Source organism: Anguilla anguilla, chromosome 5 (genome assembly GCF_013347855.1).
Source record: "Anguilla anguilla isolate fAngAng1 chromosome 5, fAngAng1.pri, whole genome shotgun sequence".
Taxonomy (NCBI): Eukaryota; Metazoa; Chordata; class Actinopteri; order Anguilliformes; family Anguillidae; genus Anguilla; species Anguilla anguilla.
The window spans coordinates 34571361-34715539 of NC_049205.1; the positions used below are offsets into that span (position 1 = coordinate 34571361).

The window sequence follows — 144179 nt, forward strand, 5'->3', positions numbered from 1 at the left end:
GGTCACAGTTCAGTCAGATTGAGATAAGGTCAGGGGGCAGTGTCTGGTTTGGGATCTGCGTTTCTACAGCTGCCAGGACTTACTGCTGGGCCTGCTAATTCTGTGTGAAAGCTCCCGCTATGTATATTTGTGAGATACACACTCAAGTTGTTTTGTTAATGTTCCGCTATTGTTGTGGCTGTTTTTGTAATCTTGGCTTATCCAACTGAATTGCTTCATAGTTCCATTAGTTGAAAGCATTCTTGATAATCTTGAAATAGCAAGCTCACATTTTAGTCTCTACCTAGGACTACTGTTGGTCAATAAGCTAAGATAGCTAGTTGGCTGGCAACATGTACACACATCATCTTACCTTGTACACCTTGAAAATAACCCTCGGTTCAATTCCTGTAGCCTTACAGTTGGTCTGTTTTAGGCACTCTCATGTCTTCATCTGCCCACATGTAGATTATAGTCAATGTTATGTCCAATAGCTATTTTAAACTAGTGGTCTGTGACATTGTTTTCACTAGCAACTTCTGTGGTTTTTCCCCAGAAAAAAAAGGGACAAAGCATATAAAATATGTAGCAGTAACCAGAAGAACCCTGATTGACATTTCCTACTTGTTCCTAGTCATTGTCATGGTTGGCTAAACTTAGTCTTGGCTCAAACCTGTGATGGCTAAGGCTAAGGGCTCAATCCATGCTTGTGGTAATCTTTATTGACAAGCCACTTAGGAGGCCCAACAACTTCTATTTCTATTTTGAATGTATGCCAATATAAACCAACAATAAGCTTTATTCAGGAGAATTCACATTCATTTTCTTTTCTTTTTTTGGTTTGAATATTACCCTCTCCATCCACCTGGCCTGCTGCCTGTTCTTGTCATCGACATGAAAGCGTCCTCTGTCCGGCTGAAAGTGGGCACATGCCACAGGAAATGGCTACAGGTGGATGAGCAGAGAGTGGAAAATCAGGGGGAAACAATTATATGTCGGCCAGAAATGGAAAACAACACCCCTTCCAAAAAAGTGTTAGTGGTAGTGGCTAAGATGGGCGGGCTCAAGAGGAATCTATTTTGTGGAGTGATATATGAGTCACTGTGGGGTCATTCAATGAGAGGGTCATACTTATGCCTAACCCTAACCCCTTCTGCTTTTCACCACAGAGGGAAACACATACAGGAGTAAGATTACTTACACTTTACATAATTGCTTGCTGACACGCTTGCTTGCATACATGCCTGCTTGCTTACTTCCTATTTACCCTGCCATCGTAGCTTTATGTAAATAAGAAACTTGCTTGCTTAATACATGCTCACTTGAATACTTATTATTTTGCTTGCCTGCTTGCTTTCTTATATAAGTATGTAGTTTTACACCCAGTTTGGCAGTGTTTCTGAGGAAATTCAAGTTTATTTTAGTACCGAGCTCTAGGTCTGTGGCCCTTAACATGTCCACCAAAAGGCAGGAATTAATGTAAAGTGCCAGGCATTGTGATGCATCATAGAATGAGAGGTGAAACCCCCAAGCATCTGCAAAACTATCATAAATAATTGTGACACTATCCTCTGCAGTGAGTGTCTAGATGTTTCATTAGAAAACTAAGCTTGAACTGTGCTCAGGATTGACAGTGAAACCTAGGGCAAATATGGAGTATGGTGCAGGTTGTTATTTGTGAGTGAAACACATGTACCTAACAGGCAGGAAAACAGGTACATCTCTGAGTACAATGCCAAATGCCCCAATTGTATTTTCTGAAGAGCAAAGAATGGTATTTCCTCTTTAATTTGGGATACCCAATCATGGTGACCCTGCAAGGTGTATGTCTACTGCTAACGGTACAGGGCAGCACGGAAACATATGTGCTCTACTCCAAAGCATGTGATGTGAACTGTTGCCTATTATCAGACCACAGTTGGCAAGACTGTGTCTTGCAGGCATGAGTGGGAAGAAGCACTTGATGCGCAGCTTAATGGGTGAACTTGGGGGTACTTGATCGACCTGCAGGGGTCACCGGTCTGCGAAGAGACGCCGTCATCCAGCTGGGTGATTCCAGAGTCAATTCCACGCTGTGCTGTAGGACTGCTGGCTACAGTTGGCACTGGCATGATCCAGATTGGATACCAGACCTCAAGGTCCACCCATGCTCTCAAACAGAGCCTTAGTTGGATGAGCCATTCAGCTACCCAGAATTAACATTTCAATACAGTTGTCATAATGTAGGTCAAGTGCGTTCATGCTCAGTTCTTAAGTGTTTAAATGTCCATGAATCTTATGTGAAAATGAAGCCTTTTTAATGGTTGTAATGTGGTCTAACATGGTCAGGGTCAGAGCAGCTTCTTCGGTCAGCAGAAAATGGTTTGACAGAGTTGAACACAAAGGAACCTCACATCATGAGTGGAGAGAGGTGCAGGCTTAGAAACGCCAAGCGGCTGGCGGTCTGCATTTCCGAAGCTGAGATAAAACAGGTTTATTAATAGCCTTCACATTTACATGCCCGTATAAATGTTTATTCTGGGATGTTTGTTCTTTACCGCTCATGTGTGAACACTGCTGTCTGTAAACATCACCATTCAAGCCAATTTACCTTGCATCAGCAATATTGTTTCAACTTTCGGGGCGAGGCAACCAAAGTCAAAATCGTTTGGGGGCGGCGGGGTATCTTTCCACTGCGACCGGGTCCCTGGGTCGTAATGGAGAACCTGAGGAGCACTCTGCTCTGTTTACATTACATGGTGACTTTTACATGAATGGCAGAGGACAGCCCAGGCTCAACAAAAATGGCACTCACTCTGTCTGCCCATTTCTAGTGCTTATCTGCTAAGCTAAACCTTCCCGGCCCCCCAACATGCAGCAATCTAGGTGACGCACTGATGATGTCACACCTTTGTCAGAAGAAGCTTCTGGGTGGGAGGCAAGCATAGCGCATACATGGCTGTGACGACGCCAGTCAATGGAGCGTGCCACATTGTGGAAGGAAAAGGCTGTTGTCTCCAAAGCCCCTGTTGGACAGACAGTGCTCAACACAGAAAGGGTAGACATGGGAGGGGCAGCATACATGAAACCCCTGCTGTGTTTTATTAGACAGGTATAAAATTAACAACAGTTGGGAGCCATAGCGGTGAGCCAGGTTGGTTCCGACACAGATTTCCAATTTGAGGTCAGCTGCAAGCTCAAATAAAAGTTAACAGCCCCTGTTTGAAGAAGAGCTGTTACTTTACAAGAGCCAAACTTTCCCAATTAATCATCAAATTAATATCCCTGGGTCTTTTAACACAGCTTCAGCCTGCTGCATTTTTGTCTGTTAAATGGAATAGCCAAAGCCAGCCTAATAGCTATTGACGCAAATCAATAAAATCCAGCTGTGAAATTTTCCTTGCTGTGCTGCCTAATAAGGGGATTGTAAAAGATCCAACTTTCACAAATAAGAACAGTGACCTAACCTCAGCATTAAACATTATACTACTCGGTTGCACATGTTAAATATGTAACATATCAAATGTGCAAATGGGGCTCAGTAGATGAGAGGCTAGTTCCTGTTGGCCATGGCCACCTGCGGCCCCAGCGACAAGCATTAGAGCGCTATCATACACTGGACATAAGGCCTGGGGTGTTAGCTGGCTGATAGATACACAGCTGTCAGGGCTGGAGGGAAGACAAACCCACCATCCTCATTAAAATTAGTATTCCATTGCTAGAGCATTCTGTTTGGATCAATTTTGAAGTTTTAACATATATATTGTGGAAAAATGTCCAGCCTGTGAACACTTTTGTTTCCTAAGCCTTTGAGCTTTGAGCTATACTTGAGTCTTCAGAAAGACAAGGACAACACAGGGCAGATAAATGGTTTTTGTGTCTCAGCAAGTAAGAATCCAGGCCTATTGCTATATATAGGTTCAGTAGCAATGTCTTGTGCATAACCCCGCCAAAGCCGGTCCTTACAATATTAACCTACTGCCGCTCTTGGGCAGTAGGCCAATCAGATGATGAGCTGGTCACTGGAAAGGTCAGAGGAGGAGCAACACCTGGGAGAACTGTGACAGATACCTTGAAAGATTGGTGTGCCTTCAAAGTGTCATGGACAGCGCCACATCCTGCTGTGGGGGCAAAACAACAGGAAACGGCCTACCTTACCACTTGGAGCCATTGGCTTGGCTGGTGAATGGCGGGGTCTTTCTAGGTCTGGTGCTTACGTACACCTGACTTGTACACATTGGCTACCAACGGCTAACATTGGTGGCCTCAGAGTATGGTGTCCCAGTTTTGCATGCATGGACACAATTTCTAAGGGCGGGAGGGGGGTTCATGACTTGTCCAAAAAAAAATGCACCAGCAACCAGAGAGGAAATGACTATGAGCACCAAATTTGCACGGCAAAAGTGCACTAACCATAACTCCATAAAAAGAAGAGATGATTTCAAAAGTAACACGAGATCAGATAGAAGGGGGTTGTTAATAACAGAATTATAATGGAATGTGATAAGACCAGGTGAAAAATAGCCTTGTCTATTATTTTTGCTCCTTGTCTGCATCTGGTCTCACAGGCTCAAAGTTTTTTTCAAGGCTGGAATTAGATCAAAAGCGACGAGTCACCATAAAAGAGAATTCTTTCCAGACAAAATGGAAACCTATAAAATAAATGAATTATAACATGCCCATAAGAATCCAGCTCTTGTATTATGGCTTTTCTGTACTTTTCTCCTTAAGATGGCTTAGATGCGTTTTTAAACTGACTGGTACTGTACATAAAAATGTACCAATTGTGTAATCAACAACCATGTATTATTGCATTATAAAGTACATGTGAGGGTGGGGATCATCTGAAAAAAAGGATATACTTCTTTTTTCTTTAAGCTCACTTGCTGTTTGTTCAGAGGTTCAGGCATGGGCTTGCCCAATTAGCCTAATGCCCCCTATTTCTGTATAGCACCTTTGTGACAGTGTCTGGAGTTAATGGCCCTATTCAAATAAAACTTAAGTCAAAAAATTGTATTGCAGTTGTGAAATAGACAAATGAGATTAAATAGGCGGCCATCTGGCCAGTGAAACAGATTCCATTTCAAACATGTGCTTTCTCCCATGTGTCATGAGAGAGGGTTCTGTAGTACCCATTTCCCTTCAGACGACTGGCCACACCCTGCATACAGTACTTCCTGTAAACAGCACAGGTCTCTCATTGACCCCACCCCTAAAAACACTGTTGCTTATTTATGAAGTCCTTTCATTCTGATGTATTTCTTCAGAAGTATGTCTTCATTTTCTTGAAGAAAAAAAAGCTTTTTCTTGGAGGTCAGCTGTTGCTCCACTTGGAGAGAGTGACAGCTGAGCAGGCCCAGTTGCAAAAACAACTCTGCCCGACCTTCCTTGGCTGCTCCTGAGGAGTGTTTCAGTCAGTTGTGTGCAAAATTCTGGGTAGCCATTGGGGGTCTTTCACAACAAAGCTTTGTGCTTCACATGCAAATGAACTAGTGGGAAGAGGAAAAGCATTACCAGGGGAAAAGAGTGAAAAGGGTAGTGGACGAGGAGGGGTAAAAGCTTGTGGCTCCTGCACAACTCCTGCTGCAGTGCAGGGAAATAACTTTCAAAATATCACTGAGCTGATGGCATTGAGCATCGATTGGACCAGAGCGAGGCTTTTAAAGAACGCCATTTGGGCAAGCATACGAGTGCCATCCAGTGGCATCTTTCTCGCCTAGGTTCTGGCGGCTAGCCATGTCTTGTAGCAAATTGGGTTATTTTTGCAGTCATCAATAGGCTTGACGGAAGAGGCTCACAGTTGCAGTGTGGAAACAGCTTTGTCACTTAAAAGTTTAGAACATATAGTATAAAGTACAATCCTGGTATGACTTAATGCCCACCACTTAATGCCCCAGTCGATGGCGTTGAGTGTTGACTGGACAAGAGCGAGGCTTTTTTAAGACCATTTGGGCAAGCATCAATGTGGTGTCCAGGTTTTTCCTTGGCCTCTCTCACCTGGGTTCTGGCAGCTCACCCTGTCTTGTAATTAGGTGATTTGTACGGTCATCCACAAGCTTGACTGAGTGACTTGCAGTTACAATGTGGAAACAGACAAAGGCAAAGTAGAAGAAAAGGGTAAAAAAAAGAGTATTCACATGCAAGGTTGGCAAGGCATTTATTTCCATGACAATGGCAATATCAGATAATGGCAACATTCACTATGGGACTTAGCTTTCATATATTTTCCTTTAACTTTCAATCATTCATATATTTTGATTCTTACACAAGAATTCACAAACACAAGTGACTCCAGTGGTTGTCCTAAGGGTGGGAAAACAGCTAAAATACCTAAAGTTGTTACCTAAAGTTCAGAACATACAAAGTGATTGAATGCCCCCCACCTTCCAAAACTCCCACGATTCCCTCTCTCTCTCAGTAACACAGTTCATTATCACCAGAAGTATGTGCCTGTGGTCAATGGGCAAAGACAATTTGGGAGAACTGGGGACAAGGGTGATTAGGTATAGTGAAGACATTATCCTTGGCTATTATCAACACCTTTCCTCATCATCCTACCTGAAGTACTTCTTGGAATAGGCTCCTCATGATATACTTGATATAAATGCTATTTACACAATTTTTTGGTGCCTTCAGGTAAAATGTATCCACCAGGTGAACACCCTAATGAATTTAAAATTGTGATATTTTACATTACTAATAGGAAAATGTTTAACCATGCTACATGTGCCTGTTTCGAACAGAAGTTGTTAGCTATCAGCTACATTGATGTAGCTACATTAATATTGTCTAAAGGCAACTCCTCTGATTGTCAGAAACAACTACATGGAATTGCGAGCACAGATGACAACTAATGAATCATTCTCTAAAATGGGGTGGATATGCATATTCTGTAATATCAGCAAAAAGACATTTATAATTATTGCTCTTAAATGGTCAGAGGAATCGACACATTATGATGTATCAACGAGCTTCCGGACAACCCTCAGACCCAAGAACATATGTGAAACACTTGGTCCTTTCAGAACCAAAGGAGTTCATTAGCTCTTGCTCCCTACCTGTCTGGGGAAATGTGCATGTATGCTGCCTAACAGTCCCAGACATCATTGGGTTCATTTAGGATAATCAATGCCCCTGCATCCAGCCCACCCCCCAACCGCCCCCCCCCCCCCCCCCCCTCCTCAGGCGCCTTTTCAAGTGGCGAGCAGGATATAGCGCCGTCAGAGGAAGCGGCGCATTCCATTCCCCCAGCTTGGGTCAAACTCTCAGAACTTTACACGACCGATGCCAGAACCACTCACTTTTCCATGCCCTCCCGTTGCTAGGATAAAGGATGTCTCCCGCTGCCTCGGCAACCGGCCGATCCTCTCCAGCCCTGACTGGGTTCCGACAAAACAAGTCGCTGTCACCCTAAATCGAGCAAATGAGCCAGCATCCAACAGGAATGAGATGGGAAGCGGTTATTGGATATCATCCAGGGAGAGGGTGCATGGAATCAGTTTCAATTTTCTCCCTGACCTTTGCCGGTCCTGACGGCCCCTAGTACCCCCCCCCCCCGCCCCAGCCCCCCCCCCCGACCCCCTGCCCCACGTCCTCCTCTCATATCCCAACACCGGTGCCCGCGCTTTCCGCCTCTCCCCTGTTCGGTTTGTGGTCACACAGGAAGGACAGAACGGCTCTCCTGTTTCAGGCAAACAGATCAAGTTCCGTTCGTTCGCTCTCTCCTTCCTCTCAATTGTTTACCCAACACGTGCTCGCGCCCACACACGTATGCAAATATGCACACGTGCATTCAAGCGGGCCTCTGCATGCATACACATCACATATAAACGTGCATGCGGATGCATACACATACAATCACTGACAAACTTATGTCCATCACATTTTAGTGTCTGAATTGTAACAGTACTCAGCACAGACAGGACCACACTGAATGTAAAATAACATAAAATGCCAACAGACATAGCTATTTTGCCTTGGTGGAACATAAGTAATTACTTTAATTTCTCAAGTGTATTGTTGGTGCAGCCCAGTGCCAAACAAAATGATGGGGCCTTAAGTTCCAAGCCAAAATTGTGTACTCCCTATTGAAAAGAGTTATAACACTGTAAAGCAATGTCTCAGGTAGTAGCTGGACAGCTGAACTTGGCAAGAATACTCTGCCTAACAATATGCATAAAATTAGGGAGGGTAACACTTTAGACTGTTGTGCAGTTCCAAATGTTCTATAAAAATTATAGCTGAGTTATATATAATTTTAAATACCTTGTAGATGTTCAGTCAACTTTAATAAATGTCAGTAAATGAATTATTAAGGTATTAAAAGGGAGGTCAGGGTGGGCAGCTCTAGAAAACTCCACAGAAAGGACTTCTTAGATGAGAGTGTATATAACAAAGGCACAGCCTTAAGTGGTATTACTTTGGCAACCTTGACTTTCTTGTCAAAAGTATAATGCAATGCTGTGCTTTTCACAAGATGTCTAATTTGTGATGAATTTTAACTACACCTTTCTGTGGGTGCTTTTGAAATTTAGAGGAGAAAAAAAAAATCTCTCGTAGATATTATTGCTGCATGTTTCACTAAAACAACATTGTATTTTAGAATTTAAAATGTTGGTTACACCTGATGACCATGTTTGGTTAAACTGAATTACACAGAATGTTATTGATATGCCCTGGACTTTTTTAGTGTGCATATTTATGTTTTTGATTCAATGAGCTATTTCATTTCACTACTGTAATTTGTAGCAGTCACAAATACGACAAGATCCTGTTAAATACACACTATTCATTATCTGTTGGTGAAACTAAATGTAATTTGATTAATAGTATCTTTACTTTAACTCCCATGGGACATTATTGAGTGCTACACCTACAGTACCACCAGGGAAGAGGGACTCTTGTATCAGTCACTGGAGAAGACGGAGGACACAGTAGACAAAAAAGGTTCCCACGTTCTAAACACACTCTCTTTAATAACTATTTTACTCAAAGACTGTCTTGCTACAAGCAGCCATGCACCGATTCATTTTTAAAAAAATCAGACTTCAACCCTGACATCACCGTCCAGGCATTCCAGCTGCCCTCCACTCTAAGACAAAAACAATAATCTGTGGTATTATAACTGCTGCTAAAACATTCATAAATTAATCCACTGTACAGCGATTGTCACGTTTATTCATAGCGTCCACAATAAGAGGAACTCACGTTAGTGGCATTCCATAGGAACAGACCATGCTGGCAACGGCATGCACCTTCCCCGTCAATGTGGATTACAGGGCAGCCGCTGACATTTATAAATACTGGCTAATCTGCCGATGTGTATTTGGAGAGTTATTAAAATGTCATTATTTTGGGAGCAACAGGGCTCAGCTAATGATTAATTGAGTGTTATTAACTGGAGGTGGAACATTTCGATTTATAAGTGCTCCTTTTAAAGACTGTATTAATCACAGATGCACCGTAATGAATTGCCATTTGACAACGCTAACCTTTGCGTTGCTGAGATCTCTGAAAAAAATAAGCACTAGAGTTCTGAGTGCTTATTTATTTATTTATTTATTTATTTATTATATTAATTTTGGTGACAGCGTTAATGTGGTAGGAATCCCTGCTATGTGTTTGAGTGCGCATGTTTCTATATATGTCCATATGTTTATGTTTCAATGAAAGTGCTTTACACAAATTGCCTTGCTTGATGTCTGAAAATGGAGGGATACCAATGCCTCAAGGGGAATTTACGTGAACCTTTTTCATAAATTAGATGTAGAGGTAAAGTACACTGACTGCACTGTAAACTCAGCTTTTTATTTAAGGGTACTGTGACTAGATTACAGTATTACTTGTGAGCAATGCATCCTTTCCTAGCCAGTGTTAGTAGCCAACAAAATTAAAAGTGTGATGTGGTCATTCAAATAACCAGTTAATACAATAATTTAGGGCTCTCAACAGAATCTTAGCCCAAGGAAGGTACCAGGAAATTGTGAGAATGCTGCACAAGGCTACCTCCATCCTGAGCATCTCTCTACTTTGTGCTTTAATCCAATGCTTTTTTGAAACACTTCTCTGAGGGGAACTTAAAATGATTTAAAAAGCCCTTTCATCTGTAAAAACACCATTTCTGTTTATGAAGCCTGTTGGCACAGACTAGCATGCAGCAATAATGGCAGGTCTTATCTCAACTTGTTAATGAGGGAACGCCATTTTACATTTGTACTCCTCCCCTCCAGGTCTCCTGTCTCTCGCTGCCCAACTTTCAAGGTTGGCAATTAGCATTTCTCCCAATGTTATGCTTTTCCAACTTGTGGGCTGAGCTGGGATCAGAGCACTTTCTACTACATCATGATAAATGTAAATTAAAATTTCTTGGGAATTTATCACAATGGTTCATATATGGTAGCATAGTTTTTTTTTCTCCTTATGCTTCAAACAAACTCATTATTACAGCTTCTGGGAGTGGGAGGGGCAGCGCTGTCAGTCAAAGTGTCCCAGGGGGATGGTCATTCAGTGGTCATAAATACCCGCCCCCTTCCATAGTTCCTCAGCAGGGATGCATTTGAGGAGGAGCCCCCAGCACAGTCACAGCGTTTGAAATGGAAACATGCTTTGTCTGGAGCACGGACAAAAATATCCCAGCAGAGAAAGAGATGGAAAAAAGGAAGAAGGTGTATTTATTGGTCTTTTCCTTTCAATAACATGAATGCTAATGCACCCAGCTGCTAAAACTGGAAACTTTCTGCTGTGTATTTCAGGTTTGGAAATATTGACAGTGTCATATGGAGATAAAAGGGGGAAATAATTCCTAAACTGTATTAATATATGACAGGGGTGATTGCTACAGTGCTACAACACTCCATATTGAAATTATAATGCAATACATTTTTAAGTTAAAACCAAAAGAACAAAAAGAAGTTAAGAATTTTACTTACCTACTTATTATTGCTTGCAGACTCGTTTAACTTACTGAAGGCACCAGTAAACCTCTGGCTGTAGATGTCTGCACAAAGCTCAGGTGGAATGAAAACTAGCAAAAACAGGGGTCCATAGTAGGAACTGTGGGGAGAGGCGAACCTGAGGGGCCACAGATGTTTCTCACTTATTAAGACGCTGGGCATGGATACTCTGAAAGGTGAAATGCTGACTGCCTCTAACACATTGTAAACTGTGTTCAGAGATGGCGTGAAAACCATAAATATCTTTGGCACTCCATGACCAGGGTTGTCTGCCCTTGCAAAAGAGCCATGTGCTAATGTTGAAAGGAGGCCCCTGTCTCTGCACCCACAGGTCTACCTAACAGTACCGGAACCGATAGGAGATGGAGAAAACCCAAATGATTCACTCACAGAGCGTGAAAATATGCATTTGTGCTCTATCTTACAGCAAGATACTGCCAAAAAGATATCAGCCTCCTATCTTGTGTATCAGTTGTGCCATGAGTTTTTAGTTGTTTGTTCACAGAGGAGACCAAAAAAACAAAAAGTGATTGCAAGGAACAAAAAAGACCAACTCAAGCCACTGAGAGTAACTCATCGACAGACACAGGATTTTCAAATTCACTTTGTAACCAGGACCAATTCAAATCAGCAAGTTGTCTATAAACAAACCAGGCCCAGAGAAATCCCTTGTAGGGGTTATATAAGAAGGGAAGAGAGACTTCAGAAAAGACAGACTCCTGGAAGGTCACCTGTGTCCTCCCATCCAATCCTGCCCTCTTACTCTGTCTGCTTTCAAAGGGCAATAAACCTCTCGACGCTTCAGGATCAGATAAGGCGCGCAGTTAGCGTCCCTCCCTGGTAACTTGCATCGATTCTTTATCGTCAATTATCAGATGTTGTTTTCCATCAATCAGAACCCGGGGACGCTTGCCAGCCACATCTCTGAAATGCTCTGTCGTCATCGCCAAAGCGGTCACGTCGCGCGATGCATTTTACCGTTTTCATATTGACCGGGAATGGCAGCTGACCTAATAACTGCATCGGGTCACCCGCTAACTAAATTGGGATTGATCAGTTCTCAACATAATTGAGTGAAAACTATAACCTTTAGAGAGGCCCTGGATTTAAACACAGTGGTGCTCAGTTCTACCCTCCTTAACAGTCATTTATTTCTTATTCCACAATACTCAGCCTACTGGCAGTGGGTGTTATCAGTGTAATAAGACTTCACAACTATGGTGTGCCATTGATTTTCATTGTTGCTGTGACTTTCTTTCTATTAATGCAATTGCTCAGAGAAAAGGACTTTGTTTATCTAGTAATTTTATTTCGCCCAAAGTTATGTCACAGTTATTCATACCTCTAATTATGACCCGAACAGTGTTTTTCAAACTGAACGAGGCAGTACACAAGCACAGGTAGAAGGATCTAAAGCATCTTTGAACAATTCTGTTCTGGAGGAATTGGCAAGAGTTGATAATTTGACAAAAGTGCTAATTTGGTTAATTTGAATCTTTATTATAGTAGAATATTTCCCACCTTTGAGAATTCAAATGCAGACCTGTGTCTGGGTTTGGTGAACTGGCTGCTGTGTGAGGTGTCTGGGTTAGTGTATTGGCTGCTGTGTGAGGTGTCTGGGTTAGTGTACTGGCTGCTGTGTGAGGTGTCTGGGTTAGTGTACTAGCTGCTCTGTGAGGTACCTGGGTTTGGTGAACTGGCTGCAATGTGCGGTGTCTGGGTTTGGTGAACTGGCTGCACACTTTGATGTGAAGCTGTGGCTGAGGGTATGAGAGAGGGGGAGAGTCTGGCTGCAGCTGGGTCAGGAGATAACAGATTACAGTAAGGAGTGCAGTTTTTATTAATTTAGTAGCTTTGTGATGAATGGAGGCAGACACTGGCATGCACTGGTACAAGGAGAGCTTTGGACCTGTCATGTGCTCTGCACAGTCAGACTTATCTACATATCAGCAACACTAGCCAAGGAACAACGCCTTCACTGAAATGAGGAACCAAAAAAAAAAAATGTTTGGGGCTGCCAGCCTTAATGTTTGAGGCTGTCGCATATCAAGACTCACTCTCTCTGTTGAAGTAAGGTTCACAAATGGAAACAATAAAAATACAGTAATTTAACACATTGTAAACTTTTAAAACATCTCCAACCAATAGCACTGCAAAACAAATGTCTTGTGATGAACATACTTAAAGGCATGCTATGCAGGATTTTTTACTTTGAAAATATTTCAAAATAACTATGCTTATTATGATGCAATATGGCATATATATGATGCACTAGAAGTTTCAGTCTTTACATACTTTTGTCAGATTTGTGTACCTTTTACCTGTATTTGTCATTCCAAAATGTGTTTGGGACGTTTCTGGGCATGGTGCTCTTTTCTGTGTGGGGAGGGGCAGGCATAGTTAAGCAGCCTGTGGTTTGAGATCAGATTCCAGCAAAGTGTTTGTTGCTAGTTAGCTGCTGAAATGGCAGACACTAAGAAGCCTAGATACTACGAAGCAAAAAGACAAGCCAACAGGGCTCATTCAAAAACAACCTTGAGTCAACCTTGGAATTGCTTTTGCTCGGTGATGTTACCAAGAGGATGAAAAGCAACATGGAGATGGCTTGTTTTCTGTTGGACCTGTAACACTACTTTTAGCTCAGTATGTTAGGCAGCTAGGTGCCCGTGGTTGAGTAGCTTTTGTATCAGATTATGTTCTCCCATCAAAATGTCCTCTCCCCCTATTCGAACTGCTGTTACTTTTTATAGTTGCAACTTTGCTAACTCGGCAATTCACCTGCATTTATTTCAATCAGGGGAACTGAATTCAATGCTGTATGAATGCTATCTAGCCATGTGTAGCCAACTTCACTAACAAAGCTAACAAAGTTTATAATCAATATCTTAGTAAACATATTTATAAGTTGTAGTACTTCCATTTAATTATAAAAAACAAAATCATTCTAAATTAATAGTTGCTAAACTTTCAACATATTATTTATAACTCTATACCTTATAAATATAACAATGTAACATTAAATGACATTACATTTTAGTTGGTAGATGCTTTTATCCAAAGTAAGTACAATAACTGCAGTCAGATAACACAGGTCAAATAAGGTAACTACAATTTGTTTAAAGTACCAGTTATCCATAGCCATGAACATATACACATTATGTTGCATTTGAGACAATAAAGAAGATAATATTTTGAAAGACTATGGTTAACTTCATGAAAAAGTCATTCACTTCACAATTGTATTAGCTAGCTATGATAGACCTATGGCCAGCTAATGTTACTTATTTAACAGGATTCCATGTTTACATCCCAATTCTAATGCCCAGAATAGCTAAATACCAAAAGAGGAAAAACACAAAATAGCTGCAACAGCACTATGAAGTAGCTACCATACGATTTTCCCACACACTAAAGGGTACACTCAGTGTAAATATTGTTATGACACTTCCTAATTAATGTTATCCTCTATATGGAATCATTCATGTTGCTAAAAATGTTATTTTCAATATTTCTCTTCATTTGACATTTTGCTTGTAGCGCTCGATGATGTGTCCTCAACAGAGGTGTGGGTGGGGTTGAGGAAAGTTATTTGATTACAAACACAGAGTCTAGAAGAATCTTACGAAGTATACCTTTAAGAAGTGTCCATGTTCTCAATGTACCAGTATTAGTACTATATGTACTTGCAGCAGGTCTTGGTCCGGGAACAGGAATCAGGGCAATCTGGAGCCATGTTTACTGGTTTAGTAGGTACACATACCTGAGTTGTTTTAGCCAATCATCCCAGGGATTAAAAGTGTGCTTCTTTAAACATTAGGTGGAAGCGAGACCAAGTGAGATGGAGATTGAGAAAATGAGTTGAAAAGCTTTCTCTTTATTTGGCTCATTCTGTCTTTGTTATTTTAGTTTTTTTTTTTTCTCCAAAGCCCTTGAGGACAAGGTTTTAATTAATTTATTTTTTTTTAATTTGTTTGAACAACTCACTCCCTTTCAAATAAAACTCTGATAAAAATCAAAATTTTTGTATCTGTCTGTGTCCAGCTTTTATGACCCTCCCAGAGTAGTCGCACTGCGTGTAAAGGTACTGTATAAACTGTAAGTGTTATGTAGTGTACATGTAGTGCATAGACATCAGAAAACAGAAAAGAGTTTTGGTTAAGACATTTCCACATCTTGTTTTGCCTTACAAATTTAAAAATATGAAGGGAAAATGCTGGTTGGTGACTATGCTTTCTGTCTGGACAGTGATCAATCTTGTGGGAAATTCTCGATATCTAAAAGCTACTGTACAGTCACATGCGTGTTGTTAGAACAGCAGCATATTCCACCTCAACATCTGCAGCACTTTTTATTAAAATTGAACAGAAAGTGTTGGCAGGATTTGAGATAAGAACCATAAAAACATCTTCTTAAGCTAGATGTACAGTGGGGCCCATTCACAAATTATAACAAAATCTCCTCATATAAAAATACGAAGGTGTAAATCATACAATATGCGTTGGGGATGAATATACTGATGGGGTTGGAGGATTGCACAAAAATATTTTAGTCATTTTATATTTCAGCACTTTTAATTCTCTAAAAAACATGGGGCCATCAAACAAAATACTCTGCTGCTGTAAATCTCCTTGCTAGAACACTGCTTCTCAGGAGGGTCACCAAGAAGTCACCAATTTGAGAACCAATAAAACTGTTCTTTTATGGCTACACCAATTGTTATACATTAGAATTATGTGCATTGTATTACTTATAATGAATGGTATAAATTCTCAGTTTACAACTAAACATTTATGAGGGAGGGAAATTGTAAAACATATGCTTTTTGCCTTACCGATGTTAGCCATTTTGTGTTGCACTCGGACTGCACATATTGATTTCATTAAAGAGCGACTGCTGGACTTGGACCTCATTTAAAAATAATTAGTAAGGGAGCGTGAGAGTTATGTCTTGTCAAATGATCGTGGATGATATTTAACAGACAGTTTTCCATTTAGATCCATTGTACAATCAAAGATGCAAACTAAGTTCAAACTAAACAAAGCCCCCCTTGTCACAGATGATGACATTTTTCTCTTTATAAAACATTTCCTCAAGTACAGCATATAAGAATTTAAAGCAAATACACAAAACTAAATCATATCAACATAAACAAAATCAGCATTTTTGCAGTGCCATTTTGACTGCCACATCATAATTACAGTCAAGTCTGTTATGAAGTAACTTTCTAATAGATAACTTGAACAGTTGATACACCATTGCATTCACATACACAAATCTTTAGACAGGAACAGAAGCAGGTAAACTCAGGAAGTTGCTAATACTCTAGTAAAAAATGGTTGCAGATTTTCAGCTTTCTAGTTTTCTGTCACATTCTTAGAACATGGAGGCTAGGGGAAGAGTGCTGGATAAGTGGTACATTCTGCCTCTGCCCCACTGATTTTAAACGGGCTGGCTGCACACAGACAGGGTAGCACACCAGAAGTTAATCAGGTGCTCGTCGAGGCAGTATAAAAGTGTCACCTGTGCTAAAGTGGGCCGATGTGGAACAAATGAGGTGGGTGAATGGTGGCTGCCTAAAGCAACAGGAAACATTTCCATTGGCTCTTGGCTTTTTACGTGGATGACTACCTGTCTATGTGAAAGAATAATGTGCGGAAGTATACCTGTATGCTATTTTATACTTCAGAACACTTGAAGTGTAATTAAAGTTTTTTCAGGTACACTGCTTATACTATTTTCTCACATGGGTGGTTGTGAACACTGACTGGCTTACAGACTGTGCATAGCATTAAGTATGGCAGAATTATTTGTTTGTGAACCAAACTTGTTGGCGAGGGACTAAACCATCAGTTAAATTAGCCTCCATGCTGGAAGTTGGTTGGTGTTTTGCATCTCCTACTTGTATTGAACACTACCTTGTAGTCTAGTGCCTTCCCCGGGACCTCTCATTGTAGCCGTGGGCTAACAATTTAAATATGTGTTCCAGCATGTTCATAGGCAAAACAGTTTCACGCATACAATACACGTACGCATTTTTTTATGCTAGAACCCATACATGCAAATCCCTATGCTCAAAAACTGGTATACCTTCAAAATTTACAAGGACCCATTTGGACTACAATTCCAGTAGTGTTTCATTGTTCAAGTAGCTAGCACTATAAGTCTCCATAATTATGTCACCTCTTTATGTCTGTGACTGAATGCATGTGAGGGCACTAAACGGTAATGCATGTCGCTGAGGTCAGTTTAGTGCTCGTCTATCTACAGAACTTCCACACGTGAAACGGAAGCCTGTTCCTACTGCCCCCCTTTGGTCTCTGCTTCGGTGCTACCCCTTGGCTCAGCTTTTTACTGCGGTGCTTAAGCTGGAGTATCCCTGCTTGTAAAGGTCACACGGGTTCGAGGCTGTAAAGACGGCCCGGTTCCTGCCCCGTTTTCCCTGCACCATCTCGGTCTCACGCTTTTGCTTGGACCCTTGGTGCACACCTGTGCCTTGCAGCGGCACGCTGTGGGGTTAGAGGTACAGTAGGTCATGCTGTAGGGCTTTTGGAACTGGTGGGTGGTGATAGTATTATATATTGGGGCGGAATTTATACTACGGGATGTGGCTATGGTTCAGTGCCTCAGTTTTGGCAGGAGTTTTTATGCAGTCCTGTACCTGCTGTCTCTTGGTTTTTGTGCCCCATTCAGTTTGTAGGGGTAAGGGAACCTGGACGATATCACACACATGGCACACTGTGGTGGGCTGGAGCCATGTGGGCAGACACACACCTGGGTTCCATTGGCAAATCAGCCAGTCACACACACCTTTGTTTATCATTGAGGGCACTGTATTGCAGGGCAACAGACATTTTGATATTGATATGAAGCCGCTCACTCATTACATTACATTATAGGCATTTAGCAGACGCTCTTATCCAGAGCGACGTACAACAAGTGCATAGGTTTCATGATGTAGAGGCGCAAAAGAAACACTAGAGTGAAGTAAGGATCGTAGTGCCAGAAGTGACCACATCGATCAGGACTCCAACCCTGTAGAGTAAGCTTGTTCAGCAAGCAAGAATCCTACCAAGTACAAACTAGCACTGGAATCACACCTAATCATACAAAAACAATCCTGCCAGATACACTAACATAATCAAATTATCCTAGCTAGATACAGTGAGCTGAACTATAGGCTAGAGAGGGGTGGGGAGAGGTGCAGCCTGAAGAGATGAGTCTTCAGTCTGCGTTTGAAAGTGGTGAGATTCTCTGCTGTTCTGACCGCCAACACTGCACTCCACCACCAACGACCCTATAATACACTAAAGGAGCCCGTTAATCTATCCTCTTTTCAAATGCTAATGATTTTCTCCTCACTGACTGGAAAATTTGTCCTACAGCCCCTAACACAAAGATTCTGCTACAAGATGTCAGCAGTGATTGATCAGAGGAGTGATGTGAATGAGGGAAGTTGTGCATATCATATCAATGATGCACTACATCCGCACCTGAAAAGATACTTTTATTTGTGTGTGTGTGTGTGTGTGTGTGTGTGCGCGCACGCGTGTGTGAACATTTAAGAATGTTTCCATATGCATGAAAAAGTAATTTTAGTAAAATAATTTTCATCTTTGGAATGTTTTATTAGCCATTTCTAATTTTTTCATTTGTATTTTTATGAATGATCTTAAAATAATTATTTTAACAGAATTCATATTTTAATATTATATATTATATTAATAAAGTTTTATTTCTCTTTTTTTCCCCATGTAAAGCGACTTTGAGTACTTAGAAAAGTGCTATATAAATCTGAGGTATTATTATTATTATTATATAGGTCTTGCTGTGTTCAAATAACTGTAAAAATAAGTAAAATTAAACCATCTACTAAAACCTCTGTCTGTAAAATTAGTATGTCATGGTTTGGATTGAACAAACCAGACCACGCCTTTGAAAATAACCACAGATACAGCAGAACAGTGGGCTTTCAGAGGATCCTGGTAACATGACAGATACAAAATGAGGGTCCCATTAGCAACACATTTATCATCCCCTGCAGATTACTTAAAACAATGACCGGGTCAGGCCTCTTTAAATATCTCAGGGAAATCAACACTTGTGATTGTAGGACAAACCTTCTTTTGCAATCACCATATTAAATCACACCAAGCACACTGGCTAATTGTTTCAAGCTAGGATTTAATTTCTTCCAAAAAAAAAACTTGGGAGGAGACTAATTCTGTGCCCTTTCATAATTAATTGCATTAATAAGCTATTGTCTCTTCCTGTTAATTCCAGTAATTTACTTTGGCCTGTTCTGCTTCAACAAAGACAGTATCAAAAAGTATGTGATGTAGATAATTATAACCAAGACATATATATTAACATATATATTTCATTCCAATTCATATTTTCAAGTAAGTTGTTATTGCGGCTGAAAAGAATGAGAGTAAAGTTATACTTCTGCCCTATGATTAACATATGAAAGCTGTATCGGGGTGTAAAAAACAAGAGCCAAAAAAGATGGTCTACTGGGGCTGCAATAACTTCTGTAGAACCTGTCATTATGCCTTTCCACAGTCTAGTGGCAAAGAAAACGTACTGCATTACACTGGGGGAATGATCATTGACTGAGTGAATGAGAGAGAGGGTAAAGGACACTACTTAACTTAAAAGCTGCAAGTTAAAAGCAATGATGAAGGACATCAATAAATCAATGTGTAAGTCTCTGACAAATGTTGTTCAGAACAGCTGCATTGGTTTTCTTTCTAGGGCAGCCACAGACCAAATTATATTTGTTTACAAACTTTCAAAAACTTTACATTGATCATCATATTTAGACAAAGACTTAATGAAATGTCTTTGCAGCAGTGAGCTGGTGAATCCTTCCAAGTCACACAAGTTACTGGCTCACTTAGATTGGGCCACTTCAGATATTCGGGTAGTTCAACTGCCGCTTTCTGGTGTCTATTTTCCCTCAAAAAAGGAGCTAGGGCTAGAAGCGAGGAAGTCAACAGAGGAACTTCTTTAAAGTCTTGAAAAGAGTGCAAAAGTCAGTGTGGGCCCGGCTTTATGGAGTTCTCAAGCATGTCTGGAGGAGGAAGAAGAAGAATCCTCCTGATAGACAGTGTTAAAGGAGCACAAAGCTACTCGACGAAAGTTCAGACGGAATAGCCTGCCGCATGTAAATAGCCGTTCAATAATGAATGCGTTGGCTTGCCTTATATTTACTCAAGCAGTCATGCACACGTTGGCACTCTACGAGACTCAAATGAGAGAGAATTTCAGAAGAAATATTCAAAAAAGGAGCCCACAGCCAGAATATCAGTTATTATTTTTGATGTTGCAATTTCTGACACTTTAATGCAATCAGTGAATAGCCCCACATCTAGCCCTCTCCTGGGAGCGGGCTGTCAGGACTGAAAAGTCGGCGGGTAGATAATTATCAGAGATCAAACTCTGCTAGTTAGTAGGCAGGAACAGGAGGCAAATGCCAAAAACCAGCCAATGTTTCGCAAACGCTTGTTCAAGGATATCCTAATTGCTATAAGTGGTTCCTTTAGGACTGGCACTTCAAAAACAGTCTGAACGCATGATGTAATCCCTTCAGCTCCCCAATAGTCTTACAATAGGTAAATTAGGGAAGAGGGCAAGCACAACATGCTAGAGGACCGCTTCCTGCCTCTGCTGAACCGTGCCTGAACCAAACCAAACCAAATATGTGTACGCGCGCACACACACACACACACACACACAAACATTCAATATGACATTGACTTCCTATGCTTGTTACAAGTTCAGCAGCTTCGTTAATGAATATTGAGGTCAATGAAAGAGTGGGGTAAAAACTGCGAAAACCGAAACAACAAGAATTGCATCACTGTCCAAATACAGACTGCACTGTATTTATTTATGTCTGATGAAAACACAGTGTTTTCAGTGTACAGAAATGTGGAGTTGGTCACACATACACCGCACTGTCTAAGTCATTAATTCAAACTGGCAAAATCTAGGCCTGCCATTAAAAGTATTGATATAAAAATTAGGGAAAGTTACGAGAAACAATATTGGCTATCTTAACTCACACAAATTAAACAAGCTTTATTCCAAAGCAATGCTGCCTAATGTTTCCTAAATCGTTTCAAGCTAATGTCAAACTCAGTGAAAATGCCAAAAGCAAAATTGTTTAAATGTGGGTGTATTTTATTTGGATTTCAGAAATATAAATGAGTTTCCCGCAAATAGTTTACAGACGCAAAAGCAATAGTTTAAATGTTTTATTTTTAGTTAGCCAGCAAGCGAATGTAATGAGTTAGAGGTTTGCTTCAAGGGGTGATTTGAACCCGAGTCTGTCACCCGTACAAAATGTTCTAGAGGCAAACACGCTACCCAGGGAGCTACAAAGGAAGCAGACATGGAATCTGTCTGTATCTGATGTTTTTATTGGCTGGATGTACCTAAATGTCCAATGCGGAGACGTATTCTTTGTGGGCCTGGAGCATTTGTGATGATGTAATCAGGCAGGAAGAAGAAGAAGCAATTTTGTTAAAAAAAACTCAAAATCCTCTAAGTTTGGGGCTTTATTGTGTGGACGTATGAAGTTGTTTGTGAATTCTGTGAGTTGAAATGGGATCAGAAGCTACACAAATTAATGTGTTTAAGGTCTGAGCATCTGTGGTCATTGTGGTTATTTCTGTAGGGAACACTGAAAAGTGCCAAACTCTTGGTGCTGTAGGTATGGGGCATGCCACTCCACCAAACCATAACTTGGCAGGATAGCATACCTGCCATCCCAATTTATTTATTTATTTATTTATTTATTTATTTATTTATTTATTTATTTATTTATTTATTTATTTATAAAATATGTGCAGTCTGTTAGTATATGGACAATGACACAATTTTTTTGTCATTTTGTCTCTAGCACATTCAAAATAAAACTAAATTTGGCCAGTTGTGTGTGGTTGCATCATTAGTTCTTGCACAAGAAAGCTAACAAAAGGCCTAGAGTTGATTCTAGGTGTGGAATTTGTATATATGAATATATGTAAAACAAATAAATAAATAATAATAATAATAATAATAATAATAAAACCTAACTGAACTAAATTTAAGTATGTGAAGGGGATATACATATATGTAAGGGAGTATTGTTGCTACAAGTATCAAAGCTACAAACTTAATTTACATTTGCCAGTAGTGTGGTGGTAATGTTGGTATTTCCAAAGTAAAATACACTGTATGGCCAAATGTATGTACACACCCAAACATCACACCCATATGTGCTTGTTGAACATCTTATTCCGAACCCATTGACATTAATATGAAGTTGGTCCCCCTTTTGCTGCTATAACAGCCTCCACTCTTCTGGAAAGGCTTTCCACTAGATTTTCATGGCTGCAGGTATTTGCTTCCATTCAGCCACAAGAGCATTAGTGAGGCCGAGCACTGATGTTGGGCGATAAGGCCTGGCTCGTAGTCGGCGTTCCAATTCATCCTGAAGGTGTTCGATAGGGTTGAGGTAAGGGCTCTGTGCAGCCCACTCAAGTTCTTCCATACCAAACTCAGCAAACCACTTCTCTATGGACCTTGCTTTGTACACAGGGGCATTGTCATGCTGAAACAGAAAAGGGCCTTTCCCAAACTGTTGCCACAAAGTTCAAAGCACACAATTCTCTAGAATGGCATTGTAGGCTGTAGCATTAGCATTTCCTTTCAATGGAACTAAGAGGCCTAGCCCAAACCATGAAAAAACAGCCACAGACCATTATTCCTCCTTCACCAAACTTTACAGTTGGCACTATGGATTTGGGCAGGTAGCGTTCTCCCAGGATTCACCAAACCCAGATTTGTCTGTCAGACTTCCAGATAGTGAAGCGTGATTCATCACTCCAAAGAACACATTTTTACTGCTCCAGTGTCCAAGGGCGGTATCCTTTACACCACTCCAGCCGACGCTTGGCATTGTGCATGGTGATCTTAGGCTTGTGTGCAGCTCCTTGGCCATGTAAACTCATGGCTGTACGCTTGATTTTATGCTATGTTATGTTAGTGATGGACGTGGCTGAGTAGCCAAACCCAAAAATTATAATGGGTGTCCATGCCCACATACTTTTAGCCATGTAGTGTAGCTTTTCCAGTATTGAAGCTGGAAGAGCTATATACAGTTTCTCAAGCATTTCCCAGACTCAAGATAAAGTATGGCAAGTCCTCCCAAGATCCAAAGCATGACCCCATCTCTGAGTGGGTGTGATACAGTTTGGGCATGTATGGCTGCTACAGGTACTGGCTCACGTGTCTTCATTGATGATGTAACTGCTGATAGCAGCAGCAGAATGAATTATGAAATTATACAGAAGCATCTTATCTGCTCAAGTTCAACCAAATGCCTCAAAATTTATTGAACGGTGCTTCATCCTACAGCAAGACACTGATCCTGAACATCCTGCTAAAGCAACAGTTTTTCAAAGGAGTTTTTCAAAGCTAAAAATGGGAAAATGATTCACTGGCTAAGGCATTCACCCGAACTGAATTCAGTTGAACGTGCGTTTCTTATGCTGAAGAGAAAACCTGAAAAAAGCAGGAGCTAAAGATAAGATGGCTGCAGCAGGCCTAGCAGAGCTGATACTCAGCCCCTTGGTGATGCTTTTTTGGCCACAGACTTCAAGCATTTATTGCTTGCAAAGGATATGCAACAAAATACTGATCTTGACTAATTTCATTTCGATAACATTAATATGTCCCAACATTATGGTGCCCCGCAGTGGGGGGATGTGGAAAAAGTACTGCATAGAAAAATGAAAAAATGGAATTAAAAGAGGTTAAAATATTTGAATTAGTATAACAATCAAGATGTTTTAATTTGTGCAATAGCCTGTTAGGGCAGTGGTTTGAAAACATGCAGCATTCATTTCATTACAAAATATTAAACACTAAAAGTGTATTCTCAAAAGGAACAATTGATTAAATAACATTTTCATGGTGGGAAAATTACACTAAAATAAGTTAAATTCTCCTCAAGATGGGACGTTCTCTCCAATCACACTTGTCCCTGACAAAGCAGTTAAGAAAATGTTAATTATTACGGCATGTTACTTATAAACAGAACCATTTTAGCAATTTGCGTCTACACTCTAATGAAAACACCTTACTACATCTACCTATCCCGATTTACACACGCATACCCACACTGCAGTGACTCCCTTTCACTGACAGGGCTGCATAAAATAACGAAACGAAGCCTTTTTAAAAGGTTAAATGAGATCCACCGTCGAATGAAGCGACAACTTTTAGCATAACAAAGCGTAGCGCCGGCCCCCACTAATGGCTCCCCGTCTTTGACAGAGCGCGGTGTTTCCACTAGCTCTGCCTTTTCACAGGCCGCTTTCAAAAACAGTCGTTTTTTGCATCACCCTTTCAACCCCCCTCCAGTTCAAATGCAATAAAAAAAAAAAAAAAACCTTTCACACGCTGACAACGAGGGAGGCGAGAGAGTCCTCCAACTACCGTTCGCTTCAGGTCGGCCTTTTCTCATTTTAATTGCCTCCCTAATTGCTTATGTTTGGGGGGCACCGTATGCCTGGGCTGAGGCTGAGGCCTTGCCAATTCCACGTGGGGGAATATGAAACGAATCCCGCTCGCCGAATTCACGAGCGGCCAAACGAAGCAGGTCGCGGGGAGGTTGGGGAGGGAGAGATTACGGGGGAGAGCGAAAAACCGCACCGGTTCACGAGAACCGAAACGAGCAACTTGTGGTCGATATTGGAAAGAAAGGGAAGATATACGGAGGAAGGAGTGTGCGGTCTTGCCCGGGCCCTTGGCGTAAGCGCCGCCGGGTTAGAAACGAAGCCGCGTTTGGGCTCCCTCTTCAGTGGGGGTCTCGTCCTCAGCCTGGAATGCTCTCTCCTCTCCCGTTGGATGTCGGCGTGAGGGGAAGGACGGAGGGGCTATCTGGTGACTGTCAGCCTCGGAGCTGCTCTCCCTCAGTGGCTGCGAGATAAGGCCGTAAAGTGCGCCATTTGATGGACTTGATTAATTCCCTGGAACGAAGGTTTGTCTTCCCCCCGTCTCCCTGAATGGCTTCATTCTCGAAGATGAGGTCACCGGAGTCAAGGCAATAAAGTAGCTGATATTCACATTAAAGCCGGCTTTCAAAGCTGTCAGCCCCGCTTTGGGGAAAAAAAGAGAAGCGCTTCTTCTTTTGGAGTGAGTCCCTCAGTGAAAGACAAGAAGGACCCACCGCCCCCCCCCCCCCCCCCCCCCCCCCCACCGCCGCGGCTACGCTGAGGATAATTGGCCGACGAATGAACTGAAGCGCATCCTTGGATTTGCACCTCTCGCACAGAACAGGATGAATCCTGGACCATTCTGGAGAGAATGATTGTCAATTGAAGCTGTGTTATTGTTAGTTATACACCATGCTAAAATGACCTCAATTTGACCTCCCTTGACCCTGAAATTCAGGTTTCAGCTGTCTTTCTTTTTATAAATGACACATAGACAAACTGTTCATCAATAATAATAATAATAATAGTAATAATAATAATAATAATAGTAATAATAATAATAATAATAATAATAATAATAATAATAATGACAAATAAATCAGTATTCTGGTATGAATTGCTTAAAAGCAAAAAGCATCATTACTTTTACCATGCAATAACACACTTTCTGCACGAGGCAAACGTCTGAATGAACAAGCAGAAGTATCTTTCACCTCAGTATTTATGGCATTATAAAACAAGATGATTTCTCGAAATGCACAATAAATTCGGCTTTGCCACACGGCGGCGGCCATCTTATTATGATGACTGCTTCCTCGGCACAGTCCAGTGAAGTCTAGTCACTTCACACAGTCTGGATTCACAAATCAACCGTCGTCTCCACTCGAGCGACTCCCTTGATGATGGGCCTTTTCACACCGTAGAGAGAGGGGGGGGGAGAAAAAAAATCCTCTGGGCTCTTGACAAGTGTAATGAATGGCGAGGAGAAGACTGGCCATCCATCGCGCTGGCGCTACGGCCCAACCCGCCGTGACACATGGCGAAGCGAGCTCATAAAGCCGGTCCATCTTCTGACCTCCGCACGGGGGGGCGGGGTGGGGTGGGGTGGGGTGGGGTGGGGGGACAGTGGGACTGTTTTTACGATCCCCGCCAGATTTAACAGCCAATAATGACTGGAATAACCGTTTAAACCTTTTAAGGGCCGGGCCGGGCCGCGCGGCGGGACGACGGTGCGGGAGTGATGTATTCGGCCCTTCGGTGCTACGGCAAGGTCATCGTTTCAAACGGGCGGAGGCGGACTGAGGGGGCGGGGTGAGAGTCTCCAAAAAGAGTTTTTTCTTGGGCTCCGACGGTGTTGCTCACATGAGACAGAGAAAAGGTGTAGGTTCCATGTAGTCGACAGGTGAATGATATTGAACAACCCTCAGTGTAGTGGAAAAGTGGAGGCATAGAAGGACCCACTGTGTAGGAGACAGGGAAGTTGGATGGAGGTCCCCAGCAAAGGTCTGTATCTACTCTGTCTGCTGATTGGAAGTATGCAGAGTTGGGCTTGATTTGTACTGTACTTGAATGGGATACGTGGAAAAATATGGTTTGTGCTGGAAATTGTTGATTTGCCATTAGGGGGCAATCTTATTGTGAGATGTCAACAACAACAACAATAATAATAATAATAATAATAATAATAATTATTATTATTATTATTATTATTATTATTATTATCATAATATGCACCCTGCTAATGCCAGCAGGGGCCAACAGCCCAGCAGGGCGACACACAGCTGCCTCTAGCACTACGCCCGGGAAGGAAGGGTTTCAGTTGGACCGGATGACAGCATCTCACCACGCACCAGCAACCCCTGCTCATTGGTTGGGCACCCACATATGCCTGTGTTGAGCCACACATGAAGTGTCTTCATTTGACTCATGTCTGTGTGAGCCCGGCTCGCCAACTGTGGTCTGACAAGAAGCAGTGACTGACAGCATGTGCACCGGAGGAAAGCGCAAACTTGTCTGCCCTCTCCTGAATGGACGAAGGAGGATGCAATGAGCTCATGACTGCCCATTCAAATTGGGGAGGAACATAGAAATAACAATAATAATAATAATAATAATAATAATAATAATAATAATAAACAGTCATATATGCATATGGATTTTTTATTTTTAATACATTTTGATTATTCCCAGACTTAGGATTTATTTTAAAATGAAATTAGCAATCTTTTCTTTGGAGGGTTCTCTGTACATTGGACCTAAATTACAGCCCACCAGTTCCCCTGGACTGAGATCATAACATCAATTCATTAGCTGCTGGCGGAGGACGACTCTGATTTTCAATAAACTCTCGAAACCTAATAAAGAGCAGTCGCGAAAGGAGAGCCGTTCCACAAGCTGGCACATGTTCAAGCAGCATATGCTCGCATAATCTTTTAAAAAGCATGATCCGCGCCTAAATTGAATTATGTAATCGCGCAAATGGAATTAGAGTGCCGATGCAGCGTTGCCTGAACGCGGTGCTTTTCTTCTGCGCACCTCGAATTGTGTTCATTTGTTCACGACAATTACTGCGGATTCGCTGCCGGAATGCAAGCTTGCGATACGTAGCGCCAAATTCAAAGAATGCACGTGTTTTAAGTCTTGGCGAGCCCTCATCTGACTTGACGATCGCATTGTTGTCGAACTGTGTGGCCCTGTGTTCCTCTCCCTTCCGTGCTGTCCTCGAAATGTTCAGAATTATATCTCTGTGTTTCACGTTATTAATATTAGCTAATATCAATCACTTGACATGTATCTTTTATACTGTAGGTTCTATGTATGAGATTTTAAATCTCGGTGGGACCAGTTGAATAAAAACTGACTGAAAGGGGATTTAAAAAAAAAAAAGGTTGAATAAAAAATATAAAAAGATTTGGCGCTCTGCTGTTGACAGTTAAAACACACAGCCACAAGGTAGTGCTGCGCGTCGATGCCGATTGCTCAGATTGGAGCCTCTGTGTATTGATTTCAGGAGTGCAGCACTGTCAGGTCGTATAATCATCCCGCGCGGAAGTTCTCTCTCTTCGGTTAGAGACGATTTCAAAGCGCCTGGCAAGGCAGCGCTCGCGTGCGCCATCCGTTCGTCTGAGAGAAGCGGCGTTTTGGCAGGAGCGCGGGGTGCCGGGGAAAAGAACCGCGGAGACCGATCTCTGTAGCATCGTGATAAAAGTGGCTTAAGAGACAGATAAACAAAACGTTTCCGAATACGCGGCGCAGCCCGCAATCGTCGTGAAAGAAAAAAAACAAAAAAACGAAAGGAGACGCCGACGTGCCACGCTGAAAACCATCAGGAGGAAACTTTGCCAGGTCACCTATTTGTGAAATAAATAATCCGGCGAACAAATTGTTAGTCTAAGCACCTCCATGTGTTCCTCTTCCTTCCACAATCTTTGCACCAAGAATGCTATACTTGGCAAGCAAGCGATATTGTGCAGTGCACAATAGTTTAATCTTCTCAGCACAGGTAGCGATGTAGTCCATCTATGTGTACATCCAGTATTTGGCTCATTTGTTTTGGTTTTCCGCATCCTTTTTGTCCTTTACTCACAAATTTAGGGGATCTACGGAGAAAACCTTTATCGTGGATTTTTTGTCACCTGGGATAAGGCCGCTAATCAATTCAGACAGGGCATGCTGGGAAGTTTTGCCAACTCTTTCTTAATGGGCAGGGCACTGGTGATGTCACAAATACAAATACATAATAAATTAACAAATCAATCTAAATTAAGGGGCATTTGGAGAAAAGAATCTGCAGGTCTATAATCCTATTTTTCCAATTATATTTACAGAAACAGAAAAAGGATTGATTCTATTGGCTATTTTGCTTGGCCTACCAGTGCCTAAACTGAATCTAATAAATATGTTTACATATTACATATCAAGGTTTTAAAATGTAGCAATGCTTGCTCAGAACAGTGACATAATTCAGAATTAACTTCCAAAATATTAACAGTAAAGCCTGAAAAAAGATTGCTTCCATATGGAAAGCTTCAAGAATTTAAAATAAACATTTCCATTAAAAATCAGTGTTGCTTCTGACAAGACATTGTCCTCAAAAAGGCAATGTCACCTGAAAGAACAAGTGTCGAGAGATTGTTTCTTAATATATTCAATTTATTAAAACTACGAGGCTTGTGGCACATATTGTGGAAGGCCCCACGCATTAACCGAACACCTCCGGCTAGCAGCACGCCGTGGCATTCAATCACTGAGCAACGTGCTATTTTGTGCCCTTCTTCAATAGCAACTAAGGGAATATTGCTCTGGGTTTAACAGAAGAAGAAAAAAATGAAAAGGGCTTGATGACAAAGGCATAGAAACAACTATTGTTTTGTTTCTGGAGTCACTTTCATAATTCTGACACGGGGAATCTCTTTGTCTTATTGACAGCAAGCACCCCCCCCCCCCCTCCCCTTCCGCCACCCTATATCCCAAAAGGATTCTGGTCTTTTCTTTATCCATAAGTTCATGTACCATCAACTCACCACAAGCCTTTGATCATCCCACAAAGTTGATAAGCCTCCTTATCTATTATTATGTTTTCGGTTTTTTAATTAAGGTTATTAGCAGCATTAATCGAAAAAAAAAAAGTCGTGCAATGATTAAAAACTGGTTGTTAACATTAGAAAGTGTGAATTTTATAATCTGTGTGTCTGCACAGCCCACTGCAGGGATTTACATAGAGAACACCTCCAGCAGCAAATAATTTAATATTGCTGCGGATCCTGAAGGAGACGCAGCAAAACTGAGAAATACCATCAGGGCCATACTTAACTTTAATTACTCTTCTAAAATCAAATATTAGCCCTGGAGTAAAATTTCAATAATTTCATCTAAAAATTAAATGCTCAAAAACTGTAAAGGGAGATAGAGAGCATGAGGGGAAACAATGTGTGTGTGTGTGCGTGTGTGTGTGTGTGTGTGTGTGTGTGTGCATGCGTGTGAGTGAGAGAGATGGACAGAGAAAGAATAAGCTGAAAAGCTTTTTGTTGTTTAGTTGTAGTTTTTTTATTTCCTGTGAGGGAGAAAGTAGAAGCTTTTCTTTAATTAGTTTATGTGTTTAAAATACTAGCTCTCTTTCAAATAAAACTCTGGTGAAAATGGCCAGCTGTTTTGTCCCTCCCAGGGAAGGCACATTGTGTGCCAGTACTGTATAAACCATCAAAATTATGTAGTGCATAGACATCAAACATTTTTGAGACTTTGACCTTTCAAACCTTTTTCATTGCATAATTAGTTCATGACATAATTCATATTCATTCCTTTTGCATCTTTGCCCACACCCAAAACAAAACAATAAATCAAAACACAACTAGGAAAAGCTATTGATAATAACCAGTCTTCCTTCATCTATTCAACACTGGAATGCTTGCATGCACCACCCATTGTCACGATCGTGTAGAACAGTAATCAACAAATAATATGGTTTTATACTAATAGGTTTCAGTCAGGAGGCATAATCACTCACTCTCTAATATTCAAAATGGCCAACATGTCCTAACACAAAGTTACCCAACTGGATTTTAAGACATGCTGCTCACGTGTATTTGAAGCTGTAATTAAACTTAGGCTTGACAAAAAAAAAAAAAAAAAAAACGTCTCAAGATCAGGAAGGCTCCTGGCCTCAACTCCACCCAAGTTCCCTGGATGCAGTAGTCTTTGAGCAGTCTCTTTTCTGATAGCAGCTACCCTACACTGCAGATCCAACCAACCTGGCACTCCACCACTGCCAGTGGCTTCCATGGAGGAAGGACTCCAGCACTGACTTAAAACCTGCTCAAAGATTGTAGGCCAACCCCTTGAGAAATTCTATGAATCAGCCTACCATAATAACATATTAATGCTGGCCATCAACACTGTCTCTGACCCCAACCATGTCCTGAACAGTGAATACAAATTGTTACCATCAAACCAGAGATACAGGGTTCCACGATTTAATAGGGTCAGACTGAAGCACTCTTTTGTACACCAGTCAATCCTAAATTAAATATGGAGCTTAATCCCAGATCAAATGTACGTTGAAGGGCCTTGAATATTGTCTTCTGCGATTGTAATGTTATGTTAAATGTATGTATCTTTGTTTCTTGTCTTAATTTTTGTCTTTTCTGTGATGTTGCAAATGGAGCTGCTGTGATGCAAGAAAAATTCCAGACTTGATCTGACAATAAGGTATTATCATTATTATTATGACTGAATCTCTCTGGACAGTCCTGAAGAAGGGTCCAGACAGGCCAGCCCGTGCCACTGTCCAGGGCCCAGCAGATAATTAACATTCAGAACTCTCCCTGTGTAAGATATCTGTGGCAACCGCAATGGTCTCCACCGTAATGGTCTTGACTTGAGGTTGACCATTCCCTCTCAGTTCTTCAGTAAATGCTATTGGTCACCCAAGGATATGCCCAGCACATTTAGACCCGCCCTTCCGCACTGCAGGGACCGAGGGAGGACTGGGGGGTCTTACCTCCTCCCAGTTCCCTTCCAGGAAAGCATAACTTTTCCTCCAGTTCACTTTTGAGGCCTTTTGATGCACCTCTAAACAGTCATGAAGGTATTAATTACCTCACACGATCCTTTTGATCATCTGAGGAAATTAAGGTTCTGTATCAGACATTCAATCACTAACAAAAACATTCAATCACTAACCACAGTTTTTGAAAAATTGTGCTGGTAAGCCATGAAGTCCAAGAGCTTTTCCAGGTGACATGTGCCCTGCTGCCTGGGTGAACTCCTGCATCGTGACGGAACCTCTGGGAGGCGGTGCTGTTCTTTGAGCAGAACAAGCAGCTCACTGCAGCCTCCTCTTGCCCACAGAGTTTTGGGCTATACAGGTGGCTGCAAAAGTGAAAAGCTACTTCCAACATTTCTTGCCTTAGTATTTGAAGCTGTAAATGCACTTCAGTCCCATCAGGCCAGTGCAAATACAGCATTCTCCTGCTGCTTGATGTTCTTCTCTCTGGATTGAAAAGTATTTGGAAGGGTTATCCATATCCTTGTGTTGAATGACCTGGGAACAAACCTTGGCTTCTTAAGCTTGATTATACGTGATTTTTTTTCTCAAAATATCCCACTTAACTCTCAATGCCTCAGCTGTCTGAATATTGCTGTTAAGACTCAGATCACTCTTCATCCTCGTAATATATCTGTCCTACTCACCCGCCTGCTTTTTACATTCCCCAGTACTGTTGTGCATATATGTTTGACAAAACATTTTTATTTGCACCTGTTCTAAGATAGCATGCTTTCGCTTTTTGGATGCTCTCCAAAAGTAATTAAAGTTCTCCAGGAACCGAAAATCTTCCGGAAATTCCATGCCTTGCCGAAATCCGGAAAGTGGCAGGTTTCTCAAAACAGCCACCCCTGCCCTATTACAAACCGGATGCAAAACACTCTTCTCATTCTATCTAGTCTTCCTCTCACATTCATTTGTGAGTGTTTCTTATATGAAGGCAATATTCATTTTCTTTTTCATTTAGAAACGTTTCGAAACCCAAGCTCATTATTAATCTAGTCTCTGGATCTTTGTCAGCCTGCTTGTCATCCCCAGCACCTCATCCCACACACTGGCACCCATTTTCTCACCAATTTGTAATTCCCAATCATATACAACTGTGGTCGATGTAGAAGAGCATTTGCCTTTACAGGATAAGCCCTTGAGTGTTTATTTTTCTGTGTATTGCATGTCACAGTGCATTGTGTACATCTTTGCTAATTGCCTTCTGCAATAACAAGTACATAATGCAGATGCAGCCATGATACACCCACCACACCCACAACTGTACAGCCCAACCTGTGTCTAATTCCAATGCATGCCACTGACATATACAGTATTTATGTAATTAAAATAACAACTTAATATCAAAGGTGTGTTATTATATTAGTCATATGTTGTCACGTGCAGGTGCTGAAACTAACTCCCTGCATGCGACCTGTGCTTCTCTTTATTCCTGTGCTCAACCTCAATGAGCTTCTAGTTGCCTGATTGGTTTCTGTGGCCTGCCTTTGGCCCTACATAAGCCTGATGCAACTGAAGAATGAGAGAAGCTTTTGTGGAGCAGTTTTGTGACTGGACCATGGACTATGTTACAGACTTGTGGCCTTGTTTGGTGATTTCTTCTTTTTCTTTATGTATGGTGTTTGGACGGTGAATGTTCGTTTTCTTTTACGTGCACGTTTTGGTTAGATTTTAGGTCAGAGTAGGAAACCTGCGGAAGACTCACCATTTCTTTTCTTCGGGAGAAAGTTGAACATTTGTTGCAGACCAGAGTTAGTAGTCTTTCGTAGGCCCTGCTTTGGCCTTTTGTTTGGTCCAACACTTACAACTGTTTGTATATATATTTTGTATATGTTTTTTGGGTTTAGTTTGTGTGTCTTCATAATCAATGTATCTGTTATATGTTGGGGAAAATTTATTTTGCACTTTGTTTTGTTATGGACACAAGGGAAGTTAGGTTGTATTCCAATTTGTTTTGTCTTTTTTTTTGTATTGTGAGTGGATTTGGGACGTAAAAATATGCATTCTCTAACAAAAGTAATTTTAGAAAAGTACATATTGTGCATATATAATGAAATTTAGGCATGTGTACAGAGACACCAACATATGCTGCCCCCTGCCCTGATACAGCAAAAATGCCTGTTTTTTCTTTTTTAAAACCTCTTTAAACAAAATATCCCACCCAAGAGCCCCATGCCTGATTTTTTATTTATTTTATTTATTTATTAATTATTATTATTATTTTCTTTTAGCGTTTTTAGCCCTCTGAAAAGTCTGTGAAGTCACCAAAATTGTGTATGAATATATTTGGATTTTAAACAACATTTAGTAATGAAGCAAAATGAAACAATGAATATGGTAAATATGTGTTCTCTGGATAAAGAAAAATGCAAGTCATTTATTGGTTGACTTAATTCCCTTTTTTGTGACAAGGCAGTCCTGTGATGTCCCTCCAGTCCACTGTGTGGCACCACATCCTGTGACTGCAGCCTTGAGAATGTCAGTGGAACCAGACCAGTTGAGAACAGTCTCAGATTCTGAGCTCCTGCTCTGTAAAGGGTGAACCACACTAGCACCCCTGGATTCTGTTTGTTGAAGGCCTTTGTGTACAAGTGTTTGTATGCATTTGTGTGAGTAATTGACTCTGCCTGATGCAGTATTTGGCTCGCACACTTGCCATTCTGCATGTTGTCAGCAAAATTTATTACAATGATTACCTCTGCTCGCAGAGGCAAAGTGATTTGCAATTGCATTTTCTCCATGGCTGTATAGTTATTCAGTAGGTGTGTTTTTTTCTTGCATGAAAAACTGATCGGCTGTTGATATTACAATGAACTTGTCAGGGGAATTTTTAAACAAATAAAAGCCTAAGATGAAGAGGCCTGCACATGAATTGCATTATATTCTGTATGACTGCATTAAAGACTTTCATCTGAAAATATTGTTGTTATTATTATTCATAACTTACAATTTTTTAAAAATGCGACCTCTTCCAAACAAAACTCAAGGAAATGTTACTTTTGGCGAATTCTGTGTTATGAGTGGCTATGGCTATCAAAGCGAGACTGAAGTCTGTGACTGGTTTATCCTGTTCTGAGCTGAGGCTGGTGGTTAGAGCCTTCTCCCTGTTAGTTGGAATCACTGGGCAGAGCCTGTTTGATTAGGGCCACCTGTGGCTAATCAGCCACATAGTTTATAAGCTTGCTTTTTTCCAGTCTCAGGAAGGATTGAGAATGGTGTGAGGTGAGGAGATTGATCTCTTGGTGGCATTATCTGTCCCAAAAAACAGTTTGTAGAAAAGAAAAGAGTTTTTGTGGGGGAAAAATTCAAGTTATATGTGTAAGCATAATTCCAAAATGGCTGATTTCAGTTAAGATGATTTAAGTATCTGACTTCTCTGATAAACAGTTCATAGAAACACAGTGAGGTTATATGTGTGAAATAACACAAGTGTAATGTGGCAGATTGCAGTTAAAAACAGATTAAGTTGAATGTTAAATTTAAAATTAAAATCCAAAAAAGTTAAGTTCTCGGTTTATTCTTTAATCTTGGTTGAGAGCCGAGTTGTGGTTTATTCTTATTCTGCTAAAGTCTCCATTTAGTGGATTCCAGTACAGTGTCTTTGAGATCGCCTTTCTCTATTCAAACCCATTTAGTGACTCATGTTTGTGTTACTTCTCAGTAGGGCAAACGCAATGGTGTGGAGTGGTAATTTAACAGCTGGGGAGATTTGTTAAGGGTTGATTGTTTTCAGTATATTTCCTGCCATACCTATACTCTGCTTTACCACTATTTGGTGAAGTCAATGTCTGACACGTTGTTGTGTGGAATATATTACAAATAAAATCAAAGAAAAATAACTGATTATACATGGTATAATTAAAAGGATAAATAATGATTGAATTCCAGCCATTACCATAAATAAATAAATTGCACCAACTACAGCAGTGGTTCCCAATCTCGGATCCTTAGCTTGGACGCTCAAATCTATCCTTCGAATCCGAATCCAGCCCTTGTTTTATTTTCTCTCAGGTAATTAAATGAAGAATTGAATTAGTGCTACTGATTGGCCAGACTTTCTTCACACCTGACTATCAAGTAAAGGGAGGGTGGAAAACCAGCTCAGCCCTTGATGAGTGTGATTTGAGTGATCTTATATATGTTAAAATTAAAACATGGTTATGTCATACCTTGTACACACACTAATCTAGTCTCTAAACTAAGATTTTCAGGTAAAAAAATGAATAAAGAGAGGAATATGAGAGCGATGAGGGATGTAAAAAGAATGACAGTACACTCTCAGCGAAGTCATTATCACTGAGAGTACCTTTCTTTTGTAATTTTACTCATTCCATAGTGGATAAAAGGAAAGCCTTTTTGCAGCGTGCAAAAGATCACCTGCCCCGTGGCCCGTCCCGCCATGTCCAACCAGACGGGGTGTTGCTGGGGCGAGTGGTATTTATTTGGCAGGCGGCACATCTGAAGTCCGAGTCAGTGATACGGCCGTGACAGATGAAACCTCACCCCTGCTCTGGCTTCCCCACCGCGGACTTCGGCATTCGTTTTAAACGCCGGGACGAGCAAGACTCGCAGTGAAACGAGGGTGCGCGGTCGGCGGGTCACCTCAGCTCGCAACCGCGGGACTTTGGTGACGGGGAGACCGGCCGCTTCCCGATGGCTCCCTCGCTGCTCGTCGCCATGCCGACTGCTCAGCCGGGATAAACGTTGTTTATTGTGCTTTTTGGCCGAGGCTCCGTGACGCCGAGTGGAAGGCTGCTGAGCTCGTGATTACAGTTTTCGAAGGGAAAAAATGTCTAGAAATTTCCATCTACAGCCTCAGAAGCCCTGTCCTTATCATTTCAGACTAAAGTACCAGAGACGCGTTCGCTGGTCCCTGTAAGCTAATAATTGCAAGGTGTACCTACTAACATCAAAAGTAAAGGGGTTTGCCAGTGCTCCACCCTGCCAGTGTCTTACAGTAAAATGCACAAAGCATGCCAAAAAAGTGAGATCTACATTGAAGCAGGTTTACAGGGTATTCTAGCTAAAACATCTGCTTAGCTTGCCCCTCAAGATTGTACTCCGAATGGCTCTTGTAGGTCTGCACGGTGGATTTGGCTGAGGTGAAGTCATGCGTGTTGGGCTATGAGGCCAAGAAAACTACACTTCTGTGACGAGTGTACTATCTTGCTCATAAGCACTTTGGCATTATGAGCCAAAGTTCTTACTTTGTGCCTACTTAGAATATGCCCAAAGTACACACTATGTTCCAAAGTTCCATTACGCTGTTTGTCAGTCTATCCGTTTATGGGTCTGTGAGTGCTGCCGAATAGAAATTGTCAAGGGACACAAGAAACCAAGAAGGCAATTGTCTACGAGGGTCGAGTGGCATGAAAAGCACTGCGGACTATGATAGAATGCAACTGTTTTGATTTACCCTGACGGGGAGGCCTGCTCCCCAAGGGTCAATGGGACATAGAGAGAAAGGTGTCAGGGGCTCTTACTTTAGGGAGCCATGACCCAGAAGTGGTGCTTGGGGGGGGGGGGGGGGGGGGGGGGTTCTAAAATCTCCCATCATTCAAAGAAGATGCAGTACCTTGTAATCCATCAGGGCTGTATTTTTTGCAAGCTGGTCTTTGGCAGACCTCTCCTTGATTGCTATTAGGCATGTGCGGCTAAGGGGCTGCCAAACCACGTTGGTTTTGGATGAGGCAAACTGAGCCCTCCTACGCCATCCCCTGCTTATCGTTTCGAACCCAGTGCACGGAGTCATTTTCACTTCTGCTTTTCTTGCTCTGCATAGCTTCCCAGTCACATGTAAATGTACATTTAAGTACTAACTGAAAGTTAGACAGCAGAATGCAAACAAGTGGCACCAATCCCAAAGATGCTCTGCATAGCTTCCCAGTAGTAAGATCAGCCGTGGGATTACGGGATTATGCATGGTGTGCTGAATAAACAACTAAGTTAAGCATCAGTGTGTCTAGTCTGACTCCCTCTATTTTGTGAATGTGGTGTTGAAAATTGGGCTGGACGAGATATGAAATTTGTTTACATGCAGCAACACCATGCATTTTAATTCACAATTCACAATTATTCAACGGCTTTCAATGCAATTCAGTTATCTCTACCCTCCAAAGGATCTAAGAGTCACGTTTGGAGCAAAGCAGACTAATATTTTTTTATTATATATCTATTTAATATTTTATTTTATTGCACTTGCGGACTGGAGGGTGAGGGGGCAGATGTGCATGTACCAGCTAACCTGTGGGTGTTAGCTGATTTAGGGAAAATTTAATTCAGTGGAAGCATGTATGGGGTAGAACCACTTTAGTGGGGATTTTTCAGGGGAGGCATTATTTCAGTGGTTATCTTGGATCCTCGCTGCAGCCTACTCTACAACCGTTCACTCGCGAGATTCTCACTGATCCAGATATTTAGACGCCTCTTCCACTCAAAATTGAAATTATAGTTCACGGTGCAAAAATAACTACAATAAAAAAGTTTAGTGTGAGGTTACACTTGAACTGCGAAGCTTGACAGCGTCATTGTTGACTCTCTTTGAGAATGCACAGCCTCGCTCACTGTGGGGCGTCTCTTCTGTAGCTCGCTGATGGGGCCAATGCTTTGACTGTCATCCGAATGCTGAAAAACATTATATGATCTCCTCTCACTGGCACCAACTGCACATAGCGCAGATTATCTGAACACCCCCTGCGCGAAGGGACAGGGACAATGGTGGCCAGGTTATCTGTAAGAAATTACCTACAAATAGCCAAATAACTGATAAATACGTTGTAGAAACTAAAAGTTCTGCCAAGTGTTTCTTCCACTCATGAACTCAGCCAACTGATTTAACTAATTAGTTCTCCCCAAAGGCTGAAGAATTGCGCTAATTAGCAAATCCAGGTGATTGGAGCAAAGGAGGACTTTTACTCTATTTGATTTTCCACCTCTGCAACCAGGAAACCTTAATAGCAAACACCAAGCATTCTATCACTTCAATCCCCCTCATCAGTCTCTTCTTCATGACCAGTTTTAGGAGTGACCTCTGACTAGTTACCTGCCTTTTGTTCCATCAGTTTGTCATGGCCTGCCCCACATCGCTCTTCTTCCAGTTGAAGAGAAAATTAATTAAAAAAGTGTGACTTTGCCGTGTGCTCGCAGGAGAACCAGGCTACGTTTTGCCCCTGGCTGAAGAGGCTGATGGGATAGCACCCCATTTGCGCAGTCAGAGAGGGCTTTGACAAGACCCCGGGGCAGAGGGCAGGGCAAGAGTGGCTGTTTTCTTTGTTTGCGGAAAACCGAAAAATGCGCAGAGCGTGATGAGTCGGCGGCCATGGCGGAAAGCGCGGTGCGTGAGGGTCTGCACGCCCGATGGGCCGTACCACCATCCTGCCACCCAGGGGGGTTTTGCATGGGGGGGCAGGTGCACAGTCACCTGTCGGATTGTAAGCCCTCGCTTTCTCAGGTCAATGGTTGACACGTGGTGTGGGCGATGGCCACAACCAGCAATACTTCATGAGGACAAGATGGCTGCAGCTGCTGGTCCCTCTCCCCTCTGTTCACTCTGACATCTCGGCGCGAAAAATTCAGTGTTCAGTTTCTTGTACGGAATGGTAGCGGTCACTTTTTTCCTGAAGTTTTCAAATGTCTTTATGAAGCAAGGGAAAAAAGCACAAAGCTCTCTGACACACACACACGCACATACACTCACGCACACACACACACACACACACACACACACGCACACGCACAAATATTGTTTACTTCTATGAAATATTAACAAAAAACTGTCATAATGTTGTCATAATGTGTATTAATGCATAAAGAGATAAAGAACAAACCAGAGCAATACAGTTGGCTCGCCCTAATTACACAAACCACGCATGTCAGATCTGTACAGCGCATAGAGTATTCAAAGCATCCTGTATCACAGCTGTAATTAGGCGAGGAATGCCACCCGAGCCCACAAGCAGACCGCAACGTGCCTCGAATGACTTACGGGGGTAGGGGGAGGGGGAGGGGGAGGGGGAGGGAGGGGGGGGGGGGGCACAGAGATCTCCTCGGGCCGGGCCGCGCGCGCCGTGCACCGCCGGCACGGGAGGCCGAGGTCCAGGAGGCGGCGAAAGGTCAGGCCGACCTCGGCGTCGAGACAACACGGGGCTCATTAAACCCCCTGAGCTGTACAAAGAGCCGTGACTCGCAGGCTCCGGGACGTTAAGAGGATTAAGGTGAAGGCCCCGCCTAAAAGCCCACCTAAACAAAGATTAAACGGCAGAGCCAGAGGTAAAAGCACAGTTTCACTTGAAAGATAATGAAGAGAGGGAGGAACGAGGGGTAGGGAGAAAAAAAAAAAAAAAGAACAGAGTGCAGGCCCGGCCTTTGAAAACTCTGCTTGGAGGCGTTTTTTTTACGAACGGTAAGGTGGATTGTCAAGAAAAAATGCAGCCTGTTTAAACCTAAAAGCTGTGATCTCCATGCATAAACACAGCAACAGCAGCCAGGTTAGCCTCCAGGAGCCACATAATAGGCTGGAGGATTCCATTTAATGATCACTCTGTGTTTGGCAATGAGTGTATAGATCAACCACTGTTCACCCACAACGGTACAGAACACAAACTGTGCTCACGGCCAAAAGTTGATTTATTTCCCGATGCAGCGTTGAATTAGTTTGATTGCAGAATTTAAAAAAAACAAGATGAAAATAAAAATGAACAAATTTCGCTCTCCCCTTTCATTAAAAAAAGATTTTAAAAAGTATGGCACCCATCCTTTTTTCCATTTCTAAGAATGTTGCTAGATAGTTTTAATAAATGACATGGTTTGTTCTCAATACTCAAAGTTCCCATGAGTGTCATGGAGAAGGAAGCCAAGAAACTTGACAGCGTGGCACTAAACATGTCTTCATGCTAAATATTTTATGGGTGTAGTTATGGGCCCATTTCGTTCCTTTCAACAGCCTCTGTTTATTTTGAACCGTGCCAATTATCCGCAGTGAAGATTTAAGTCGGCAAATATTTTCAGTTTGAGGTGTGGCTGTGTTCCGTAGACCTTAGGCAAAACACTGTCACTAACTCACGTATATCTTTGTCTAATCTGACATTGACGGCTACAGTTCAGAGGCAGGTATGTGAGAAAGTACACACAAGTGGTGTGTACTCTGTAAGTCACAGAGTGACTAAAAACTAAAGGGAAGGGATTAGTGAGGACGTGTTTTTCACGATTCGATGCATTCAGTTTATTCAGATATTGGCCAAGTAAATTTGTCTAACAATTAGAAGCGAGTGCTATTCTTCACAAACTATTCTTCACAGAAATCACCGATGCCATGATATCAAACTGACTATGCTATGATATCAAAAAATATACTTGTAATTTTTTGTTTGTCAAAGTAAAGGACATGTTTATTGAACCCAGGTCCATGCCAACAAAAGGCTGTTTTTTATCAGTCATATTTGTCATATGGAGAGAGTCATATGAAGAGAATGGAAAGAGAGTTTGTCATAGCGGGGGACCACAGTGTGCCATAGCAGGCATAGCGTGCTGTCATGTCGAGGAGTACTGCGTGGCGTGCTGCCGACCTGGAGTGCGTGGGCCAGGCTCCGTAGTCCATATAAATGTTTTAAAATAACGTTTTTGAGAAAAGGCAGCAACCCAAGCGCGGTCGGAGCGCTCAGGCACTTTACCGAGCGCCGTTGAGTGGCTGGCTCCAGCTGTTGTCGATTGGTCACACTCGATAGCCGAGACACCGAAGTGTGCGAGGTGGGGGGCGACGGGACGTAGCTCATCTCTAATCGCAGCGAGCATCGGCACGGCACTGGACATGTCGACCGCGGTATTTTCCACGTGATTGAGACCCACCTGCCGTCCGCGGCTGTCGCGGGCCGCTCGACTCGACGGTAAATCAGAGTGGTTTATGGCGTGTGTCATCGCTTTTACAAGCTACATAACCTGACACGGCAGACGGCAGTGTCATCGGAGAACGCCGCACTTCAAAATTGGCCGTCTCCCGTTTGATTTCTTTTTTTATCCTTTAAAGAACAGAGATCTTCCATTGCAGAGATTCTAATATTTAAATACTATAGCACTACATGAAATTCTGCAAATTTGCCTTATTTCGTATCAATCACAGTCAGAGATGTACATACATACTTAAGACCATTAATATAACAAGGGTGGGTTAGAAAACCAAAAAATGAATACGGAAAAGTATGATTAATACATTAATTCATCAGATTAATTTTATTTTTAGAGAAGAATATTGACCAGAGGCACTGATACTTAAAAAAGGTATCCATGCCACTGGTCAATATTTTTAAATTAAATGTTTTTAAATTAACAGCTTAAAACAAACAAACTTCATTGTTGTATGTTCATGAGACATACAGAGTAAGTCTTGTAAAATCATAGAAAGTGAATGTGAAGCATTATATACTGCTTTACGTTAGCTGTATATATTCATTTTATTTATAATATGCATACATGCGAGTCTATGCATACACACACAGACACACACCCACCTGTCCACATGAAGGTGAAATCACTAAATGTTACTGTAGTCCCAGTAAGATAAAAAGCAAGAAACACAGAGCTCGTTCATAGTTCATAATGCAAAATAATTTATTCACAAAGAACATTGTGTATAAACACTATGCACTCTAAAACAAGCAGTAGCGGGAGTGGAGGGGCACTTACATTTGGAAACCAACTGCAGTAAAATAAAAGTCCTCAAGGTGCAGGACTCACTGAGGGTCAATCCATTCAGCCAGTACAAAAATATTCATGAAAGAAAAGTTAAGCCTGACCTATAACATTCCTCTATAAAGCACAGTGCCGATACAACATTTTCAGAGTCATGTGATACATGAACCGCGGTAGGCCTATTCCTTTAAAACCGATGCTGCATTTAGTGAGAAGCTAGCGAAAAAGATCAATACATACGCCCAAGTATTTCAATATGGGAAAAGCATTCAAAACATTAAATCATCTGAATGTGGATTTTCACCACAATATGAGAAAAATAAGCATGCAAATCACATCTTCAGAATGTAGGTACAGAATGTAGAATGTAGGCCTGTCTAAATTGTTTTTTTTTTTTTGTTGTATGATGTCATTTATGCATGGTTAATTATCTTCGACCCAGCAGTTATGTGCACAGTATGGCATACTGAGTACAAGGCAGTAAATAAGATACATGGATGCTACTAGAGTTATTTGGTAATTTCTTGCCTGCCCTGTGACAAAGATTCAAGAATTTAGCCATTATGTAAATTGAGCCCTAGCTCTATAAAATGCAACATGAACGTACATCATCATTTAAAAAAATATATAATGTGTCTAATTCTTGTGGAATACATTGTGCCCAGTTAATAGGTTTTACAGTATAAGAAATAATTCTGAGAATATTCTGATGTATGTATGTATCTGTGTGTGTGTGTGTGTGTGTGTGTGTCTATATGTGTGTGTATGTGTGTGCTTGCACGCATCTGTGTGTATGAGTCTGTTTGTGCAAGCCTGGTAAAACTGCATAATGGGTGCACTCACCTGTAATGAGAGCCTGGCTGCACTGGCCAACAAGCAGCCATCACTCGTCTATCAAAGGGGACGTCACTTCCACCACAAAGATTAACTGGTTGTTTCACCAAACTCCACCGTTTCTACCTGTTCTGCCCCCTCCCTGTCAATGCAAACAAACACGCTGGAGCCAAGCCAAAACACACACACACATGCACACACACACACGCACATACACACATGCACACGTACACACACACACACACACACACACACACACAAACACCCTGCAGTGCACACGTACTACTACCTACACATTACCCTCCAAATTGCAGAATGAATAAATCATTATATTATCATTATAAAACAAGTATCCCACAATGTTAGCTCCTCATGCATTTCACTTTCTTCTTTTGAATAATGAACATCTTCTGGAATAGCCAAGAGAATTATAATGTGTGCTATTAATTCAGTAATTTTAAGGCTAATGTTAGATTTCTCAGCTGCAATCATATTTAATATTAAATGGTTTCATCAGTAATTGTGAGTAAGAGAGCAAAGCTTTGATGGCTTAATGAGTCACACTGCAAGACCATGTTTTTTTTTTCTCATTTAAGGATGATATTAGGATGTATATGATTAATATTCTAATAATTATATTGCATAAGGTCAAATCTCAAACTGCTCCTATCCCCTCTTTTTATTATTCTTTTTTTTTCCTAAAGAAAAATATACAATTACAATATACAATTCAGACACTAATAGGACCCAGATCCTTAATCATACAAATATAAATATTCACCTGGCAACACAATTGGCTTTCTTAAAAGGCAAACAGAAAGTGAGACAGGGCACATTCTGAAGAGCTGCCCATCTCTGCTTTAAGTAAACTCTGCTGCCTTTGTAAGAAATATATGCAAATATCCGGCAGAACACAGAAACGCACAGACGCCCAGCCCCCTCATCCATTCGACACGAAAGAAAGCTTCCGGCTTCACTTTCAATGAGGGCCCTGCCTTTCAAATTGCTTTGGTGTCCTACAAAATTACCATATGAGAGGGTATTTACAACTCTACAAAATTTCCCTGTGTTTCTATGAAAGTTACGTCTACCCCTATGATGGAACGGAATGAAAAGCCTGCCTTACTTGTTGCATGCAATTAGGCCTCAACAAAAGACAGCGGAGGCAGTTTAACATTTCATGGGGCTGTAATTATTCTTTAACTGTTAGAAAGTGCCGTCCCCCAGGAGCTAATTACTGAAAAGCGCTCATCACACACAAGATATATACAAACAAATCCTTCAAGCACAAAGTCGATGTTTAAACATTAAAAGGGACGAATTCTGGAAGCCATACAATTCAGTTTGGTTCAGTTAATTGCTAATAAGAATTGCAGCTCTGCTGTGTTAGATAATTATGACACCAAATCACACCTCAAAAGAAGGGCCCCTGGCTGACTGTAATGTGGATCTAATAATCAGTGTAAAAGTAATCAAGCACAAACGCAGATAGGCTGCTAGGGATGTACGCTGCACAGCCGGCTTATTAAGGGTATTACGCGGACATTCCAGAGCGCTGGGACAGTCGCGATCGCGGGGGGAGCGCCGGCACATCAAAGCAAGCGGCGGGTTCGTCGTCCTGCCGTCAGTCATCCCGGGAGCGGTGGCGGAAAGAGCGTCCAGCAGGAGGCGCTCTATCCCCCTCCTCAAAACAAGCACTCTCCTCGGCTGTCTCCGCGAAACCGAGGGCCCCTTTGTTTCCTTGGAGACCGATGCCTTCGGATTGGTTCCTGCAAATGCGTGATTGACAGAACCCGCTAGCCCCGCCCAATAACAACACTGGGTCACGACGCCATGTTCTCCCATTGCGAGTTTAAATCCACTTCCTGATTCAGAAGAGAGCCTCCAAGATACAAATTGGTTCCCTGTCTTTTTGTGGTTGCAGTTGTTTTTTTTTTTTTTTTTGTAGCAAAGGGCCAACTGTTAATACAGGCCCTTCTAATACTACACACATGCTTTGATTTTCCCATTTTATGGGGGAAAAACACACAAACACACAAAACACAAGCACAAAAAATAACTGATGCCTCAGTGATGTGTGGTAACATTTTAAAGACCTGCGTGGTGTGGCGATGCTATGTATTTGTATTGTTTGTATTGTTCTCAAGATTGAACAGTAGTCTCGGCTGTGCCACAACATTAGAATCCAATTTAGAGGAATTAACGTTTTGTTTTAACAGCATTGCAGCCCATTATACAGCAATATGCAGCTGTTTTAGATTAAAATATACAATAGGACAGTTTACCTATTGCTTCCCCTGTGTGTCACTGCCTTTAGATTCATGTTTCTCAACAGCTGATGATTATTTCAATAATATAAGGAATTAATTCAGTACGCATCTACTACAGTAGCCACTGCATGTCATGTCAAAGAAAACATAAGAAGGATCCCCGTATCCTTCCTCCTGTTTGCTCTGTACAAACCCTTATTATTTATAATTTATGCCCAAAAAGAAAATTGCTTCACTGAAAGCTTCTTATTTCGCAGTCACAATTAAGGCCATTGTGTCATGTTGAGTATATGGTTGGAGACAGCAGGGAAGAACTGACCCAAACTATCATCACAAATCATCTATTTGAACAAATATTCCTGTATTCTCTAACACAACAATTTGCAAAACAGCAAGCATTGCTACAAATATCTCAATACGTCAAAGAGGATCACATTCTATCATGACCTGTGATTATTTTCTCAATTATTCAAAAATGGGGGAAGTGTACAATATGCACTCTGTCATAATCACCAGGAGCCGTAGATGGGCTGGAAATGTTTTTATTTATTTATTTATGTTTTTTTTAAAGATTTTAGATGTTCTAATTGCTGCTAGGAGCTCTCAACACAAGGTTAGCAATCTGACAACATAAAACAGGATGATGATATGATGCATGAAAGCAGCAGCTATTACGTCAGTCGGGTCTTAATGTGGGTGTGAATGAGAGCGAGAAACAAAGCAGGCTAAATCCTATTTGGGTTCAGAAGGAGCCTGTACGGGAAGTTATCAACCAGTGCTAATACTGCTAATAGGATGTTCCAGTCTAAATGGGAGCTCATGTTAATACCAAGATTCCCATTCATGCTGGAAATTGTAGCTTTAAATTACAGTTTAATGCTCTAGATTTTTTAATAAAAAAAGCCCCCCAAAAAACCTTCACAGTAACACAAAAATTACCGCAGCATCCGAATTGAGCATCAGTTTCCTATTGTCAGCCAATTACTATGCAATCTCTTTCTTATGACTGAATGGCTCACTGTTAGCAAATAATGAAAAGGCAATTATGGCCAAGCTGTGTTCATATTACCCTCTTCATTTTATGCGGGCTGTAATTATTGTCAATCCTAGAGGCTTACTCTACCATGGAGAGGCACCAGGGAAGAAAATGGAGTGGGTTGGTGCATGGAAAATTGCAAATGTCACAGCTACCTTTTTATCAGTGGTGCTAGACCTTTACGTGCACACATGCGCATGTGCGCGTACACGCATGCACAGACACACACACACACATGCACGCACAAACACACGCACACACACACACGCACGCCCATGCACAAGCAACACACACACACACATGCATGCACACACATGCATGTACACGCGCATACACACGCGCATGCACGTACACACAGAAACACACACACGCGTACACACACTCATTGTGCACGCATACACTCATACACAGAGAAAACTCTCCTCCCGAGATTCCTTGCCACCGGGGAGTTTATCTTGCCACTGTTTGAGTGTTGTTTCTTCCCATCCCATGGGGAGTTTTTTTTTTTTTTTACCTCACTTGCTGCTTTTGTGGAGGTTCAGACTTTCCCAATTTTCTTATTTCCTGTTATCCTGCATCTTTGTGACATCTTTGTGACAGTGTCTCTGAAATAGGCACTATACAATTAAAATTTGAAATGGACTACACACACACACACACACACACACACAGTAACACATAAACACACTCGCTATCGTCTCCACACACAAGTGTACAATAAACAAACACAAGCAGTTACACACGAGCATATAGAAAATGCATTGCAGCAGAACTATACACACATACACACAAACACAAATCATAATAAATATTCAGAGACGCACGATGCAGACAGCCTCACGGCATACGCATATACACAAGTGCGCGAACATACACACATGCACGGCCCGCATGTGTGTTTTGCAAATTCTTCACCTCAAGCTGTTGCAGCAACTGAAGCAAAGTGCTGGCGGCAAAAAAATATCATATGCCGTTTTTGTTCTTTTTTCATTTTTTTTTGGTAAACCAGTAATTCTCTGAAGACCAATATTTTTATTATTATTATTTTTTTTTTTTGCCCATGTCTGTCTGGCAACAGAGCCCCGGAAACAGTCCTGTTACCTTGTCTCTCATTAACGGCGTCCGTGCTGTTTCGTAATGGCGAGCGGCGTGTAAGTGATCCACTTTTACGCGTTTTTGATCCGGTACGCCGGGAGGAAGTCTGCCACACGCGGACACCCTTTCCCCGGGATTAAAAAAAAGAGGAAAGAGAGGAGAGAGAAGAGAGGGATTGTGACACGCCTGACAAGAGTTATTCCTTTTAATGGGCACCGGTGACCCTTAAAAATACATTTCATCGAAACTTCCCTCAAATTCAAAAAAAAAAAAGCAGAGAATACATCATTAGAGTCACACATCAATAACGGCTCTGCATATCAAGTTGACTGAGTGGCACGGAAGAGGGGAGGGGATGCTGGGAAGGGGGAGGGAAAAGAAAGGCAAATCTTTTGTCAATACACTTGCATGCATTCATGTCAAATCAAAGGGAATAAACAATGTCGTGATTTTTTTCTCTCTACCCAGACAGCCAGGAAGCAAAATTACAAACACGACTCCGACAAGAGAGAATTCAAGGTCAACCTTAAAGCCCCTAAACTGCACTTCTTTTTTTTTTTTGTTTTTTTTTTTTTTTTGAAGCGGCGCGCCAAATTTGTGCCGACAACTCTGGTAACCGGCGCGCGCGCTCATAATCGTCGCTTGAAAGTTTTCGGAGGAGCGCTAGCTTATTGCGCTGAACACGACTGTTGAAAAGAGACATGAAAATGGGACATGTTTTTAAAAGGAGCGAGCAATCGCGCGCGAGCTTTTCAAATCTCGACTAGAGGCTGTCGCTGACTTATTCTTCTGACGCAGAAACGATTCCTCGCCCCGGCTCAAAACAAAAAGGGAACACGGCAACGTCGAATCCGCATCCAGGAGAAAAACGGGCCTTTCAGAGTTCAGAACTTTTTAAGTTCTCGTAGTAGATATATTCATGAAATGGCTGGCTTATTTATGCTTCCTGCTTAATAATTTATTTACCCATGCGATGGGGGGTGGGGTTTGGGGGGGGGGGGGGGGTGTTCAATGTAGTCATTACAGCTCATTCGACTGTCAGTTTGGCAGACAGCGATACATCCCATGTTTGACTTCTTGTGTTACTGAAGTTGCTGTTCTTTGGTTTCCTGACCAGGTGGCAATTAGGTGTGGTTATCACAGTACCAGGCACGAAAACAAACCAAAGATGCCAATTACCATGGAAAAGAGGACTGTGAATTATTTCCCTAACTTTGTGAACTCCAGAAAATTAAAAATAACAAAAAAAACTGTTTATTTTCTTGCTGTAGAAATAAAACAAGTGCTACATCTTACTGGTATTGCAGGAACATTTGTACATACTTTTTTTCCAGATCATAAAACTACAACAAAAAAACCCATCAAAGCTAAAAGATTTTTGTGAAACGTTCTAGAAAAAATAAGAGGGGGGCATTTGCTAGCATCACATTTAAATTGAGCCTCCAAATAAGGATTTATTTAATGCTGTCAGTGACGCAACATTGAGTGCTAATCCTCCATATGAAACAACATCAGTAAAGTTGTGTTTGAGCAACTCTGTGTTCCAGTTCCAGGTATCCTCTTCTTCACCTTGGCACTTCCTCAAAATGTTTCTCACCAAGTCTCACTGCCAAATTTCAAAACCCCTTTTTCCAGCCGTTTGGTTTAATGACACTTATTTCACAATAACAAGTTGAGTGAAATTGTAAACAACTAACTGCGTTAAATGCAATACAAAAGAGAGACCTTTGCCCAGTCGGTTATTAAACAAAAATAAACACAAGTTACGGCGTGTGCTCAAAGAAGCTCTTCAGTTATCGAAACCATCTTTCAAGTGTTTTCTTTGATTGTGCACCAGACCTCGGATGCCCACGCCTGCAAAGTCATACAAGACTGTTTGAATAAAAACTGGAATTCCTACAGTAATCGGTGCCCAAGGACACACAGGCATGAATGCCTGAAGCTGTGGAAATGCAACCCGGCTAGTAATCCCGACGCTGTGAAAGAGATCCAAAAGAAAAAAAGAGGGGTTTACACAGTCCATACAAGTCCAGCCCTGAGCGTGATATTCCCATATGGTCAGCTACAGTGCTATATTCTTACCACAAATTACATAAATCCATCATCAGACTAATACGAGGTTGTTTGTCTAACTGGAACACGAGAGTGTATGTAATCCAAGCTGAATTGTGTTTTTATGATTAAAATTCACTTTGGGGCCTATTCAGACCTGAGATACATGTGCGCGTGAGTCAACTTAAGGGCGAAAGTACACACTTTGGCAGTTTAAGAACATTTAGACGTGGGTACTTAATGGTGCTTTAGTGAAGGGGATCGAGATAGGGGCATGGTACGGAATTTGAGGGTGTGCCCCATGTTAAGCCATGATAAGCCATTTAGACTGTTGGTTATGTGTATTTTGTCCATATATATATATATATATATAATAGGTCCAGCCACATTATAATTTTTCTTGCCATGTGTTAGCAAAGGCTTTTAACTTTACCATCAAGAGTTCCTTGGATGCCTACCTGTTTGCCTCTTGTATTTTTTTCATTTTCATAATTTTGACAAACTAAACCATTTTTGATTTATATATATGAATGTTGAATGTTTGAGTGATATATATTTCTAATTATGAATGTAAATGAACATTATCATTGTCATTCTTCAATTCCAAAATGATTTCAATCAACTATTAATTAGTTTGAAGAAAAAAAAAACAAATTTATGATTATTTGATGTATAATTATAGAATTCCAAGATTACATATGTATTGAAGAAAACAAATTGCTCTTCAATATTAATAGTTTATATAACTACCACTTAAAATGGCAGCAGTAAAATACAAATAAACTGAATGAATACAGTCATGTACACTTTCTGTTACGCTATTTAACCTGGCTTTCTGTTATGTTTGCTGTTGATTGAAGCTCTTTAAGCCTGTTGGTATTGCTAAAAAAAACACGGCAGTTACTGTTTTTATCAATTGAGTTTTAAGTGACTAGTTTATTTTAAAAGTTGGCAGAGGTTGAGCGAGGAAGCCTGTCAGTCCTGTTTTATTTGGAAAGGGAAACCGCATCACTCTTCCCGGTTCTAAAACCAAAGAAAGCAGGATGTCGTTTATCGAGAGATTCCGCGTAATCTCGCAGTGAACCGAAGCACCCCCGCGGGCGGGCTAATGCACTCTGTGACATAATAACGGGTTGAGGCCTGCCAGCGGGTTGCTCGCGGGAGTCCAAAGACAACAGCACACACTACCCCGGCACGGTAGGACACTTCCCCAGCGCCTTTTAGATCTTTGATCGTTGCTAATCGTGGCCATGGCTGTACAGAAAAGGAAGAGGAAGCACAATGTTTTCAACCTGAGATAGTGAACACCGCGTCCATCTCTCAGGAATTCATAAATTACCCACAGAGGAAAAAGGTATATACATGGAAGCTATGTGGCGTGCATCTCTGAGAGCATGGATCAAATGTGTGTGCATGTGTGTGTGTGTGTGTGTGTTTGCATACACACACGTGCATCTGTGTGTGTTTTTGTGGTGTGTGCATGTGAATTTGCATACACTGCATACAAGTGCATAAATGTCACTATGTGTTCTCCCCACAAATGTGGTCTCTTCAAAGACAAACACAGTAATTACTTCTCACACATTCACAGTCCAATTCCAACATTACAGTTTGGGTGGGAATACTTCAAGTTCCCTCCACCTGCATTATACAGTGGATCTCTAGTGAAAATGGATTGGTTTAACTGACATAATTACTGTAATCTTCAGGGGCAGCAGACTTTAAATATCTACCAAACTCATCCTGCTCAAAACCTATTGGCTGATTTAAAAAATGAGTGGCACTCCTGCATAAAAATAATGATAATCTTTAGGTTCATAAATATTAATTGCTCATTTACAGACACACGGATGCATTGATTCCATAATTGTTAAAAACAAGATATTGAAATGATATATCTCAATAAAGCAATGTAAATAAATAATAAAAACTTTAATAAATAGACAAAGAAATTAGTGTGTCTGTGTGTGTGTGTTTGTATGTGTGTGCATGCATCTGAGTTTAATCCTAAAAAGTACAGCCCTTTCATATCTCCCTATCGTTTCAGTGGTTGAATTGAGCTGAAAAAATATTGAAATCATATTTATATTTTCCATTAAAATTCACATACACATACACACGTTTTTTGAAAATATTTTAAAAACATTAGCATTCTATTTTTCCATTCTTTCCAGTGGCATATTAAGAAAATTAATTCAAAAATATTCAAGTCTGATTTGAAGAGAATATGAAAATATTAAATGTTGCCCTAATTGTATCTTCATCACTGTAGTCATAAATAACTGAGACAAATGTGAGAATCCATGTCAGTTGTTATTTGGAAAGCAGGGATAAAGAGAGGTGTCAGAGCATATTTTCCAATGGAATGCTGACGTGTTCCTAATGACACATCACTTGTCATGCATCTCAAGACAGCCCACATCTCCAGGCTTCTCTCAAACTCCACAGAGAGTCCACTCTGACCTTCCAGCTCCGACCCACCCACTCGTTAGGTCTGAGGTTTCAATAATCCCTTAATTAGGCCCTGGGACCGTGCCCTGCACAGACACACACACACACACACACATAGACACATGCACACACACACACACAGACACATGCGCACACACACACACACACACTCACACACACGTACGCACACACACACACTCACACGCACACACACAGAAAAAAAAAAAAAATTAATGCACACACACACATACAATCACACACACACGGTAGGGAAATAAAATGTCCAGTACGCCAATTTCTGATTAGCACACAAGTTACCAAAACCCATACCCCTCCTCTAGTCTCTAGACCCAGAGACACAGGAACAGAGACACCTGTTCTTAAAAACGGGCAGTGAAATATCGGCTGGTTCGGGTGGGGGGGGGGGGGGGCAAAGTACGTGTGACACCACCAACCGATGGGCATTGGACCCCGCCCCCTCATCCCCGCTCGGCCATCAGGCAGGCCTCGTCAGTCTGCGGCGTGGGACAGGTGGAGGCAGGGATCTCTGGCCTCGGGTTTCTCCCGCGTGCGCGTCCCAGTGGCTCAAGAGCCCTCCCAGAGCCCTCTGCTCCGGGGCTGCCAGGCCTCTGCCGAGCCCCGGACCTGCAACCGGTCACGTAGCAAGCCGCCCGCTTCCTGCCAGCCCCCACGAGCCACCGCGCCAACCCCCACACCGAATGTAATCTCCCGTAGAAAAAAATAACGAACTCAGCGCGGGCTGCGTTTGATAATTCTGCACGATGTTAAGGATTCCTTTTTTTTTTCCTCCTCAATGCACGAAAATGAAAAGAACTGCCACCTGGACACCAGATACAGGGGCTTTATGAATTCCTCCTTGAATATTCTAATAAAGTCAGAAAGGAAAAAGAAATCAAAGCGCTTCCTGGCTGCCCACAGCTCGACTTCTGAAGGCGAAGCCTATTTTTAGGCCCTAACCTAAACCAGCAGTCCCTCAGACTAAACTGGACCGCCGCGATCCCAGATGTTGCGACGGACACAAAAGATCCGGCCAGCGGCGACTTCTGAGCGTCTGAAATTCCGATGACATCACGGGAGGGAGGCAGCGGAGAAGGCCGCGCGATGGACAGGTGGAACCACTTTGACTCAAGTTGGCGCCCGTCCAGAGCGGGAACCCGCCCACCCCTGCCCAATCAATGACGTGCTCCCTCACCTGACAGTGCTCCCATAAACCCATTCACTCTCTTTCCGCACGAACAAGTCTTTATGTTTGCCCCACTGTTCTCTCAGGTGGTGAGGTGACCTAAGATGGCTTCATTCCTTATTGCTTTTCAGCACCTCCCATGCATTATTCACAGCTAAATGACAGTCCTGCTCATGGAATATGCTTATGAGCATGAAGCGCGTTTATGACTACCAAGCGTCACGCACTCGATAGCGCTTTGCTTTGATTCCCTTCCGTGCCACGTTAATTACCTCATTATACTTTCAAGAGGGCTTTTGTTTGCCTCCGCAAGAAAATTTTTTATAAAGGCAGGGCTAGATGAGATGCGCTGTTTGCTTTGCAACCGGAGTCGAGCCGGAGGGTGAGTGTTGGGGAGCCGGGGTACGAGGGCTATTTGTTTCCCCTCTGCCTGACTCCCCCATTCGAAGACCCCCTCAAACAGACCTCCGTCTCACAAATGACATGTCTCCTCTCTTCTCCTGTGTCGTGTCTCTAAATAAAGACTCAATCTGAATCCTGGTGGTGGTGAGTGTTAAAGTGTGATGCTGATTTACGGGGTGCAGAAACCTTTGTTTAGGCTCTTGGGAAGACTTTTGTAGGCCAGCCAGGTTATGTAAACAGAGCATTAGCCTCAGCAAATAGCACAGTGCCTGCCATTACTAAAGTTCAACACATTTCTAGACTCAAAATAGCTTTGTCTCGATGCACTTTGTATTAAAAATATTAATACACATTTTCTTGTTTGCGTGGCCACATTTCATGCTCGGGACAAAGACATATTTTACTTGATTTGGCTCTGCACTCAACACTTTTTATACACAGCCACCCCCCTCCCCAACCACCCATTTCAGGGAACCATAGTGTTTGGGACATATTAATGTTATGTAAATGAAAGTAGTTATATTTTGTTGCATATTTTTTGCATGTAATCTCTTTTCTTCTCCAGAGTATCTTCTCTTCAGCATATGAAACACATGTTCACTTTGATTCAGATTGGGTGAATGGCTTAGCCAGTCAAGAATTTTCCAGTTTTTGGCTTTGAAAGACTTTTTTCTTGCCTTAGCACTATGTTGGAGATCATTGTCTTACTGTAGGATGAAGTGCTGTCCAATGAGTTTGGAGGCATTGGTTGAACTTGAGCAGATAAGATGCTTCAAGTTCTGTATACTTCAGAATCCATTCCGCTACTGATATCTGCAAAACCATAACACCCACACAACCGTGTTTCTCAGATGGGGTGTTTTGGAGAGGGGGCAGTTCCTTTAGGCATCAACACTTTGCTCTTGCCATTATTCTGATACAAGTGAATCTTGGTTTCATCTTTCCAAAAGGACTTTTCCCAGAACTCTGCAGGTTCTTTTAGGTACTTATTATCAAACTGTAACCTGGCCATCCAGTTTTTTTGCAGCTAACTAGTGGTTTGCATCTTGCACTCTAGCCTCTGTAGTTCTGTTGGTGAAGTCTTCTGCAGACAGCAGTTACTGACACATCCACACCTGCCTCCTGAAGAGTGTTTCTGATCTGTCAGACAGTGTTTGTGGGTTTTTCTTCATTAAGATGAGAATATTTTGGTCATCAGCTGTAGAGGGAATACCTACCAGGCTTACCAAGCCCTTTGTGATTACTGAACTCACCAGTACTCTCTTTGTTCTTAATGATGTTCCAAACTGTTGCTTTTGGTAAGCCTAAGGTTTAGCCTATGTCATTGTTTTTCTTCTTTCTCAGCCTCATAATGGCTTCCTTGACTTTCATTGGCACAACTCTGTAAAAATAACTGAAGCCATTTGTCCCAAATATTATAGCCCCCTGAAATGGTGGGGCTATGTATTAATGCAGTAATTTCTAAAGGGTGAAACCAAAGTGTAACAAAATACCCTTTAGGAAGCTGAGAATCTGCGTTTTAATGACATGTGAATAGTTTGGTTACAAATTTAAAATTGTGGAGTACAGATCCAAATCAAGAAAACATATGCCTTTGTCCCAATCTTTATGGAGCTCACTGTATACACTGTATATATAGAGATAAAATGGCTCACCCTAAAAACTGGCTACTGGCACAGGTACGTGATAAGAAGTCAGCTACCAAGTTACCTAGTTTGCTAATGTTCTTGTAAATGGTAAATGGTAAATGGACTGCATTTATATAGCGCTTTTATCCAAAGCGCTTTACAATTGATGCCTCTCATTCGCCAGAGCAGTTAGGGGTTAGGTGTCTTGCTCAAGGACACTTCGACACGCCCAGGGCGGGGTTTGAACCGGCAACCCTCCGACTGCCAGACAATCGGTCTTACCTCCTGAGCTATGTCGCCCCTTGTGCGTTTACAGTAAAATAACCTGATTGTCTAACCATGAAATAACCTAGACCTTCCTAGCTCACCAGTTCCTTGGCATTATGGCTCTGAATGTTGCGATGCCCTTTCCTGTCAAGTTCAATATCAATGTCAGTGGACATCAGTAAACTAAATAGTTAAGATAGCAATGGCTAACATTAAAACTGTCCAAGATACATGGAAAAGTGAAGAACTACCTCATCATCCATTAAAGCATGGCTAGAGTTCAGTATAGTCTAATCAGAAAGGAGAACTTTTTAATCATTTTTTAATATAAATGATTATATCATATATGCAATGCCACAAACATGAGTGGGTAACCCTTGGGAGTGCCTCCATATTGTTTTGCACAATGTTTTGTTATTCAAAATTAATTTCTTGACATTATTATTATTATTATTATTAGTAGTAGTAGTAGTAGTAATAGTAGTAGTAGTAGTAGTGCTGATGGTGGTGGTGGTTAATAATAATGTATAGCACTTACTGTGAAGGAAAAAGCTTGCATAAAACCACAGCCATTACCATTATCCTAATTCTCATCACTATCATCAACATCATCATCATCATCATCATCATCATCATCAATAGACTTCATGCTTCCTGTTCGTAGCACTGAAAGACTTAAAACAAATGGTTAACGAACGTGCCCATAAAGTGGCCTAGTTAGTGTGCTGTCAAATGGGCAAGTGCGACCCACAGTATATCACCGGAGTCTGACACCTGACCTCCGCGGAGTCGCCGCCCTCCGCAGCCCTGGCGCGGCGTGAGCGTCGGCCCGCTTTATTGCCCCGCTCTGAAAACTCCTGGCCTCTGAAGGAAAAAAAAAAAAAAGGAGGTCCACTGAGACCTGCGAGAAATTACGGTCCTGCGAATGACTTTAAGGGAGGTATCCAAATTTACAGCTTGGCAAGGACCGACTCTGGCAAACGGAGGAAACGCAGGCTCCGGACCGGACCGATATAAAAGGGGGCCGTCGTAGAGACAGCCTGCTTGGAATAATGAATGCATAAATGAAGCATTGCATTTTTCCATCTATTTTGCCGTCTTGAGAAAGCTTTCACATTAATGCTATCCATTACATAGCTATTAAGAGGCGGGTCATCTGGGTAAAACTAGATCACTGTTGTTGGTAAATATAACATTCATTAGAACTAACAATGGAGAATATGATATAATGACGTTTTTCACAAAATATTAAAAGGATGGTTAACTTTCTGTAGTTCTTAATATCTTTTCAGTCTCAGTAAATGTTTTTGATTTTCCAAAGTTTCCAATGAAGGAAATTGTAGATACTTACAGAGGTTTAAAATTCCAATAACATGCCTTTTTGACGTGTATTTGTTTGCTCTTAATCAGGAACCCAAGTATGCCCATATAGCAGCCATTTTAAAGTGGGCAAGTCAACAGAATCGTATGCAAATATCAAAAATAACACACAAAAACTGTCTGGGCCAGTTGACACCAAACCTGAAATAATATTAAAAACAACTGCAGTAAATGAACTATCCTGTTAGTACACATTGTTTCACCCCCCCCTCCATCCAGCTATCTTTCTTAATAGCACATTTATTAACATGTATTAATGTTGACTGATCATTAATAATATCATTTTAAAAATGAATAATCTGGTTTTCATCACTGATTTCATTAAGCATTCAAAAATGCATCATATTCATATGATATTATCACCTGATGTGAGGATCTACAGTATTAAGAACATCTTTGTTCAATAGAAAGCCACTGATTTTTGGGACTGTTAGTATTGGGTTCACTGGTTCAAAGGATTATGCACAAAGGCCATGAATAGAGAATGAAACCCAGGGAATAGCTTTAGTTGGACAGCAGCCAAGTGTTTCTAAATCAGCAGCAATAAGGCCCACTTCAAAGTTGAAGTTTAAGATGCCATTATGTATTCATGCTCACTGACAACAGCAGTATTAAGGACTAATAATGTTTCAGCTACCAACCAATTAGATCGGTCTAGATAAAAATAACAAATGCTGAACCAGTAAGAAACCCAACTCCAAGTTCACCTGTTCAAATGAAAACAAACATGCCCTACATTAAGCCCGGTATATCCCCGGCTTGACAGCTCCCTGTGATAATTAGCTTTGCCAGAAAGCACCTGAGGAAGAAAGGGAGCGGCTAAAAAAGTATTTCACGGTGCCGCGGCGCGGGCTGTCGAAATTAACGGCGCAAGGAACTCCAGCGTTCATCGCGATAAGGACAGGGAGGGCAGCGGGTATCGCGTACCGGAATCGGTCGCACTCGGGATTAGCATCTTCCCATTTTCAAATGCGGGGGCCATTTCGCTGTCCCTCAGACATCTGAGCCGAGCGCACGCTAAGCGCCGTGAATCGTATATCAGACGCTAATGCAGACGTCTAATCCTATTTGCATTCATATTAGGTCCCGGGTATCTTCATCCAAAGATTTGCTTATTTGTCCGCTCCTCAGAGTTCAATAACTTTATGCATGATACCGGTATCTTCATAATTCCCATCTAGAAACCCAATTTATTTAAAATACATATCCGTGGAGAAGGTAAAAGGTACTTGGGGAACTTATTTGGAGGCTCTACAGATCAGTAAACATGCGTGCTCTATGGCGGGTAATGGAGTCTGTCGTACACGCACTGTCTGAGAATTAAATTCTCCTACAGGCTTCCCTGGTGGGGATCCGAAGGTTTAATCCTCACAGGCTGCTGCGGAAATCTTTCCCCCATAACAGCTTTGTGCTTCTCTGCACACACTCTCCCGGAGAGTGAGGGAGAAGTGTCTTGACCCATTTGCACTTTAATGAACCTCAATAATATTTAATAAACAGCGAAAGGCAGATACAGTAAACAGGCTTACTGGATGCGGCCAGAAGTTTCCAGCGTGTTGAACAGGCATTCCGGTGGCCACTTTGGGTGCATCCGTCAATCTACGATGGTGGAAAGCGTTTTGCACATGTCCATGTAGAGGAACAAATGCTGTGCCAAAACTCAGCTAAAGTGACATTGCTGCCACAATTAGGTGAGCAAGAAAACAAGAAAAATAGATGAAAAAAAATGCAGGGAATATAAAACAATAGGCTTTCAGAGTCTACATTTGAATTATTGCTATAATAATTAATAATAATAATAATAATAATAATAATACCCAGTGGAGATGAAATGTGATTGCATTATGCAAAAATTAGCATTGTTTGATTTATTATTTTCTTTGACAATATTTGACAGGAACACGATAAATAACTCAAGTTAAAATATCTATGTTTCTTTGTACCTATTTAAGAGATACTGTAAGGCAAGAGCACTTTAAAAGAATAAAAGGGGGAAAAATCAATAAGAACATGTAAAAACTATGCAAGTATCTTGACAGCGTAGGTCACATGCAGAGTCTGGGGTCATGCCGAAATTGTCCATCAGCCAGACAAGCAGAACTGATTTGGAGGCTAAATAATGCTTTAGATATTCAAAATTCTATATATATGCGAAAGGCTTCAGTGAACAGTGGATCTTCCCATCAGAGCGTCATTCTGCTTATAGATTCCTTTATGCAGCCCTGGTAAAATGCATCTGAATTTGGGCCTGAAAGGGGTCTTTAGTACGATGAGGCAGGTCAAAGCACACACAAAGCCTCTTTGGAATGCAGTGTGAAACTGTGTGTGTGTGTGTGTGTGTACAATTGTCTCATAGCTGTGTTCCTCAACCAGTAATGTCACAAAGGATTCATATAGGCATGGTGATTTAATAATACTGGTTAATAAATTCCTACCAAAAGTTTAATTTCCATGTGTAACAGTTTGTATTGTTAATCTACACCTACAATGACCTAAAATCCAATAATATGTGCAACCAAGAACATATTATTTATTTATTTATTTATTTTAGAAAATGATATTTCATGAACATCAAACACGATTATAACCCCAGTATTATGTTCAACCAAAATTGGTAAAGAAAATATTTACAACCTCGTATCATGTATGAGTAACACAAATGTGACAATCCAGTGCAACAATATCGACTTCTGCACAACCTTCTGTCTCTTTACTGTTACATCCCAGGTCCTGCTGCCAGCCGCTTAATGAAAACAATCAAAAATAACAAAGATGGCGAAAATAGAGCAGAAAAACTGGGAAGGTGTGGTCAAGAAAAATAAAGGGATTTTGACTGAGCGTTGACGGGTCGTAGACTATTTTTATAAATCGAATCCACATTGATGCAAGCATCCTTTTCTGACGCGCACGCCTGTAGATAAAAGGAACCAGATGACGGGCAACACTCGCCCCGGTGCTGCCAATTCGCCGGGTTCCTGTCAGTCACGAGCCTGACCGGAGCAAATTCGCGGCAGTGGACCCTTTTGCGTAGACCAAGCCGCTTGCTTGGGCCGTGCCTAAACCTCACAGCATGCCCATGCAGAAACGAGACGCAGCAGAAGGCTTCGAGAACCTTCACCGGTATTGCTCCGCTGGTTCCTTAGTGCACTGAGAAAATATATCTCCTAACGTTAAATGATCTCTGTTGTCATTTAAACATTTAAGACGGTTTTCACGTCGTGAGATTACTGTGGTTGCACCTTTCTTCGATCAAAATGATAAAGGGGTACAATGTGCCCTGAAGCTGTACGGTGACCTCTTGTAAGCACCTGGCTTTCAGTCTGTAAGGTCTGTCTCGTGGAAATAAAAGGCGAGTAAACAATATTGCATAAACAAAGTGGTAACATGACTTAAAAGTGAAGTCTGTGTCCATGAAAATATTTATGAACATTTTGCTTCTGTCTTGTACTCCAAAAATAAGAGGAACAAGGCATTTGCTTGAAAACAAGAAGCTGACTTCAAAGCAAATGACAAACGGCAAAAACCGCTCTTTCCGTAATTCTCGGTAAAAGTCAAATTACAGTATCTTGGCGTGTTTGTCTAGTTCCTGCGATTACTTGAATTAAAGGGCATAAATTCCACATCCAGATGATGACTCGGTGTGTCCTTCCATTTCATCCAGACTGTTTTCAGTTGTTTTCCCCTGTTCCTAGGCCTGAGGCCTGCGGCCTGTGTCCCAGCCCGCTAACACCAAACCTGCACAAGATGTGTCCATCACCAGATGCACGCTGTTCCCAGCATAAGAAACCACATTCCCTGTCTGGGCCTAGTCTCTGGGTCTTACCAATCTTCAGCATGATTTTCCTTTTTAAATATTGAGGATTGCAGTTGCCTAGCAATAGGGACAGTCATTTTTGTTTGCGAAAAAGGAAAAATTGAAGTCCAGTAAAAAGTGGCTTAAAGGTAAAAACCTGGACCGACCTGTAATATAAAAGTTGAGAAGACATGCTTTATGCATGCTTAAATATATATGAATAAATCATATATGAGATATATATGAAAAAAGCATATTTGAGAAATCTCTCTGTCATGCAACCACACACACATTTACATGCGATCACAAGCACACACATGTACGCACACAGATTTGTATTGTAGTAGGCAATCTTAAAAATGTAAGTTCAAGAGATTCATCCGAAGGATCTCACCTGCAACTTGAGGGTGAGTGAGGGTGATTGTCCTGCTATTTGTTCAAGAAAAAATGAACTGACGTTTCACAAGGCGGATGTAATAAATTACGAAGAAGCATCGCAGTGCCCACGGGAAGTCACAGACCAAGTATGAAGGTTTTATTGCAAGGTAGTAAAAGTTTTTATGTAGTAAAAGACAACTATCCTGCCTTTTAATTGTAGCAATTTTTGCATTCAGTTTAAAAAAAACTAACAAATGGGCCAGTTTCAGGCAGCGCTCACTGGTGGCTCCTGTTAGCCCGCTAACTGTGGTTCAGCCTGAAGGGGAAAGTGTGTCTGGGGACAGTCTGAGACCTCGGCTACACGTGCGCCCCGCACTGTGACCAAGCCACCAGGATTTAAAGCGCAGAATCACCACCGGTGCCCTTTAGCGCTCCCTAGTCTGGTGGCTAGCGCGGCGACGCCGGGCTTAAATCACTCACGAAGAGCGATGGCGAAGCCTTTGGCGCCATGATTTACTCCCCGCCGCGGCGAGTCCGATGGGAGGAACATTAGCGCTAGAAAAATAAAATGAGATTGCTGTGCGCGACTCAGGAATTAGAGTTCCTCCTGAATGAGAGCAGAGGTAATATAAAAGGCTATCGCATTAACCTGCCCGGGGCACCTCTAATAGGGTCTGTGGCTTAAACTGATATATCAATTTACTTCCTTCTGGAGGACTTCAAAGCGTAGCTCATTCCTGCCACTGGCGTCTGCCCCCCCTGCCCCCCCCCCCCCCCCATCAATCTCTGTGCTCCGCCGGCGCTGCGGTCTCTTCGTGAGCCGAGAGCGCGGCCGCAGGTTGCGTGGGTTAGGCACACAAAGGTGGCGTTCAGCCCCTGTACCACAGCTCAGTGTCTACCTCAGTCTGTTCCATATCCCACTTCAACCCCCCCCCCCCTCTCCCACCCCTGTGATCTCTGACATACAGAGTCCTGTTGTGGTTTTTGCCCCGTAACAACTGATCCAGGATCAGCTCTCCCCACCTTTATACTGAACCCTAACCGTATGTAAGCTCAGGGGTTAAGGAGCTGTCAACACTAAACATGCCTCTCAGAGTTCAGCATTTTTAACTCTCTCCACTAATTTACATTCACACTTGATTAAAAAAAAAAACATAAGTTGCTTTTCTTCAATGTCACAGGTTACCATTCCCAAATAAACTACAACTTATTTGGCTTAATTTTCCTTTGCGAACAACTGTTTCAATACAGTGATGCTGTGATTGGGAATTGGACTGTGGGACTACAGGAGAGGGTGGAGGTTCCGTGGGGATTGCACTGTGTATTGTTTTCAGTATTTTATGAGGGAGATGTTGCTGTAGGGGTAAATGGCTATTAGTTCTGTAGGTTGGTTTTGGGATTTTGGGCGTGTGTTGCAGGGAGGAAGATTTAGCTGGCGGACCAGATTCCAGGAGTCGTGTTATGAACAGAGAATCTGTCCCTCAAGCTGGGGCTAGCCACTCATGTTTTAAGTTTAAGGCAGCATCTCAACCTTGAGGTAGCTGTAGTTTGTTTGGCAGGGAATAAATATGGGCCAGTTGGCTATTAAAGAGAAGCTCTGTCTGATCACCTTTGACCGTCTAAGATGCTGCCGCTCCCCACAATACATAACCTATCAAAAAATAGTTTTAGTGCAATACAAATTAAAATACTATTCACTAAGAAATCGGAGAACATCTCATTGTGATACCATTGGTACATGATAGCATTGGGGACAAAAAGGCTTTTTTACATGAAACTTCTGACCTATTGTACATTTTATTATGTTTGCTTACTACTTAAGTTCTTATAATTCACCAGGAAATTATCGCATCTGCTCAAGACCCCCACATCAGTGAGATGTTTCATCTCAAGAGGTCTTTATCCTCCTAATAATGTTTATTCATTCCTTAATTTTCGCTTTCTTTGAATTTTTCTGTTCGCAAAACATTGCACATTTCACACACACACCAATTCCACAGGTATAAATACAACCGCTTTAACAGTATCAAACATCTTCTCTCAGCTACAGCCCAGGAGGCTTCTAACCCCTGAGCGATGAGCAACACGTAGCTTCCCGTGTTCCAGTGGGCCCTTTCATCTTCACACATTTCAAGAACTTGGTTAACCAGTGGATTTCCCAACAAAGTGAAACAACGAGGGCTCAGTCAAAGGAGAGCCGCGATCCGCCTCCCCCGAGTCAAATACGTTATGACAGACTTCCACTTCATGTGAAATCTTAACTGTGCATTCTGTGGAGAATGTGATTACAGAACTATATTGAACTCTGGCCATGTACCGTACATAAAGGTGATGAGGGCAGATGGGGGAAAAAAAAGAAATTAATTAGAGAACATCATCCACTAATCTTTCAGTTCAACATCAAAACAAAGTGCTTTTAAATGAGGAATAAATAATTGAATTTCAGAATCATTTGAAACCCTTCTGAACAGAATTGTAATCCATGTGATCAAGTTAAATAAGTGACAGTTGCTGCCATATCAATAAGAACCTCATTGAAACATCAGACACAGAGAGCCTGTCTGCTTCACAGACGGTACGGTATTTTGGTGGGGGGAAAAAAAAGCGAAGTGCAAAGAAACCGAATTAGGGCAAGATTAGGGGGGGAAAAAATGTTGTTCGGAAAGCTTTGAATTTAAAGCGATCAGATATATCATTTAGATGGAGAACAAAGCCCGCAAATATTTTAGGGGGAAAAAAAAGGCCCACGCGCGAGTTGAGAAAACAAAGGGGGCTCGCGAGAAAAAGAGAAGCAAGACAGAGCGAGTACAATTGCAGCGTGGAGCAGACAAACTCTATGAATACAAATCAGGGGAGATGTGAAGGAATTTTACATCAGGTGTTGTCTACCACTCACCTCATCTGCCTGTGTGATCACGCCTTCTAGAAGACAGCTGCTCATGTCATCCCTTTTCATCCCAGCCACACTTTTTTCCCTCCCGCCTCCCCCCCCCCCCCCCCCCCCCCCTCCACCATCACATGCCCACCCCTCTTCTCCGGCGCTAGGGGTGTGGCGGGGGGGATGGGGGTGGTGGGTTGGATGGTTTTGGGGGTCCGGGCGTGTCTTCGTCCGGGAGACCAAAGGAGAGAGGAAGCTTGCGTTGGTAGGTTGCGTAGCTTTGCCTCACGGCCTCCTGCCAGAACAATGCAGAAATCAGCATGTGCCCGAGCCAAACTGCACAGCCCGACACACCCATTCCTACGGAGACAGAGGCCCGAGTAACAAGACCGAGGCCTTTTTAAAATCCAGACTGCAGTTCTTTCCATTTCTGAGAGGCTTCCTGTCAGAATACAAGCATGTGTAGCTGCACTGTGTGTGTCATGGTGTCGCCTTTGTGAGTGATACGAATGTGTGAACAGCCCAAGAAATGAACAATGTAAAGGGCTATCACCAGAGAGGCTATAATGCATACAACCAAAAATGTCAGGCGCAAAACATCTCCATATCTTTTATTTTGTCCCTTTTTTTGCTTTTCTTATGTTATTTCCTGGGAAATTTGGTGGATAAATGTCTTTTGACACAAAAACAATTCAGAAATTGCTTTTTTGCGTGCTAGTATGTGCATTAGGGCCACTGCCAAAAATAGGAATGGGTAACAGACAGTTATGAATTGGGTACATTCGGAAAACCAGCAAAAACATTAAGGGGTGATGGCAGGGTAACATTTTGTTAATGCCTACATGATAAGATTAGCATCCCACATCATTGTGTAAAGCTGGCACTCGTGTCATGTGCCCAGGGTTGCCAGACTGGGAGATTTTCCCCCAAATGTAGTGGATTTGAAAGATTCATGGGGGGAGTATCAGATCACAAGGGAGTCAACGATAAAGGATTTCACAAGAATGTATGAGGAAAAAGACCCACAGTTTTTGATGGGAGTCAGTTGAAGATGGGGGGATTACGAAGAATATTTTGGGGGGAATAAAAGTCCAGGCATCTGGGAGCACCGCACGTGCCGGGCAGACAGAGCAGGCTTTCCTTACTCTGAACACGTGTCCAAGTCTTCCGCTGTGGCACGTGAGCGTCAGTGTTTGCTTCACAAGTCCATAAAACAAACAGCACACAAATCTGCCCAACTGTTCGACTGCAGTGTTAAACAAATGTCACCAACTGTATCCACATTTCGCCGAGGGAGCCAGCCGGCCCTGTGCCGTGCAAGCTCTGCAAATACGCTCCCCTCGCATGCGAGCGCTACTTCCTGCGCAGGTTTGCACCAGATGACGGGCCCAACCAGCAGGAACTGGCAACCCAACTGCTGAGGAACTGGGACAGAGCGCAACGAGTAACCCGCGCACCCAAAACTTAAAAACAGACAAATGATTTGACAGAGCGGCAGAAGAACCGTAGCCTTATGTGAGAAAAAGGACGCCGCAAATTTCGTGTTCCTTCCTGCCGATAAGTCTGTTGGGACAGGCTTGGGTCGCAACAAGCCAGATAGCTAGCGAGCTAGCCTTGATTGTCGCCTTAAAGAAAGAAAGCCCACCCACCTCAGGGGATTAGATCTGCGTGGCGAAAGTTGTGCGAGAGAATGTTACTCTTTACCAGTTCTCAAGGACTTGGTGGCTCTTGCCGTAATAACATGTGGTTGTTTCTGCTGCATACCACTGGATAACCTCCACTGAAAATCTTCATTTCTGGGCTTCACACTAAACAAAAATCTCTGTCTGTTGGGCCCGAAAGAACAGATCAGTAGCCTTGTGCTGTTTTATGGGAAGCCAAGTGATGAGCTCACAACTGATAGAGATAAAGGAAACATCCCTGCTATTGCCACGATGCACCTAACTACAGAATGACAGTCGTTCAGAAGAAGAGCCCTTCAAAAAAACAAAGCTTTGTTTGTTTGATATAGCAAGTGCACACAAACATTTAAGTAAAATTGTGAAAGCAATTTTATTTCCTCAGACAAAATATCTATCATCTGTCCTTTTGTTTTTTTTTTCATGCTGTGCAGCTGAAATGACTGAAGAATGAAGAGTATTCTTTATTCTTTGACTTCAGTGTGGTTCTTTGGAACTGAAGAGCGCTTGCTTCTATTCTCTCTGAAAAAGGTTCTGCTAAAATTCCAATGAGGCCTGCAAGCACAGGGCATTCGAAGGTGTAAGTGATGCTAAATCATTCTATGCAGTACAGTGTCCAGTGTTAATTCAGCTCTAACAGTGTTAATTCAACTCTTAACAGATAACATTTGGTCCCACATTGGTCCCACCAAATGTTATCTGTTAAGAGTTGAATTAACACTGTTAGAGTATTACTTTTTTCCACTGGCAGTAAAACATGTTCCATGCCTGGAAGTATTTTTTTTTTTGTAAATAAGTTAAATGTTGCAACCTTTACATTACATTACATTACATTATAATCACTTAGTAGACACTCTTACGCAGAATGACTTACACAAATAGAGAAAAACCTTGTTAGTCTCAGGAATACTAAAGTACTCTCCAAAATGGTTCGGAAGGCCCATCAGCAATCGCAATCAGTAAGTTGGCCAAGCAAACCAGCAGTTAGTTTTGTAAACAAAAGTAAAACAACTACACAGCTAACCTATCTGTACACAGTTGTGCCTATAACATTATTATCTCAAAATAAAATGTAAAAAGATTAAAACAGGATAGCTAAATATGAAGATAGATAGATATACTTTATTGAACTCCGTGGGGTAATTTGTCCTCTGCATTTGACCAATCCTAGTTACTTAGGAGCAGTATGGTCAGGGGAGTCATGGTGTACTGCATTGGAAAGATATATGGGGTTTCTGTCCTGACCACAGTAGGCCGCTCCACCACTCAGGGATTGGAACCAGCAGTAAATGAGACCTGGTTGTGTAGGAGAAGAGAGGCCGGGCACCCAGAGGTAGCAGAATAGAAATATTTGCTTGGTGTGTTGGATCTGATGATCTTTTGAAGATATAATCGAGCAGTCCCGTTTACTGGATGATAGGCGTGCACCGACGTTTTGAATTTGCAAGCTGATATCGTTAGCCAGTGAAGGGAGATGAGAAGGGGAGTGACATGGCTGAGCCTAGGGAGGCTGTAGTTCAGACAAGCAGAAGCATTCTGGATAAGCGGCCAGGGTCTGATGTCGGGGAGACCAGCGAAGAGGGAATTGCTGTAGTCCAGATGGAAAAGATGCAATACAGGCCTATGAGCAATGCAAAACAAAACTATGCTTTGGAACAGAAAGCCTTTATAACTACAAACAAAACTATATGCCTATAGAATCCCTTAAAACTAACCTTTTGATGTTTTCCTGTACTTAATGCCACACTTGGTCAAAAAACGCTCAGATTTAATCAATTTAATGTAAACACACACATACAATTTTCCTCATAGGTAAAACAATGAATTTATCAGTGAAACATATGCTGTTCCTTTGTTTTCAGAATCATCACAATACATTTTAAATGCAAGTAAAATGTGAAGTGAAATTAATTGCATTAGTGGCCCTTGTGACTGTAACATTTTTGAGAATCATGTGTCTGGCATAATTTAAAACACTGGCTTTTGAAATGAACCAGCAGATAAAAGATAAAAACAAATTTAAGAACCCCATACAGTGATTAGAGCAGATTATATGTCAATGGCAAGCAGATTCCTGAAGTACACAGTAAAACTTGCGGTGTTAAATCAACTCTTACATAGTTTATATGAGTCCCCTCTTGCCAGAGTAGACTCATATCTGAAGAAAAACACATTTGCAAAATACAAAATTGGCAAGTTACTCGCACATTGAAAGTACTATAAGTCATTAATTCACACTTGCAAAATCTAGGCCTGCCATTAAACATATTGACATCAAAATTAGGCCAAGTTACAAGAAACAATATTGGCTATCTTAGCTCACACAAATTATACAAGCTGTATTCCAAAGCAACCCAATGTTTCCTAAATTATTACTAAATAACTTGGCCCAGTGAGCTACTACTGAAGTTGCTGCCCAGGCTGCAAATCTTTTTTTGAAAATGTGTGCAGTTCTATAAATGTCCATTTTGCGTGTGTATCCAATGTTTTTATTGGCTGAGGTAGCTAAATGTCCAGTGGGGATACGTGGGCCTGCAGCATTTGTGATGATGTCATTGGCAAGAAAAAGAATAAGAAGGGGAAAAAGCTACATCCCCTAACTTTGGGACTCTCTTGTGTGGACATGTAAACTTGTTTATAAATTCTGTCTGTTGACACAAGGTCAGAAGGTACAGAAATTAATGTTTTTAAGGGCTAAGAGTCTATGGTCATTGTGGTTTTTTTCTGTGGGAAACCCTGAAAAGTGCCAAACACTTGGTGCTGTGCAGATATGGGGCATGCCGCCCCACCAAGTCATAACTTGGCGGGATGGCATACCTGCCATCCCAATGAACTCTGTTAGATTTGAATCAACACTGGACATTTTACTTTGTAGATCAAATGGCTGTGATTTTCTGTTCAGTCTCTTCCGCCACAATTGAACAAATCTGCTCTCCTGGAACATCACATGCAAAACACAGAGAGGCAAAACAGCAAAAACAAGCACAAGAGCAAACATGGTTAAACTGCAATCCAAACAGTACGGCTCCTCTATAAACAGTAAAAGACATTCTCTCAATCTACTCTGGCTTATCGAGCCAATTGGGTGTTTATGGCTGGATTGCCAAAGTGCCCATCCATCAACGGAGGACTCTGCAAACTGTAATTGACTTCCAAAGTCCGCGTACACCAGTCTCCAGATGATGTTGCTCTAGCACCATCTCTAAACACACATTTAAATGAATTACAGCATACATCATAATACCTTTTCATATAAATATACTAAGATGAAGAACAAAGCATTTGAAGTCTAAATAATCAGGTTTTTTTTTTTTTTTCCCCCTTCTCTTCAGCCGGAACTGGACGCTGTTTGACAATTACAACAGTTGCTCCCCGCCAGCTGGAGATGTCTGTACATTTGGCTGTTTAAACAGGAAAAAAAAAAGAAGCAGCCAGACATCTCCAAGTAACTAGGCGCTGAGCGCAGTTCAACCGTCACGGCGAGTCCAAACCGAACACCGCTTCACAGTTAACTCGGGCGACCAGTCCCCGTGGATCTCCTGCCATCCACCAGCACCATTCATTAAGGGCCTCTGAAGCCCCTCTTTCCACTTCATATCACTGAGGCAATTACGCTTCCACATGTAATTAAAGTTTGAATAAACAAGGGCTTTTATTCTCCCCCTTCCCACACCCCCCCCCCCCCCCCCCACCCCAGGCTCTGACATTTTTTGAGTCGACACAGATCGGGGTGTTCGGTCATGCCTGGAGCCGGGCGGGCACGGGAGGGGGGTGGGGGGTCGGTTGGGTGGGGTGGGGTTGGGGGGGGGGGGGGTAGCGGTTGGGGTTTGGGTTCTGTCTTTTGCCGCGGCACTGACCCGGCGTCCAATTAGAAACCTAAATACTTTGGGTAATGCGCCGCCGCTGGGAATTAGACTTGCCTATCTCTTACAAATGAGAACCGCCGCAGGACTGGCCCTCCAATGAGGTGTCTTATTGAAATAGCGCAGGCTGGTCCCCTTGTCACAGCTGTCGCTTCAGCCATTTGCACTTACACCACGCCGCTTTCATTACCAAAATAGAAATTTGTGTCCTAAGTGCTGTAACATTACTAATGTTAAATATTTCGTTCCCAAGGGTGCTAATTACGGCTGAGTGCTGGCAACACGGATTCCTTCTTTTTTTTTTTTTTACTTCACATAACAACTGTAAAAGCAATTTGAGCATTTTTCAATTAATTAAACACATAGTCTTCCAGTAACCTTGTGTCATTTTGCCCTCCAGGATCGTAGCTAATTTGTGTAGAATAGAAAAAGGGAAACTGAGAAGAAAAATGTTTTCGTCTCTGCAAAATACCCCCACAAAGGAATTAACTGGCTGCGTTTCCAATATTTTATAATGAAAATAGACACTATTTTCAAAGGAATTAAAAGTGATCCATGATTTGGTCTTTCAAAGCCCTGAAATATCAAATGTCCTTATGAGTTATGAAGCCTTATCAGATCATTTTACCATGATCCACCACGCTTTATATTATCAAAGCACTAAAAATATTACAGCAAAGAAAATAATCCTTGCTATCAGTTCAGTTACTACGGATTGATTTATTAAAATAATAGAAAGTAAGTGGATTTTGGAATGCCACAATAGCATTGGAAGTTTTTAAACATTTTTCATTCTCTTAGCTGCAGTTAATTTAACCTACTGGAGGAATGAAGTTATCTTTTCTCCTACTTCATGCATCCAAAAGCAGATGTAAGAGTAATGGTATTAAACAGCGTATGCACAGTCGTATACATGCCTACATACATACATGAATGCATACATACATACAAACACACACGCACACATATACATACATACAAACATACACACAGATACATGCATGCATGCATACATACATACACACACATACATACAAGCATACATACACACATACACACATACATGCATACATACATACATACATACATACATGCATACATACATACATACATACATGCGCACATACATACATACATACATACATACATAATTACATACATGCAAATATATGTATGTATGCACATAGGACAATATGAACCTAATTTGTGATTTTCCTGAGTGTATAAGCTGAAATAAATGTAAACTGAACAGTAAGACCTCTCAGTTGCAGTAGAGTGCAGCTTCCACGCCCCAGTTTTTAGGGTCGCCACAAAATGGCCGTTAAAGAACGGCAGGGATCCCGCGTGAGGTCCTGCCAGCGACGGCCTCCGAGGGGAGCTTATCACCCTCCGAGACGGGGGGCCAGGCGCGGTGCCCGGCGCGCCGAACCCGACGAGACAAAGGCCTCTGTCAGAGCCCGGGATCACAGCGAGCCCGTGAAATCTGACTAATAGTCACCGTGCGATTCCGCTCCCTCTGTTCCCTACCTGTTCTCCCCCCACCCGCCCACCCCCTCCTCCCCTCCCCCCCCAACCTCCGCCAAGCCTGAATTTGCATTGTTTCACCTCATCAGCATTCATACACGGGTGGCGGTGGGGTGGGGTGGGGGGGGGGGAGTCGGGGGGGGCGGATCACACAGCAGACAGATGGGATAAACAAAGAGACGAAAGAGAGAAAGAGACAGGACAGGAAGAATGACAGCAAAGAGGGAAGAGGTTCGAATCGAGCAGGCCCGTTTTTTCTTTTTTTTTTTTACGAGTCATTTTTATTCCGAGTCATTTCAAAAAAGCAGTACAGGTGTTTTCAGGGGAAAAAAAGGCTGTAGCCTTATTCAGCAGCAGGGAATGTTCGCTTTATTAAAAAAAAAATCTCGGAACTCCCGTCCAAAACATTTTTCTGCAGCGGTGCAGCGGGCGACTTCCGTTGCGCGCTTGGCCGCGGGTTTTCCGCCCGCTCTTATGTTCCCACCCTGACCTCCGGTGTTTTCGAGTCGTTTAAATGTCTGGACACGGACAGCGGAGCCTCACCTCGACCCCACGCGCCTCTCCATGAGGACTCGGGCGGCCCGTTAATTGTTTCTCAAAAAGGAGCAGCCGAACCGTTTGCAGATGCAAAAAAAAAAAAAAAAAAAAAAAAAGACTCGATGAAAGACGAGGGAGAGCTGCTCGCACAGCCTGGTGTTAAGCTGTGAAAAGCAAACGTTTGGAGGAGTAATTACATGCTACACTGCATGGGGAGTGATTAGTAAGAGTTGTCTGTTAAAACCACGCTCTGCCAAAACAAATTCTGCTCAGCTTAACACAGCCCGCACCCGAATCCCTTTATATGTCGTTCAGTCCTTCCCCTTCTAGCTCTGTTGCTTTCTTTAATTGACTGGGGCTCGATTTGTAACTCACTTCTGGCTGACCCCAGGCCGCTCTCCAAACAAACGCCACTACTCTTTCTGACTGTGTGCAATTAAACATACGCATCATATTGGGAATTGAGATAAATCGCTAATAAGCAGGTGCAAATAAATGCTGTTGGTTCTGGGAAATCCAAACCTATGTAAAGTGCTTGGGGGACGTACTACGGGCTGACCAAATAGACTGCCAACAGTGTACCACCAGGCAAGGTTTTGGCTTATCCATTCAAACACTTTAAGGGCTTTCTCCTACTTTAAACAATTTGATGTTCTGCAAACCAACCCGCCCCCCCCCCCCTTCTTCACAATGCACCCCCCCCCCCCACTACCCCCCTTTCTATGAATCAACAATGCGAATCCGAGTTTACTTCTTTCGAGTTGGAAGAGGCTTTTAATGGTTGTGCCCTATTTACATGTATTCAGCAGGCATGGTGCTTTGTTTTAATGCTGGGGGGGGAGGGGGTAGGCTCAGATTCCATCTACACCATAAACACGAGCAGAGAGACGATCACGAGGGAGTGCTGGATTAAGAAGCAAATAATGCACATTAGCATGCGGCGCTGTTGGTTCACTTCACAACCAAAACAAACAAGCGCGCGTCTCTGAGCTGGAAATACCTGAAGGGCTTTTGGAAGACTAAACGGAGGCAAAACATTACCTGAAATCCTTTAAAATCCCTTGTGTTACCTTCACCAGGTGCCACATGCTTAGAGGACCCCTGGATGCCTATACGTGGAATTCCCATATTATCGGTTTAATCTCAGAGCACAGCATACAACCTCAGACCCTCACCAATGTAAGGAGCCCCTTCCAATTAGGCACACTGAAAAGCACAAAAAAAATCACAAGCAATGAAGATGCACTATACTGTGCATCAATTCAAAGGACAAAGGGGTCTAACAATACAATTTTATCTAACTGAACCTGAAAGAAAATACCACTGATTAGTGATTCCAAGAAGTATATACCTGGATAGTTTTGTCTGCTTAGCTGTCAAGGATTGTAACAGACAACAGCCTGTAGTCCAGATTTGAATATAATGACACAGCTTCAACTATGATCAAGAAAATGGCTACCCTTGTAGCTGTTTCCGAGCATGGGCCATTGCTTCTTCAGAAACAAGGTGCACCTGAAACCTGGTAACTGAACACTGCAAAAAAAAATGTTTTCTTTGTGTTTGTCCCTTGACATACGTAGCCATGCAAATCCACAAGTTAAAAGACGACACGGTGTCTCTCAACAGTGTCAACCACATTTCTTTGTTTACCTCAAACTACCTGGCAAGCAGTAGCCTGGAGCACAACAACTGCAGACTTCACAAAGCGACTGTTTTATTTTATGAAGACGCACGTGATTTCATACACAACTCTATAACTTTCCATATCCAAAAAACAAACAGCCTGCTTGCAATATCTCCACCACAGCCCTTATTTGTCAAATATTTGCTGAGACAAAGAATCGTACAAATGACGACAACAATCTAGGTTCCATGACGATCGATCCATTCTTATCATTCCATGATTATTTTATCACTTATTTGGTGCTGCTTGTTTGTTGCCCTGTTCTGCTGCACACCCCAAAAAGAACACAATGGCGCCATTCATCACACATCATTACAACGAACAAAAAAATGAAGTCGTGTCGCTTTGTAGTTTCGAGGATTGTGCGTCACACAAAATAAAGGGAGGGTGCTTCCGTTTAAACGCAACAAAGACATCGCGAAGAAACCTAATACCTCAGCGTAGGGAGATGGCAACTTGGCCCGCGCAGAGAACAGAATGGCAGGATAGACCCATTTAAATTTTAAATGAGACGGGATGTTTTGTTTTTTTTTGTTTTTTTTCGCGCAGTGTTTATGAAGCACCGCTGTCTGAGTCTACAAAGGTAAGAAAACTCAGCATCAAAGCCTTATCAGCAGAGACTAAAAAAAAAAAAAAAACAGCGCACCCCTCGCCACATAACGCTCCTTCTCCCGCCCGCCCGCTCGCCCCGTTCGCCGGCCTCCTTTAATTAGAGCCTCCCTAATCCGCCGGCCCCAAAACCGATACTCCGTCCTCCCGCTCGCTTGGTAACTGCGGTTACGAACACAAGGTCGGGTACGCTGGCCCGAGCAGAACAGAGGGGGGGGCGGGTAGAGGCGGTTTAAGAGACGTCCATTTCGTCCACGCCACTTAACATTCCAGCGGCAATGTTACATCTGGGAAACGGAGGGGACCGAAAATGAAGGTGTGCGGGAGAGGGGGGGGGGGTGGGGGGGGTGAAGTGTTAGGTGTCCGACGAGGGGCAATCAGAGCGGAGTCACCGAGTCTGCCGTTCGCGAACGTATCATTTACAACGCCGGCTAGCGAAATCCCAGCCCAGATAGAGATACACAGTGTCCTCTTTATTTTTAGCCGCTGTATCCGACGTTATGGGCCTAATTAAAAAAAAAAAAAAAAAATCCTTTGTAATAGCATGCCACGTCCTAGATCCACCCCCCCCTCTCAAACTTGACCCTCTTCCACATTCGTTCATGCGCAGCATGCCTCCTGGGGTCCCTGGTCTCGCGGCTGTTGACGATGTTGATGTGGTTGCTGTTGCTATCGGGGTCTATCAAGTGGATGTTAAAATTACGCCTGTTGACAGTTTGTGTTCCACTTTGATATTTAGTATGATGTGGCGGGTTCTCACCACCTGTGTTTCTGTGATTAAATCATTCCCGGTGCATGCATTCTAATACTTACCATGCAGCACTTTAACAGTTTGCAGATGCCAACGATTTGACCGTACCCTTCTTTTCCACAATTAACATATTTTAAAACCTGTTAGGCAGCATATGTGTGCTTGGGAGCTCCCTGTATCACTGAGGTTTCCTCAATGTTGCCATAATATTTCCCTCTTTTAATTTGTACAGCAAGTCTACACAGGCAGGCAAAATATATTTTCAAGTGTTCCCAGTGTCCACCGCTCACCTACTCACTATCCAACACTGCTACCCAGATTGGTAGACAAAGTGAGATTCAGTATGTTCTACAATTTAATGGGCTGTATGTTTTTGTGCTTTTGTGAAGAAGTTGCATAATAGTACCTAAACAGAGAGAAGTAATTTCGTCACTGTGAAGGTGTGTGCATGTGAGAAAGAGGAGAGTTAGGGACAGCCCATGCGTGACATCAAAGAACAAAGTTCACGTCAAATATGTGATGACATATGTGTATCTGCGAGACAGAAGGGGAGAGCAAAGCATGAGGTATATTAGAATATTTGAGTGAATATGTGTACGTTCACGTGCGTGTCCGGTAGGGATACCGGCCTAAGCGGGACAGGGTGTGTTGCGGCAGCACTGCTTTCTGCTGGTCAAGAACTGCACAATCGAACGGCTCCACCACTGCAGCAACTGCGTGCCCCTGAGGTGTCAGTGACCACTGATACCCTCTTACTCCCAAGAGTCCTCTAGTCCAGCATTCAGGTGCATCCAGCCGATGCATATATAGCGTTATATGTGATTTTTTAATGACTAATTAATTGTTCATTTAATGTCAACATGTTTTTTCCATGATATCAGATCAATTTAAAGTGAGCAAACTTTTGAGGCGTACTATGCAGGATTTTTTTAGCCTGTGTTTACAATCAAATAAGTCTCCTCCTCCATCTTCAACTCTAACCACTCAACTGAGACACAGACAAACAAATTCATTAGATATTACCGGTTAAATTCTCCCATCAATTACTCAGACCAGACATTAGGCTATATTGTCTGGTTGGGACCACAAACCATGTACAAATAATTTGAAAACCGGACGTTCCGGTCAAAAACCGGATGTCTGTCAGCCATAGCTGGACAGCTAGAGGAAGGCTACTTACAGGTCCAAAAGAAAACAAGCCAACTCTGCATCATTTTTCTTCCCCTTGGAGAACTTCAGCTGATGCCACCAAAGAAAAGCAATTAGGTTACTGTAACTGTAACATATTTTTGAACGAGCCCTGTTGGCTTGTCTTTTTGCTTCACTGCATGGGGGCCATTACAGCGGCTAGCTAGCTATAGCAACAAACCACAGGCTCTGTAGCCACACCCACCCCAGCCTACATAGGAAAGATTGCCACGCCCAGAAACACCCCAAACACAATTTAGAATAACAAATACAGGTAAAGGTGCAATAATTCGGCAAAAATGCACAAAGACAGAGATTGCCAGTGCATCATAGATATGCGTTACCATGGCTATTTTATCATATTTTCAAGTTAAAAGCCCTGTATAGTATGCCCTTAAATAAAATAACACAAGATGGAAGCTTGGGCCTGCGCGGAAGCCTCACGTGATGCCGCGTAGCTGCGTGGCATTCTAGCGTAAAAAAAAAAAACAAAAGAAGAAAAAAAAGAAAAACAGAGCTAAACCGGTGCCTCACATCTGTGGAGCCCAGCTGCAGCCTTCGCATGGAGACCTGCCACACAATCCGCTAATGATCTCCCCATAATCTGCACCATTTCACAAAGAGCGGCGGCGAAGATCGAGCAGCCCCGCCTGGCACCGTGCGGCGAAGAGCTCCTTTGGCGGGCCCCGGCAAAGAGCTCGTTTTCGCATCGCCCAGGCTTCATTATGCCGAATCAATATTCGTTTAGTCACCGGGGTTATTGACTTATTTATAAATAAAAGTATACCCTTCAGCTACAGTGCTCATTACAGGTAATCTGTCTTGTCACGGGGCAGGGAATATTATCCCGGTCTTTCAAGCGCTGACAGTCCGTGGAAATACCTCCCCATGGTTACAACTGTAAATAATTTTTTTTGATAAAATGCTGAAAAATCAATGGCTGCTTCCTGCGATCCGTCACAAACAAATCAATCATAATCTGCAGAGCCGGCGGTGGGCGGAGGGAGGCTTTGGGGGGGGGGGGGGGGGGGGGGGGGGGCGATATGGGCAGGTGGAGTCTTTGTCTGAAACCGCTCATTTCAAAATCGCTTCACATAATAGTGTCATCATTTAAGCACTTAGCGGTGGCAGGGCCTGCCAGTCACGGCGCGCAAGCAGAAAAGACGCGCGGGGAAGAGCAGGAGGAGGAGGACTGGAGCGCCATTACCGCCACATAAACAAACACTCTGTTTAAATTAGCGCAATCAGCACCAGTCAGACACCATTACCCGCTCTCCACAAGCTAATCGAGGGGGCTTTTCTACGGGATGCGCTACGACACGCATCTGAACGTCATCGAACCTGAGTAAACTAAACGGCTCATTTTTGAAATGTTGTTCCCCTGTAAATATTGATAGAGGATATGTTGGATTAAAATGACTAATCTTACTTAATGTCTGAATTTGATTTAGCTGGAGAGACCGTGCAAGCACTCAAATTAAACACTGGTACCGTGAGCACTGTTTCGGATTTAGATCTTTAAGCGCTGCTTCAAAGAACTGTACATTAGGAAGACCTGCAAGGTATGGATAGAAAGCATTCGTTTCGACAGGAAAGTCCGATGCCAGCACACCGCTGATTAGACGAACAGAAAAATGCGCACCTAAACATACAAGGTCATTTCATCAGAGTCATTTCATACCACCGATTCTAGGATCAAAGTAAATGAAGATGGCGTTTTGTCACGGAGGCACGGCCGGTGAAATGTTTGGCGTAAACACAGGCGGAGAGCTTTTATTACGATGTGCCGACCTTAAAAGGACACAGAGCGTGAGGACACTTGCATAAACACGTCCTCGTATGACAGGCATTTACAATGTTTTATTTAAATATTTATGTAAATAAGAACAACGTGTAACGTACTTCATGAATTCCTATACTTGCACTTCATGCGGTGTTTGTGTTTATGTTTAAGGAAGCTCCCTGCATTGAATCGCATTCAGATTTAATTATCTTTCACTGCATCTGCCATCAAATTCCACAGTAAAAAAAAAAAAGCCGAGAATCTTAATTAATGTAATCATGAGCACCTGTGTTGTCTTTCTTTGGCATGACAGCATAATCAATCATAATCCTTTAAATACATGCATAGAAGGCACAGTGATGTGATGGAACCAGCCTGTTGGCATTCTTTGCACTGTTAGCTACATCGCTTATACACAGATAATTATACAAGGATTTCTTAGACTAAGGTGACAGGCTGGAGGGGTACTTAAATCAGTCATATCTGTGTTGTTGTCATAGCAAATGGCGTACCAAACTAACACCCAGCACTTGCACTAAATGTAAACCACACATTTATTTATTAATCTTTTTGCACATGTCATATTATGCTAGACTTTTGTAGGGGAGAATCTGGCTTGGAAACCACTTAGCATATGGTTATTTACAATAATAATATCCAGTTTATTCTGACTCCTATATGGAAGACATGCACTCTATTAGAGAAAACTGAGCTTTATCACAGTTGATTTAACAATGAATGTTATATTTTGTTATATTACATATTGGAGTTTTTATTAATCTAAACAATTATGTTTTCAGGTTTACAGTTTTACTGTCATAATGTCCACACAATATAGACTGTTCAGTAAAATTAACTATTACATAAGCATGTCACAGCGTCATGCCACATGACTATTCGGACTTAAACAAATGAAATATTAAAAATAAGTGCAGCAACTGCAGACACAGGCTGGTGAGCTTACCTTTTAACATTTATACACAAATTATACAAGCCCATAGGCCTATGACTCATTATTGTCATTTTAGAATGAAAAACATGGAATTTCAGCATGTTAGGTCCTCTCTTTGTCCTGTGTATAATATCTTTTGAGAGTATTTTTATTTTGCAGAAATGCTTTCGTGTTTATTGTGTGCTTACGTGCCCTTGGTTTCTGCTCATGTTTTGAGGATGACACCCACATTTCCCATATCCAATTAAATTCACAAGAAAAGCTTTTATGAGTAGACTTGATGAACACCCTGAAGGGATGGGCGGAGCACACAATTAAAATGTACTGCAATTTTGTTTTGGAGAAACTGATAGGGATCATTTAAACCGTCTTGAATAGCAGGCCCGGCACCGTGTGTTGACCTTATTCATAAAGTATTTGGGTTTATTTAGCTGGCCTTTATGTGCACATTGTTCATTATACTTCTCCCAAAGAATAATAATTATTGCTTCTTTTAAAAAGAAGTAACCCAATGAAATTTGTTACATAAGTGCCAAGTTGAATGAAATGTGACTGAAAATGGCTAACCTGCAATGATTCACATTTTTACAATATTTGTGTATGAAGTGGTAACTGATCAAAATATGAGCCATTTGAGTGCTTGCATGGCCTAGTCAGTAGAAGACAGTCACAATTAGAGCAGGGTGTGCCCTACAGTCACATGTGGGATCTTGGGCTGTCATAAGTCCACTATCACTCTAGTCATAGTCTGCAGCAACAGAGCAGTTGGCATGGTACAGCCAGACAGAACTGTGGTGGGTTCAGATAATTCAGTATTTGTAATGATACTGCTGCTTTAGCTCCTCCCAGCTACATGCCTATTGCCCACAAGCTACCAGCAATTCTGTGGCACTACGAGGCCTGCAATGTGTAAATTCACTGGCTTAGAGAGGAACGCGTCTATTGAACGAGGGTCTATTGAACTGTATACTGTATACGTGCACTAACTGTAACACTCTGTAGGATGATGTAATAAAATGTGTGATGTTTATGTGTTTCGTACGTATAAAGCACTTGGTTCTTAAATCTTAATTTATCTGAGAGGAAAACAGTCACCAGGGGAGTGCTTTCAGAATCTATCGTGCTGCTTCATGGCCCGAGTACTCCAAAGTCACTGAAACAATGCTTCCTCTCCCCTCACTAGGGGTACCACTGAATAAGGTCCAGCATTAAAGTATCGTATTCAATTTCTTTTATCAAAAAGTAAACCTAACGCTAACCTTGACACCTTTTTTTGATAGAATAAATTGAATGGTGATACCCCTAGTGTTTTAGACAGGTTTTTTGGGTAATGATAGGAAGTATGAAAGAATGAAATATTATTTGCTATGCTAACAAGTTTTTAGGCCTTGAGAGACTGAGATTGAATTGATGATTTGCCCTGTAACTTATGTAATGACACATATTAGCTAAAAGTAGATGAAGTATTCCAATTAGACAGACAGCTATTAGGAGCACCACACATTTGGTTTCAAGAAGCTTCTTCCACCACTAGCAAGAGCCCCTCATATATTAGGTCACTTATTTTGAGTCTTAATAAGATCGGCAATCAATATAGTTTGAATAATCATTATTTTGGATCAATATAGATTCCATTGGTTTAAGTTGAGTTCATGGGAGCATACATACAAGCATACTAGAAGCATTCAGGAATTAAATTAAATTAAATCATTTGAAGTCTCCAAACTCCCATGCAGAATAAAACATTGTACACACTTCCTTCCTTACCTGTGGTTCAAAGATTTAGTACAGGTTTGTAGCATTCAAAAATGGGTATCCTCTCCAGCTTCCAGAAGCCATGACAATGTGAATATCGTGGGGAATAAAAAAAATAGCTTGATCTGCAAAACAAATAAAATAAACTTTCAATATGTGATCTAAGCAAATAATATGTATTTAACTTACTTGCATATTTAAATTATTTATAGGCTAACTAGAGGAAGACCTCTTTAAACCAATTCATCCGCTGTTGTATTGTTAAATTGAGATGGGATCAGTACTCCCAATGCATAGGTTTGCCCCATTCTGCATAACTCAAAGCAGGTCAGTATAGTAAGCATCTACTTGACATGCTAACATGCTATTTTGGCAAAACATCTTTACTGGCTCGAATTGCTGTGCATTGGGAATGCTAGTTCTGCCTCTGATGTTATATAGATATAAACACACACACGCAGAAACACACACACGCAAACACAATCAACAGCATTGGTTGATTAGTTGCCTTTTAGCCTCAGTAATATTAAAGAGCTTGAGATTAGACACTAGCTGTTAAACATGAGCCGCCTTCTATAATCATCCAATATCCACCCTTTGCAGCTGGTCAGAATCAGCCAATGGTGAAGCTGAAATGGCCAATGTTTTGTGGGAAAAAAAGCAAAACATTTCCTTTGAGATGCTACAGCTCACCCTTGTGTCAATTTTCATCTGCTGTCACATTTAGGTCACTTGGCATCTTGGAACAGTGCAACATTGCTAACTGGATGCTAACAACATTGCTAACAAAGAGTAAGACTCAAATCTCTGTGTAATTAACTGGCTATGATTAACATAATATAAAATGTGTCATGTTTAATTCAATTGATTGATTTATGGCTTTTTAGGAAATGGTTCCTAGTTGTCAAGTGTACCTAACCAGTGCGTTCCTTCGCTCCAGTTATCAACCAGCTAGCTAGTAATGTTAGCAATCTTATAATTTTGCCAGTTAACTGATATTGTCCTGTGATGCTAAGCATAATACCCATGCACATTGCATAAATAAAAAGTACAAAACACCTCATCAGTTTCAATGACTATGAATTTGAGTCAGTTGTTTGTAAGTGGTGTACATAACTAAACATTTTGATATAATTCACTGATTAAAAAAGTGATTGGGCTCTACATGATATTTAAATATATTCTTCTGAAATATGATCCACAGTAACATCCTTGAAGCTACAACAAATGACATCAATCCTGGAAATGCCATTCCTGCCTGACAGCAATTGTCTTTCTTTAGTAGTTACAATACACATACTCTGACATCACCAATAACTATGATATGAAGAACCAACTCAAAGGACATACACAACATCATAGTTCTCTAAAAGCAGAACACAGGCAAATGTTTCATCAGCTCAAGGCAGTCTTGCTAATACAGCACAATACCATAAACACTGTGCAAAGTTTGATAAACACTTGATATTGTGATTCCAATTTGTGTATCAATAGGTGCCATTCAGAGAAATATAGATACAAATATCATAATAATGATCACACAAATCTTTAAATTGAAGCACCCCCCCCCACACACACACACACACACATTATATATGTTATTAAGTTTGAGAAAACAACTGAGTAAAAAGCTGCAAAAAAATTGTCCATGAATTAGTCTTGCTTACATCTCTTCCATGTATATGTATGTTCCACATACTTAGATGGCCATAAATATAGTCAAATCCAAGAGGGTGGACACAGCAATTGATAAACAAACCACTGACTACAGAGCATTTGCCACAGTTATTCTTAAATATATATAAACAATTATTTGTGTATTTTTAATTGTTTGGTTGGTCTTTTATTCCCTGTTTATTTCTATGTATATTTCTTTGATTATTAGTGCACACAGGTGTGAGGTGTGCCACGGTTGTTAAAAAAGATGCCTTTGATCAAAAGGTTGTAGAACCTATTCCCTGCTTAAGGCACTAACCTTGAACCCTTGAGGAATATACAAACTTTGAATTGCTTCAGTAAAATAATATCGCTGCTTAATAAGATGGAGCTTTTGCTGAAATACATTATAGTATCTGCTAAGACAATTAATATGAATGCTAATTTTGTAATGCCATATGAGCAAATTTGTTTAAATTAGACGTTTACTACAAAAACTCATTCCTCGGGTTACCTGAGTTTCCATGTCCCATGTCTGCAGGTGATAAAGTAGTTAAGACACACATAAAACAATACGTGCTTACGTGCGTATGTGTGTGTGCGTGAAAAATACCAATGCAATAAAATGCATTCATATTCATGTATTCATATACTCATTTTTTACCAAAATAATACAATGAATAGTAATATTGTTCTTTTTGTTCTTGCCGCAATTAGCAGTTGTGGTTAAAAGGTGTTATGTCACAATAGACTAATAACCGAAAAGCCCGGGGTTCTATAAAAATAATGAAAATCAAGTCGTTCAAAAAGTGAGAAATCTGGTATAGTATATGAGGTGTATTAAATCATAATGGGACGGTTGTTATATCATGCATGTGTGTTTTAATAGTTTAATAAAAAAAATTGCAAGGTCAAAAATAAATTACATCCATTATTTACCGCATTATCCCCTTGGCATTGCAGGAGAACTGTTTTGAATTTCAATTGGCTGCCAAGTGGAAAAAGCCCACAGCTAATACATCAAAGTAAATTTGGCACCCTCTATAATCGGTTTAGGAAACAGATTTGGAATGGCTAAAATCCTCCTGAATTGTCTGTTCGGCGTATATGGTACTAACATTTCCAAAGCGGTTATACCTGACCTCCTACTTTCAACAGAACTGGCAAATGCTTCACGGCAACCGTTTAACAACCTCTGAGTAAACGTGTGCTGCAATTAGTCCGCTACAATAGATAATGCTTTCTAATAACAGTCTGTAAATCCAAATTAGATTACGCCTACTCCCTGGGGCATTTGAAGCACAACTGCACAGTGCACAAGGTTCACACATCTTTTGCTGCTCCTCACACCGCCGCGGCTTGACGGATCCTTACGCAAAGTGAAAAGAAATATGAATAATGGTGGTGACGAAAGCGTGTTATTTTTTAATTTTACTTACCAGTGTACCAATGTGGGAAACTACATGCGCTTAATTCGTCAGAATCGAGTAGCCCAACTCGGGGAATCTCGCATCGTTAATTTGAAACGCATTTAGTAGCCAACCTTGTCTGCCTTCCAACAAGTCGCAATTGGAAAAAAATATGAACTACCTAAACTCGCCTATACTCCGAATATGTGTTCCCTTTCAAATATATTTTTCTTAACCAAAAGTTTGAGCGAACTTTGTTAGTGTATCTTATAAACAAAAGTAAAACTGCCACACCACCATTTCCCATATTGCCTACATTCGGAAATGTCAAATGCTGAACACCCATACTAAATTCATCTGACAAATGCGACAATTATAAATAACTGCAAATAACTAGGCTATAGAATGCAGAGAGCTTTTCATAAAACATTTCTTACCTTTTCCATCCAGGTCTGGGTGGAAGAGAACACTTTTATTCGTTTATCCTTCGAAACCCTTGCTGCCGCCTCCTCACTGCTTCATTGCTGAAATAAAAAAAATAAAATAAAAAAACTCCTTATAAAGCTCAATTGGAGTCGAGGTAGTCATTATTGCTGATAACAGTATCAATGAAATGGTGACGTCATCCCTATAGCGATCCGGCAGCCTGCTCTTCCGGTATCTTTGACTACATTATTTTAGAATGACTGAACACTAGATTGACCAATCAAAACATCGATCAAATACATTAGAAAACACGACTGACCAATGTGACCGTCCACAGTTATTGTTTACACATCTGGGAATGGTAATTTTCCTAAATTCGCGATGACAAGAGAAGACGTGAATAATTTAGGTGAGATAGGCTAGAGCAAGTCATTTATTATGTTAAACAACTATTTGTACGCAATAGTTAGATTCTTCCCGTCTTATCTTTTATAGGCTACCCTCGATTTATTACAGGCAATCCTGGTTTTATCACTGTAATAATTCAAAGGGAAAGTTCCAGTCAGTAAATTATTATTATTATAATTATTATTATTATTATTATTATTTGAAGGTATACGCAAATATTTCTGAACAATTACCATACATTTATCCACCACCAGAGATGTCAATCAGCTGCATTAGACAGCTGTACACCAGCGTCATTCATTTTGAAGATTCGGTGGGCTTTCAAAGTAAAGAACCACGTGACCCAGAACACACATTTTTTAGCAGCGCCTACAGCGATCCCTTTCGGTTTACTGGAGTGTTTTAGACACTCTGAGGAACAAACAGGAGTGTAAGAGATTCAGCAAAATGAGGCTCCTAAAACTGATTGATACTATGAAACATTTATTTCTCATTATGTCCACCTTTAAATAGTAAACCAAACAAAAATTGCATTAATGTGTGCATACGTGGAAACTTACCGCATATACAAAATGCTTAACTACAAAAAAACTTTGAACGTTTTATTTCAGAAGGTAATTTTTGCGTAGAAAACAAAAACGATATTAATATGTGAATTCCTTGAGTTTGCGGAAACTTTTGCAAAATGCTATCACTGAACATAGTTACTAGGCCACTACTAATAGGCCAAGTGATTATTATTAGTATTATTATTATTATTATTATTATTATTATTATTTTGTTGATGTTTTCGCTGTTGTTGCGGTTGTTGTTGCTGGTGTTTGATGGACTCTGGGTGTGAAAATAAATTGCCCTGTTGTTTGGATTTAATAATTTACCGTTTATCATACGGAAGTCACTATCTTTGGCGTTTTAATGGCTTTGTGGTGAAGAACCGGATTATTGCGGATTTGCTGGCAAGAATTGAAATAGCTAGTTTTCAATTCTTGCCAGCGAATCTGCAATAATCCGGTCGATTTGTTAAAATAAAAATAACGAATTTTAACTACTTAAACATTACTGTACTGCTATTTTCACTCATTAACAGGTTGAATAGTGACATCTATTAGCGTACCCAAATGAACAGTAGAAGTAATTTGTCAAGATTTCTGAACTACTATGCGAGAGCTATAGGACTGCATATGTCTTAAACATGCAACATAATCCCAGGCCTTTACTCTTAGAAATTAACTTCACGAAGTAGCCTATTAAATACATGCAAAATGGGTAAACACACAGAAAAAAGTTAACCGGATCGAATTTTTTTTTTTTCTTCTTTTATAGCCATTGTCTCCTCCGGCAGTCTGCCGCTCGTTTGCTATTAATCAACTGTGAAAGTGACGGCCTCGAGGATTAAAAAACAGTAAAGAAAACTAGAAAACTGGAGCTGATCTACTGGAGTGCATGAGATAGCCATCCGAGGACCGGGCGCGCTCGACTTCTGCAGAAATGAGCCTGGTTAGTGAAAAAAGAAGAAAGTTAAAAGGGAGCGAGAGAGAGAGAGAGCGAGAGAGAGAGAGAGAGAGAGAGCTGTGCTAACCCAGCATGAGCTTGCCTTTTCCTTCACTGACTACACCCCAAGAGGAGGAGCGTGAAGCGCGTAGTAGGCGTCAGAATCTTCAATTTCCAACTTAGCATCCTAGCAGGAGCAGAGAAACCATCCGAAGGCAAAAAACTTCTTCAGTGCCTGATAGAGAGCAACAGAGGGGAAAGCGAGTGAAATCCAAAAGAACGGCGAGAGCAAGGCGACCAGCTGTAGCTGGTAACCAAAGTTACCGCCAGAAACATTTTCATTTATGACATTGTTTTTATTTTGATTGTCTTTACAGTAAGCACATAAGGGAAACAGACATTCGTCTGCCGATGCGAGTCTCTATGGTTCATATCAGAAGGTCCGTGAATATATAAAGGAAAGTGCACAAGTGAGTGGCTTGTTCTCGGTTTCAGCCATGGCGTATCCTCAGGGCTACTTGTATCAGCCGTCAGCTTCCTTGGCACTGTATTCTTGTCCGGCGTACAGTACGAGTGTGATTTCGGGACCTAGGACCGAGGAACTCGGAAGATCTTCTTCGGGGTCTGCGTTTGCTCCTTATGCCGGATCTACAGCATTCACCAGTCCCTCACCTGGCTACAACTCTCATCTCCAATACGGTGCAGACTCGGCAGCAGCTGCAACATTCACTTCTTACGTGGTGAGTGCGTTTGTGTGCCCTAGCCTAGCGAAGCACCGCCGCAACAAAACAGAAACAACCTAGCCTTCGTGAAAAGTTTATCATCGATGATATGCAAAAGCACTGCCAACGTCTGAATAACTGAAGGACGGTGTACTTGGTTGTCTTTTATTTTACGTTTTTAATGCGGCTTTGAACGTAAATCACTTAACGAATCCAGCATATAAATGAAGAGGTGTCAGACATGTCGCGCACATGAATAACGAATACGTATACGTGAGAGCTAAAGAAAACGACACTTGTGCCGTGCAATAGCCTACATTGAAATATAGCATACTTTATAGATACTGTAAGCTTTTGACAAAATAACAGAAGTATGTAATGCACTGTAATGTAATTTAATGAACTGTCGTACATAATTTAATATCAATTTTGAATACAGTGACTTATTGTGCTAGCCGAGATTTCAATGCTTTGATTTTTATTTTTACTCTGAGATACATCGTGTTTTGAAGGAATATACAGCGTATGGGTACTACGGGTAGAGTAGATATAGTGGTATATTACATGTTTTTGTATTATTATTATTGTTATTATTTATTTTAACCATGAATCATTTGTCTGTAAAAGCAAGCACTATATACACAATTAACAACACAAAAGACGACCGTGTATGTGGGACACAAAACACAAATGACTTAATTATGTAGGCCAGATCAGCGGGGATCTGAATGGGATCTGAATTTTCCTACCACTCACAGGAAAGGCATATACCGGTTTTCCAGCAAGTAGCCTAGGCAGAATTGACCTTGACATAAACATCATTGAAAGCAGCAAGTGATTTTTAATTTATGTATTTTTATTTTATTATAATATAACATTTATTTATTTTTGCGATCGAACTATTTAGAATAAAATCAAAGCAAAGTTGAAAGGCAGAAAATGTTCACTATAAAACTATTATTGTAAAATATAACAATTATGTTCAAATTTCTTTTACGCATGTAAACATAATTAAATGTAGGCCAAATAATGTAATTTTAAAATGTGTGGAAGAACAGGTCACTATTTTATTTTATGTTTTCTATTGTCTTTGCAAATATACGTTTTAGCCTACACAATACTGAAAACATGTTTTCTGTATTACCCGTTTTTTATTTTTTTATTCCAGGGAGCGCCATATGATCACGCGACAGGCATGGCCGGTTCTATAGGATATCACCCCTACGCGGCTCCCCTGGGTTCATATCCCTATGGGGACCCTACATACAGAAAAAACGCAACCAGGGACGCCACTGCCACTCTCAAGGCCTGGCTTAATGAGCACAGGAAAAATCCGTACCCCACAAAGGGTGAGAAAATCATGCTGGCCATAATAACCAAAATGACCCTCACTCAAGTGTCCACCTGGTTCGCCAACGCGAGGAGAAGGCTTAAGAAGGAGAACAAGATGACCTGGACCCCAAGGAACAGAAGCGAGGATGAGGAGGAGGATGAAAATATTGATCTAGAGAAAAATGACGAAGACGAGACGCACAAGCCTGCAGACAAGGGGGACTCAACAGACACCGAGTCAGGTCTGTAGAAAATTCATCAATTTTTCATCTCTGTCGTTTCCACTCAGGACGGAAAATTGATTGCTGGTAAATGGCGGTCAATTATTTATAAAGGGACAATTCTTTAAATAATAATCAACTTGAACTCCCTTCATTTCATTTTCAGCTCGAGTGTTGCTAGTGACAAATGATGCTTAATATGCAACCAGTTAGTCCTGAATCGATTGCAAAGCATGCTTGTATTACTTCTCATATTATTATTATTATTATTATTATTATTATTATTATTATTACTGCTGTTGTTGATACTGTCGTGCTGTTGTTGAAAATAAAAAAATTAAGATTGTGAATTGTAGATAAAAGTCCATCGGCTTTAACAGGTTAATTTTCACATAGAAAGCCAATAATGACTAAATTGCTTTAAATGTCTTGCAGCAGAACATAAACTGAACGCGGAGGATATTACCTGCGACAGATTTAAAGAAGAGAATCTCGTCAAAGACATAGACCCCCTTTTGACGGACTCGGATTTAAAAGAGCAAGAGGACCGGACAGATTTATTACCCGAATCTCCCAAACCTACCACCTCTTCTCCTGAAAACTTGCCTCGAGGATCTGAGCTTATTGCGCAGAAGTCTACAGAAATGGTTCACGCATCGAACACGATGAACGGCATCAACTGCGGCAGCAACGTGACGTCTGTAATTCATTCACCCCCCTCTGCTCCCAAACCCAAACTCTGGTCTCTCGCTGAGATTGCAACGTCTTCTGACAGGTGCAAAGGAAGCAGCGATGTGCCGCAGGCCCCAGGAACGGGTCAAAGTACCATAATCACGGCCAACGCATCGTCACCACCTCGTTCACCTACACAATGCCCTTTTCCAAACAGCACAGTTCTTTCCAGGCCTATTTACTACACATCCCATTTTTACCCAGGTTACACGAACTATGGCACGTTCGGACATCTTCACAGCAACCACGGATCCAACACGGGCTCCGCCGCACACTTCAATGGATTAAACCAGACTGTATTAAATAGAGCAGAGGCTCTTGTAAGAGAAAGCAAATTGAGAAGTCAAACAGTAGATCATTGTAAAGACTCCTCTTATGAACTAAAGAAAGGTATGTCAAACATTTAATACTGACTTCCTCTCCGATAATTTGGACATGTATTTATTATTTGTTGGCAAAATAATTAAATTCAGTGGAGAGTAAGATTATTTTCAATCAGAAAATTATTATTCTCAATTTTTAGTTCATGGATGGTTAATCCATATGATGTAAAATCTAAGAATTGTCTTTATCGCTGCAGCCACCTGAGACTATTTGTATTAAAACTAATATGTATATTTAATTGTAGCATTTTTGTATTTAAAATGGGCAATACACTATCTTTGAAGTAAATTATGAAAATTACACTTGTACAGCAATTGTTTTGGGGATAAACATATACCTGCTTGTGTCCAGAGTGCTTCATAGTTTAAAATAATAATTTATATTTTTTGACCGCTGATTACCTTGAGTGTGGACTCATTTTCTCAATTTCCTTCCCTACAAAATCATATTTTATCGATCAATTGGCAGTTCAAATCACACAAGTTAATAACCATGTTTAGCTGCCATAGGCTACGTTGTTATTTTGTTCTGCTTTAATAATCTCGACAAATAGCCCACAATTCAGACAGATATATATTTATATATAAATATTTTAAATATTTAAAAATTGACGAGTTTGCCTTATCTGTACTGAACAATAAGTAGAGATAGAATATCCCCAAAAGAGTGGAAAATTCAGTATGATGTAGAACGAATACATTTCAGTCCATTACGACCCTTCTAGGCTCTGCGAGAAATTTTCAAAGGATGACTGTAATAAGCGTTAGGAAATGATATGGACTTCTTTACTTGAAGTTAAATAATTTATTTTTTTCCAACGGGAGAATAAGAGCAGAACGGCGACAATTTAGTCCAGTAACACCAAGTCCGTGTCCTGGTTTATGCAAAGCAATCAGGTGGCGAACTTTCCTAATGAGTTCGATTTTATGCCAAATTTAGTCCTCATTACGATTTCCAAGGCGCGACAAAGCTATTAAAATGAGCCGACGTTACACTTGCAGCAAGAGGACATGATATAACGTACAGTTTCATGTGCCATTCCTGTTGATATACATCAATGCTGTATTGAATGTCAACATTAACCTCTTCAGAAAGTATGTTTTATTTCTATATATTTTTTTGTTTTGCTTTTTCTTTCTTTTCTTTTTTTAAGTGAGACGAAATGCAGCCCGTGTTGTATAGTATGTCTAAATCGCCAGCATTGCATTCCAACTCTTCCCAGTTTGGCAGGTAGGTGTCAGACTTGCTCCTAATTTCAAAGGTCCATTGCTAATCCCGCGTTAAGAGGTACTCCTGGTGGAATGGACGATACAAAGGCAACATGGTCAACACAGGAACAGTATCAATCCTATTTAGGCGCTAAGCTTTTACGGTCTCGTTTTCCTGTTTCAAATAAATATTTACGTTTACTATATTTGACAAAATTATTATTATAAAAATATTTCGGCTTTCTACACTTTTAATCCATGCTGCCATTGCAAATATAACATATAACAGTACTAAAAAGTGTTTTTTTTTTGTTCAAGAAAGCTATATCACATTAAGTAAAAAATATATTTTTTTAAAATCTGATCATTAAAAAATATTTTAAATATGCTAATACCTGGGATGAAAACTAAACGCAGCTTCACAAAACAAAACGTCAATAACACACTATTGATGTGATTATGATCATGACCCTTTTATTATAATAATAATAATAATAATAATTATAATTATTATTATTATTTGAAGTAGTAGTAGAAGTATTAACAAACAATCATAATTAACTACCTTTCCTGATTTAACTTCTTATCTATCCTTAAAGTGTTACAAATAAATTGATAAATAAAATAAATTGCGATTAAACATTATTATTATTATTATTATTATTATTATTATTATTATTAGGTCTATGTAATGCAGTGTGGGCAGGCTATCTGGCAATATGATTGTTCTTGTCTGAGAGTGATTTCTTTTTCTGCGATGTTCTGTCATAAATCTCCATAGTTTACTTTCTGCACTCCATCTGAAATGTCCCCAGGGCTTTATATAATTCACTGTGCTCTAATGTCCTGCATTCTGAGTCACATAGATGGGTGGCTTCTATATTTAATCTGCCGGAGTGTGCTACAGCTGTGATTGCAGCACATCAACCAGCTAAATAGCATAATTATGTTTTTCTTTAGTGATCCCTCCAGGAATTGAAATATCCAAAGCAGTTTTCCATATGAGCGAATAGGACTATCAATTAGTCCCTTTTCCCCCAAAGGATTTTAATGTGGAATTTAGACAGGTTTGTGACACAGTCGAAGTTGTCACATAATTCGAGTTCTGTGTTTGGGACATTCTGCTTGTTTATTCGAAAGAAGCTTTCCTTGTTCAGACCGAAGATATTATCCAATGTTTAACATTTTAATTGTTGTAATCTAACAGCCCAATTAACCGTTCTTTTAAACTATGCATTTGGCTATTATAATTTTTCTATATGTAATCCATTTTATACTATATGGGACCATGTGAATGGTAAAAGTGACAGAAAGATGTCAGTGAGATTAAATATCTATTATGTAGGTATTTAAATTTAACGAATCCTGACACCAACACGTCCTAAATGTATTCAATATAGCTTAGGTTGTCTTGCTCAACGATATAAAATCTGTTGAATCTTCTGATGCGTTGCAATTTTCGTACCGCCATAAGTGTGAATTGTAAATTTGTTTATTCCACCGTAAGTAGTTATATTCGATGCTTAAATCTGAATAGTTGAATATCCCAGTAAGGTATCAAGGAATTAATCAAGCCAGCAATCCATGGTCCCACAGTTGTGTATCTAAAATGTTTTCGCAACTGGAACGAATTATCTGAACTTTAACTCTTCATTTCTGTTTTGGGTTTTGTTAGCCTACATGTAACAAATTAACTTATTTTTGAAGTATTTCTATTTACAACGATCTACCAATTTCGCAGCGTCAAGGGGTTAATAATAATAAGTTCCTGAATTGGTGTAACATAAGAATACAGTATAGTGTTGGGGAACTATGGAATGATCAGCATAACTTTCCTCAACTCTCTTGCTTTCTCTGTTTTTTCGTCTCTCTTCCAGTAGCGCATGGCTAATTGTTTGGAAGCACTGCATGGACACACAATGCGAGTGGCAGTGAAGCAGTTCCCAAGTGCATGGGAAACAGATCAAACTAGAAAGTAATTGGAATAGTTATTGTAAAACCTAATTATTGAATATGATTGTCATTAAATCCGAAAATTAGTAGGAAATAACAATTTTAAAATAGAAATATTTTTAAGTAGGCCTACAGTATATTGAGAATTGTCCCGCAACCTAAATAATAATTGTAAAAACAGTTTAGTAGGTCTATTTGCAGGACTATATAGGCAGAAAAACAAACAAACCAATAAACAAAAAATAAATAAATAAATAAATAAGCTGGTGGTAGCCGACCTGTATGATTCATGGGTCTGATAACAAGCATTGCCATACAGATCGGTACCCGATCCTTACCAGGGAAAACATTTTATAATTAATGTGCTGTTCGCATTTTTACCGTCGCACTGGCCTACTTATACAAAATTACATTCTTAAGCCGTAATTAAATTAGCCGAATACAATGGAATAAATATAAGACATCAATATTGGTTAATAAGTTTAGTTTGAATACATTTATATTTAAAAATTAAACATGCTTTAAATATAATGCTTTAAATATACCGACTTAAAGGTTATTGAACATAAACAGTGGAATCTTACTTATGTCATATTTGACGTCAAAATATAATCCGCCCGTCTTCAGATATGGAAATCACGATCTGTGCATGCATTATGTTTCTTAATCACATCGATTTGACAATATGACAGTAGGTACGTTTTTGAATGTTTTCATTCATCCTGGTACTTCGTTTCAAACGGGTTGTCTCTTGCATGCTTCCCGAATAAAACTTGGACAGAAAACATATTATAGCCTACAAAACAAGCCCATCTGGAGCTGGCGACCCTCTTCAAAGACGGAAACGTAGCAAGCTGTTCCAGACTAGGCCCTTCAGTTCGATCCAGCACTCCTGTGGCCCAAGTTAGAGCACTGTGCTCAGCCCCTCAGCTGGACTGCGCAAACACGACGGTTCGTCTAACCCCGAAGACCCCATGGCTCCTCACCCGAGGGAAACGTGCTTGACGCCCATAATTCACTTTAAAGGAGGCTCTTAAGTTTGAAGCCAGCATTGAATTCTCTAGGGAGGACAACGAGTCGCCATCTGGGCCTCTGTAATTTCTTTATGCAAGTCTAATCGATGATAAAAGTTTAGCCAATAGCTCTATGGGTTAAGCAAAGAATTACCAGGGACGGAGTTGTTGATATTAACACAAAATGTAGCTACATAGACAGAATCGTAATTCTAGCTACTAACTAAAAGCTACAAGCTCTTTCTTCAGGAACAGCCGGCGTGTGAAAGTTGCATGATATAAAATTCTGTCGCGTCAGGCATAATGCTTATGCTTTACTATTGTTTTCCAAACGTCATTAAAACATCAATCTTTGATTTTTAATGGTGAATATTATTTCTTCGGCATTAACATGGCCACAACAGTTGATTTTCTGAAGCTTTCTCAATGACTGGACGAGTGCATCTAGGCCGTTGCAATTTGCTTAGGCCTGTGTAAACGTTACAACACAATAACATTACAGTTAATATAACATTGGTATGATATTGTTAATAAATAAATAATCACATATCACCGACAGTCAGGAATAAAATCAAAGCAAATTCGAGGATGATGTTTTAGTTTTTTTTTTTTTAAGAAAAAAATATGAACATTTAATCAAAATGATTAATTACCTACTGGCCGTAGGAGTTCGAACGGTTAGTTATAATAGTGTGTTTTTTAATTATAATGAAGGTTAACTGGTTTGACGTCAAAGCTGGTTGCCTAAATATTAAGGTTGCACTACCGTCTCTTTCAACTATTATAAGTTTTTATTCCATCTTTGTTAAAAATCCCTTACCGTGAATGATGAGCAAATTATGAGAGAAATGTATTGCTATTATCATAAAGTCACAGAAACCAAATAAGATTTTTATTTTAAATTTTATCTCCGCTTCCACCAACATTCAAAATTCCACCTGCTGCGCTTTTGCGCACGACAGACAAGCACAGTATTGCCCATCTAAAAAGAAAAAAAAAAGAAACATTGAAAACAAGACCCAACGTACAAAGGGGTAACAGTATCCGTTTGACAAAAACATACAGTTTTAGGCTTGGCATTAACAGTGCACCTGATAACAGCGACTATGTGGATATATCGTTCCGTGGGCACCGAATGAGTTCAGTGAAATTCATATCGAATGTGAAAGCGAATAGGGGAGGAGAGTCACCATAAATGTTACACTTTTTGGATTTTGCTGATTTACTCACAGTGTTTCACCTAGCACTGTGGAATTTACTTCAAACAGCTTTGACAGGTCTGTAGTTTTTACCCGTTTCAATTACATCCATCACCCATAACTTAATCAAGTTGGATACAATTAAAACAAAATGAGCCTACTCACAGTCTGATGTTCCATTCATACCACATAATTGGTAGGATTGTAACAGCAGTGCGTAATAATTGTAACAGTAAATGAAAACGCCCTTACGCAGGTTTTTTTTTTTCTTCTTTTTTTTCTGCACATTCGAATGTTAATCAATGAAACACATTTCCAATGGTTATGTGAGGCCAGCCAGATCCACAGTTTATGAAGCATGTTCATTCATGAAAAAGACTGTAAGTAAACATTGAGGCACAGGCAACTTCATAATTTACCGTGAAGTGGTAACGTCCAGATTAGTGAGGAAAGGTACGTTTGTTGATTTCTTAAGGCCCAGGTAGGCTTCAACAAAGCAACTAGCCAACCATACAGAGCAATCTGGTGTGTACTTATTATATATAAATGTCTGTGACCAGGTGGCTGTTTCTTTTCCATTAATCACTTAGAGCATCCAGATGATGAGGCTATGTCAGAGTAGCAAACAAATTAGCTGAACACATTTAACATTAAACTCAGAACTAACTTAAAAATTCAAGAATGTTGATGAGTAAAATGTATTTATTCAATAAGTATTAAGCACCATTTCAATGCCTAAGCTCTCCCCAAAAGGTCACTACATATAGATAGTTTTCAACACCATCTAGTGTCCATAATCTCCAAATCTGAAGCCATCTCCTTGACCTCCCTGCGTACCAACCCTCTCGTGTAGAGCGCTGAATTGCACATATACAAACCTGAAATGGCTACAGTTATTGACTGTGTAACCTTTATTAAGCATTACATTTAATGTGACTACCCCCTACCTCTTTTTCACTTGATTATAAATACAGGAAAGAGTGTTGCCCAAAACAGAACTTGATTTATTTATTTATTTTTTTTGTTTTGTTAAAGTGAACGATATGCTGGTTACTTAGCTCTCAATGGTTGCTTACAGTACTTGCAATGGAGAGAAAGGCAAGCTTATGCAGAACAAGTGTTTCAGAATGTACCTTTTGTGACTGTTTCAAGCAACAGCGTGGCATTTCACACACTTTTGTCTGCTAAATGCTACACACTCCTCAAATAAGTCCAGCCCTAACCACATGACTAGAAAAGACTGAAGTGGAATACTCTGCCATTGAAATCACTCTGGGAATACTGCCTTTGCTTTATTTAATCATCAAACCCCAGGAACCAGGCTCTTAATTAATTATGGGTGCTAAAAATTCAGCACAGCTGTTTCTCCGTGCTCAGCGTTAGCTTTGGCTTGTGCACAGAGGGGCCAAGAGTGAAGCACTGCTCAAACATAATTTTCACAAATTACCCAATTTTCTCCCTTAAAAAATCGAACCGTGTACCAGGCCTACGGAAAGTGTTGGCCTTAGCGGTCCGTCACTTGGACACAATGTTCAAATTGACTGGAGTGAAAAAGACAATGAACTGAAATGTGAAAACTATTCATTTGGATAATTGTTACCCATTTATGTAAAATATTACTCTTAAAGTATGTATATGATTGCACTGCAAACTGACCTAGATAAAATAATAGTGCACACACACACACACACACACACACACTTTAAGTAAGTCATTTTGGACTTGACCCCACTTTTTTCCTGTTTCTGACAGCACACTCCTGGGACTGATTGTATTGGGATGTATTGGGCGACCTGCCCCACACCTATACAGCAACAAGAGTTTAACACTTCTCAGGGTTTCCACCACAATGACCACAGACTCTCAGCCCTTAAGAACATTAACTTCTATACCTTCTGACCTGATGTAAACAGGCAGATTTCACAAACAACTTCACACGTCCACACAATAAAGCCCCAAACTTGGGTTATTTTGAATTTTTTTCTCCTTCGTCTTTCCTGCAAATTACATCATTGCAAAAGCTACAGTCGCACAATCAATAATTCTCCCCTTTGGACTTTTAGCTGCATTTGCCAATAACAACATCTGATCGAAATAGTAAAATCAAAGTAGCCATTCATTCACACAGCTAGCTGGTTACTTTAGCTACACAACTTCATTAAACCAACTGCATAGCTAGCTAGCTTGTTAACTTTAGCTCAGTTCAGTTAAAATGAAAAATGAAACTAACATTATTGAGGTGTAGCTAGCTAGCCAGCCCTGTCATATGGCATCAATGATATATCATCAACGTTAAATCATTAATGTTAACTTGATGCCTAACAAGCTGCCTGCTTAGCTTGTAGCTACCTAGCTATTCTTCAGATGTTTCTTTACAACAGTGCACTAGAAGCCTTCTGTAATGTTAAATTATAATTAAAACTAAAAATACTGGACAATAGCTAGCTGGCCAGTGACCTTAACTATAGGTTCAAGTTAACAACAGTAAACCAGCTAGCTGCTAGCAGTTTTGACTCATCACCCATTACATTGAGGTTAGCAAGCTAGGTAGCTCACTTCAGGGGGTGTTATTGGGGGAAAAACAAATATCTATGATGTTATCACAGATCCTGAAATTCACCCACCTATATTGTTGTTACCAAAAAAAGTTACCAGAACCAGAACATACAGTTATAGCCTACAGTTTAATTAACTCAACTACTTACAAATGCCATGTTATAAGTTTAATGTTAGCAAGGCCTATAGATCATCTACTGACATATACAAATGTAGGTCTACTGTGTATGCAATCTCAACAAAAACATGTTTTCAATGTACAAAAAATAAGTTACTCACAGCGGCATAGCATTGTCTGTAAGTCATTAATAAAAATTAGTAAATTTTAGGCCAGCCATTAAAAGTATTGATATCAAAAATGAGGCCAAGTTACAGCAAACAATACTGGCTGTCTTAGCTCGCAAAAATTAAACAACCTCTATTCTAAAGCAATGTTACCCAGTGTTTCTAAATAATTTAATGTAACTTAGCCCTGTCCTTTTTCATCTTAACATTTGAAGAGAATGTGGTCTTATAAACTTTGTGTCACATTAAAGTGTCAAATAATAAAAATTGCCTCATGAAAGAAGACATCATTTAAATGAATGTGTTGAATAGCTGATGAGAACTTATACTCCTGAAAGGATATGTTTATACTTAGGGTTGTCAAGTCAATTTTACAAAATGTACAAGTTTTTATATATTTGCACCTTAAAACAATTATGATTATAATACTGATTTTAAAATGAATGATTACAAATATTTAGGCCTATTGAATAAATATTGAAACTTATAAACCTATCCAGACATGTTTTCCCCATTACTATACTGCATTGTTTGTGAGTTAGATAAACCATAGCCAAATATAATTTATTTTACAATGTAAAAATAAAAAAATATCTTATTTGCAAACCAAATTTTATAAACTAAATAATAATAATAATAATAATAATAATAATAATAATAATAATAATAATAATAATAATAATAATAAATAATTTATTTTATTCATGATGCACTTTTCATTCACCCAAAGCACGGGATGCAGACAGTTGTTCAAACATGTAGTGTAGTCATTTTTATTATTTTTCAACTGTAAATGACTGGAATTTCATGTGATACATTTTGAATGTACCTCAATCTCTTCAGATGGTAAGGTGAAATAAAACAGGGCCGAATTACAAGAAATAATGGTACATTGGGTATCATTGCTTTAGAACAGAGCTTGTCTAATTTGTGTGAGCTAAGATAGCCAACATTGTTTGTTGTAACTTGTGCAGTTACAGGGCTTTGGGGTTAGTTATGACTTTTGGCACAATAGGGCACCACCACCTTCTAGGGCAGGGGTGTCAAACTCCAGTCCTGGAGGGCTGTAGTGTCTGCTGGTTTTTGGTGTACCAGCACGACTGATTAATTTCATTTTTTCCAGGAGTTCACACACCTTGTTCTCAAGGCCTTGATTGGTCACTGATTGGAAAGAAGTCACAAATACCTGCAAACAATGCAAATATTTTTTGTGGCTTCACCATTTTATATCACCATTGGGATATATAAACAAATAGGCCTGTTATGAGCATGGTGGGAATTGAAGAACAGGTGACCTCAAAAGCAAGAAACCATTCAGGGACTTCATACATTTGGTGAGAAAGTCTGCCAAAATAAACTATGCATTAACTTGTAAATGCCACTGAGGCTTCAAGTTTATTGTTCACAGTAGAGTTCATCAATATGCATTTTAATAAATCAATTTCCATAAATGCTGGTTTAAAAAAAATCAAGTTCCTGATCGTACAGACAAAGAATGCTTCATTAGTTGTTTGAGTTAGAACACAGTATATATCAATGTCAGATTGAAAATTAGATAAGGAGAAGAAAGTAAAGTATATCACGGTTAAGAAACATAAAGGAGACATGGGAATCTATTATGACCATGTATGGTATTTAGAAGTGCTGAACTTCAAAATTCACCTTTGCACAATAATTATAACATAAACTGTAGCTGGAGCAGCAGATGGTGAAAACAACTATAAATAATAGTGCATGTTTTGAATTTCTTCTATTATCCTTTTAAGTGCACGCACACACACACACACACACACGTTAGTGAGTAAGCATGTGTTCTACAGCCATTTTCTAGAACCAATCATCTTAATCATCGTGCTAATTCAATGGTTGTAATGCGGTGTCACATTCAAACGTGCCTTTGTGCTTTGTGCTGTCAGCTGCGCTTGTCTTTGAAACGAACACATTGCTGTACTCGTGTATCAAACGCTCTCGTAGAACACAGACATTCAGCTGTGCCTTCAGTCTGCGCCCTGTCCTCAGCAACAGGGGTCAGGGGGGATAGACACACACACTGTACGATCTATAGGAGGGGTAACAGACGTTGACTTCACAGCCCACGGACTGAAGTGTCTAAGAAAGGGACAGATATTAGCCACAAATGGCATGGAGTATGGGAATAAGATTTTTCAAAAAGGATAACAGGAAGTTGCAGAAACATTGACTCCACACATACCCCGTAAGAGTTTTGTGCCGAGACAGACGCTTTGGTTCAATCAGCTGTTGTCCTTGGCTTTGACTAACAATTAATAGCAAGATTTTCTCTTTGCAAAGAAAAAGAATCTTCGCAAACATGCTTTGCCAAAATCAGTGATCACTAAAACTAATTCACCAGTTGTGGAAATGTGTAAAAGCTGAGGAAAAGTGTAAAAATGTGTTGCTTGTAAATAAAGTAGTAAGTAAAGGACAGATACTTGATTTAATCCAGGCCAGGGACTGACTCTATAAATACCTCAGGGAGTATATGAGTAGGTGATGGACACATTGTGTGCTCACTCTCTATGAGATGTAGGAGGAGAAGACCAACCCAGAGACACTTGAGTGACCCAATGTGACATTCCAAAGTCCCAGAGTGAAGAACATCTCTCTCTCACAGGTTCAGCACGCATTATAACTTCTCGTTAATGAGATGTAAATGGACATTTTAACTCTGAATCAATGTTTAATGCCATCTTCTTTCAGACCTCAGTGCAATGAGACCTCCAAGCCATTAATCTACGCAAGACATCTTCCATATCGCTTTAACATGTCACTGCTGCAGACACCAGCTGTTTTAGGCAATGCTGTATAATTTCAGCATTTTGTTCTCCTTTAAAAACAAATAAACACTAAACTTATAAAACAGTGTAAATAAAAATCAACTTCGAGGGCCCTGTAGCCACGAAAAATCTTTACAGATTTCACAATGTACTGTTATAAAAAATTTAAAAAAACATTTGAGGATGATTACACACATTTTTTTCATACATATAAAAACACAATACCAGCTTGAGGACCCACACCTGTTCAGTCACACTTCACTTATCAAGATGACGGCCCAATATTATTGCTCTCTTTAGTGCTCTGATGAAGATTGATTAACTGTTTTCTTTCAGATAGTCGGGGGAAAAGGTAATGAGCTGCCAGACTGTTTGTTTACATTTGACTTTTTTTAAATGATCCTTTTTCTGCCTAACACCTGTTCCAGCTTACAACACACATATCCATTCTCATAATCACTCCAGAGGGTGTTTGAAGCTGAAGCAAAGCAAGCACTACTGTTATCTTGTGGTAACCCATTGTATTTTCTTCCCTTAACAGAGATATATAATTTTACACATTTGTATTTTAATTTGAAGGGACCCTGTTCTCTCTGTATTTTAAGCATCTATCTATCTATCTGTCTGTCTGTCTATTTGTTTGTCTGTCTGTATGTCCGTCTGTCCATACACAGGGTTGGACAAAATAACAGAAACACTACATGGAAAAGGACTTTAGCATTGAAGTCACTGAATCACAATTATAAAGACAGCTACACAGGTGGGTCACATTAACTTGAATGACAATGAGCAGTATGTGTGAGTTATAACAGAATTCTGACAATCATTCATCCCTTATTTATACCCACTTACTCCTGGTCAGGTTCACGGGAGGTGCTGGAGCCTATCCCAGCATGCACCGGATGAGAGGCGGGAATACACCCTGGACAGTTCACCAGTCCATCGCAGGGCACACACACTATTGGTCTGACAAGCATAACTATAGTATTTAATTTGGCAAGGCTCACAGTGTTGAAAATAATGGCCGCATAAGCCAAACACAAACAAACTGCATCCACAGAGAGAAGTGATCCCAAGTATCACTGATACGGACAGACAGACATATGACAGGATAGTTGCTAAATACTAAACTACTGCCTCTAAAATGACCACAAAATTGAACCTTTGTGGCCCAGTCTCACCAAAAACTGTGCATTGTGAGAGTTTTACCAAGCTTTATAAAGCTGGTAATCATGGCGGGGGCCATGAATGCCAGTATGTTCGGCTAACGAAGTCACACAATCAGGTGTAAGGAGCACAAGTCCTGGACCCACCGAGCAATGGAAAGCAATGCAGTTTGATGAGTTGTCTTTTACTCCTTTTCCTACATCTGCGTATATTCACATCTAGCAAAAAACAAAGGAACACTTCAACCCACAATGTCTATTGCAGGGGCGTAAATATAGACAGTGCAGGCAGTGCTGTTGCACTGGGGCCCGTGGGGTGGGGGGGCCCATAGAGAGAGCGGGCCCTCCACAATGTATTGGGTGGAGAATGGGCCCTTGTGAGTTATTCAGATTGCCACCTCGGAAGTACGCCCGTGTTCAAAGAAGAACTCATGTTAATTTAAAACCGGTGCCATTTGCTATATATGCCCTCGAAAAGGCAAACCCATTTTTCATTTTTTGTAAAATAGTCTGTAGCAATCTATAACAAAATTATATGCGCATTCTACATAAACTATAAAAACTATAAATAAACTATAAAAAAATATTAAATGAATAATGTCTTATTTGCTTTGGTATTTTTGTCATATACAGATATGCAATGATGATTGCTGGGTAATATGTATGTTGTTGTCCAATGTTAGTCTCTATTTGATCGTGTGATGAGACAATACACTATAGCTAGTTTAGGCACAAAATCAGAACATCTAGACTGACAAGCTGAGCACATCTGCAAGCCAAGCGAGCAGCCATCATGCCTTTCAAACATAAAAGCGGCAGTAAGAAAAGACAAGAGGGAAAAGAACACGAGGAGAAGGTAGCAAAGCTCCCTAAATTAGATTCCTTTTTTAAAAATAAAAAACAGTCGCCAGCCCACGGACTATGACCCCCCCTCCCAGCACCAATGCAGCAGTTTGGCTGGCATCAGCATCGCAGCTCTCAGTGGTGTGGCAACAACCATGCAGCAGGTAATGTTAGGATAGCAAGCTAGATATAATGTTAGTTCTGAATAATCATAACGTTAGGCTATTGTTAGATATACATTTCAAGACAAGTTATACATACATTATGGTAGGCTTACTAGGCTGCAAGTTGGGTAAATTATGGTCGCTAGCAGGTGGATAGTCAGCCTATAAATTATGGTAAGCTAGCTAATAGTCTAGTAGATGAACGTTTACATCGCCAGCAACAAGGATTTCTCCTGACATTTCAATCACGAAGATCAGCTGATGAACGCATCTCCGTTCTGTGAAGTCAACAGCAACAAGCAACTGGTTAAACTGACTGCAGAAACAGTTTATCGATGTCAAAAATAAACTTAACGTTAGCTCTAGTCAGCTATAAATATTTACAGTAGTTTATAGGTTGGTTATCTAGCAACTCGCCTGCTGATGTATTTTTTTTAAACCTGCATACCTTCCCAATAACAGCTATAGTTATGTAAACATTCCAGCTATAGTTGGTTGATTGGTTGACTTGTTGATTTGATTGACCGTCTGTTTACGTTACCACATGTCAGAGCGCTATCCATGGTTCTGATAGATTTCTCCCTGACCTCTCTACTTTCCCAATACAATAGCCTAAGTAACTAATTCGACTGTAAAATCCAACACATTGTTGGTATATATATATATATATATATATATATATATATACATCCAATGGTGTGTGTGTGTGTGTGTGTGTGTGTGCGCTTCATAACTAGTAACTAGCGTGCACTAAGGCCCATCATAATAGCGTGCACTGGGGCCTGTCGTAACTACCTTACCCTACTGGTCTGTTGCCAACTATTATGCATGGTGGTGGATCTGTAAGTGGATTTCATGGGAGTCACTGGGTCTGACAATTGTTCGGCATGGTTGTATATTGGCCAGGAAATCTGAAGCCATTTTACAAGGCCAGGTGCACCTCAGTGTTCCCTTATGATATCCCCGTGCCAAGATGAAAATGCTCCCATGCACGCTACTAAACAAATTCAAGAGAGTTTTCTAGAACACCAGGATAAAGTCAAATGGTGTCTGTGGCTTCTGCAATCACCTGATGTAAGCACCATTGAACCTTTATGGGAAGTAATAGGAAGCACAGTGTTTAGTAGATGTCCACTTCCTTCATCCCTCGAAGAACTGGAGGCTTTCCTTCTTGAAGAATTGGTGAATATCCCACAACATACAGTTCAGAACTTATACGACATCTTTCAAAGAAGTCCTGAAGCTTTTCTGAAGGCCGAGGATGGCCCTACACCTTATTAATCATTAGTGATATTCGCTAGTAACTAAGGTTGTCGTGATATCAAAATTTGGGTTTTGATACTGATACAAAGTTTAATGTCACAATACTCAAATCCGAAATAATACTCTTTTAGTTAAAGTTAAAAATTCTAATTCAATACGCTTTCAAATTCAGTTCTCCAATGCACAAGTAACCAGCTGGCACTTACTTCACCCTATGATACACCAGTTGAGGTGTATAGTCATTGGGCTGGATGGCTGAATCACATAAGCAGCTGGCCTGAAGTTACTCAAGTGACCAGAGGAGTCGCTCTTTCACAACAAGCACAGGAAAAACTGTAGACTCAAACCCTCCCTCCCTGGCTGCCAGCCTCAGGCAATGCTAACACACGCTACCATTTTAGTTAATCAGGTCTAAGAAAACACATGCTCAATAGCTCCTGGTATGATACATTCTATTTTAAAGAATTCAGTGAACTTTGAAGGGAATGCTAATGAAGAAGGTGAAGAAGAGCACTCTAAAAATACTTTCGGCCATGGTCCATTTGAAAAAGAAAAACAGAACAGAGACACTTATTTATGATGTAAGCTCTTTTGGGAGGAATGCATAACATCATAAAGGGTATTGTCATAATCGGTTTGATTGTTTAACAGGAAGTAGAGATTCTGTTTAATGCCTATTTAATTTAACACTTTCTCAGTGTTCAAGGTTTGTAATAAACAAGTATGTCAAAGTGCCAATTCAACATATTATTATTATGTTTAAAAAACCTTAAAATCATATGGTTCTATTCCTGTCATCACTTGCTTGTTCTTGTGTCTGACATCTATAGGCATGAGACAATAATGGACGATCATTGATGCAAACACACTTTTGCTGCTAAAGGCCTTCCAAACTTGAGTCACAGCAGAGTGCCAGGGTGTGAGAGAGCGCTCGCTGGAGCACGCTTATTAGCAAGATGATTTACAGCCCAATTGAATTGATATCCCATCCCAGTGCCATTTTAAAGAGATAAAGACCCATTCTATAGCCTTCCCAGAAGGCTCTCCCAGTGAACCCTCTCTTATAAGTGACACTACTTAATGCCTGAAGTGGTCAAATGCAGCCAATACCTGAATCAGTCAAACCTGCTGTCCGTTTTAGGAAACACAGGCTCAATTTCATGCTTGATAACTAATTTGTTGGTCATGTCAGAGAAGCCATCTGGATGCAAGGATGACAAGTATCTCTAACCTGTCTGCCTACTTCACCTGGGGTCTGTAACAGTAAACTGAGGTCTTAGAGGTTAAATCATCTGAATGACTTCTCTTGGCACTAGCGGTGGGCAGTTGGGTGGGGGAGGTGGGGTCCAAGGCAAGCTAGGCAAGGGTTATCCCCACATTTTGCACCCCTTCTCCTTCTTCTTCTTCTTCTTCTTATTATTATTATTATTATTATTATTATTATTATCCATCCAATGTTGCTTCATGCATTTAGGAGTTTTACTTATTGGAAGCTCCACTCATCCATCCATTTTGTAAACTGCTTACCCCCGATCAGGGTCGGCTGGGGGGAGTGGGGCTATTACCTATCCCAGCAGACATTGGCTGAAAGGTAGGAATGCACCCTGGACAGGTCACAATTTCATTGAAGATCCTGCACACCATTCACTCACACTTTCATATACCATGGACAATTTAGACTCTCCAAATAATCTAACATGTATGTCTATGGACTGTGGGAGGAAACTGGAGTAGCCAGAAGAAATTCACACGGACATGGGGAGAACATTATTATTATTATTATTATTATTATTATTATTATTAGCATCATACAATGTGATGTTATCCAAGTCAATGGCTCTGTGCAATTTAGGCTAGAAGCAGAGACGGAACTGTGCAAACTTCATTGTTCACGCTCGCCGCACTTCAGGTTTACTGAGACCTGATTTATTAGCCTGTCAAAGGAAGCATTGTTCAAGGAGGCAATCAAAAATCACTTACCTAGCTAAACTAAAATCGGCGCCTTTTCAGGGTCTAATTTGTAAAAGTCCCACAGAGAAAGCCGGCAGAGTGTTTGATAAGGCATAAAATGATGATTAATGAATTTATTGCCCCACCGCTCACCAAACAGTGGTAGCGTATCTCTCTTCTTTAGGGTCATTGTCCTGTGCTGTTGTGCCGGTTCTCCAAAGCGCATTCAATGGGGTCTCACTCCCTCTTTGCTTTCAACCTGCCGCCCTGGCATGTATGTGAATGCAACCATGATTACACTGGGAGGGCGAGGAGACAAAAGACAGTTTAATAAGCACTTAAAAGAGTAAGATTATTTCAGGGTTAGGTCCTCTTAGCTTTCACCCTTAGACCACTTTGACCACAGGGTTGGGGGTGGGGAGGGCAGTAACTAGATACTCAGCCCGCCCTCCTCTAGGTCTACTCCTCCTCCTCTTGTTCCCTCCCCTTAAAAAAGGCAGTGAACCTCAAACACCTATGAATTAATTAAAAACAACATGTACACAAACCATCAAGGAGATAAATGCCATGTTGCGGGACAGAAGCAGGCCCGGCGTACAAACGGCCTATTATTCCATTTGCTAAATCATGATTAACGACTGGTGGAGAAAAAAAAAAAAAAAATCAAAGCACCCCTGACGGGGTGAAAAGCAGTTCTGCATATTTGATTAACGCACCCCCCCCCCTCCCCAACACCACCCCCACCCCTCCCCTCATCTCCCATAGGCCTTTTGCCCCGCGCATCTTGGCCGATCATTGTTTGGATGTTTACACTTGATTACGTTCTGGGGTTTTTTTTTTTTTTTGCCCTGCTGCTGTTTGTGTAGCGGGGCTTGATTGAGCCATTACTTGTTCTGCATCGTTGGAGCCCAGAGAAAGCGCTTCTCGTGGGCTCGCCCCTTCGGGCCGCCCCTGCCCGGGTTTGTCTTTCGCAAGTTCATTAGGTTCGTGGTTGAAGCGACGTCCACGGGCCGAGCTGAATAAATAACTGCTTAGTACATTGGATGGAATGTGTTCTGCGTTGGATAATAAGTATGCCAAAGAGCTAAGAGCCCAACAAAGCTTTCAGTAACAAGCACACTTTGCCAACATGTGTAGTTTTTTCACTGATAACATTATATACAAGTATATTATGTAATTGAAATCAATGTCTCTCTCTCCCTCTCTCTGTCTCTCTATATATTTAAATATGTATGCATTCACGTGAGTACGTATAGGTATTATGACAAAATTAAATCATGAATTAATTAACAAATCAGTTCATTGAAATACCAAACAAAGAAGTCAATCTACCTTTACAAATGTGTTACAAGTTGGGTGCGATTGTTTAAGCATAGATCCCCAGAGGGAAGAATAATGTGTCAAGTGAGATGATGCTTTTACAGTCGACATCATGCGAATAAATTAGACTATAATTATGGTACGGTTAAATTCATGGTTAAATCAGCACTTTAACCTTATATGAATTGTTTGATTACAAATCTAAAATTGTTAAAGTACTGAGGTAAATCGGGAAAAAAAAGGCTTTGTCCCAAACATTATGGTGCCCAATAATGGGGTGGGGGGGGGGATTATGTATAAAAAACGCTGTAATTTCTACATAGTGAAACCAGATATACAGAACAATTTAATAAAAGCTGAAAATCTGTATTTTCACCACATGTGAATTGCTTGATTACAAAACTCACATAGAGTAGAGTACAGAGGCAAATTAAGATAAAATATGTCTCTGTCCTTGATATTATGGAGCTCACTATATATATATATATACTGCCAAGCAGTAGGCCACACAAGCTCACAGAATGGGACCGCCGAGTGCTGAAGTGTGTAGCGTGTACAAATCATCTGTACTCGGATGCAACACACACTACAGAGTTCCAAGCTACCTCTGGAAACAACATCAGCACAAGAACTGTTTGTCAAGAGCTTTATGAAGTAGGTTTCCATGGCCAAGCAGCCGTACACGAGCCTAAGATCATCATGCACAATGCCAAGCGTCAGCTGGAGTGAAGTAAAGCACGCTGCCATTGGACTCTAGAGCAGTGGACACACATCCTCTGGTGTGATGAACCACACTTGACTATCTTGCAGTCTGGGTTTAGCGGAATGGATAATGCCAACCGTACTTGCCCAAATAGTGCAAACTGTAAAGTTTTGTGGAGGTGGATGGTCAGGAGCTGTTTTTCATGGTCTGGGCGACGCCCCTTAGTTCCAATGAAGGGAAATCTTTATGCTACAGCATACAGTGACATTCTAGATAATCGTGTGCTTCCAACTTTGTGGCAACAGTTTGTGGAAGTTTGTCGTGCTGTTTCAGTGCACAACGCAAGGTCTGTAAAGAAATGGTTTGCTGAGTTTAGTGGGGAAGACCTTGACTGGCCTGCACTGATCCCTGACCTCTACCCCATCAAACTCCTTTGGGGTGAACTGGAATGCTGACTGCGAGCTGCCAAGCCTCATGGCCAAAATCAGTGCCCAACCTCACCAATGCTCTTGTGGCTGAATGGAAGCGAATCCCTGCAGCAATGTTCCAAAATATACTGGAAAGCCTTGCCAGAAGAGTGGAGGGCAGCAAAGGGGGTCAAACTCCATAAAATATACTAGTCCACCACAACCATAACACAAAGAACCATTTAAGCACACAGTGGTATAAAACTGACAAACTAATGTTTATTACCACAAACACACAAGAAAGTGCCTGTTCTAAAGACACAGAATATTTACACAGCATATATATACACAATCACAGACTGCTAACTCTCACCAGGCAGTCAATGTGCAGGTCGAGAACCCATGTTGAATTGGCAGTGATCTTCTCAAAGTCCAGCCACAAGTCTTTTCCAGATGTTTCAAACCCGGAATCAGGCCAAATAGCTAAACAGGTGCATTTTCAGTAATAGGCGAGCTATCTAGCATGTTGTAAAAGGTCGTAGTTGTCACCAGCATCAGAATGATCGCACTGCTTGATGCAGCTGGAGGAAAGCTTATTGACCTGCATATTTTAATTCAGATGTTCTGCGATAGTCCTCGGCATCCCCAGTTATGGGTATCGTCCAATCTGGTTGCTAGGCGATGGTCAGCAGCGTCCTCATCTCTTTCTGTTTGAAGAGGGTTTCCATGGTAACAGCCTGCATCTTCCCTCCAGCATAGTTCCCAGGATCTCCGCAATGGGAACGTGGCATCATCAGCTCCATCTGTAGGGGAGACACAAACAAACATCGCAGCCCAAAGCCAAAAATATAAAATGGTGGGGTATAACAACCCCTCCCTTAAGACTGTAAATAAATTGAGCATCCCCTCACTATCCTATAATTCTATATATGAGCACACTTACAGTTAGGTATGTAAATTAGTTGTAATGACAACATAAGCTACTTTAATTTGATAACTTAGTCAAATAACTGCATTATACTTCCTGCAAGTACAATCAATGTTATAGTCTATTTATTGTTACATCCATATGTCTGGGACAAGGTATCGGTGACAAAATTATCACATTCATGGATGTGCTGTAAAAACGAACTCCACCACTGAGACGCTGGTTGTTGTTACGTATGCAATTACAAAAAATGAGCGGGTTATGGTCAGTTAGTACTATGATGGGGTGAAACGTAGAGCCTACATGAACATCAAAAAGTTGCAATGCTAGAACCAGGGCTTGTGTTTCTTTCTCGACCGTAGAATACAACTTTTGATGTCATTTAAACTTCTTCAAGAAACAGCAAACTGGGTGCTCAACACCATGAGGGTTTTCCTGGAGGAGGATGGCTCCCACACTGCAATCATTTGCTTCTATGGCAAGTATAAATGGCTGTGCAGAGATAATAGGATGCTTACCAGCAGGGTCTTAATATTCTCAAAAGACTGTTGACATTTCTCTGTCCAACAAAAGGCAGTTTTGGTACTGAGGATGTCTAGCAGTGGTGAGGTAACGGCAGATGATTTTCTGCAAAAACTGTGGTCGTACCCTACCATGCCAATGAAACTGTAAGTTTCACCTAGTCCTGGGGACTGGGAATTGATTTATAGCCTCTAACTCTGCGTCTACTGATCACACTTGCCATCACCCTACAACTTTCCCCAAATAAGTGACAGTGGTCTGACCAAACGTGCATTCCGCAAGATTTATGCTTAAATTGGCGAAGACAAACAATATAAAAGAGCTTCAGTCTGTTTTCCGTGCTAGGACCATGATGCACTGTTATTTACCAGGTAACCTAGGTAAACCTCACAACCTGGCAATGAGGTTTACCAGCCTATGAAAGGTAGGAGGTGCATTTCTCATCCTAAAAGGTATGACCGCGCACTGTGGGAAATTATCCGGTGTAACAAATTAAGAAATTGCCTTTGTATGCTTAGATAGGGGAACTTGCCAGTAACCTTTTAGCAGGTTAAATTTGGTAATAAAGGCAGCAGAACCCATGCGATACACACAGTCATCCTTTCTTGGGAGAGCATAATCGTTGGGTTTCATGACTGCATTCACCTCCCAATAGTATGAAGTGAAAAGTTCCATCAGGTTTGTTAACCAGCAGACAGGTTGAACTCCAATCACCTGAACTGGGCAATGTTATTATCCAAAAAATAATGTACCTCTCTCTTCAATTGTGAATGTTTCTCTGGGTTCATGTGAAAGGGATTTTGGTTAATTGGAAGAAAATCACCTACATCAATATTGTGCTCTATCAGGTGAGTTTGGCTAGGTACATCATAAAATAAGGACAGGTGCATTTTGATAGGACTGACTGACTGACTGATAATGTTGGTTCTTTCAGAGCTTGACAAATGAGGCAGGTGTACCTTGAAATTTCACAGAAATTCTGAATTCGGCAAGCTCCCTTCCATCACATCTTTGGAGGCATAAACACATCTCCCTCCTCTCATTCGATGAGGACAGAAGAAGGAATGCAAGAGAGAACCATACTATTCCCGTCACGCGTTTCCTTAGGCTGGCAGTCCCAGTACAGGTTTAGTATGTTAATATGACAGAGGCCGTTCCATCAGGAGTGGCAACAAGGTTGTCATGCCTACTTACCCAGCACTTAGTCAAGTATGGGCCGCTGTATTGAGCTTGTAGCACCATGACTTTATGACCGGGCGACAAAGTTTGGAATTTGGTGCCCTGGTTGAATCAGCATTTCATACTCTTTTGTGAGACCTCAAGGTTGGCTTTTGCAAACTCACCAGGTGGACGCAACTGAAAACTGAATTTGCAAACATAATGAAGCTGATGTGGCATTGGCGTCATTTACCAATTTTTCTTTAAGTAACTTTAAAGGGCTGGGTGCCACATGCTCAAAATCTAATTCAACAGAGCTGATTCCTCAACAACTTTCCAACTGCAAAAAAATAATAAATAAAAAATCAGACGAATGCCTTCATCCCAGTCCTTTTCAAATTCAAGGCAGTATGCACGCAACATAGACATGAGAGTCTGATGGAGCCATTCAAGTGTGCCCTGTGACTCTGGGTGGTAAGCACTCAAAGAATAATGCTTCATCACAAACTGCTCAAGAACTTGGGCAAAAATCTTGAATTTGATCCTTAATCAGACTGAATAGTCTTAGGAAGCTCAAATAAGGTAGCCCAAATAAAAAAAGAATTCTTTGACAACAACCAGTGCCATTGTTTTCTACCTGGGAATTGCCTCAGGAAAATGAGTAGCCATGCACATTAGGTGAGCAGGTACTGGCTACCTGTTTTAGTCTGTGGCAACAGGCCAACACAATCAACAAGTGCCCTTTCAAATGGCTCTTCGATTGCTGGAATGGGGTACAATGAAGCTGGCAGAATCTTTTGATTCTGTTTTCCCGCAGCTTGCCACACAGGGCAGGATTTACAGTACCTCGCAATGTCCTTTTTGAAACTGGGCCAAAGGAGGTGATTTAATGCACTGTCATAGATTTTATTCACACCTAAATGACCAGCAAGACAGCTATCATTAGCAAGGCTAGGTGTCTCCTTTTGATATGCAGATTGAACCACAGGTTTGTGGACATTGTGCCAGTGTTGTAGTCTGTATTTCCGGTCACTTGTCTCCCCAGTACTGTCTCTGTGTCTGTGTTCCCTGAGCTGCTTCACTCCCCTGTACTTGTGTGATTTCACTATTCGGGTGGTTCCGGGTTTTCGTGGTTTCCCCCCTTCTTTCCAGTCTCGCTTTACTTCCTGCTTATTTCTAGTTTTACTAATCCCTACTAATTTATAGATTGTAAAGTACTAACCTCACTAATATACTAACATGTGAATATTACTAATGGACTAACACACACTAGTTTTGGGTTTTTGATAGTTTAGATCACTATACTAATACATTAACCAGTCTCCCCTTTTCCATACTGCGCTGTAGCTCCGCCCCTTTTCTTTCTAGCCTGCTCTAACGCTGAGTTCTGCAATTGCCTGCACCTGTCTCTTGCTCTGACTGCACCTCTCTCTCTCTGCACGTGTTTTACCTGCTTCACCCAGGCCGTCTATTATCATTGTTGTCTATGTGATTCCAGTCCGCGTTTTGTCAGTCCCCTGTCATTGAATTAGTTTTCCTAATGTTCTTCACCTGGATGTTGTTTGTTACTCCTCCCTCACTCACTTAACCCCTCCTTGATTGTTACCTTCCCCAGTGTATAAATGTCAGTCTTTTCCACCAGCTCAGAGTCAGAACGTTGATCGTATTCATTGTGCCAATTATTTGTAAGCCTTTGTCTATCGAGATTCCTGCGACACCCCTTTGCCCGACTTCGAGTTTGCCTGCCCCTTTTGGTTTTGTTTGCTTCTGGTTCGACCTTCGCTTTGCCTTGACTTCTCTTTTGCCTGTCCCTTTGTACCTTCGCCATTCTGATCTCCTGGTTTTTGATTTTTTGCCTGTCTTTTCACTATTCTTTTGGAAACTCAATTCGGCACCGTCCTCTCTCTGATTACCTGGCTTCGAACCTCGGACTGAATAAAGACAACGTTTTTTGGATTTCCCTGGTCTGCGTGTGGGTCCTTACACAGAACATCACAGCCAGAGCTGAAGTCTCAACTGGTCTCCATTTGTGCAATAAAATATCTCCCTCTACAAAGTACCCTTTCAGCACCAAATCAATTTCCTCCTTGGGAATAGCACTTTTAAAGAGAGAAGAAATTTCTCTTCAAGAATCTTTCTTATGCTCAGCAATCAGCGACTCCCATGCCAGACACAGCATCTCAAACTTCTCAGCACATTCAGCCTTACTCCCCAGCACAAGAATGGGTTTAACCCCATTTGCAGCAGTAGGGTAAGGCTGTACATCATAATCAAGGTTTGTGGTGAATGAATCACAAGTCCTACGCGTTATCTGACTCAGGAACATTGCTAGCCTTCACAGTGTCGGGGCTAGTCACAAGTTCAGAGCTGGACAGAGCTGCCCAACCTTGTTCCTGGAGATCTACTGCCCTGTAGGTTTTCACTCCAGCCCTTCTTCAACAGCAAGTTATCTTGTTGAACTGCTGTTTAATAGAATCAGATGTACCAAATTAGTGGTGAAATGATAACTTCCAGGACAATAGATTTTCCATAAATTCATCAGGGCATTTGACAAGAGGGACGGGTGTCACCTCAGGGCTAGCCAAAATTCTGCCCCCAGCCAAGTCGTTACCCTAAAATAAAGGACATCCCTTCCACTGGAAGAATGGATCACACGCCCACTATGACACAACCCTTCATGAGGTCAAACTTGCAAATCCCTGCACAAGGATACTGGTGCTAAAGAGGATTTCTCAGAAAAAAAAAATCCTCCAAAATAAAAGACCAGTGCAGCGCACCTCTCAGTATCTTACCTGCATCTCTCAGTATCCTGCCTGGTCTTTGAAAGTAGGTTCGTCGGTCAATGGCACACAACCATAATGAATGGTGCATAATCCTGGACACCATGATCCTTTTCAAGGGGTGATGTTTCACAAAAGTCCAGGCATAGGCAAGGGTGCTTTCAAAAGAGAAACCCCTTTGAAGGATTTATTCTTTCTCTTCAGGAATATACAACCAGCCATGACATGACCAGGCTTCGTACAATAGAAACACACTTTCCCTTTGACTCCCAAATCCTCCTGCGTTCCACCAGAAGCAGGAGTACTGGTCTTTGATGAACCGACTGAGCCTTTGGGGGATTTCCTACATGGAGTGACGTCATTATGGCGTGACATGGTTTTCTCAGCGAACAAGCCTCTTTTTGTGTGCATATATTCATCAGCTAACAGCAGAGTCTGTGCAACCTGATCTACTTTTTATTCATTCAGATAGGTGGAAACTTGCTCAGGTACACAGTTTTTAAATTCCTCCATAATGATTAAGTCACGAAGTTGGTCAAATCACTTAACCCCTTGTGCAGCACGCCGGTGGTCAAACATATTTCCCTTCATCACAGTTTTCTGATATTGCCAAATCTTCTGACAATAAGTCCCTGGTTTTTAGCATTTCAGCTTTCACTACCTCATAATGAAGGCTCTGTTCTATAGGCAGTGATCCCTGGCATCCCTGGGCCACTTCAATGAGATGGCAACCTATTGGGGGGACCATTCAAATGTTTTGCTGACATCAAATTCAAGAAGCTGCACTCTGTTACCAGCCCACATCACTTCTACCTCTAACTCCCTTAGGCGCACATTCACCTCAAACTGTTTCTCTCTCAGCTCTAAGTGTTTCATCTCTTGCACAAGGTATTCATACAGAACCATAGATTTGGGGTTCTTAGCCTTAATAAGGATTAAGGATTCCCCAGGGCCAGCACCCATAGATGGTATCTTCTGTTTCAGCAACACCTCTGTTTTGACCAGTTTTGTCTCCGAATGGACCACATCCTTTTCTGATAGAAGGTCAGCTTTCCAGCAGCTATCCAACTGTTCAATAGTTGAGTCTTCAACAAACTGTTCTTACATTGGAGCTCCATGGCAATGCATCAGCAAACACAGAAACTTAAAATGTAAAGAGTTGTAACACTAAAGTGGTATGGGTATATAGTAAGTGGCAAATGAATGCTACAAAGTGCCAATGTAGTACACCTGCAAGTGACATACCAAGTTAGTACTACAGATGAAATGCAAAATTGTACCAAGCAAAGTAGCACTGTTACTAGTCCCGAAGCTATTACTAGCTTGGTGTTGGCCGGATCCATATGAGGTGGGACATGGATCCACAACAGGTGATGCTCACCTTCAGTCTTGTCTTCAGAAAGTAAAACATGTGTCCAAATGGATTCAGGATGGGTGACTGTGTCAAGAACATTACACTTTTGGCTCTGAAAAACATTGTCTTGCTGCAAGGTAAAGCACCATGCAATGAGTTTTGAGGTATTTGTTTGGCTTTGAGCAGATGTTTCTGTAAACTTCAGAATTGATCCTACTGCCATCAGCAGCCACATCATCAATGATTACAAGTGAGCCAGTTCCATAACACTACCTGCCCCATGATTCACAGATGAGGAGAGGAGAGGGGGTGTCTTTGGATCGGGGGCATTTCCTCTTTCCATTTCATATTCTTTCACCTTGAATTGATTTAATTATTTCAGATGCTTTTTGTAAACTACAATGATTTTTTTTTTCAAGTTACAAAACAGTCACCCACCAAAGCAGCTGGTAAGAGTGATGAAGTTACACACCAATGCCAAATTCTACCTGCATTTTGTTAGGAGTTAATGCCAAACCCTCTCTGTTTGACAGTTGAAAAGGTATTTCTCTTCACTAATGAAAGTATTCTTCGGTCATCCACTTTAATAGTCTTCCATGATCTACTTGGTCTTTTGCCATTGCAGGGATGATCAGTGTTCTTACTTCCTAACAATGTATCAAACAGCTCATTTTGACACATCCAATATTTTGGCTATGTGTCTGATCAGTTGATTCAGTTTCATGATGGCCTGGTTAGTGGCATTGACACTTCTTTGGTTCTCATGTTGAGAGACAACAGCAATAGACTATAAATGCAAATTCCACACCTAGAATCAATTCAAGTTAGCTTCCTTGTGCATGAACTAATGATGCACACATACAGCTGGCCAAGAAACAGCTGAGCAGCCAATTATCCCATTACCTCTAGTCACCTAAAATTGGGGGTTACATATACAAAGGTCTGTATTTCCAACAGGGATCACCTGATGTAAATGCCTTCAAATAAACAATGAAAATGTCAATTAAAGTCTACAATTTAGCCTTATATTTATTGTCCAGAGACAAAATAACAAAAACTGCATCACTGTCCCAATACTTTTGTATTTAAGTGTACATATGTTCAATTCACAACTTTTTGATACTGGGAAATTTTAAAGCAAGCCTTCCACTAGTGGTCCAAAAACTAACTCTAATGACTTTAGCTTTCGCTTATAGTTCTTAGTAAAATGGCAGCACTTACTGTTTATTAAATATTCATTCTAAACATGCTCTTGTTCTGCCCTCTCTTTCATAATGGAATACTGGGTGGAGGATGATGGGCATGGAATTTTGATTTTGAGGACCTTATTCACTGTAATTAAATTTACATGAAAACCAAAAATGATCAAGCTTCGACAGGCGCTGTTTGATATTACTCTCATTGCTCACTTCCAAAGGAAGACAGCACCCCAGATGAGGACGGGCTCGGGTGGGGGATCTGAAAATGCAGATGATCTGAAATAAATTTTTAATGAATGTGATTTATTGTAATCGGGGTAAAAAGAGAAAAAAGGAAATGTGTTTATTTAACAGCTGATTAAATCATCAGACTGAGACATTCCTTTAAAAATGGGGTTTCTAAGTGAGCAGTTTGTTTGATGGCGCATTTTAATTTTCCAGCAAAACTGTATATGGAAAAACTGTATTATGCAACTCTGAACTGTCTAAGTGAAAACTGTCTTTTGTGTTCTCATTTTTTGAATGGGACGATTAAATTACAGGCCGTGCTTGGGCAGTTTAATCACTTTCTTTCACACACCTGTCATTAACAAAATGCCAAAGGGTTTTTAATTCAACGTTTATTCATCAAATCATATTTTTAGTTTTCCACCTTCTTCACTACAATTTTAAATGACCAATTTCAAATGGAGACCATACAATGGGGGGAGCTGGCACACATGCACTCCAAAATGATTGTATTCCCTGCTACTGTCCAATATGGCAGCTCTGAGCTGCAGTCTGACTGTGGGTGCCAACTGTGTCACAGTTGTGCCTGCTCTGTTCCCGCCTCCCCGTAGTTTTTGTCCAGTCTCGCGCCCCTTAGTTGGGTCTGCCTGCGTTTCGTGTCTGGTTGTTAATTGTTGTGGTAATGAGTTAATTATGTGATCACATTCCACACATGTCTGTCTCGTTATTCTGTTGATTGTACATTATGTTCTCCTGTGTCTTGTTAGCCCCTGTGTATTTAAGTTCTTTGTTTGCCTGAGTCGGGTACTGGATCCTACTGTTTTCTGTCCTTTCTATGTGGTTCCTAGTGTTTCACGATTTCGAGTTCCTCTGCGCATTTTTGTGTTACAAGTAGTTTTTGTATTTTTGGGTTTTGTCCATCGTGGCCTCATTTTGGTTTGCTGTTTTGTTACTTGTTTGTAAGTAAAATTCTTTGTTTGAAATCCTACCTTTTGAGTCTCCTGTTTTTACTCTGCACTTGGGTCCTAACTCAACCAAACCTCAGTATTGAGAGATGATACTAGTATTCTGCATCCTTATGTTAAGGAAAAATGTGTCAGCCGGCCACAGTGTGCACTAGCATGGTCTGCATTTGGTTCACCACTGATTCCTTCAAGGAATATGCATGAAGGGCTAAGTCAGAGTCCCTGAAAGTATTTTTAGTGCAGTACATTGATAATCTATGAATATTAAGGGTGGCAGTACTTTCTTAGACCTTCTTAGGGAGACTTTTATGAAGAAAATACATAATATTCATTCTCAGAGCTCTGTGAGTGTAAATCTGTAACACGTACAGGGTTGTAGGGGGCTGACAGCAGCTTTTACACAAAAGATTAGCATTTTCATTTAAATAAAGAGAACTGGAATCTGCTTTCCCTCCCTTTAAAATGTGTGGCGTGCTTCTAAGCTTGGAGGGATTTTTAATAATAAAGGTATTATTTACATACCGAGTCGTCCTAATCCACAGAGCCCCATGAAGGGCAGAGATGAGACCGGGTTTATACCAAGATCCGGCGACAGTGCGTCCGGTCACCCAGCACATCCCGCCCTAGAGAAAGAGAGCCGTGACAGCTCCTCAGCCGGACTGCCCATTTTGTTTCTCGAGTCCCTGCCACTTTCGTTTCACTGAATCTAACACCCCGTCCTGACACCAAAACACCAAAATCATCTTAGGGGAATTAAACGCGTAAATCCAAATTTAGCTACATGTGATGAAATACGGCGGATTACAACCGAAGCCCTTTCTTTCCCTCAAATTTCTGGAGCTCATGCTGGAAAACATACGCCCGAAGAAGCGAATCAATGCCGAGGCTCTATTTTAGTCAACTCCTAAAAAGCAATTCTGCCCTTTGTGTGGAGGCGTGGGCCTAAACGTTTATTACCCAAGCCACTGGGGACGACAGCTCCCCCTTTGAGTCCTTGAACCGTTGTCTGCCCTTACAAATGCACTGCGTTCATTAGCAGGTGGCCCCGGCGGTTGCTCCGTCATTAGTAAATACATCACAAGTATTGACACATGCATATAAAATGAGAAGCGCATTATGTCATCCCTATTTTTTTTTTTTTTTTTAGCCATTAAACCACATGATCTTGAAACTCGCAGCCAGCCGGCTATAACGATTCCGCTAGCTCTGTGCCACGAGCTGTGGGTGGAATTGAACGCTTTGATTTATGATAAAAAATTGTACGGGTAAAAACTCTAAAAGATGTATTAGGCGGGGTAATATGCATACCGCTGGACAGTAACAGTTTGTGAGCATAATTGCTTTAATGTGAGCTATTAAGACTAAGTGCTTGTGATTTCAGTGTCTGCCCTACATTCCGCTAAATGATTAGAGTGATCAATACGTATGATTTGTAAGTCACTTCCTATTGATTGAATAATAAAACGTGTGACCTTCCTTGAAGGAGCTCCCAGGACACTGAGAGAGGACCAAGGCTGGGGCAGAGGTAAGGGGACACACCGCCACATAAGATCTTCGCTTCCAGACGCTGCCTGCAAGCCGCTATGGCTCAGTCCAGCGCACGTAATACACTGTACCGTATGAAAGCACAGTCCCCTATCAGGGACAAATGTACTGCTCTAGGGAGGTGCTGACAAATCAGCATCAAGTAAATTCGGGCAGCTGTGTCTCTGCATAACATCATGTTATATGGAGCCACATGAAATAGCCATATAAGTACAGCACTGCTTTTTAACTGCGGATAACAAACATTGTGTCATCTGCAAGGACTTGAGAGGATTGTGTTTTCAATCCCCACAGGGGACAGAAACTGCGAGAGAGGACCTCCTTTTGCCATCTGCCATTACCACACGATCTCTTGCAGGCGCTCCACAAACAGGAAGTGGAGAGTCCCCACAAAGGAAGTGGTGCTGCTATACTACCCACCCACTTAGTGCACTGCATTCTCTCACTCAGAGCGAACCAGAGCCATAACACTGCTCTATTTTGCAATGGAAACAGACATAGCTCACGGCATTATTTGCATAGCCCTTCAAAATGACACTACCATGGCAAGGGAAATGTTGTTCTTTCAGGTATCAAATAAAACGTCACTACTAAAAAGTACAGCTGTTTGTGCTTTTTAAGGTTAAGTTTGATTAATTATGATACATTTAAAATATTTCTAAAGGAAAAAAAAAGCTGATTCAAGAGATTGTTTTCTGATTTCCTAACATCTAAATTCTAACCCTAGTTTCCAGTCACTGCAAGGTTATGTTTATATAACCTAATACCAATGGCCCCTTCTTTGGCCAGTAGCCCTTTGAATCCTTGCTTTACTCCCATGAGAAAGCTCATTATTAAAGAATACCATGTGAATCCAATGGTAATAATACTCTTCCATTTTACACAAAGTGACTAAGAGTAACCGGGTTCTGCATTACACATGAATGCTCCAAAATGTAATCCCAGAGCTAAAAAATGTTTCTGTCTTTCTTTATGTTTTCATGTGCACAGCTTCACAATTTCAGTGCATAAATTAGCTGCGCTATCTAATCACCCAGGAAGAAAAAGTTTCATCCAGCCAGGTAAAATATGCTGCTGCTGGAGGCATGATTAATAAATCTAGCTGTCAGAATAATTAATGGTGAATCTCGATGAAAATGTCTGTCAGCAAGATGATGTCAGTCTGAAAGGATGTAGCTATCCGGCTTGTCCTTGGTGTGTAACGTGGAGCGTCTCACACAGTGGATCAGCAAGACTTCCCAGTGTTCTTTTGAGAAGGCAAAGGCAGTCAGCAAATGCTTGGGCAAGCTCTGGCACAGATCAAAAAGAGATGTGTCCCAATCAGTTTTGGTATTTTAATGACACAAATGGAACATTCCCATTAGCTTGCACAGCTGGTTGTAACTTTGTCTTTTTAGTGGGTGTTGTGCACAACTCCATGGTAATTCCTTTGCACAAGAACACAGTAGTGCACATGACTCACACATTTTTTTTAAATTCTTGCGACACGGTAGGAGGGTACGGTTACTACTTTGAAATCAATCATACCCAGGGGGAGGTATAAATAAGGTGTATGTCTATTACATAATCACCAAAGGCCTATCAGGAAATAGGGGTAGGTTTCAACGGAGCTTACAGTGCCTTAAGAAATCTTTCACCACCAATTATTTGTTGCAAAATCAAATTGAAGTATATTTAAACTGGATTTTTTCCCCTACTCTGATATAAGTAATTGTATTGCCACCCCCCACCCCCCACCCCCCAAAAAAAGGATTAAGATGTCTCTGGAATTCACACCTCTATTCACAACTTTGGGTCGAGTGTATTCCATTTTCACACTAGATATCACACTAAATATGTTAAAAAAGGTCCACCTATATTGATTTCAAATTCAGATTTTGTTAAATTGCATGATTGTAGAACAAATATGACCTTGTGAGGCCTCACAACTGAAAGAACAGATCGGATCACACTGTCGTGAAGACCAAGGAACTGCATGTGGAACAAGTTGTTGGGAAGAAAAAAGCTGGTGGAAGATATAAAAGATTGGCAAAACTTTGAACCTCTCTTCAGGACTTCATAGTCTCTTTGGGAGAGTGCCTAGACTGCAGCTACTTCTGAGAAAGACCAACATTAACTCATGCCTGGAATATGCCAAAATCCATGTGACGGTCAAGAAAGGCCAATAAAAATTCAGTGCCAATACAATGTTGTGTATCATTTTTTATGTTTTCTTGTTGTAATGAGACAAGAAAGTTTCTTTCCTCATTATAACAAGACACATCCAAAAGGATCTTGTTTTAAAGAAAACCGTTTGTTGACAGGACAACAGCATGTCCCATTTTTGCAGACTCACAATTATAGTTGGAAAATGAGGCCCCTACCTGTGACAGAAGGGCATTGGCAAAGCATTAGAATCGCTCTGATTGTTTTGGTATATGACAGTTGACGAAGGAGCATACTTTTATGATGAAACACTGCATGTTATTATTTATTTTTGTTCTACGCCAACACATCAACACAAAGTACACTGAGTGCCAGTCTCTCTCTTTCTCTCTCTCTGTCTTGCTCTCTCTCCTGCTGCTATCAAAGGGCCCCCTCATGTCTGAACCTCATGGCCAGACTCTCCAGTTCATTAGCACTATGTGATAGCCCAGTCAGCACTGATAGACACAGGTGCTCAGGGACCTATTAGTAGGTACTTTCCCCTGTTCAATAAAGACACATTGGAGAAAATGTGAGATCCCCGTTTCATTAGTAAACTCCTGTGCTGGTCAGTGGGGTTATGTTAAACGCCAGTTAAATAAAAAAAGGCTTCCTTACTGCACCCTGTGTCTTTAGTATCGTGTGCATCAAGCCGTCAACTCATTACTTGGGGGTCATCAGGACTTCAGTGTTATAGTGAAGTTGCAAGGGACTAAAGTTATGTAAAATTAATTTATATGTCATGGCATTGTGAAATACTGTAGCATTCAGACATATTTTGTTGCCTGATGGAAAATTTTATCAGTGAACTCGTAAACATTTTTTCTCAATATGTAAATCCCTGCATGGCACTGTGGACATACTTTTTTCCATAGTTTAATCCTGTTTCGGATGGCCTACCCACCAATCATACATCCTACCCATAATGCTCTTAACAGGGATTTTATACATGTCAGAATACCACTGTTCTGCATTATATCAACTCACAACAGTAATTTGTTCATGACTAGAGAGTTAGGTTTTGACAACACAACCATATTTAAACCCCATAAGAGTTTAAAATGACTGATAACTGAGTGGAACTCTATATGCAGCAGAGTGATAATATGACCAAAGCAGCTGCTGGCTATTAGATACATGTTCAAGTGATATTCATTCCCCCTGAAACCTGTTGCTGATTAAAAGTGATTATGGGTTTATGTCTGAGGTGAGCTTTGATATGGATGCCTGTGATTTCTGAGATATGTCCACGTGACTCCAAATCTTACACGCATACGCAACCTCTCCTCCCTCCTTTTTACGTAAAAAGAAAATACAAGGTACACATATATTTAAAGTATTATGTATATATTTAAAAATATTTTTGTACCAGTTTAAAATATGTAAATATATGTCGGAGTGAAATATCCGGCAACGTGTTTATTCTTCGTAACCGTCTGAAACCACAATCACGCCACCTTTGTTTAAAGTCTCCTGCTCTGAAATCATCCTATTTAAACAAACCGCAGGTGTCCTGTTTAACCCTGATGTTATGTCTTTTCTAGGGACATGTTAAAATTTTGTGTGGAATAAATGACCCGTTTGACTACATGCAATTTCAATAGTACTGGGAGTTTTTTTTTTTCTTTCTTTCTTTTTTTTAATAGCCACCTGCAATGATGTTTTCAGCACAACCATCTCTGTTGGGAGAACTGGGAAGCAGACCAGCGCTTTCTACAGAGGCATACATCAGAATTAGCAAAAACACCATTGAAACAAGACTGTTATGTCCCACACGTACGTCACATGCGCACAACACAAACACACTGAAAAAAATGTCTTCGTTATTTTAAATGTTAAATGTCATGTTAAAAAAAAAAATCATTTAGATGGTTTCATACACAAGCATGTGGCATTTGCTATACTTGGGAACTAGTTTTTTCTTCTTTTGATGGAACCTGATCTGCTCTGTCATGGAGGTTTGAAGGGAAATGTTTTTTTTTTAATTCTATGCCTGGTTACAATGTTTTTTTGGCCTTTTTTACAGCCCCTTACAAATTATAATGGAAGGAGAATTTACAAGTGAGGACAACAGAAACTATAATATCACAGTGTGCTCAGTGTTTGAAAGAGCACAGGCCAAAGAGGCCAATTCAAATAAAAATGAAACAAGCCTATACTCACCAGTAAAATAATGTGTATATTTTTAAAAAGCCAGGATGAATCACACTTTCTCACATAAGAGGATTTAATGGTTGATGGAAAGAATATTTGTTGTCTCCGTGTGTATGCAAAATAAAATCCACAAACTTGGGCGTAGCTTCTACGGAGACGAACACTGAAAACCAAAATGTACGTGAGAAATCAGCAGAGCTCCACGTTTAAAAATATATATTGCACTGCCTCCTAGAAAAGTTATCCGGAGCTAAAAATAAAACAATAATCATAAGCTTTACACCACGCTGTGATATTAGCAACACCTAGCCAACATTTCACAGAGTTAAAGCGGAAGCATTTTTTGTATCAATTACAGGCCTGGGCCCCACCAGCAGAACTCAACAGATTATCTCTCTCTCTCTCTGGCTCTCGCTCCCAGAATCAGCACAAAACATGAGCCTCACAACAGTTCGGCAAATGTCAGATACAAGCAGGTACAACTTAAGGGAAGTCATAATTATCCCCTGGCCCAAGGACCCAGGAGTCAGGTGACTCTTTGTTTGCGGGTATACCTTACAATAATAGGCTGGTTAAGAGTGACTCTTGTAAAAGGCTGTCTCAGCAGTCTCGGCATGTCGACTCCACTGTTTCACCAAAGTGTCTTTTTGAAGCAGGAGATCTTTGTTTGAATGAGCACTGCACAATGGAAACTGTCATACGACTTATAACGTGTAATTGAACTTGGAGCCTTTTTTTTCTGGAAATTCAAACGAGCTTAGATCACCTTTCATTCTATGGGTGTCGCTAGTCACCTGGCGAGGTTGTTTACCGAAGACCTGATATTCAGAACAATGTTGGATGCTCTGAATGTTTTCAGGGCGGGCTTAGGATGTTTGAGCATGTGTTTGTATCTTTCTCCTGTGTTTAAGCCTCACCCTTCCTTTCATTGTTTCTTATTATAATTTAACTCTGGAACTTTCCTTGTGCAAGGCAGACGAAAATATGAGCTTCCCAACAGAATTCAAGGTTCAAGGTTCATGCACACGGTTCAGATTTTCCCTTGAAACCAGAGATGAGAAGAAGAGCAACTGGGAGGTTTGCCCTGTGGACCACAGCAGCACATGCCACAGTCACACACCTGCCACTTGAAGTGACAGTTAAGATCGAGACCAGACCTGAGCCCTTGAAGCTCGGATGTGGAGCGCAACTTTTTGTGAGCCGCTTGTTTCATTTGTTTGTAAAATTCTACAACAGAATCTTAACCTGAATAATATTGTAAAACAACTCTCTATTGGGTTGCTTTTCACCTGTCGACTGTCGATTGGGACTGACTCTGAAGAGCCGCTGTTCATGTTTTTTAGACCAACTACAAAATAACCGGCATATTTCACAGATAAGGATTAACATGCACATGTTCCAGCCTATATGCCATATTCCTCACTGAGGCTAAGAATAGGCTTAGTGGACTGACATCCTTAATTATTAGTATTATTAATTTGAAATGTCTCTCTAAATAATTTTCTTTGAGAAAAAAAAAAAAACTATTTTAGGGGTAATCTGTAACTTCCTTCACAGATGCCACCATTGTGTAGGAATTACCTCATTGCCTTAATTGGGTCATTAGATGGATAAATTTCAGCCTTGTGCTACAGCTTTTCATGAAAGAGCTCCAAGGTATAGCCTGCAGCAGGAGATTGGCTGACCACAGTCAGACTTTTCTGTGGTTTAGGTATGGGCTGATTCCTCTTACTGAAATGACAAGTGGAAAATTAAGACAGTGTAATGACAGACTCAGCATCAGTGTCAATGTAATGCACCCTGATCCTTTAGGCCCTCTGCCCAAGTCTGTCAGTGTGGGATGTTGAGTCAGTGCCCTGCTGCAACCACAATATTTTGGGGTGTAAATGAAGATGGGGAATATATAAGCTGAGCTTCCCCTGCTTAATTTGGCTTCGGTGCAAATATTTGCTAGGGATTGTAATCGCTACATTTTTAATGGTGCTACATGCTTTCCTACATTAGTGTACTGACAGTACTTTAAGTATCCAGTTTTAAAAACTCACAAGCACCAGGAAGTCACCTGAAAATGTATTCTTTCCTGAAATAGATAAAGTTGCCCTGGCTTGTTTAGAACAGAATGGAAAAGTTTTATGTATTACTAGTTCTGCAAGACTGAACACTAATCAAATCCAGTGCCTGAGTCACCATAAAATAAAAAAAATAAAAAATAAAATTACTATAAAAATAAGCCCATTTTCACAATAAATAGAAGTGTTGGGAGAGTGTGGCCGAAAATGATTGAAAATCTTTGCCTGCCAAATCCAACAGCTGTCTTCTTCCAATAACAAACCAGCACAACTAAGTCATCAGGCATTGATCAAATGTTATACCATGTTATACCAAATTTAATTAATTTAACAATTTCCTTCCTCCATACCCCAGCCAATATGAGGTAAGCATTTTGAAACAAAATGGCTGCTGCACATCAACCCTGTGAATGCTGCATGAGACTGAAACCTGACATCTTCCTCAGAGTTGGTGCTGACATCTGAGGAAGACGTCAAGTGACATTGAAACAAAAAATCAGTTTCCTGCTTTCTATGAAGTAAAGCCTAAAAGTATGGACAAGTTTGTTCTCTGCATTTGTCGAAAAGACTGCTCCAACTGCATTTGCAGAGATGTGAGGCTCATCGTCATGGTTCAGAATACCCTTAGGTATCACACCCACAAACTTTACCTGTGATATTTTTGCATGCTGCTTTGCATCTCTATGCAGCCAGGGGTAGGGCAGTCATTCCACATGGGGGTGAACATGCTCACAAGCTGGAGGTGGCCTGCTATGGAGAGAGTACTGAAATGTGGCCGGGTGTATGAGGTCACAACACCGGCTGGTGGCATTTTCATGGCAAAGTGGCTAGGCCACCAGTATTGAGGTAGGCATGGATAAGGCAGTAGCATAGCCCCTAGCCTAAGCAGGTTTGATAGTAGGGTTATATTGAGCAAAACAATGCATCTAGAAATCCTAACTACGAAGAATACTGTAATTACTTTTCCTACATGTAACCAATGGTTTTTAGCTCTTGAGTCACACACTCAAATGATAGTATTGGTATCATTTGCCATCTTTTTGTTGCTCACTTAAGAGCAGAAATTAATGCCAGCGTAAATCAAATTTGGGTTGCATACACATACACATTCTCTAAAATTGCACAAATGTTAGCCTCAAGATTCCATTCTGTATTTTAACTTATGTTTGGTTTGGGTCAAATTCAGGAATGGCACTTTTGTGAGAAGTATTTCATAACAAGTGAATATACCAGTGTAAACCACCTTTTTTGCCTATAAGGCTTCTTTGAAGATAAAGATGAAACATGGGAATTTCAGTTCACAACGATAAATATCAATAATCTCCTGCATAAAAACCTTGTTTCACTGTAATTGTTCACAGATAAACATGATTTATGTCCCAATGCCTTCATTACAGTAGAATTTTAAAATATAAATCAAATCTTTATCACAAATGAATTACACATACTTTGTGATCTAGCAGAGGTAAATGGCAACCATTAATCATATATAGTTTGTTTGTAACTGAGATAAATATAATATGTATGGTGTATTGTTGCATATATTTTATTTCCGTATTCCCTTAAAATCGCAACAATCTATAACTGACCCCGACTAACAGTTTCACAGGTACCAATACGTAAACAGAACACAAATGTTAAACTAACAAGCAAACGTGCAAAACTTTCAAGTTCGCTTATTTATAAACAAATGCAGTTCAGGAGTTCATGGACAGTATCAAAATAGTTAAACCCAAAGACATTTAGACATATCACCAGAAATTAAAAGTATCATATTGGTTTGTGCTGTAACAGCACACAAACAGCAAAGATGAGTCAGTGGCAGCTAGGCTGTAAAGACAGTCCCTCTTATCAACCTCAAAAGGATAGTTCACTTTCTGGGATTTCTTGACATTACTTCAGTTTAAGTGTATGTTTTTGACTGGCCCATATGTGCGAGTAAGCATATATTAGACATTGAGAGAAGTTTGTGATATTGCTGATATAGGGGCACTAAATCAAGAAAACACACTTCAGCTAACTTCAAGGCAGTGGCACTGTCTTTCCATAGGTTTTAAATATGAAGAGATTAATTTCATAATGCTTTTTTTTCACAATTATAAATACCAAAATAATATTGAACATCATTTTATGATTGATAATCATGTCAATCTCTGGAGGCATAACATCACTGTACAAGCTGCTCTGGAGATACCTGACATGTATTCTCTAGCTTTTAACAAATAACTCCCACAAGCCCTATGACTCGCGTCGTAAAACTGGCAGGTCTTTGCAATGACAGTTATAAATAAATATCAAAATCTGTAAAATATCCAAATATATAAAATATCCTCCATCACACACAAGCCATATGGGCCAATGAAAAACACACATAAAGTGACTGCCCCTCCAACACCCCCTTTCAAATAGGCTGTGCCAGCCTTTCAATTAATCTTTTAATAATTCACATGGTGGAAGAGGGGCCTGTCCTGTTTATTAAAAAAGCCACCAGCATTACGGCTTTCTGTTGTCACACACCAGCTGAGCTCAGAAATAGGATTAATACTGTACTGATTAAAAATGAATCAGGACATTTCCACCCTGCGATGAACCGGGCAGCTGCATATGAGAACCTTTTTATTCTCCAAAATAGATATGCGCCAAGTTTATCACTGACATTCTTTTTTGTATTTTTTGAATGAAACCTGCACAAAGGCGCTGGGGTGAGACAAGGAAACACAAATTTCCCAGGGCAAAAAAAACGAGAGAACCAGCTTGCTCATAGCTGTGTCTGGATTGCCTACTCAAGATACGAGTCAACATGTTTAGGAACATCAAAAGAAAAACTTGATACCTTAAGTATAAGAAGATTAACATTTACATTATTATCTTGGGCTTAGGTGTTTCCAAGACTTTTAAGACAGAGCCAGGAGGGACAATTACCAATGAATTGGTACTGGCATTCTTCCATTTATTTAACGAAATCTGGCACGGTGTATAAGCTCACACATCCTTAAGACATCCTTTCAAGTCTTGTCCCGGCATCAGAGGACAAACACACTCTGAAATGTGATGAGCAGAGACAGCAGGAGAATCTGCAAAAACATGCAAGAACAGGAAAACAAAAAAAAAATGGTGGCCACAAAATGGCATCGTGCTGCAGCTGCGTGGTCTTTTGGCTTGTCTCAGACAGGGCTCGGGTCTTGGAGTTCACGTACCTTTCCCTCTTCTCCACGCACTCAGCTGGGATTGGGTGGCCGAGCCGACCCAGGAGAGCTTTCAGCCATTGGCTCAACGCAGGGCTCCGAGCAGCTTCAGTGTGGCTCTCATTAATCACTATTATTTTGAACGTTCCTGCAGGCAAATGGATTTGACAGCTTTAGCCATGCAGGGCAGACTTGCAGTTATTACGGCGTGCTGTCCAGGGCACCGAGGGGCATACAGCCTGGGAGCAGACATGGACAGGCTGCAGTTGCACAACAACAGGTGATCCCCATGTCACTAATTCATATCGGCGCGGTATCAAAGTTCTTAGTAAAGCAACAAGCAGTTGCTGCACTGATAGGCTTTGGGAGACTGCGCTGGAACTAATGCACCTGTCTTTCCTTCGCCAGGAGCGGGGCTAAAGGTTCAGGTGGAGTTCAGCCCATTAGCCAAACGCAGTTTACATTTTGCTGACCGCTTTAAGAGACAGGGAAAAGTGAACATGTGCATGTAAGCATGCATCAGTGCTAACAAGCTAGAAGCTAAGGAGGAAACGCACTGAGGTGACATATCGAAACAAGACCAACAGATCTCCCTGTGCAACATTACCAGTTACAGAGATGGAAGAAGGGAGAGATATTTTGTCCCCATTCACCATTGAATGTTAGCCTACTGCAGATTGTGGAACACCACATTTATTTTCATTGCTATCACTGAGCTGCTCAGTGCACAGAATTGGATAACAAAGGTTTGTTGTCCACATTCCATTACATAACCTTAATGATTGATTTGTCAACTGTATTCAGATCTCAGACCTAAATTTCTGAGTTTATTATAAGTCCATTGATGCCTTTGTAAGTGAGAACGTTTTAAAAGTGCACCGTGGCCTTGTCTCAGCATGACAGTAATAATTTCATCCAAATGTTGAAAAACACAAACCACTTTTCATGAATTTGTCGTCATTGTCTTGAAAATTCAAGAAACCTCCAAAGCAGTGTATTTGTGGGAAAGAATACCTTATTTGGTCACAAATACACTACAGTGGAGTTTTCTGGAACTTGTGAGACAATTACGACAAATTCATGAAGAATTGTTAGAGTTTCATAATTCAGGAAAGTGTGAAAGAAAACAGTTGTACTGGATGTTGACCTACATTTGTCTCAATGAAAAGATTCCCCTACCTGAGATAAGACTGCTTAAAGTGAAGATGTTCTGTCCTCAGAAGAGCAGTTTGCTCGCAAATCCACAGTAGGCAATGGCAAAAAAGGAATAATTGTCAACGGAAAATATTATCTACTGACATAAGTCATAAAACAAAGTAAGACTAAACTTGTTTATAAACTGCTAGGATTATCTCATTTACAAGGGCTGTCAGGAAATGTTAAGATTAGGTTCAACTACTTCGGAAACTGGTTTCCCGTGGCAACTTCCCAAAAACTAAGATGAAGAACTGTATACCTTTTCATTTAAACATAATTATGATTTCATTTCAGGTGCAGCCAGCTTGAATTCAGACTCCAGAAGAGAGCGCAGATAAACGCTCAGAGTAGTGGTGTATTCAAATCTGAGACTGTAGCAGGACTGAATGTAAAAATAAGACAGAGTGCTGGGTAGAATACCCAGGAGAAAAAAGGTTTACATTTTTGTGGCCTGTTCTTTTGAAAGCACAGCCGGTCTCTCAGAATTTACTTTAATTGGTCCTTTCCATCTCCAGCCAAATAAACCATTGCCACTGAAGCAAATGATTATGTCTGCAAACAAAGATATATTGTGTTTTTGTTATTTTGAAAGTGCAGTCCATCAGTCTTTTAATTCCCTAAATGGACGCTGACACATATTTCATATTTCAGATCCAATCTAGTAATAATAAAGCCAGAAATTTTTTTCAAAAATCACAGAATAAAAAAAGAATAATATAGGCTGAAAGGGTTGATACCAGTTGTCAAGGCATTCTCCCTGACTGAGATTTGACAAATTGTTTGAGCGATTAGTGGCATCTTTTTTGTTTTGTGCGAAATCACAGTTTTCCTCAGCACTCCGAAGAGTCACTCTAATTTGAAGATACGCACAGGATTCACAGCACAGAAAGCAATCAAACTATTGCCCATGGTTGGCAGAAACAAGTTCCTGTTTGATCCCTGTTGCACATCCTTTACACCACTAAGGAGCATGAGAATTGATTAATGGTGAATAGATATTAAAATGTCACCAATGACAGTGCTACTAGATGAAAATACATTTTGAATCAGCTGCTTGAAATGAGACAATCTATTTATGGAATAAATTAAAAAGATACTTCACAAAAGAGGGGGAGTTCATAAAAGTTCATAAAATTGTCATGTCCCATTGCCTTATAGTATGGCATTACTCTTGTACTCAGTAATGTGGTTATAAACCCTTGTGTGTGAAAGCAGTGATTTTAAAGTGCAATTTAATCTGACTGATAATTCTGTATTGCATTTCGGTCTGTGCTCATTCCACGAAAACTGCCTGTCAGGGAGCTAGCCAAGGCATTTGTACACAAATAGCAGTCGATTAACGTGAGCAGTCAAGAGGCAGGAGCGTGCGTCTGACCTAGAGCTGGAACATGAACAAACCAAACCTTCGAAGCCCTCATTTCGTAACAAACCACCAGACAGACAACAGAAGCTCAAACCTGGAGCGTACTGCAATAAAATGCTCTCTAATGTGGAAATGAGTGATTCATTGTTTACAGTTGGGTACACTTATGGAAACGGGCTCCATAGGGAGGGCTGCCCTGTTACAAAGAATGTAATGAAGTAGCGGTTCCACGTGGCCTCTAGTTTCCAACTCTGCGGTGAACCATTCCACCTTCCTCCACCCTTCTTGTTTTGCAGGACTGGCATTCTGACAAACAGGATGACCTACCTACTCAAACTGCATGTGCACTGTAGTTTTTCACTTTGCTGTCAGTTACAGTTACTCCTGCCAATAATTCTGCTACCTTGCAGTAATAAAAAAAAAAAAAAAAGAAAAAACTGCTGTGCTAGCTTTCTAAAGTCAAGTTTCTTTCTGGTAGTTATATGGCAGTGTTCCTTTATTTCAAAGTTATCTTGAAGATAATTTGGGTGACCATATATTGGGTTTCAAAAAAAGATGACGGACGGATGGGTTTTATGAACACAATATTGAACAAAACCTAACTGGACATTTATAAGAATTTAGAATCCCACTTGGATGGATATTTTTTCAGTCTAAAAAAATGTCTGAGAAAATGAGGATGCCTGGTTATCCAAAAATAATGGACAAAACCAAATACAGATGTGAAAACCTAACATGAATTTTCTGACATACTGTTGTTGCTATCATACAGATACGGGGATTTTCAGTTTGAGAGCAAACTACCATGACTCTTAAGTCATTTATATTTATATTATATTGACAGTTTGCTCAAAACAATGTCAGTATGACCTTTCACAACATACCTACCTTTTACATTTCAATAAAAAAAAGCACGGTCAGAAGGGACGGCGCTGTTTATCGGAGTAGTCTGACCGTGTGAGCGCTGGGTAGGTCACCCCAAATAGGGAAGGTCGGTTTTGTCAGAACGCCGGCAAACACCCCCCGCCCCCTGGAATCCGTTTTACGGGGGATCCACGTGCTGCGAGTCGAAAGTGACACCGCACGCAGTCGCCGACCGATTACGAGGTGACGGCTCTCGTTTTTCGCACTGGAATAACGGAGCCGGAGGAGTGTCGGATTCGGAGAAGGGGCGTGCGCGGACGGGTGTGGGCGGCCGAGGCTTGCTCAGCACCTCGCGGCTCTCACGAACGCCGAAGCCCAAATAGAACCCCGCTGCTGTGCCAACCGCTGTCCTTCGTGGAGATGGAAACCGAACACTGAGACTTTTTTATGACAGGGCCCCGCTTGTGGCACAGCTGTGTTCCTGTAGCCCTTAGGGCAGGGACGCTCAATTCTGGCCCTCAACATCATCAGTAGTTCTGCTGATCTTCATTCTTCCCCTCTACTGATTTAGAAGTGGGACAACAGGTGAATTGAATCTGTGGTCAGTCATTGACTTTCATCAATTGACTGTCAGGTAGAAAAGAAAACTGGATGTACTACCAGCCTGAAGGCCCAACTTTGAGGAGCCCTGATTTGCGCATTCATGTGTGTGTGTGTGTGTGTGTGTGTGTGTGTCGGGAGCTTAGGCTTGCAGCTAGAACCTGTATGCTACTGGCATTTGAGACACAGCAGTCTGTATTAAAGCAGGCTGGCCGGATTATCTGGGTAAGACTCTGGGGAAGAGATGAGGAACTGTCTCAAGGGTGAGTGTGAGTGTGAGGTGGGTTTAGTTAAAGTGACCAGCTGCAGGGTTATCCACTTTTTCTCTATGACTGATATGTGGGTTTATTTTACTTTAACTTGCATTTAAGTGTGTATTCTCATTCCAGTATCTGTTCATCATCGTATCTTCAGTGTTAACTGAAGTGAACAAATCAATGACTATTTTTGAAAAAATAAAAATAAAAATCTGTTTAAGTGATTTAAAAACATATGGACAAAATGGTCTGACAGTAATTTTTGTTTACATCCACCTTAAAGATTATTTTTAACGATATTTTATGCATGGATACAGAGTCCCTGAAATCACCCTATCCATGGTGTTGGTAGCAGAAACCTTTAAAAAATCCAACTGCCATGTAAAATGACAGCCTTTTCTTTAGCTAACTATGAGACCAACTGCTTTTACTTGTTTATGTTTACTACCCACATTTTACCTTAACATAAATACAGTGAGCTCCATAATGTTTGGGATAAAGACATATCTTGATTTGGCTCTGTACTCCACAATTTTAGATTTGTAATGAAACAATTCACATGTGGTCAAAGCACACATTACAAAGCTAAAACCATGGAGTACAGTACCGAGGCAAAAAAAAATAAAAAAAATGTTGTGGTCCCAAACATTACGGAGCTCACTGTAAGTGCAGAAATCTCATCTTCTCCACACACACACACACACACACACACACACACAAATGTGACAGAGGCTAAGAAGTGAAAGAATTTCGAGAAGCAAATCCAAGCCTTGTACAAGAATGAGCTCAAGACAGCTGACGGTGTGCACTTGGCCCAGTTACCTCTGTTCATGGCATGTCATAGTGTTACTACACTGGCACTCAACTCATTTTATCATTTGCTCTGTCTGACACCCAAGTTCAGGCACATATCTCGGCATGCCTGTCTGACATTGCAGCCTGGATGTCCACCGACCACATGAAGCTCAGTCTGTCGAAAATGGAACTCCTGTTCCTCTTGGCAAAGGGTTCCCCACAAATTGATACTTCAATCACTGCCTATGGCTTCAGCGTGTCTCCCGCTAGGCTAACAATCTTGGCATGACCCTGAATGACCAGCTGAGCCTCTAAGGGAACATCGCAACACCCACCCGGGCCTGCAGGTTCTTCAATCAGAGCATCAAGAGAATTCACAACATCCTCATCGAAGAGGCTACACAGCTACTTGTAAAAGCTCTTATAATCTCTTACTGGACTACTGTAATGCCTTGTTGGCCAGCCTATAGGCCTGTGCCATCAGATCACTGCAATTGGTCCAGAATGCAGCTGCCGTCTCTTTGCTTTTGAACACCCTTCACAGGTTTCCAGTATCTGCCTCCATTCAATTCAAATCTCTCACATTTGCAAACCAAACCTATGTTCACATAATAATTGCACCATGACCCCTCTGTTCAGTATTTTTAAATGGATTATGGTGTTTTTTTAATGGGTTATTGTATAAACAAGCTAGATAAATGTTTGTATGTTGGTAGATACTTGATAGGCCTAGCTAATCATCAAAAACATGGTATTTGCAAAGTAGCTAGTTAAAAAGTAGTTAACATTACAAACACCACAGTGGTCATTTTGACCATTGTCACTTTGCTGTTTTCATTGTCCTCCTCAGAAATATTCACTCAGATGTAATAACATTCCTATGTACACAATACTTTTGGCGTGTATGTAATGGCGAAATGGACAACAATGACAATTCCTCAGCAGAATTGCTAAGTGAACCATGGATATTCTATCAATGTTTCTCTGAGTTATTTTGGACTAAGAATTACTGTGAATTTTTTTTTGCCAGATCCTTGCCATAAAAAAGGCACCGATAGTACTGTGATTCAGTTTGTTTGTAGATTCCCAAAACGCACAGGAGGTGAGGACACCCCAAGCTTGTTTTGCCAACCCAAATGTTACAAAAGAAGCCACTGTCGCTAAAACACTGGCATAGTAAAGTAGTTTACAGAGGTAGGACCGTTAGTTTTAACACTTTCAAACAGTATATTGTGTGACCAGAATGATTGAAAATTTCCCTGTAAAAAATATAGACCATATTATTAGATAGGCTAATGTTATCAATAACTTAATTTGTAGCTGAATTCCACCATTTGACCATTTAATCAAGCATATTTTGCATATAATTGGTGAAAAGAAGACAACTGTACAATGACATTAATTCAACATTTTAATGATGAAATAACCTTCTGTGGTCTAAACCTGCTGCTCCCTCCCCATTCTCTCTGGCACATTCTTTGGTGTGATGATGACAAACAACAATTCAGCTTCAAAGAGACACATGAGAAGGGAGTGTCAGTTTGTGTACAGCCCACTTCATATCCTCTAATGTATCTGGCCAGTGCATTTTGGCATCCCTTCAATTAGTATTGGGGGGGGGGGGGGGGGGTTGGACACTGTATTACCCTATGAATTAATTCATCACCCTGGTGTCAATTTGTTACCATGGTAACCGGTGATATCAAATGGCCTAACTAGGGCAAAACTACTCCTTTATGTGGTTTGGTTTACACTACTAATGGTGTTAGAACAATTTTTGGCAAGAAACATTAAGGCAAAGCTATATGGTTTATGTTTTATCCTCATCAAAATGTTGGAAATTTTTTTATTTTATGATGGTTTGATGTCTCATTATTTACAGTATGTCAAACACTAGATTATGGTGTGAACATATATAATTGACCTAAATTATCAGTATTATTATTGGTTATCAGCCATGGCATGGAAACGATTATTGGTTACTGGTACTGCCTAAAACTTTGATAAAAAATAATCAGCACATCCCTGTTTTTTTACCACATCCATTTGTGTTTCAATAATAATAAAAGTAAATAAGGAGTTGGTGACACAGCAATACATATTATATGATAATAATAATAATTATTATTATTATTGTTGTTTTTGTTGATAATGATATTTATTTATTTATTTATTTATTTAACCGGGATAGCCTTAGTGTTCCCTTAGTATTCCCTCTAATAGCAATGTCTGCAATGCTCATGCTAGGTTTGAAACACAATAGGACAGAGGACAGAGGAAAAGAAAAAAAAAGGTGTATGGGGGAGAAAAGGGTTGGGGGATATTTACTATTTGAAGATTACAGCTTCTGCCGGACCGCTACAGATTGCTTGTGTTCCCTAGCCCCGGAGTTTCTAGAAATGCCTACAGTGAACGTGCAGGATAAAAAGGAACCGAAATCATAAACAAACAAAGGAAGCCGCTGGAGCTTTGAGGAAGAGAAAATGTGAAGTATTGATCAGCAATTGACAAACGCAATAGAAATCTTATACGTGATGTGAGAGGAGCATTCATAATTCATCGGCCGGCCAAATATGAGTGACGGGGGTGTGTGGATGGGGAGCGCGCAATATTGATTACTGTAAAAACTGCAAAGGGCGACGTGCTGGGGGTTGGGAGCCCAGATGGAGCACGGCAAAGCCATTAAGGATTTTTTTTGTGTTACCAGACACTGGCGGACGAGGAGGGGAGCAGTCACGCAGACGCCCCACCCCCCTCCCCACCGAATCGAAACGGCCACGTTAAAAACATAAAACGCGTGCTTCTGCTCTTAAGTAAAAAGGTGTCCGAGATTTTTTAAAAGCATTGATTCGAGAGGAATCGATGGAAATCAAGGCATATTTTCCTGTGAAAAGAGAGGGAAATAACGCTAGACTGATAATGGCACAGCAGAGGAGGTTCTATAAACGTTTGGCCTTCGTAAAAAAACGCACTGGAGGTCAAACAAGTTGTAGTTGGGAGAGTACTGCAATGGTTTGTTTGACAGGAAGTTGCCGGTGGGGGGATGGAGGGTGTACTCAAGGAATATCTCACCAAGGGTCCACCAATAGGTAAAAAAAATAATATCCAGTCATATGAATATTTGATCATACATTCAGCTTATTGAAATACCTACTTTGGTAGCTGTAAATACAGTATGTTCTATCCAGCACTGTGTTCTTGCTTGAATCTGTAGGCAGAATGGCCAAGGGTAGAGAAGGCACAGGGTTACATCATTCTCATTGGGAGCGACTGATGTGAACCAGCAGTCACCCCCAAAAACAAACTGTAAACCAGTACAGCACAACACCAGCTGGTGGGAAACCAAAACCATGGCCCTGAAAATAAACAGCAAAAAAAGTGGTCTAAAAAATAAAGGGAGAGCAAGAGGAAGGAGAGGAAAAAACAAATTCATGGCTTTTAATATGAAGCAAAACTCTCCCGGCCACTTCAAAGGCACAACGTCAGCGCGTCCATGTGCATTTCATTCCTTGGACATTTAGTGGTGAGACCACAAATACGTCTTTAAAGACAATGGCAGCACAGCTGCAATTAATGGGACAGTGGGCGGGCTCTGCTAAGAAGACAGATATTTGCACATAACACAGTGAACCATAATAAATGACATTCTTATGTTGCATTTAGGCACACAATTAAATAAGTAGCTACTAGCCTCTCCACAAAAAAAAAACAACAACAAAAAAAAAAACAATAATGTGACATTAATGAACATTGACAAGGCACAATACAAACACATTGCTGCAAACTGTTCCTCCCATGTGTATTGCTCAAGACTTTTCCTCAGACAATGAGCGGTGCAGGCATGCCACCAGCGGTCCAGTTTTCTCCCATGTTGAATCTCCAATTGTAAATCGACATCTCACTACATGCTGGTATGGAGGCTGAGCTCAACACCTGACCTATACAATAGCATGCCAATGGCTAAAAATCCCTGGAACCAATCAAACTGAAGGAAACCAGTACAACAAACTGTAAATTCCTTTTCCAGATGATCCGAATAAAAGCGAACAGGCGCGAGTAAGATGTGAAGAAATGGCGGCATGCACTTATATTATATCATTCAGTGTTGTGGGAAATAATTGCCTGAAATAAATAATGGAGCACGGCCCTATTTTAATACTCTCATAAATGCAGATGTTATGCAGATAATTGAATTACTATTGTAGCAAATGTTTTGGCCGCCCTTTTTTCATTAAAGCAGCCGTGGCGGATGCAGAAATCAAAGGTTGTTTAGAGAATTAGGACGGAGGAAACTCGTGAGCTCAATTAAGGAAATTAAATAGCGAGTGTACATTATTGGCGTCTTACTCCGTCAGGCAGAGAGCTGTTGGCTGAGGAGTCGGTGCGGTAATAAAATCAGAGAATAATGGTTTAATTGAAATGCACTTAAAAGGATCGCGGTGACAAATGCGATCGTATCAAGCGGTAACGCGCACCTCCTTTTCGACTGCTCCCCAAAATCCGATGAAATGGAAATCGCGAAGGTCCTGACAGCTTCCTGATACCATCTGCGAACTACATCGCATTTAGAAATAGGTAATCAATTTAAGGCAGCCTCATTAGGGATTCGGCAGTTGAAGAACACTTAAAGATCAAAACAAATTAAGGTTGAAACGCAGATAACAAGTCGTCATAACGTTATCAGCATGTACGTTCTCTGGAACGATTCATTTCCTTTGCGGCTGATAATGGTGAAAAGAGATTAAGCCTTCGCTGTCCGTAAGAGTAGCAGAGAGTAATATCAGATGCACTTCACACAGGGCACTGCATCATAGTACAATAGTCCTATTGTTTATGGCAGGGGCTATTGACAAATTCTACGGGCACAGGCTACTCTCGGCCTATCAGAATGCTTCCACTTTGTTTAGCTCCTTATTGGACGTTACTGGGCTGATTTGCAGCAGAATGCACATTTCAGAGTTTTATGTCAACCCACCTCATCAATTGAGATTATGATATGATAAGCGCTGTCTCACCAGGCTATGAAAAGTAAACTCATGCTAAACAGGCCAAAAAAGAAAAAATAAATGCTCTCTTTGTGTGTATGTGTGTGTGTGTGTGTGCGTACTTGTGTGCATGTGTGCGTGCGAGCATGCGTGTGTGCATGCATTCAATGTAAAAAAAAAAAAAATCTGGTGTTTTTGCTGCAGCGGGGTAATTGCTGAGTTGTGGATCAGCAATTCACCCATTAATGTGCGCCTCTTGAAAACAGATTTTCACAGTCGGGACATACCTCTGGAGTCCCACAATCTTCCTGTGCTCATTTAGGGAAGAATGACACATTTAGTCATTCTGAGACGGTGGCGATGGCTAGGAGTTTATCACATGACCCTGATATGGATATCAAGTCGACAGAGCAAACCAGGGCCTATTCACCATTACATTCTTATCTGAGTTTACTGGGCTCGCATCCTGACTTGCATGGATTCATTACCCCAGTCTTTCCCCTTGTGAACTTTAACCATTTAACACTCGTTAATATTTCTTTATTATTAGAAGACCAGTAGGACCTTGGAATTACCGTTCATGAAGACACTGGAGCAGCATCAGAGATTTATCATTATGATTAATAATAAATAAATAATTAAGCCCTGGGAAGGTGCACAGACCAGCAAAATGACCTTTACAATTAAATTTTGCATTTGAAACATCCTCTTAGATGCTTTTTAACGTTGTTTCTTTTTTTCAGAGTATGAAGGAGGTTCCTATTACCTCAATTTGCTAGGTGGCTCACTTAGTCGGAATGTGTGGGATTGCGCAGCGTTCCCAACAAACCAACATTCAGCACTCCCTACTTTAAGTTATATAGTCTGACCATCTGGTGGTGCTGTCTCATTCACAACCATAACATTTACAATTTAACATTTGCTCCAAAAAGGCATAACAGGCTTGTGTGTGCATAAATATAAATATAATTTTAAAAATTCCTTTATTTATTTATTCTCCATTAAAAAATGGGATGCACAGATTAGTGCTGCCAATTTTTGGAGGATTGAATAGAATTATCTTCTCGGGTTACATGTTTTCTCGTTTTTTCCTTTGTCTGAAGCTTCAATAATTAAAATGTGCTCACTGATACAATGAGATGGAGAAACATACTACTGCTCCATCAGTTTATTAAAGATGAAAGAAACTGAAATCAGATTTGTGCCCAGTAGATGTGATGTTGACTTTTTTAGCCACGCTGCCACTAGGGGTGCTGTATCTTCTACACACCCCTAGCAATCCAGCACCTGCTAAGGAAACACACAGAGACTTAGTTGCTTCTAGATAACAGATGGGAATGAAAGTCACAGTCAACAAAGGCACTTGGTTTAACAAGAGAATGCTAGTAGATATTTTTTTATTTTTTTATTAATGTAAGCCTTTGGAGAAATATGTGCTCATTATTACTCTCTTCATCACAAAGCACAACAGTAGTTTGTGTGTGAAAGTGACTTAGTCAGCATGTTAGGAGGACTGGCCAGGAATGCATCTGCAAAGGGTAGACTTCAATTATGCATTACACATCAAAGATATAAAAGCCTTTTACGAAAGTCACATCTTGGTGCATTGCTCAAGGATGATTACATGGTATAATGTTGGCATTAACAGAACGACTTCCAAAGCTTTTGGCTGCAGTGTCACATTAGCTTCACGTTTACCAGTTGCATGGTGTTTCGAGCCTGCCTCTTCTGCGGGAAAAGCACTTTAGATAATGGCTAGAATATTTCATTAATAAATTATTATTGATAAGTGATAAGCGCAATCGGAACGGTTTTCACAGGGTTTTCAATCTGGTTCAAAAACACATACCATGAAAACCAGAAAGGTTACATACATCACAAAGTTAAAAATATGCAGAAGTCTGCATCATACCCTGACATATTTTCCAAAGGCTTACAGATATTATCCATGTCGTATGGAAAGGCTTAAAGACACCAGGTCATTACACTTTAATAAGAGAAGTAAGGTGTTTATTTAAGTGCCGATTCAAAAAAGAAAATAAACACATTGTGATTCATTATTCCATATGATTCCAGGATGGAAGCAGAGATGTAATATAACACCCCACTGTGACCACATTTATATATAACTCCAGTGGCAAGGATATCATTTTTGTGTTTCAAGCTGAGACTACGAATAAACTCTAAACAAATATTACTCATCTTCTTGTGCCAGGGACTTGACAAATGGAGCTTGATGCCTTTCCCTCCAGCCTTCAGGAAACATTCCAAAATTGAGAAAAATGCAAAAGTCACTGACATGACTTTGTGCGTACTCCCTCAGACTAAAGTAAGAACATCGCCTTTAATGTATAATTTCCAGAGAACACAGTGCCAAAATGAAAACACACACCTACAAGGAGATTTTAATTGAAGGCTGCAACTTTCCGCTTGGCAGTTTCAAGGTGGGGGGAAGAGTACTTTTGAAATCAATATTCTCGGGTTGTTTTTCTCCAAATTAAATCTGTCATTCTTAACTCCTTGAGGGGAAGAGGGGTGAGAAGCAAGCCAGTCATTCACTGGAGAAAAAGCCAAAAACCGGGGAGCTAAGAGTGAGAGTGAATGTATGGGAGAGCTGTTCCTTAAAATTCCCCTGATGTCATCGTCGAGAGACAGTCATTTTTTACAGTTTGTGTGCTTTGGGTTCAAACGTTACCTTGATGTTTTTCTTTTGGGTTTGATAATTGGCACTGTGTCCTACCCGGGGGCTTTTTTTGGTCTGAATTTGTTTTCTTCTTTCTCTCATTTTTGTCTCTTTGAAGAATATGCGTGCTGTGGTCTTACTGAAATTGTGAATAAAAAAAATGAGACAGAGTATTCAAAGGAAACAGGAAGCCACAGTAAATAAAACTGATAGCAATCTCAAAGCCATTAGCGCCTTAGAGATTTTGACAGTACAGACAAAAACACTATTGAAGATGTATGGATGTTTGCTGGCTGCAATCCACAGGTGTACCTAATGACGGAACTGTGGGGGGGGTGGGGGGGTGTTGGCAAATTCTGTGCCTGAGCCTTTATCAGCATGTGCAACTGCATTCAGAAATCCAAATATGAGTGCTGGTTTTTCCCACTCATAATAAATTAAGACTTTGCTTCCACAGAGAGATCTCGTTCCTGCTGTTCAGCATGACTTCATCTCAAATCATTTTTTCAATAGCCACACCCCACCCCATCCATTCGCCAGTGTGATATTTGTAATCGTAATTTTTTAATTGGTGGCCCTCAGCATTGGACAAGGAAATGAATTAATTCACTTAAAATGCATATTTCTATCTCAATAAACTATTGACGTTAACTGCTGTAGTATTACCCTGGTCTTAAATAAGATCAAAGGGTAGTCATTTTACATGCCTCTATCCGCAGGCAGCTGTTGCTTTAATTGAGAGCATCATACAGAGACGGGCTCAAACACAGCAACTAATATGCTTTGTGCTTTAAATAAAACTCAATGAAATATGAACCACACACACACAAACACATGCCATATTAAATAACAGCAGCTGGTTAAATCATGGTGGGCGTTAAAGCAGGAATCAAAAATGGTGGGCCCCTTGCTCTTGTTCCAATTCCCAAAATTCATTATTCTTAAAGCGAAAATTTGTGTACAAAAAATTCCCTCCGCAAGAACAACAGCCCTTTTTTTGTCCTCCATTGTTTCACGCGAGCTCACAAATTGATTTTAATGGCGATCGCTCGCTCTTTCACATCCTTTCCATTTTCGGGGATTTCGGTCACGCCTTGCCATATTTCCGTGGCGAGGCACCCGGGCCGTTTTCCAAAGCTGCTGGAAAAGGAACTGAGGAACCCCCTTTCAGGGTTCCGGGGAGATAATCTGCCATCATTTCTTATTTGCATAACGTGATTTAAAAATTAATGTAACGGCATTAAGCTGGGCCCTCCCCTCCTCCCCGATGCCCTGCGTCCCATCTAAGCTAACGCTACGATCGCGCAACATTCCGGACAGCAATGATCTGTGGGCTGTAAAATGCTCTGTGACTTTAGGGGAGGGGCTTACCGGCAGTCGACCAATGCCCACGGCTCCCTGACAGAGCCCGGTTCCAGGGGCGCGGCCAGAGCGACGCCCTAAGGACTCAGCCCACGTACTATTCAATTCATCTAAATCTCTCACACCCTACTTAGTATAAGCAGAGGGACTCAATTAGCTGGAGCCGGGAATGCTGATAATGAATTTGTTAAGGAATATAATCAGAACAGGCACTGAGATGAAACGGCTCGTTTGTAAGGGCGGGCCTCCAAAGGTGATCGTTCGTGGTCCGAGGGCAATGCCGCTGCCAGAAATGTCAACAGCTCAGATGCTGGCCTGTATGCAGTAGGGGATGTTCTCTCAGGGCTCTGCTGTTATAGACTCTGTGCCCCATGTTAACTGTACACTCTGAGACAGAACTGCAAGGCTATTAAAAATCTATTTGCTCAGTCTTTTTTTTTTTTGACACTGGGATTGCATATTCCGAGGAGTTTTTGCAAGGAGTGATACCAGATTTTTGACTTATAAAAATGTAAAAACTTGACAAAAATGTCAGTATGTGAACTCATGAAATGATTAATATACGTTTCTCAGAGGATATACGTCTCCCAGAGGAATAGATTTGGCAGTATACAGATCTAAAAAAATCTGCACTTTTAGTGACTACTTTTGCCACTCCATTTCAGCATGCAGAAACATGTTCAAGTGCTGCAGTCCGCCACTCCCGATTACAGATTCGGTTCTCCATTCGTTAACGCGGTATGCTGCCGAGGTGGGAGAACCGGCGGCCCGCGGGCCCCTTTCCGCATGACTGACAGGCCATAATCACTCCCCTCCCAGACTGCTCATCATGGCGGCAGTTTCAATAACCCCTCCCTGCGCATTCAGGCGATGTGCGTTTTATAGCCCCCGCCCTCAAAGCTCTCGATAAATCACTGTTTTCACTTGCTCCGCTACCTCATAAATTATGGTTGGTTTTGTTTTAATTGACTTTCGTTCCCCAGGATGATGTGTCTGCCTGCTGAAGCTGCTGGCAGGATGAATGTGGCCAACGGGGTAAAGGAAGCTTGCACAGTGGCAGCTAACGTGGGAGTTAGCACCTCACCAACACTTAACGCTCTATGGATGGGTAATTGGAACAAAGGTTCCAACAAAGGTGTGTGCTAAATCTCATTATCTCATCAATGATTTTGTTTGAGAAGAAGGCCTGGGTTCCATCATCATTTTTTCTTAACCGTGAAATCTTCACAATAAAATGCAAGTATTGTTGGTTCCTAGTTTGGCAAGTGACCGCAGGCATTAATTCATAAGGCAAGGACAAATGATGGCAGTTAAGGATTGTTCTTCCTACGCAGGCAGCACGGCAAATCTTTTGGTAACTGATCTTAAATGTGCAAATGGAAACAACTGCAATGAACACAGCCCGTTGCTGTTTTCAGAAATATGTGTGGAAAGGAGGAGTTCCTTTCCAGGACTCTGCCCTTAAATTAATGCATTTCCATGATCCTTCACCTGCTTCTGACAGAAATGACCTCTCTTCTATGCCACACATTTAGGCGAATGTGGATCCCCACCAGCAAAAAACATAAGCGGCCTGAGTATCACTGCAGGTTCAGTCATTGTGCCTGAATAACTACTCATCACAATGAAGAAATATGAACCTTTCCCAGACAGCTGGTGGGTTGATAATTATGCAATTGAAAATGAAAGGCCCGAAGTCATCTTTTTTTTTTTTTTGTTCATGCATACAGATGTTCTCCTAAAATTGCTCCTATTAATAAAACATGCCCAATCCAACTGATTTCTCATTACTGGGACCTGTTTAATGTCTTTGAAATGGCACGGGAAATCGATAAAACTTGGGAATGGTTCTCCTCTCTGCTCATCCCCAAACTGAGTGTACGGTAGCGCCTAGCCGTGTAGCCATTAGATGAAAGCTCCCACGCCTGTCAAACAAACCGCCAGAACTGTGATAAATTAATGATCAAATGGCAGCGAGGTGTTCAGCGGCACTGCCGAAATCCAGCTACAATCAGAGGCCCGCGCTTCAACAATGCAACCAACATCAAAACCGCCCCGTGCTAGGGGAAGCT

General features: G+C 41.0%; 1 protein-coding gene and 1 long non-coding RNA gene across 4 annotated transcripts; one reads left to right on the plus strand and one right to left on the minus strand.

The window, feature by feature from the left end:
- Positions 1-63977: 63977 nt before the first annotated feature.
- On the minus strand, positions 63978-83831 carry LOC118226697. Its single transcript, XR_004765084.1, has 3 exons — positions 83627-83831; positions 80137-80249; positions 63978-64094 (listed from the first exon to the last, which is right to left on the minus strand). It is a non-coding gene; the product is annotated as an uncharacterized LOC118226697 (long non-coding RNA).
- Positions 83832-85624: 1793 nt separating this feature from the next.
- LOC118226696 (iroquois-class homeodomain protein IRX-5-like) lies at positions 85625-101398 on the plus strand. Of its 3 annotated transcripts, none has more exons than XM_035416492.1 (5): positions 85625-86254; positions 87405-87810; positions 88228-88911; positions 100589-100674; positions 100777-101398. In XM_035416492.1, the coding sequence occupies exons 1-4, from the start codon at positions 86012-86014 to the stop codon at positions 100630-100632; spliced, it is 1377 nt and encodes a 458-aa protein (XP_035272383.1). In that variant the 5' UTR covers positions 85625-86011; the 3' UTR covers positions 100633-100674; positions 100777-101398. The 3 variants fall into 3 exon arrangements, with proteins under 3 accessions (XP_035272383.1, XP_035272382.1, XP_035272384.1); XM_035416491.1 differs by having other exon boundaries at positions 88225-88911; positions 100777-101397; XM_035416493.1 differs by lacking the exons at positions 100589-100674; positions 100777-101398 and having other exon boundaries at positions 88228-89302.
- Positions 101399-144179: the final 42781 nt, after the last annotated feature.

Bases quoted from the DNA above. Each gene is read 5' to 3' on its own strand.
- LOC118226696 (XM_035416491.1), top strand. From the start codon at position 86,012: ATGGCGTATCCTCAGGGCTACTTGTATCAGCCGTCAGCTTCCTTGGCA. The intron at 87,811-88,224 runs GTCTGTAGAAAA...AATGTCTTGCAG, and splicing joins CTCAACAGACACCGAGTCAG to CAGAACATAAACTGAACGCG. The intron at 88,912-100,588 runs GTATGTCAAACA...GTCCATACACAG, and splicing joins CTCTTATGAACTAAAGAAAG to GGTTGGACAAAATAACAGAA.